The sequence below is a fragment of the Megalobrama amblycephala genome, linkage group LG8 (assembly GCF_018812025.1).
Source record: "Megalobrama amblycephala isolate DHTTF-2021 linkage group LG8, ASM1881202v1, whole genome shotgun sequence".
In the NCBI taxonomy this organism is placed as follows: Eukaryota; Metazoa; Chordata; class Actinopteri; order Cypriniformes; family Xenocyprididae; genus Megalobrama; species Megalobrama amblycephala.
The window spans coordinates 4,838,785-4,982,963 of NC_063051.1; the positions used below are offsets into that span (position 1 = coordinate 4,838,785).

General features: G+C 37.4%; 1 protein-coding gene across 5 annotated transcripts; it reads right to left on the reverse strand.

Annotated features, from left to right (window-relative positions):
• Window positions 1-7,203: 7,203 nt before the first annotated feature.
• pdzrn3b (PDZ domain containing RING finger 3b) lies at window positions 7,204-102,427 on the reverse strand. Of its 5 annotated transcripts, XM_048198866.1 has the most exons (11): window positions 100,233-101,413; window positions 99,737-99,949; window positions 98,081-98,167; window positions 95,799-95,906; window positions 14,773-15,026; window positions 13,320-13,407; window positions 11,492-11,590; window positions 11,310-11,372; window positions 11,131-11,232; window positions 10,923-11,039; window positions 7,204-9,526 (listed from the first exon to the last, which is right to left on the reverse strand). In XM_048198866.1, exons 4-11 carry the CDS (start codon window positions 95,802-95,804, stop codon window positions 7,991-7,993), a joined length of 2,265 nt encoding a protein of 754 aa, XP_048054823.1. In that variant the 5' UTR covers window positions 95,805-95,906; window positions 98,081-98,167; window positions 99,737-99,949; window positions 100,233-101,413; the 3' UTR covers window positions 7,204-7,990. The 5 variants fall into 5 exon arrangements, with proteins under 5 accessions (XP_048054823.1, XP_048054820.1, XP_048054821.1 ...); XM_048198863.1 differs by lacking the exons at window positions 99,737-99,949; window positions 100,233-101,413 and adding an exon at window positions 101,541-102,427; XM_048198864.1 differs by lacking the exon at window positions 99,737-99,949 and having other exon boundaries at window positions 100,233-101,416.
• Between the last annotated feature and the right edge of the window lie 41,752 nt (window positions 102,428-144,179).

Sequence of the window (144,179 nt, forward strand, 5' to 3'; positions counted from 1 at the left end):
CCCACAGACGTGAAGTGACCCCCCTAAGAGAAGAATCCCGCCCCCCCTCTCACAATATAGTTCCAACGTCCCTGGGCTGAAGGGTGTTGCAACCCCTTTAAGGCCAGAACACACCAAGCCGACGCCGACGAACTAGTGGCAACGAAAGCAGACTGCGGGGTTTGCTCACGTCGGCAGCGTCTGTGTCCAAAGTTGCCTTGACACACCAAACTGACAATAAACAGCCGACGGCCAAGCAGCACGCCAGTTCTGTGCCTGCGTGAGATGAAATGCCTTTCCGAAACAGCAGGTGGCAGTAGCTGAACAGCCAATCAGAATGATCCAATGGCCCGACGGACCGACGAGCTCCAATGCCGATTTAACATGTCAAATCCGCCGAAAAAAGGTGACCAACTTCAGGCGACGGTGCGGAACACACTGAGAAAACTTAGTCTGCCGACGAAGAAAAACTGCTCGACGGCCGACCGCCGGCTTGGTGTGTTCCTGCCTTTAGCCGTGACTTATTCACGATACAGCACTAGCCTTGAGTACCTTATTGTTTTTGTAAAACAGTTACCACACAATACACATATTAAAGGTCCCGTTTTTCGTGGTTTTTTGAAGCTTTGATTGTGTTTATAGTGTGCAATATAACATGTGTTCATGTTTCGCATGTAAAAAAAAAACAGTATTTTTCACATAATTTACTTATCTGTATACCGCTGTTTCCACTGTCATAAAAACGGGCTGATGACTTCCTTGTTCTATGAAGTCCCTCCTTCAGAAATACGTAACGAGTTTTGATTGTGCCAGCGGTTACTGTGTTGTGATTCGACAGCAGTTTAGCGCTCCTTGCCCAGAAAGGTCACGCCTCTTACCATAACGTGGAGATGAACGTGCTCAGTGTTATTGTAAACATGTCTTTAATTTTACCCTATCAATTTGAGCCGGAATCAGACCCGGTGATTGGACTGCGGGATGAAAATAACAGCGTTTCGACGACATGGCGACAAACACACTCTACAAACGCAACTCTTGTGTATTCCTGTGGGCGGAGGCTAGTCAAAAAACTGTTTTAGTGACGTCATTAAAGAAGGAAGTAGAGGGATGTAGTCCAAACTGGCCGTTCGATGTAGGCGACTTCTGTTAAATAAAATATCTCGCTTGGCATTGAACTTTGAGCTTTAAAATTTTACAGATTTTATTTATACTCTAACAACAACATTAGACACTAACTAAAGTTTGAAACACGGGATCACGAAGAACGGGACCTTTAAAGCCAGAAATATGTATCAATGCAACTTTTATGAAGTAAACTTTTTCTAAAATCCTTCCTTCCGCCAGAAAAAAATTGTCCCTGACTGTGAACAGCAACAGAAGTTACATTATTATGCCATTAGATGGCGGCAAAAACTGTCTTAATGAGTGTGTCAGTTAGTAGCGAAGACTTTTATATTGAAAAGACTGAATTGTTGTGAACACAGAACAAGATACAGCTTACAAATGCTTTGACTAGCGCTGTCAGTCATGGAAAACCCCTTAAATGTTAAAAGGACAAGATAATACTTCGGACATTTAAACCGATTTTTTATTATGAACATAGGACTGACCTGAAGGAAAATGCTAAATATGAATGCAGTTAATAAACTCGCTCACTCGATCTCTTTCTCACAATACTCTTCTACATAATACAGTAAGCTTCAATGAACAATCTCAATTGAGAACATATAGTTTACGTTGCTAAGAATGGTTGCTAAGGGTGTTGTGTAGTGATACACAGAAACGTTGGGTGAAGCGGTCATAGCCGTGTTTTATCGTGAATAAAAGAGCTATTGACCAATCAGAATCAAGGACAGGAACTACTACTACTACTTCGAATGTGTGTCTAGCGTCATCAACCCGGAACCAGGTTTATTTTTCATTTCCCACTCCAGGACAGTAAATCTATTAAAACTATGGAAGAATGGGTGCTCACATAAAAAATAAAAAACTCAAAAGAGAAATCTAAATGAGAATGAAGCGGTCTCTTACATTCCTATAGTCTATGCAGTTCAATGCACTCTGGAAATTGCACATAAACTTTGTCCTACGTTTCAACTGATTGAAGTGTTTCAGTACATTGACAGAGGGCTTTTTTTTATAAACTACATCATCTTAAAAATAATGAGATGTCACTATTCAGAATTCATGGATCTGGTGAAACGGACAGCCCAGCAGAGGAGGTTTAATTGAATTGGGTGCATACTTCATGTTTTCTCTGACGTTTTCTTCTTGTTGGAGGGTCTGTGGGTGTTTTATATGGTGAATGATCAAATGGGAGTCTACTTTCCTGCTATCAGTCATTATTATGTCCGATGCCATTTCACCTGCATAATGTGAGAAATGATATACAGTTTATGGCATCATATATTTACATACATGTTTTTGTATATTGGTCCATTGTGCTGTTTTGGTGACATGACAGTGTTATGACTGATGTTGCATTCAATGTAGCTGTATTTGCATACAGAGTATTGTAAGCTAGCAAATGTCAAATAATTAACTGCAGACGACATGAAACCAAACATGACATGAGTTCAGTTGCCTACGGTAATTTAAAAATGAGTAGGCTTAAGTTAATTAACATTCAGTACGTTTTCACATTTTCATCTTGTAAAGTGACCTTTTTGAGACTTGGAGAAGTGTAAAACAAGAAACCCTACAGGGTTTGTAACGTGAACAAAATATTAATTTTAACAGAAAAATTACCAATTATTCAGGGTTGTTTTTTTTAAATTGATAGCCTATAGTTACAACTTTCTGGACTAATCATGTTTGAAGGACGTTGTAAATAAACACACTCATGACAAACATTCTACTTGGCACATATTTGCCCGATTTCACAGACAAGGCTTAAGCTAGTCCTAGACTAAAATGCATGTTTGAGCAGTCTTAACTGAAAGCAAATTTCACCGCATTATCTTAAAATATGTCAGTGCCATTGTTTCGTCTCAATATGCACACCAATGTCTTTTTCTAAGGCACGTTTATAAAAGCCAATTAAGTGTCCTAATTGAACTAAGGCCTAATCTTGGTTTAATCTAAGCCCTGTCTGTGAAACCAGGCCATTAGCATACCAAGTTGCTATGTTGCCTGTTAACCTTAAAGGGGGGGTATAATGCCATTTCATGTATTCTGACTTATTTACACTGTTAAAGAGTTGGATTCTCATGCTAAACATGGCCAAAGTTTCAAAACACAAATTGGACGTATGATGGAGTATTTCTGTGCCAAAAAGACTTCCAAATCCTCAAACTTGCAGTCTTTTTTTCCAGAGTATGGGCCTGTGTGACGTCAAGAAGGTTGGAATTCCTTGTACGGGCTCTTCCCCCGGAAGAGCGCACGAGCACACGTCGACCAGAGCAAGAGCATGCCCATCAACGTGCATTCAGCTTTACGGAAGTTGTCGGCAATGCTGAACAGGTCACAGGACTTCACGAAATCAACAATGTCACCAAAGAAGTGTGTTTTTGGTTGTGAGGGAAAGATAACCTTGCTTCCCATAGAACCCAGCGTTAAGTGGAGTTGAGAGTTTTGTGCTCACGCATTACATTGATGCGATATTTGTTATTAAAATAACCATAGAAACTGATAGTTGCAAACACTTTTTTATTGGTTAAAATGAATGGAGAATATCTCGTGTTTTTCCGTGTCTGCTCGAGCCCTCAGGATCGGCGCTTATGGTTTTATAAAGGTGAAGGATGCACTACAACTCTATAGGTATTCAAGATTAACATGAGATTGGCAGAAACGGTGTGTGATATCCCCCCTTTAAATAACGTATAGTACTAAGAGGTGACTACCACAAATTGACAATATTCAACGACAAGCGCGAAAATGGGGCGACGTGACACAGTAAATCACAAACAACCAATCAAGGTTGTGTTTCCCAAAGCCAACTATGGTCGCAAGTTCCATCGTTACCAATAGAGTTCAATGGAACTTGCGACCAAAGTGGGCTAACGATGTTTTTGGGAAATCCACCCCAGAATACTTCTGCCTCATCCATAATGATTAATATACATGAGGAGGGTACTTTGGTCCAATGAGTTTCAGTGTGGGTGGAACTATCTGGCCGAATAAGTACTAAACAACTAAATAAAGTTTATCATATAAAATATGATAAATACATAATTTATTGTTCACACAGTGATTTTCACCATATGGCTGTTGCCACCTCAAGACCTTGTCTTAAGGCCCGTTCACACCAAGGACGATAACTATAATGATAATGATAAAGATACAGTTCTAAAAATCATTCTAAGTATAAAAGAATAGCTATAATAACTATAACAATAACCACACAGAGAAATTATATCGTTGGAATCACTTTCAGAAGGCCCGTAACTTTATTAGTGGCCACACCAGTGGACGATATTGTTCTGTTTATTCTAAGCACGTTGTTGTCTGTCACTTTTAAACTCTCGAGCTTGTTACTGCAGGATGGATTCTGATTGGCTGTCAATGTTTTTATCTTCATCTTTCATTTTGTGGTGTGAACTCTGTTATTCTATTGAGATAATATTTTCTAACTATATCTTTATCGCTATCTTTATAGTTATCGTTCTTGGTGTGAACAGGCCTTTCCACTGATTTTGCCACAGTTAAAAATTCCAAAACAACTCAAAACAATAAGCTCGCTATTGCCGATCTCCCAAGCAGAGAAGGCCCACTGGAGTTCATTCTCATTCTTAACAATAAACCCATCCCGTCAGACGGTTTCCTCTCACAAAGCTGAACAAGAGCCAAGGACGCAAACAGTGGTCTTATCGGTCAACAGCCGATTTACTCTAGAGCTTCTCCTTTTCTTTTGCCGTGGCATTTAGACAAATGAGAGGAGCTCCAAAACTAATACCGGAGGACAGCCGGCCGTATCACACGTTGCCCACCTTCATTCATTACCAATATAAAAATAAACCAGAGAGTGTGATCAAAGCAATCTCCACTTCGCCTCTCTTCCTGGCCCAGGAAGGGAACAACTCAGAATTGATTGCTGTTGCTTCTTTTTGTTTGCCTTTGCATGGAACGCTGTTATCTCCTATTAAAAGAGTGTGTGTGAAGAGATCTCTGTGGACATAAATCACACAAACAGTCCTCCTTTAGGCAAGCAGAAAAGCAATCAATTACATACAAGCAGACAGAGAGGAGGAGGGTGACAGCATGTTCCATCTCCTCCCTTATTAACATAATTATTCCCTTAACATTTGCACAAAGATACACAATGGTATGGGCTTTTTTGGGGGTTAGATTTCATATTATATATATATATATATATATATATATATATATATATATATATATATATATATATATATATATACACACAGTACAGTCCAAAAGTTTGGAACCACTAAGATTTTTAATGTTTTTAAAAGACGTTTCGTCTGCTCACCAAGGCTACATTTATTTAATTAAAAATACAGTAAAAAACAGTAATATTGTGAAATATTATTACAATTTCAAATAACTGTGTACTATTTAAATACATTTGACAAAGTAATTTATTCCTGTGATGCAAAGCTGAATTTTCAGCATCGTTACTCCAGTCTTCAGTGTCACATGATCCTTCAGAAATCATTCTAATATGCTGATCTGCTGCTCAATAAACATTTATGATTATTTTCAATGTTGAAAACAGTTGTGTACTTTTTTTTTCAGGATTCCTTGATGAATAGAAAGTTCAAAAGAACAGCATTTATCTGAAATACAACGTTTCTGTAGCATTATACACTACCGTTCAAAAGTTTGGGGACAGTAAGAATTTTTATTTTTTTGAAAAGAAATTAAAGAAATGAATACTTTTATTCAGCAAGGATGCATTAAATCAATCAAAAGTGGCAGTAAAGGCATTTATAATGTTACAAAAGATTAGATTTCAGATAAACACTGTTCTTTTGAACTTTATATTCATCAAATAATCCTGAAAAAAAAATATTGTACACAAATATTTTGTACAATTGTACACATTAAATGTTTCTTGAGCAGCAAATTGACATATTAGAATGATTTCTGAAGGATCATGTGACACTGAAGACTGGAGTAATGATGCTGAAAATTCAGCTTTGCATCACAGGAATAAATTACTTTGTGAAATATATTCAAATAGAAAACAGTTATTTTAAATTGTAATAATATTTCACAATATTGCTGTTTTTTACTGTATTTTTAATTAAATAAACGTAGCCTTGGTGAGCAGACGAAACTTCTTTTAAAAACATTAAAAATCTTAGTGGTTCCAAACTTTTGGACTGTACTGTATGTGTGTGTATATATATATATATATATATATATATATATATATATATATATATATATATTAGAAGTGGCTTTGATACTTTATACCCTCATAACTGTGATTGTGTGTTATTTTTGGGGTGTGTTGGGGGATGTCATCAAGGTATGAAACAGGTCTTGTATTGACAAAGCCTTTAGATCATTCAGTTGTAAATAAATGCCTAAAAGCCTATTTGCTGTATACACAATGCCCTCACAAAGTATACACAAGGCATTTGTGCAAGACTGCTAGATATACCTATTAGAAAATCTAATATTTGAACACTTTCTGGTTGTCAAACCTTAACATGTTCAGTACAGTTCATGTGATGAACTGCAACTGTGGTTACTCTGCTTAAGACAACTTTCTGAACTTTATCCATCCACTAAAAGACTGACACCAGTTGGTTAAAACAAAAGAAAGAAGTTCTAGCGTCATTTGTTTGCGCTTGATTTGATATTTTGTTACCAAATGTAAGGACATGAAGTTTAGCAAAAAAAGACAGAGCTAGCATGTGTGCTAGGAACAGAAGTCTTTCTGCACGCAGCTGGCTGCACCGCTTATTGCAGCTGTGGCATTGCAGACCTTTCAGTGTGATTGTAATGAGATAGAGGTCTGTTCACTGACCTGAGCTCTATGTTTCAGAGCTACACACAGCTGGGGACAGATAAGCAGAAACAAGGGCCTGGCTGGGTCAGTGGCCCTAAGGTCGAGTGGTCACTGAAGTGTGGACATCATCCACCCATATCCCCCCTAACAGACTTAGACATGAACAGATACACACATATCTGCAGAACCCTTTGTTGCAGTCATTTAAATTGAATTTAATTAAATTAACTTATTTTGGCTGCAAACTGAAACCCCTTTTTGGTAAAAATGTACTGAAAATAAAAAAAAGCTCACAACAAATATTTTGAAAGCTCATCAAATATAAAACAATAATTTATTATTTCTCTCATTTTACAAGACATCAAATTGCATTTCTAACTAATGATTTGTTAAACTGTATTATCTTGCTGTAATAGAATGGAGACCTATACAAAAGGCTTTTTGTCTACAACAAACATTGATATCAACAATAATATGAACAGATTTAAATTTTAATAAATGGTTTCACTTAACAGTAACAGTAGCTGAGCGAAGTATGAACTTTAGGAATAACAGCATCTTTTCTTTAAAATCTGTTAAGCAAAGTTATCGTTTTTGTTGTAAAACCCTGTAATAATGCCTGCAAAGTATATAATGACACCTGCCAAATATTCTGTGATGACCATGAAGCTAAATATCTGCATTACTTTAATAAGCAACATGTATGCAAAAAAAAAAGTACAATATTGCTGACTGTTAGTTACTTGTTGGAAGAAAAAAAAATGCTGACGGTTGTTAATGGTCTTTGTAATGTTTTCCAAAACTTTTAAAGAGGCCGAACGGTCATGAATCAGTTCCTTAATATAATATTTCAAACCACAAGCTCAATATAGAAATGAACAGAGCAAATAAGAAAACATGTTCTCATCACTTGTATAAATCCATTGTCCTATTCAATCTTTGAGACTCTCATTGTACCTTCTCTTGGCAAATGGCAAAGTTCCTTCAGACAAGGCATTCACATTTCCTATTTACAAACGATGCCGCATTGAACGAGGCAGGATTGTCTACCCCAATCGGTAGTGTCCTATATACAGAACATTACAGAGCCTACACCGTGGTCACTGACAGTAGGGAGTTGTACACTCGTGTCCCATCGGGGGACTTTGTACCATGGGTCAACAGTTCCTGGATAGTCATCCAATTGTCGAAAATTTTCTTGTTCCGTTTCTTCATCATCTTTTTGTGACTTAGTTCAATGATGTTGAGCTCCTTCTTGTCTTCGGCACTGCCTCCTTGCTCCTTCAGACAGTCAATACGGCTTTGCTTCATAAACTCCCTGCGCTGGCGCTGCTCTTTGGCACGAACGGCATGCTGCTTGCGCTCCTCTTTGCTCCAGTAGCGACCCATCTTCATTTCACTGATGGCATCATCGTCTGTAGTCATCCCACTGCGCTCCTCTCGGATCCGTAGGGCTCGCTCTTTCAGGAGCTTATCCCGGACGGGCCGCTTGGTAATGTAGCGTGTGCCGTCGCTGCGGATCTTCACTTTCCATTCCATTTTAGGTCCCAAGTCGGCAGAAGCGACGGGGTCCCGGCACATGCTGACTAGGCTCATCTGGCTTTGGGCGTACTCCACTGATTTTTGCTGGATCAGCTGCATGTAGCTCTGGTAGTGCTGGGCGTGGGCTGGGATGTGGGCGTGTTTGTAGGGCGACTGGGGCTGGGCATGGCGACCTGCTTTGCGCTCTCGGACTTCAGGCTGGGTTCCAATTTCTGACTCTTTCAACAAGGTTGGGCGACCCCTGCTGGGGCTGCAAGCCTCTTGGACGGGCGATAGCAGAGGTTTAAGAATTCTGCCGCCGCCCGATGTACCGCTACTCGCCCCGGCCTCCGCCTGATTTTCATTTCCACGCCGCAAGGAGTTGTCCGGCGAGAGCTCTAGAGTGAGCGGCGTGCTACGGCAACTCTCTCCTGTGTTGTACGCGCTGGAGCTGTCCTTGTCAGACTTTTCCGGGAGTTCGCTGATGTCCGCTAGCTCGTGGCGTCTTGCATCCACGCTCGTGTTGTAGTTGCGGAAGCCGCTGTTGTGCAGCATCCAGGACTGTTCGCGGCACTGCTCGCGCAACTGCTGCATGCGGTGCGCTCGGACTATGCTCAGGCACTCAAGCTCAATGCTGCGGAGCTCCTCGTTCAGAAGCTCCAGCTCTTTGTCGACGCCCTCCTCGCCGACGCCGCCCTGTCCGCCACCTACACCGCCAACGGGCCAGAACAAGCTCTGATCTGGTGTACCACTGCTGCCCGTGCTCCGCATCTGGCACTTGAGCTCCAAAAGTTCACGAAACCGTTCGCATTCGTCAGCAGGAAAGTCACCCAAGAAGTCCGCATCCCCATAGTCTGCGGAAATGAAAGACTCGCTGCTGAAGGGGAGGTCGCCACTACCGAGGGTGTCCTGACTGTAGGCGAGCATGCGACGGCTGCCTAGCGTGGTGGAGGCGCTGGTCTGGTCGTCCGCAAGATTCTCTTGCTCAGAACTCTCATCGTTACGAGTGCTGTCATCAGTGCGGCCCACTCCACTGTCCTTCTCATGGTGGTGGGAGAGCAGCGTGGCAGTGTCTGTTGTACCTCCATCTTCCTCGTGCTTCTTCTGTACGAAAGGGAATATCATTACTCTGATTTGTGTAAATACATACTGCCGATTTGATGTCAGTCAGCTTCATATAAATATTAATAATGATCAGTTATCATATCAAATATTTCCATATTGGTGCATTCCTATCGAAATATATCTTGTGCATATATATACTGTATGTACAGGTGTTTCCAAAGTTTCTAGTTTTGGCATACATATTATAAGAGTAAGCAAGAGTAAACAATCATTCAATACTGTTTGGGATGAATTAGGAAACATTAGTGCTTACATTACAAATTTAGGTTACACTTTATTTTAAGGTGCCGTAGTTACATTGTACTTAATCAAATAAGTACAGAGTCATATTAATTAAAGGGTTAGTTCACCCAAAAATGAAAATACTGTCATTAATTACTCACCCTCATGTCGTTCATCTTCGGAACGCAAATGAAAATCTTTTTGATGAAATCTGAGAGCTTTCTGTCCCTTCGTTCACAGCTACACAACTAAAACTTTTACGCTTCAAAAAGTTCAGACTGAATTTAGGCTTTTATTCACATACAAACATTCATCAACTCGCACAACAATTGTGGTAAACGGAAGGTCAAACATGTTCGTATGACGTATAACGATCGTATGACGGGAACCAAGGTGGTTCATTCTCGTGTTACGCAGCACGTTTGAGCTTCCGCAAGAGCTTTGTTCTCTTGAATGTTTATATGTGAATAAAAGCATGTATTCAATTTGTTCATCATATAAAGCAATCAAGTTTATTCAGAAAATTCAGACTAAACTGCTCAATTCATATGGATTAGTTTTATGATCTCTTTATGAACTTTTTGAAGCATCAAAGTTTCAGTTGTGAAGCTGTCTATGGAGGGACAAAAAGATCTTCATTTGTGTTCCAAAGATGAACAAAAGTCTTACGGGTTTGGAACAACATGAGGGTGAGTAATGAATGACAGAATTCGAATTTTTAGGTGAACTAACCCTTTAACTTCAAGTACTTGCTATAGAGTTACGGTTAGGGTTAGGGTTAGTTACTTGTAATTATACATAATAGTGTAGTAACGTGTAACTACATCATCTTAAAATAAAATGTCACCCAAATTTAATGCAGCAATCAGAGATCTAACCAGCTTCAAATTGGTCAAGATGCATTTGACCCTCTTTACATATGTACATTGCACAGTCCAGAAACAAATGCTAATGCCAGGTGCAAATGGGGCCTAAACTAGTCATGCTTTCTTTAAACCAAAGTACTGGCTTGCCTGCTTTACCTCCTGTTCATTGACGGACACAGAATTTATGATTGATATGTTAGATGTCATGCCATGACAGGCTGAGATATGAATGACTGATATGCCTTCTGACGGACTCCACAAGTGACTTTGTGATGGATTTACTGTACCTGCTGGAGCATGCTTGCGGTGAACTGCATCGCTTGATGGTGTTGCTGCTCCAACATATCCATGTGGAGGTCATCCAGGTAGTCGTTTCTGTCATCATCCATCCAGCCTTCATCCAGCTAAAGCAACAAGGACAGGAGAAAAGCTATCAGATGTCCTTCAAAGTTAGTGAACAGCATGTATGGTATGTCTGCGGCTTGGGTCTCTGACCTGTATCTCTGGTCGAGCCAATAGCAGGCACACATTAGGGTGTTCTTCACTGGTTAAAAGAGCCACTGCTTCCTCACGGTTCTGGATCTCAATGCCATTGATCTGAAGTGCGAGATTTGTTTAGACAATGCCTGAATATGATGGAATAAGGCAAATAAAATTAATGAAATAAAGCAAACCTGGATGATTCGATCTCCCTTTTGAATTCGTCCATCTTTTGCAGCAATGCTGTTCGGATCAATCTGCACAATGAGAAAAATTGGTGACCAATTAGTAATTCACAATTGAAACAACTTGTTTTAAAGAACGTACCCGAGACATTAACAATCACAAAAATGGCTACTTTCATGACACAACTCACCTCACTGACATAGATCCCCGTCTCATCCTCATCGTCAGTCCTGTAGCACACAGTTAACCCCAGTTTATCCTGGATATTAGTTCTGTATAAATCCACTTCCTGAAAGAAGAGAGTGATATTTCAATGCATAGCAAACTATAAGTGTTTTGTAAGATGACTTGCCGTACAGTGTAAACAAAGCAGTTTAATCATAAAAATGTACACAATCTGTTGTCTTGATCTACACATTTGAATAATTTGCCTAGATTAAAGAGTGCTGCGACAGAACTACATGCTGCCACAAACATTTACATGAAGCGAGTCTCGTTCATCTTATGTCAACACCTGTAATCTACAAGATACATATGGAGATCACAGCTCTCACAGGTCTGGTATCACAGCAGACATGAAGGAAGAGGGTGAATGAAGCCGCTATTGAGCAAACAAACAGTTTACTGCAAAAAATCCCCTGTAATCTATTCTACACCAACCAACAAATGCTCCACCATCAGTCTTAGTCAATGTAAATAGGTGACTCACATGAACACATGCCCAGGTAAGGAAACATAATATATATGTATATGCCACTGTTCAAAAGTTCAGGGTCTGTAAGATTTGTTAATGTTTTTTAAAATAATTCTTTGTGAATATTATTACAACTTTTCTACTTAAAATCATTTTTCTATTTTTAGTAATTTATTCCTGTGATTTCTAAGATTCATTTTTCAGCAGCCATTACTCCAGTCTTCAGCATCACACAATCCTTCAGAAATCATTCTAATATTCTGATTTGGTGCTCTAGTAACATTTCTTACTATCATCACAGTTGTTTTTATTTATTTTTTTCATATGACTTTTTTGTATTGTGGTAATAAGAATAGGTGGTAGAAATGTCACAATGTAAAACAATCTTAATGGTTCTAAACAGACATCATCTTAAATATAAAAATATAATCCCTTACTTATTTGATTTTGGGGGGAAATATAATCGTAACATGCTTGACAGTTTTCATGAGATTTACCCAAGCAAAAATGATCCATTATAAATTTCTCAGACTTTTTATTTTTAACAATGAATTTGCTCACGGCCATGTTGAGGAAGAATTTGATAAGCTGGTTAGTTTATTATGTAACATGATTACATATTTTTGCCAACACTGCCCTACGGTATGAAAAGACCCCTAAACATTGTGTATTAATGCATTTCTACCTTACAGCATCTAAAACTCTATTTCTTTTGTCCTTGAAGCGCAATGGAGAGCATTAATCAAGGTAAACAAAGCAAGAGGGTGGTGTTTTTGGGCATTCAGATATGTCCTATCCTGGTCGTTGATCTCTGTCTGCAGGGCCCCTACTGCAGCACCTGGAGGTCCTCAGGGGCCAATGAGAGGTCGTTGAGAGGGCTGCGTGCAGAGCATCTGCTGCTATAACTCTCTGAACTTCATCTCTTTATGGACTCACTCGTGACCCCTCATGACTCACAGCCCTCCACTCTCATTACAGCGTGATCTGTCTATGCTTATTGTACACTCAGATCCATCACGCCAGTCGTAAGTCTAATTCCAGCCTATCCGATTATCTCTTTTCACCGATATATAAGTCAATGACAAAAGTAAATAATGATATCTCCATCTTGCATCTGTTCAAGGGAACAAGGCTAAAAAGGCTACTTGATGTCGGTACAGCTGACCACTTCAGTGTCTGTGTGAGGTTATGGAGGGTGTGGTTGGTCAATTCACCAATAGATCAGTGGAGACAGTTTGCATCAGGCCTGGCGTCAGCATGTCTTAATTCATGTTTCAGGGAAGACAGAAGACGGAGTAAAGAGAGAGATTCTGTGTGGCATTACCTCATATTCCAACTCCTCTCTTTCTATCTCATGCTGCATTCCCTCAAGGAAATCATTGGGGTCGAAGTATTCATGAGCAGGAGAGTGTCTAGAAAACATAAAACCATATCATACTGTAAAGAACAATAATATAGAGGCACTGTATTTAAGTTTTAGATGGTTGATTAATAAATCCATTTTATGAAATGCTAGCAGGCTGGTTGAGCTGCCAATTTCACATCTTGCATGCTTCAAGGCCCCGATTACACTTGGTATTAAGATGCGTTTTGGTCGATCGGATCACAAGTAGACGAGGGAGACACATCCTCGTTTACACCTGGTGTTTAAATCCGTCTCTATTGTCCACTTTCAACCACTTTTGTCCTGATTTCTTTGAAGGGAGGGTCTTTCTATCTAATGGACGAAATAAGCTTGTGCAATTTACATATGAACGTGACCAGAGATGCGTGGAAAACACATGGAGAGCATCAGCTTTCGTTTCTGCTCTGACAGCCGCAAGACTATGTCCAACGCTCTGAGTGCATGTTAGAAATCAGGAATGGTGAGAGAACATTGTGCTTGGTACAATTTTCGTCTTCAAAACCAAACTTGGGTCTTCAGCCAACAAAGTTTAAATCCCGTCTGGCTAGTGCACCTCCAATAATGTTTATGCATTAGATCAGTAGGCAGAGAGTAGGCAGTCTTTTGCGGCTGAACACATTTGACCACATAAGCGTCTACACTACGAAATCAATCTGGTCGAATGCGTTCTCCACTGGAAGTGGTTGAAAGTGGACAAGCTCGAAACGTTTTAGACCGTTTACACCTGTATCTAGCGTCATTCACTTGTGATCAGATCGACCAAAACGCATCTTAATACCAAATGTGAACAGGGCCTAAGGGATTTTACCCTTAAAATCACTCGAATTTGTGGATTCTTGTAGATAAATGCTTCATAAAACGACAGAAATAGTGATAAAATAGTGATTTTAGAGCTTTAACTATCAATTTTATAAAATTGTGTGACTCCCAAAGACCTTTTTTTTTTCCTTGGACAACACCAGTCAATCTATTTTAACAACTCAACTAAAATCTTTTACAAAATACAAAATGTTTAATTTTGGTGTGTTGGGGGGGGGGGGGGATCAATTAAATTCTTTTATCTTGGCTACCGAGTTCCTGTCAGTAACATGTCACAGACAAACCCCAAGGACACATGCAGTGAGATGTAAGAGGACAATGCAAATCCAAATTAATGAGAGCAACTTAATTTCATGTTGTGCCCTGGGCCAAAACACTGTTAATCTGACAAGTATATTAAGGTAGAGCAACTTTTGAATTATATGCAATGGCACGTAAATGCTACATTTGTAATGTGTCTCAGCACTCTCTTTGCTATAAATAGCACCATCTTCATTAGTTAGGTGACAGTCACAACTGAAATCTGTGATATGAATTCTGAGCTGTCACTCACCCCTCTGGGAGCAGGTACTGCTCAAGTACATCCACAGGCGGGGAGGACGTAGGCAGCTTGCTGAGGGCCATGATATGTTGGAAGGTGATGTCCGTCTGGGTGCTGATGTCCACTACCTGCGCTTCCCCAGTTGGGCCTGTAGGTTTGGGCCTGGGAGCACGGCGTAGCACCTGGACCATAATGGGCTCTTTAGCCATACGGAAGGCCTCCACTGCCTGGTCGTGCGTCGCCTTGGACAAGTCCTTTCCATTGACCTGTTGAAATGCACAAGCATAACAGCACTGATGTTCAAAATCGTTTTAGCATTATTGTGTGTGTGGAGTTTTGCATAACAAAAACTACTCCATCATAAACAGCAGAGCTGCACTGAGATGACAAATTCAGTGGAGCAAAGCAATAACAACAACCGTTACAAGAGAACAAAGAGTCTGTAGTGCCTTTCGCCGCTTTCGGGGGTCAAAGATAGACTCAGCAAAACAACAAACATAAATTAGAAAGCTCTCTCTTGCTAATTAATCAGGGTCATTAAACAAACTGAACCAGGGGAAACGAATTTAGCGAAGTAATTTGAAGACGAGGGCCTCCCTGGAAGATGATGTGGGAGCTGTACATGAGGAAATAAATGCAAGCTTCAGGGCCAAAGCATGACACACCAATCAAGAGCAGAGCTCTGTTGATGAGGGCTGAAAGAAATGAGAAAGAAGAGGTTCAAAGCAATCTTTTAGTGCAGAGAACCAAGGCCAGATGGGGTCTGAGCTGCACACATAATGGGAAATTTCAAAACGGATTTGTACAGCACTGAAATTGCATTTATAAAATTGCAATTGTTACTACCCTTACAAAAAAGTAATATGGAGGAAACACAGTCATGCTGTAGTACTTCGATATATACTTACCATTGTAAGGATTTATTTCCATATATTTTTAATGTCTTAAATGAATAAGGTGTATATAATATATAGCTGAGAACAAATTAATTGCCTTGAATCAAAATAGTCCAAAAACAAGTCCAAAAACACTGTCAAATAGTAAAAAGAACGATTTTATTGTTGGTGTATTGCATAAATTATTTCCAAAAAAAAAAAAAAAAGTTCAATACAAATGTCCTGGTTAGGCTGATGTTAAGATAAACTGAAAAGCTAACGCACCTTCATTTGGATGCAAAAGCATGACAGTTTCCTGTTAGTGTGTTTGCTAACAGGGTGTTTGACCTTGGGTGAACCGTCTTTCTTATCTCAGAGCTTATAGAGCTTTTCCCCATGTTCTCATCTCAACAAACACAGCATTCCCCATTTGTTCATTTTTGATTTCTAGACGAGAGACAGCTTTGATTGGATCTTTGCTTGAGGCATTCACACCCACTTATGCAAACCTGCTTACACACACGCACACACACACAGAGGCCGACAGTAGTAGTAAATTCAAGGAAAAAAACACAAGAAATTGGGTGATGCCATGTTTGAGAATACACAAACATCTTATTAGTGCACACAAAGTGAATATCTCCAAATGTGTGCACACATATATTTACATACAATACTCAAATAATGGTTTAGCGATTCATTTTCTGAGAGGCATGGATGGTTTTCTCTACTTGTATGCCATATTCTTGTATATCAAACATTTCTTCACCTTGTACACAGAATCAAACCACTCACACAGCTTTTAGAAACGTATCCACTGAAATCCACTGTGCATTCAATTTTCTTTATAAATAAATAAATCACTTGTGAGAAAAATATATAGAGTCTAATTCACAAGCTGCTGGATTCCATTCTCGGATTTTCAAACAGGCAGGATCGGAGCACTTCAGCTTTGAAGAGGGAATATGTTAACTAATAACCAAGAGGATTAAAACTAATCCCAGCCTGAGGGATAATTGGAACATCCAACATGAATCCAAACTCTGAAACTTCCAAACCGAAACAAAGATTTACCATTTTTAATAAATTAACGCTAAAAAAAGCCTTTTGTTTTTTTGTTGCTGTTGCCAAAATTGATATTTAATATTAACTTAATAGTACAGTGAGCTAAAAACCATGTAAAACCATGGTACATGATTCATTTTATAGGTTGTACTTCAACATTATGTAAATCCTTAGAAAAAATCAAAGGTATGTTTTATTGACATGATAACATGGTACTACCATGGTAAATTGATTTCAGTACCACAGTATATTTCAAAGTACCACAGTATAACCATCTTGTACCATGGTACATTTCAAAACCACATGGTAGTCCCATGGTAATTTGCTAAGTTTAATTTTGCTTAGTAATTCTAACCAGTTAAATACCATGGAATTATCTCAGCACATATCCAAAAATATGGTATTATCATGGTACTTTAAGTAATGTTACCATTGTACAAAAAAAAAAAAAAAAAAAATGCCCTTACAAAACAATACTTTTGCAATGCCATGGTATTTACATGGTAAACAAAGGTCCTTCAGATAATATTATGGTATTACTATATCAAGTGTCCAATACCATAGTATAACCATGGTACGTTAAGTTACTACAAATAAAATTGTGGCAGTACAATGGTACATGTCCAAAAAATACAAAATACCAATGTACCATTTCTTTTACTTTACTGCTGCTGTGAGATTGCAGTTCTTTCCTTTTCTTGATCTTTCCTTTTCTTTATTTTACATTTCAACTCCTTGTATTCAGTTGTGTATAGATTTTCTTCCCTTTCTCCATCAGCTAGTTCAATAACACAATCATCCCTTTCTGTGTGTCTGTCTGGTTCTCGGTAAGACTTAAGTGTGTAGGAATCCCTCTCCTCCTCGAAGCCCATGACCCCGAGACAAAGCCTCAACCCTGGAAACGTTCTGCCTCACTGCCTCTTCAGCAAAGAGGTGGGGGGAACCGGGACCCCCATTCACACAGCTCACCTCTGACACCGTCTCACTGAGGAGTACACACACCAGAATGGTGCAAACTGAGTCTCTTCACCCTCTGTTTAACACAGACCCACTGGAACGATCATTCACGGATGACACATGCTGTTGCATTACACAATGAACAGAAGCATATTCATACTGACACAATATGAAAAGTCAAATCTAAAATACAAACTTCACACGCTGCTTAAGATTTTTGTGTTTATATATCTTACTGACCCAATACTTTTAAATGGTAGTGTAGCTAAACATAGCCTTAGTCTTGATCTAGATCTGGGTCTTGGCTTATGGCCTTAAACAAGACTGCAATGTATTTCCAATATACTAAATGCCCTACTCACCTCAATCACAAATTAGCATCGTAGATTTACCATTAGGGCTGGGTAAAAAAATCGATTTTTCGATTAATCGTTTTTTAAAATGTGGTCGATTCAAAATCGATTCTCAAAGACCACGAATTTTACGATATTTCCGCAAACATTGAACGTAAGATTAACGCTAATCTAATTACGAGTCTTCTCCACTAGATGTCGCCCTCTTATTTGCCTTGCGCGATGTCACCAAGGAGCAAGAGGTGAACCTGTCATTCATTCATTCAGTGCTTAAATGGCGGTTTCAGGTGCTTTGTCAACGTTGATGCCACCTTCACATAAAATTGAATCGAGAATCGAATCGATTTGAGAGCTTGTGAATCGAAATCGAATCGATCTGGAACATCTGAATCGATATCCAGCCCTATTTACCATTACAGATAATTCACAAGAACTTCATGGCTCTGAATGAACTTATGTCTTTACTCTAACTCTGGTTTGTACCAGAATTATCAGAAGTCGATCCTTTCTTATTTGAGGTGGATTGGGTTTTATACCCATGATATATAGCAGTGGCGAGTGTGACTTCTTTAACTGGGTATGCTGGGTGGCGCTTCATGTAAAAAAATGTGCCCGGTGCTGATACGTTTATACAACTCGATGTCACGGCAATTCGTACATATTTTATGAGGTGGCTAAATTGTACTAATACGTATGACCTCACTCGTACGAATTCGTACGTTTTTGCTAATTTGCACATATTTTATGAGTTGCCAAATTCGTATGAATTCGTACGAGTGACCTACCCCAAACCCTGCCCCTAAACCTACCCGTCACTGGGGTTTAGGCAAATCGCATGAATTTGTACGAGTGAGGTTGTACGAATTCGTACGAATTAGCCACCTCGTAAAATATGTACACTCACGACAAATCTATGTTCGCCATAGATATCTATGGTGTTAGCTACTCAGTTGCTTAGACTCATGACACATCGCAACACATCTAATATGTTAGACCTTATATCGAAAGTAGCCTATATTTACCTGTTGAGACATGTCTTCACAAGCACCCGTAAGAGATGTGATTGTGATGTTTGAGTTGAAGGAAGCATGACGCGCGAAAGGGGGTTTTGCAAAATATGCTGTAATTCCGCTAGGTGCCAGTAGTGTCGCAGAAACTACATTAAATTAAAGACTCAGATCTAAATAAGAGACGACAGAGAAACACCATGGCAGGTGTCTATTTAAATGCATGTTGGAAGTATTTTTTAAATTAAGAATTAAAAATGTAATCTAATATTATAATTATAATATGTAATCTAAATATAAATAAACAATATTAGTAGCCTATTATAAATAAAAATAAGTAAAACATAATTATAATAAATATAAGTTCAACACATAAAAATATAAGTATTCTTTAAAAAACAAGTTGAAATAATGCAAAATGATAACTTTAACAATCAATTAACAACCTTACTACTAGTTACTACTAGCTGTCTTCAACAGTTTATATGTTTTCTTAAAAAATAAATTTCTCTATGGAGTTCGTTTTGTATCAAATACAATGTGATTTTCATTTATCGAGATCTGGCAGCAACAGCACATTTTTTCCTCTTGGACAAAAGAGGAATTCACGGACAGCTTTCCTTGCGCATGAAATCCCCCATTTGCCAGCAAACCAATGAGAACACGGAACAATGATGACGATGCATAAAAACTGAGCATAGGCGCCAAAGGCAGCTGTTGTGGATCTGTTTAACTGAAACCCTCCATAACCTCCAAAAAGATTTGAAGAAAATTACTGTTGTTTGGCAAATAAATAAATGGCGGACAGTTAAATACGTATTACCAAAATTTTATCATGTAAACTTTATGGTACACCTCAAACAAGGGAATTCATGGCAATTTATACAGTTATTATTAATTAGCGAGTCCACAAATGGCTTGGGTATGCAGAGCATTGGCATCTTATATGGACTGCACACCCCTCCCTGATATATAGTCTTCTCTAGTTAGGTGGATTTTTTACATTCTACACATTATGAGTTTAAGAAAAACAACATAAAAAACAAGTATCTTTCAAACTTGACAGATGAAGTTTAAGCTTAAGGCTTTATTCCAAGAATCCCTGAAAGAACATTCTCACCATATGTTAGTCCCATCTAGAAGACTTAATTCTTCTTTTCTTCCAAACATAACAGTCCTAAAGAAAAAATGGGGAAGGGGGTTTGCAATTTGGCAGGGTTTGATATGGTCTTTCGATGTGTATGTATGTGTGCGTTATTTAATTCAGAATGAGGAAACCTTACAGTTCTGGCTGACTTGAAACACAGCAACCTTTATATGCTGCGGCATGCCATCTCAGTGTGGATTAAGCAGCAAACAGAGGGAAACTAATGCCCCTGATAAGCATGGACGCCTGCTAAAAGACGCCGCTGTTTACTTGCTCTTAATCCTGTTTAAGCATGAGACCTTCTGTTATCCACAGAGGATCAATAGTGGGAGGCTAAATCACTTCCTTCAAGCTTCCTGTGTCCTTGCTTTCCTTCTATAATGAGTTGTCTGTCACTTTCCGTTTGAGGAAATACAGTTTCCCACACTCTACCACCCATTTCCTTACACTATTAGCAGTTTTTGAGGTTATAACCAGGCTCACACTAAATCAGCGTCCACAGAATTTCTGCAGAATTTGAGGCCATATTTTGGGTATTTTAATATGCTTGCAGAATAATGCAATTGCCCCCAGTAAAATCACTGCAAAAAATTTGAAAAAAGTCTGCAGATCCCATCCGGGCCTGGTCCCAGGTTTGGTAAACAAGAAATTAATTCCCATGAATCCATACAGTAAACAGCATAAAAGTGTTTTGTTTTAGCATCCAGAAGAATGAAAAGAGGTGGAGATGAATAGAAAGTTGGTTTGCATGTAGTAAAGAAGTGCAGAACTGAGAACTTCAGATCCATCTGCCAGGCTCTCTGTGGCACCTGCATGGACTCATCCTCTTTCATGTTAATTACTGTCAAAGAGTACACCTGTGAATAATTAGTTCTTGCCTTCTAATCACTGTTGTTTAGTTTCCTTTCACTCTTGAGTTTTAGCATGACTCTGGAGTTAAACCTCTGTTTATGCAAGAAACATGTAACCAAATATATGCTGATCAGTGAGGAAAAATGAATAATTGTTCATTCATTGCATAATGAATATGGATAACCACTAATCTGAATATTGAAATTGGTCTTGCTCAACGTCTAAGGAGGTTACAACTAAGGCTTGAAGTTATTTTATTCTAAATGCTTAAAATTTAAAAGCTGCTACACCTTGTTCCCTTGAAGGCCATTTTTACAGACCAAGAGGTTGAGGTGGCACAGAGTAGTAGTCGACAAATATGAGTTTTTGATGCGAAAAAAAAAATACTAATAAAATAAACATTTAATAAATTAATGAATAAATAAATAAATTATCACATCACTGTGACCCTATGTAGGAAAATCAGTTTGAAATTAAATAGATGGTTAAAATATAATATAAAATAATAATATAATGCAGGCGAATGAGATGTATATGCAAAATTGCTGAAATTTTACCTCAATATTTACTCTAAAACACTTATGTTCTAGTCAAATCTGTGGGGAATATTATGTTACTAAACAAACATTTGAGAAATGATGACGTACCATATAAAAACAATCTGGACAAAGAGAGCTACCACTAGAAATGCTGACAATACCATCTTAACACACTTGCACAACAAGCCTTTAGTACTCATAAATGTTTAAAGTACATATTTAAGACACAACCGCACCGGTATTTTTAAAGAGAGCAGTATTTAGCCACTATGAAAGCGCTCGTTCAGAATATAAATGAGATATAATAGCTCCATCATCAGCATTCAAAATCAGCCAACTGCTCAGGCCTAGAGAGTTTAAACTTCTCTGTTAGCATGTTTTATTCATGACTCAGCATGGACACCAGGGAAGCATGTCACCATTCACCCCCCCCAACATGCATACACTCAATTTTATGCTGTTAAATAGTGTCTTATCACATTCTAAAGAATAACAAGTCTCTGGAGTGGAAGCCTGTTCTCTGATATAAATGCTAATAGCAGTTTAGCTTCTCAGAATTGGGTCTATTAATATAAATGATTCAGAATTAATGGATAAAAGGTTGACATGCTTTAACTATTTCTTTGTATGCAATTATAAAACAGACAGCAAAAATAGTTGACCCCTAGCATTAGACAGAACAAATGGCAGACGTAGCATCATGAGTGAAAACAAAGACAGTTGGGACACTTAATCTGATCTTATTTCATTTTAATTGTGAAGAATCTGATGCATCTGTGCAAATAAAGCTGTCCATAAAAATGAGTGGGCACACCTGTGTTTGTCTGTCACCATGCAAAATCACATCTGCGCCAGACTTATGGAGACTAATGACAAAATAATGCTCATCTATTCATATTCTCCACTGAGAATCTACTGCAATACACTTATTAATATTGTGTTACTGTATATATATATATATATATATATATAAAAAATAGACAGCAAAAATAGTAATCCCAAAATGCATTGCAATAAATAAAGATTGCAAATGGAGTCAAAAGAAAATATGCATATATTTAATTATAAATATACAAATATTTTATTCAATGCTGCAATAAAGGGTTTTTTTTTATAATTAAGTATATTGCATTTGCATTATTAATATTACAGCAAACCCTAGTAAAGTTTATTTTCTTAGTGTTTTTGTCTTGTTTACTCTGTTAGATAAATTTCAGAGAATTTGCAGTATCTTTAATTAAGTTCATTATATTTACTCATTGGCAAAATTTTTTGTCTTGTTTTCACATAAACCTCACTAAAATTTTCACTTAAGATAAAACAGTTTTTAGTCAAACTGGGTCTGTGCTTAAACAGTTCATGTTATGTCTTTACTTTGCAATGGTAAATCAATATTGTGTCTATAGCACTGTCAATGATATGTCAATATTGACATGTTATGTCTGTATTTCATCTGTCCATTTGTCTCATTCCATCTGTATCATCTCACTTTTTGTATGTCTTTGTCATGTTCTGTCCATGCTTTGTCTAACCATCAATGCCAGCGGAGGAAAGAGTTAGCATGTAAGCATGTAGACTGGAGGGTAGCGTTCTCTCCCGAATGGCTGCCGGCCACCTGCTACAGCGTGAAGCAGCTGTGGAAGCGCTGTGGGGAGGACCTGTCCCTGATTAAGCTAACTAGACTACACTCAGTCGATTTCCCCACAGCAATGAGCATTTTCCCATCCCATCGCTGTAAAGACTAATTAGGGGAAGAGGGGGATAGCAAGAAGGATTGTGATAGTGGAAGCAGTTTGGAAAAGACAATGCAACTAAAATGACAAACTGATAGATGGATATTCTGAATTTGAAATCCATCCATCCATCCATCCACATACAGATAGACAAAATGATGGATGAATAGCATTATATTTAATTAATATTTAATATATATAATATAAATCAATATTTATATTGTTTGATCTCAAAGACAAACCAATATTATTTGGCATCAATATACTACATATTTTAACACTACATAACATTATAATTTAAATATTATTCACAAATTCATCATGACTTTTTTAGTTGTTTCTTATATTTGTTTTTAATTATTATATTTTAAATACATTTTATTAGAATTTTATTTTTTAATCACCTGTTATGATCATTTTTAATTCATTTTTATGTTGAGTACTTTAAATTACCATTGTATATAAAATGTGCTATAAAAATAAAAGTTCCTTGCTTTACGAGACATTTAATTTCTGCAAACATTTTGAAGAATGTGAAAAGCCTGCCAAAGTGTGTAAAGCTTTTAGAAAAAAAAAATGCATTAGCTAGCACTCATCCAGTACAAACCTAATCTGTGTCCGAGCTTCAACAGCCTGACTGTTTTGATACTCTAATTAAAATGAAGGTCTTACACGAGGTGCAGACAGGCGCCATGGCCATTACAGGCCACTTCTAGGGAGATTAGGAGCCACGGAGCTGTCAAACACAGTCTCCACCAACATGATGGGCCAACATGGGCCCATCAGGGACAAAGGAGACTAGATCTCCACATGGTGCATACCTTTCCTGTTTAAAGCACCGAGTTCAGCACAGTAAGAGAGATCAAGTTTACTCAGGGATGGCGAGGCGAGCTCGCTGCGTCCTCTCTCGGTTCTAATTATCTTAACTGAAGGGGAAAATGACCTTCTCTCGACCTGTAGCTTTACAGGGACTAATTCTCTTTTCCTTTGAGCGGTTTTGTTAAATGGGGCCGCTACATTGAAATCAATAGGCCAACTGAACTGCTGTTTTTGAACACAGAATTTTGGCAAATGTTGCCAGAATACAACACAAAAGCACAGTGGAAGCTAAGCTGCTCGTTCACAATGAATGCTTGCTACTAAAAAACCCAAAAATGCACTAAAAGCACATGGTTTGAGGTCAGTAAGATTTTGTAATGTTTTTGAAAGATCTCTCTTAAAGATATGCTCATATTTAATCAGAAACACAGCACTAATATGCTGATTTGGTGTTTAAGAAACATTTCTAATAGATCTAATAGATATCACTAGAGCTGGGACAATACATTGATTTGCGATACAGTGGATCGGGAACGATTCTGATAATTTACAAATGTATTGCGATTGTCCCTCGAATCGATTCTGAGCTTAGTTTTTAACAGCAGATGGCACTATGTGCTTTAGAAACACACGTAACGTTACTGCTGCTTCTAGTTCTTTTACACAAACTACTTAAATGTAAAACAATCATTCATAAAGTTCGAAAAGGTTGAAGTGAATTAAAAGAATGTTTGCAGTGGGCTGTGTTTACATTAATCTTGTGTCATAAAAGCATTCTGAGCTGAAGTGCAAGTGTATTTAAACACTTACATGACTCAGCCGAACACACAAGCGCTCTCCAGCAGTCTTCTTCGTGAGCAATTGAGTGTGGTTAAAAACTAGCCTAGAGTGCCATCTGCTGTTAAAACAAAGCTCAGAATCATTACGAGAGCAAAAACAGCAAACAAAAAAAACAGGATAAATCCAGATTCATTGTATTGCGAATCAAGAATTGTATTGTCCCAGCCCTAGATATCACCATACTTCCCTAGTTGATTGATTAAATTAAGAATTGCAAAAAATTTTTTGTATTACAAGTTTTCTGAAATGTTGTTTACATATGCAAATGAGGCATTATCTAATTAAATATGTTAATTTACATAAATTTCCCTTTAAATATATGTATTGTAATTTAAATCTACATACGCAAATAGATAAAGTGCAACACTTCATAATAAAGTGCATTTCGGATGTTTTCTTTCTTTTTACTTTATGAAAAGCCAAATAGCCCAAAATCTCAAAATTGACCAATGCATGAAAAAACAGTGTTTTTGCCTGTAGAGTCTCACCTTAATGTTGGAAGCAGTTTCTTTTTTCCTGCTTAATATTTTTTGGAAACCTTGATACCTTTTTTTCATGATTCTTTGATGAACAGAAAGTTCAAAAGAACAGCAATTATTTGAAATATAGAACATTACAAATGTTTTTACCGTCAACGTGTCCTCACTGAATAAAAGAATTAATTTCCTTACTGACCCCAAAACATATCCTAAAATACTTTGACAGTGGTTCCTTCATTGCACTATTCAGTGGTGAAACATGACATAACACAAAAACCATAAATAAACAACAATAACAATAAGCATACAGCAACCAGTATAGTCTGATTCACAAATAAAAGTACTCTCAAGAACTGATTCTTTTGAATGAATTAGTCGAAAAGACTCACAAATCAGTCTCACAAAAACTCATGTGTTATCAGTATGAAGCAGTTCTTGACTTCCTCACTGAACCTATTACTTTCATCATGTCCAACTAAAGAGTTTTGTAATAATAAACGACATTTTAATTAGAAAGAAACAGTAAATTTAGGGCTGCCAATTGATCAAATAATCAGATAAATCACACTTGTCAATATTTGCACTTAGGTGGTAGCTTTATGCTTGAACTGCTCCCATGATATCAAAATTCCTTCTTAAAGAATTTACATACAGGTTAAACAGAATAATTAAATGTGTTAATATCTAGAGTTATATGCCCTGGAGCACAAGGCCGGTGAAAAATTTCTGTGTGCCCATGAATCTCTCTCTAGGTGAGTGTGTGTTTATGTGAGGAGAACGTATCCTTCTGTATCAGTTAACCTCTGGGGAGCTCTAAAAGAGAGAGAGACAGCAAGAGAAAGACAGAGAGAGTGCCAGACACCCTAATGAAGAGGATCTGTATGTATTATCTGGGGATGGGCCCAGTCAGAAGCCTGATCCCCGCCATCCAATGAACCATACACATTCTGACAGATCTTCAGATCTCCCCAATAATGTTTAATTTTTAGAAAAGCTGTTTAAATCCCCAAGACCAATATCAATCCACTGCAATAATGCAATTCCATGTCACAATCTACAACACGCGTGTGTTTACGCACATGCTTAGAGAGGTCAGCATAGTCCAGCTGGACACACGGGTAAGCGGGCGCCTGGGAAAGGATGAGTCAACAGATCGCTTTCACACTTCAAACGAGTCTTTCACTCTATTCATTAAAAGCCCAGCGACATCCTGCCGCCACTCACAGGCCTTAATTGTGAGTGACCCCGACGCCAGCCAAAGCACTCTCAACATTACCCTACGAAACAACAACCCCCTCTGCCGCATACTTCTCCAGGCACCTACTGTCTGTGTGAGACGGACCGATCGGACATCACAAAGACTCCATTATCTGTCTGTGGAATCTACATTCGTGGTATACATGAACAATATACTTTCCCAACACAATTGTTGACTTTACATTACCTCCTAACTTTATATTACCTAATAATACCTACTAACATATAGGCATAGTATACTGTATGTATATACATACAATAATATACAATAACATAACATACAGAATATATATACGATTTAATGATGTCATGCTGTTTGTGGTTGCTGCACTTTCTGAACAATTCCTATGATTTGCCTTGACTTTTTAGTTGTCTGTGATTTCTGGAAAAGGTTATTTCCAGGTTAAAAACTGATAATATAATATAATATAATATAATATAATATAATATAATATAATAATTGCTGTCAAATCGATTAATTGCGATTAATCACATCTAACATGTTTGTTTACATAATGTTATGTATATATATATATATATATATATATATATATATATATATATATATATATATATATATATATATATATATATATATATATATATATATATGTCTGTGTGTCTGTGTGTGTGTGTATACACACATATATATTATGTAAACAAACTTTTATGTTAGATGCAATTAATCGCGATTAATCGATTTGACAATACTAAATATAATATAATAATACTTTTAAATATAAATGTATTAATATCATTATCATCATCATTATACAAATTCATATTGCATTTTTTTGGTGTAACATTTATTATTTTTGTAAAAACTCAAAAATGATGAATCGGTTCTGCATAACGGTTATCAAACATGCTATAAAAACTATATTAGTCCTGAAAGCTAGGAATAGAGATTGACTGATTTAGTGGTGTTCTGTCTACTTAGTTTTAAACATATTCTGTGTTAGGAATGAAAGAACACATCCTTTGCTGTTGTTTTCAGCATGGACGTCTTCTCTCTTCTAAAATGTCTCGGTTTGATGCTTGTTTTATTGGTAAAAGTCAACTGCTCATGTCTAATTTTAGCAATGTCACACTGTCTCATTCAGTACAGAAAAATGGTGCCTCTCTTTGATGCATTACCCCAGAAAAAATGGTAAAAACAGCTGCATCATCTACAACCAGCACAGAAAACAGCAATATCAAAGCTTCTCAGATGACATATCAATATTATGTGAGGTGTGATGAACGCCATTTGATGTTAAACATGGATGAGCATCTTTGTCTGACAAATCTTTTCTCAGGCATGTGGTGACCCGGCTTTGAGTAACTAGCAAAATGAAAGCGCCATTAGAGAAACCAGCATGGTTCCCTTTACTAACAGCCTGTCAATCAAAAGTAATTGACAGCAGCATGACAGATGCAGTCGGATGGAGGAGTGGGTCAACTAAAGAGCTCATATGATATGTCTTTGTCTCTTTTTTTGTTTCATTCAGGTTTTTTTTTTTTCGAACAGGGAATGATTTCAAAAGGCTGATGCTTTCTTTGAAGCCCAACATCGGTCGTTGGGTTGTTAACAAACAGAGACCATTTATTGTTGTAGTGCACACACAAATACACATATATATTCACTCGGCCCTTAGCGGGAGAGAAAGCTTTTAGTCCCGCTTTCACACAGTCTGTATGATCAAAGCGGAGTCTTTCACAATAGTGACTGCTCTGTCATCAACAGCTAATGCAGAGAAACAGCCGCTGTGGAATATAGTGAAAGGAAAAGACGAAGTGGCCACTCATTAGATTTACTGAAAGCACCCTCCACACACCATACAAACACCAAGTATGCATCCTTTAGTAGGCAAGGAAGTGCTAGCATTGTGGTTGTACAATCTTCCTGGATGCTTTCATGCCTGAAATACAAAAGAAAAAAAACAAAAAAAAAACAAAAAAAAAAACAGCGATTCTAGAGTCAGGAATTGAATAAATTAACATGTTTTAGTTTGTGTGAGCTTTTTAAATCAACGAGAAGCCCCCACACTGGAACATATTATTCAGGTTACAATCTGTTGTTAACTGTCAATTTCTGTGATAATGTGTTTATGGGTGCACATTTACATAAGTATAAGTAAGAGCATGTGTCTCGCCATGTTCTCAGGGGCCCCCTATTGGTTTTCATCTACAGCCTCCTGGCGATATTATGTCAGACATCCTAAAGCTGTAAGCATCAGGATCACAAAACCCACAGGAAATTAAATCAGAGCTGACAACAATGTCAAACAGTGACATACTGCTCACAAGGACACAATTCTTACATGCTGCATGACATGGCACAAGTTCAGAAATATCTGATGAATAGAAACCAAAATGCATGTCAGACAAATAAATCATTTATTTATTTATAATGAGCTCACCAAGAAAACAACTATGTTATGGCAAATAAATAAATCAAATATATATCAATAATCTGCCAATAACCCACTTTCTACAAATACTTTCTGTATGTGTAGCTTCAGAACTTATTACACCAACATATAACAAGAAACAAGGGCAACAATGATTTTTGGATTTGGCTCAAATCTTACCATGCCAAATAGATGGACAGTGAATCACATACAGCAGTGACAATGGAAAAGTTAGCTGCTTTCAATAGAGAACGACGGACTGAGATCTGTCCACATGTCAACCCTGTAACCTGACGATTCATAAACTGTCTGTCACACTCAATTTAAGCTATCCCAACCATAGTCACATAACTCTGGGACTAATGGACTACTGAGGAGCACAGCGCCAGAACATCACTCTCCAGAAGTGGCATTCTGTCAGACAATACTTGCATAAATATGATATACAAAACAAAAGCAATACAACGGATTCTGATCAAAACAACTACTAAAATTGTTTGTACATTTGACTGATAATCAAAAACATCTCAACATGACCATGAAATAAAAGTCTACTAAGATTCATGCATGGTACCACCTTGAATTTATCATACATTATTCATAAAATGATTGATATTAATTCCAACAAACAACTTTCTGTGAAAGAAAAAAAAAAAAGAGATCAGTTACCTGGCATACTTCATACAGGAGTTTGTATTGCTCTTGAGGCTTCTGTAGAGTACAGACTCTGCACCCCATCATGGACAGATCAGACCATATAGTTTTTCTTTTGGAGGAGAGCAGGAACTCAGTGCGCTCCCTCCCTCTATCTCTCTCTCTTGCTCTTTCACATGTGGCTGCCCTCTTGACCATTCACCTCGTCTTTTCCTCCTTCTTCAGTGTTTCTCACCTCCTTTATTCTGTAAGATTTGCACAAGCTCTCCAGCATGCACTATCATTCAGTATGAGTGTGTGCATAAAGGTCTGAGTCAGTCCCCCTCTCTGAATCTGTCCGCTTACACCGGCAACACTCTACTACTTATGCACGCCCCCTCATGCATATTAAGCAACGCCTCATTGAATATTCATAAGGGGGCTGTCCTACAATGCTGCTGTGTGTAAATAGTGATTTGGGTGCATTTAAGTCTGCTCAAGATGAATTAATTATTCGTTCCACCTGATGTGTAAACACAAAGGCATTATGCCAACAACGACTGTCGAATGGGGTCTGATAATTATGCAAATTGAAATAATTTGAGACAAGTCATTCAAACAATTGTTAATACAACAAAAGAAAAGCACTCATGTAAGATTTTCTTTTCTCCACTAATATTGAAGTATAATAGAATTTTTAATAAATTATAAAAACAATGAGCAGAGCGAACGTTCAGTTTCGTCTTTATTTCGGTGACCTTTGGTATACAGCATGCACGAGGAATATAAAAGAATAATCGGGCAATCCTTGGAGCTTTTTCTCTGCAAATAAGTGGGCTGACGGCCAAGCAAACAAATCTAGAAACCGAATGTTTCCTTTCACCTCAACGACCATGCTGAGGAGACTGATGCAAAACGACACGGTGCTCTTGGTTCCACGCTAATGCGTGAGTTGCCCTTTATGGCACCATAGCTGACAATAGGGCAGTGCAGACCTGGCATCGGCCATGTCCAACACTGTGGTGCCACTTAGCCAACCAAACATAAGTGCCAATTAGAAGAATGTTGAACCGTGCTGGGGCAGTGTTCCTTAGTCACACAAGGGGAACTATGATATTATTTCATTCACTAATGGGGCACTGCTGGACAACAGGTTGCTAGTAGTGTTGTCGGTACTGAAATTTTTCAGCGCTTTGAGCACTGTTGAGCGGATTCGTAAGCACAACTGGCCATTGTGTGCACGTGCTCATCAGATATGTCTGTGATTGGCTACAATGATCAACGCTTCAAAAACATTGTAAATAGACATCAATGACGCTCTTCACTGAGCGCTTACACACAAATCGAAAGCAGGCGTCTATGAGCAGACTGGTCCGCTGATAGACGCCTGCTTTCAAACACTCCCGCTTTCAAATTCAAACACTTCTGTGTGCTATCAAACGCTTCCGTTCGTTGATCATTGTAGCCAATCACAGACATATCTGTTGAGCGCATGAACAATGGCCAATCGGAGGCGTTTACGAATCCGCTCAACAGCGCTCAAAGCATCACATTTTTAAAACTTCAGTACCGACTTGGTATCGAAGTCGGTGCTTTTGACAACACTAGTTGCTAGTAGGTGCTCTTACTCGACAAATGGATCATCTATACAAAATAAATAATTTATTTTAAAATGAAAATGTTAGGCATCACAACATTATAACGTACAGTATGAAAAATGAACAATTTGATAAAGATTTAATTTATCAGTGTTATTAATTTACTGTTTTTAAAAATTGAAATTATGCAATGACACTAAATAATAATCTAAATGCATACACAATTAAATATCCAAGTCAACTTAAAAACAAGAGTTGATATCAATGGGTATTTCAAATGCAAGTCGGAATAAATAGAGCACGTTATTCCTTTATGGCATGACAGCTGAATGTCTGTCCACATTCCATACATGTCTTTGTATTTTCATAAACACGTTTTGCAGTCCAAAGATATCAGGAATGGTTTGCCTTGTTGTATATTCAGGGTTATCAGATAAGAAAATATTATTTCAGATGTGAGTTTAAGCTGCTTCTGCCCTGTATGAGCCATCATCTCATTGACCAGGAATGTGTCATGAGGGAGCAGAACAGGAAGGTAGTTGGCATGGACCATCCTTTCCTACCAGTCTTTCTGAGAGGGGTTAGGGTGAGAACTGAAGTGTTTCTATGTATGTATATGTTTAATCTGGTGGCTGTGGTGGGATTTCCTTAGACCAGATGTTTCCATATGATACTTAACTGTCCCAGTTTCCGGCCATTTCCCAGTCTAGCTCCATTCCACTTCCAATGTTTACATCCTTCCTGGACCGTCCTGTTGTCCTCTCTCAATGCAAGCATAATCCCTTTCCAACATTTCTGGTTTTGGAATGATTGACAGCCCTGAACATCTGAGATCAAATGATGTTATCAAAGCTCCTGGAGAAAACAAACAACTGCAAGAGGCATCATGCCGAGCAGATGATAAGGGTTTAGTTTATTTGAAGGTACGAATTCATAATTTGGATGTCTGTCTTTCTTTTCATCATCTTCATGTTTCTATCTTCAGTCCCTAGAGCTATTGTTTGGCCTTGATAAGAGTGTGTATGGATTAGCCTCTGACCTGCTTAAGGCTCAAATGATCGAAGAGATTTACAGACTCTCGACTGATCTCACCTCAGACAAAAAAGATTACATATATATATATTCATTTCATATTTTATAATTCATTTTACTCAGTTAACACATTTACTTATTTTAATTTAATTCCAACATTCAGAATTTCATTATTTTAATGCCGACAAAATTGCTCGATTAATTGTGATTCATTATTCTACCGACAACTCAACTACATACAAATAAGTATGCTGTAAATATATTTGTCATGGTAACAGTTTGCTGTTGTGCCAACAGTGCACTTCACCTCCTTCCCTGGGGAACTTTTTTTCCCCCCAGATTTTGATCTTTAAATTCTGGAAGGAAAAAAACAAAAAACAAAAGTAAAAGATTTAAAAAAAAAACAACAACAACAAAAAAACGGTCATTAGTGAAAGTAGGACTCCTGTTGCCTGAGCCAAACAAAAGAAGCAGCCCAAGTCACAGATAATGATGTTTCTCGGGGTGTCACGAGCCACATGGGAGGTAGAGGAAGGGCCAGAGAGGAGGTGAGTTGACATGAGGGGGTGGCGGCTACATCATCCCCACTTTAATTAAGACAACACTGGCACTGGGAGAGCAGTGTCATCCTGCTCAGGGTCTAAGCTCTGATGCAAACATTTATATTCATCGCCTGTTCCTCCAGATGTCTCGCTGTGGCCCCATTGGACCCGGTTTAACAGTTGTCTCTGTTGATGTTTTAACAGCAACAACAGGGGGCCAAGGATCTTAGTAGCATGAATTCTTTGTTGAAAACAACACTTTGAATCCAACTCTAAGGAGGTACATGCATTAATTTCAGGTTGAATTTCACATTTTAACATCAGTCGTTATTATACACATTGTATTCTTTTAAAATTTATATGACATTTAATATAAAGACAACTCAGCAATATTTCTCTCTAAAGCAGAAATCATCTTTAAAAACAAATCAAATATACATAGGCAATAATTGTATAGGGACTATTACAATGCCAACCTCAATAACAATGACAATCAATGAATGTAAAAAGATGAGTTCCTAACATCACCACACAACAATCAACTACCAGTAAGTGACAAAATCAATAACGTATAATATAAATAACAGCAAAACAACAATCATATAACAGTAACTACTAAGGATGGGTTAAAAATATTGATTTCTCGACTTTAATCGATTCTCATTTTGAAGAACCGATAAATCTCAAGAATCAAGCTTTTAGTCTATGCTGTTTTCAGTTGGATGATAAACAAAATTGTAGTGTACCTTCCATCCAATAAATAGCAATAGGCTTTGTGCTTTGTTACTTCTGATATGAAACAAAGTCCCAGCTTTCAAATTCTGTCAATTTTATTACGAAATTCAAACAATATATACTGTTTTGGATCTCTTAAACGTGGTGTGACAGAAAGCTGTTGGATCAGATCTCAGATCAAGTGAAGCGCACGTGAATGGATCATCTCTTTCGCTTTACTACTAGTTACAGCATGAAATAAACATTAATGAACATCAGAAGGTATGTTAAAAGATACAGTACAACATACCAAGATCTCCATCAGCGTTTCAACCACAAAAGACGTCAATAAAACAGCTTGTAAACAATGTCACATAATGTTACATTTACCTCAGAAAAGCCATTCAAAACTCATTAGTCAGTTGGAAAAATGAACTCTAGAGGAGCATTTTCCTAAATATATACAATATATTGTTGTTCCAACTGTGGTTCCTTGTATAGTTTACACTGTTAGTTGAGAGATATTTTTTTTCCCTTGAGGAAATTTGCTATGTACTGTACCTGATAGGTAATAATTAATCGATATCGAATTCAATTGAATTAAATCGAAATCAAAGTGAATTGGAGGCTTGTGAATCAAAATCGAACCGAATCATGAAAATTGTGTCAATGCCCAGCCCTAGTAACCACATAATTCATTCATGCCGCAATGCATGCTGGTAACTCTCAAACCCTTAACAAATCAGCAACAATGTTCAATATGGAATTGTTCACACTCTATTAGACTTATGGGGGAAAGAGGAAATAATGTTGGTCTAACATGTTATGTGCATTCAAAAGTAATTCATATGTTATATGTTATAAACCCAAAAAGTCTACTAAACTAGTCTGAAACACCCCTTGTTTCTCAGTGACAGTACATGACAAGCTGTATCTCCCAGCACCTTGTGTTGGAGATGAGAGTTCAACCCAGGTTTGGATGGGAGTTAATGGAGCTGTGACCTGGCATTTCTGAAGTACCACTAGGCTAAATGTCATACTATCACTCTCTCTATCGGACAGTTTAAGCTTTGCGAGGAAGAGAGAAAGATTCAAAGGTGCACATCACTCTTTTATAGCGGGGTAGAGTTTAAAGAGCAAGAGACATTTAGACATGGTGGCGGAGGAGAGGACACTGCAGTGATGGACACACACAAGATGATGAGGACACAAACATTTCAGCACCAAAACAACACTCTGGGAGCATTTTTATCAGTTTCTGAAAGTCTGAATGACGCAAACTTGTGTTTCAATGATGCACAATATGGGGCTACAAAAGATATGGAATATGAGAATGTACAATCTGCCGGTCATTAATCGCAAAATAAACCTTAATAGAAATATAAGAAAAGTATTTTTGCTTTTTTATTTCTTTTATTAATTTTTATTTACAATTTATTTTACAACAAATCTAAACGGCTATAAATGTAACTTCATAAATTCATAAAAACAACATTGCAATGCAAAACTGACTTATTTGAAGCTTAACACATTCTTGCTGATACTTTTATCACAAGTCTCACAAAGAGAGAAGGGGGGTGGGTGATGAAGAAAGCAAATACTATCTTCAGAAACCATCAAGATATCTCACAACACAGGCACAAAAGCACACACCTGAAACTATTAGACACTGGCAACCATTTGGAAGGATTTTTCCAGTGACAAAGCCAGAAAAAGTCCTAAAATGGGGTCGAGGACTCATAATAAATGAACAACTGATAGTGAAAAGCTGTCAGACTCCACGCTGAGAGGATAAAAACGGATTTAGATGTGAATAAATTGGCAGAGGTGATGACAGAGGTGGGACTTAACTGAGGTAAGTTCATTCTCAGCCTCTGACTGGCACATCTAATATGTCTTCAGCCCTGGCTGGATTCCAGCGAGCAGTCATCTGCCCTCGCCGGTACAAAGCGGAATTAACCACTATAATAAGGGCATTAAAATCAGGGCCTAACCTTTGCCACAATAAAACCTCCTCACTTGCAAACCCAAGCCTAATAAAACAATATTTACGGTTCATTATCTAAATGCCATGACATTCTTTTACGGAGCTAACTCCCAGTGCTTGTCACCACCACTATTAGACAGAATATTAAAAGATTTCATATTCAGCTCGTGGCTCTTAATTCGCTGGGAGCGAGTTTTATCAAACATTTGACAAAAGCACAGCTGCTTCTCGATCAGTTTTGCTCTGTTTTAGAGTCACTTAATCTGATTATATGGCAGAATCAACAACATCTGATCTTAAATTAGTGCAGGCATGATCTGTATTTGTTGAATGAGGTGATTTATGAATTTAGACCTTGGCATGACAATCAGGGGTCCTTCATTAGGACGGAATCTGCTATCTTCATTTACCATATGCTTTTACCCAAAGTGACTTACAAATAAGCAAAAACACAAGCAATTTATCATTAAGAAGCCATCGTTCATAGTTTAAATATCCCAAACAGGACAGCAGGGGCCACTGAGGTTACACAAAAACCTTGTCAACATCTGAACAAACCCAGTCAGAGATGATTACATAGAAAAAAGAAGAAGAAAATAATCTGTTTAGTCTTCCAAGCATTTATGCACTGCAAGCCGATCAGGGAATTTCTAGGAGATACGTCCTCTACTACAGGCTTTTGGGATTACCTCTGACATGCCCTGTACATTTCTACTCTGATTACTTATTTATAGGATTTAAAAAAAAAAAAAAATTAAAATGACTGCCAGATGTTGTCTTATACGAGCTGTATGGGTGAACGGGGTGGAGCTGGGCCACAACTACTATCAATAATGTACCATTTTCACCTTTATATGCCTTTGAGGGCACCACTATAAAAAAAAATTTTAGAAGAACCCTAAGTACTGGTAGCACAGACCTATTTTTCAAATGGTGGTATTGTACTTAGCTTTTTAACCCCGGGTTATCATCGTTCTAAACCCCGGGTAAAGGAATGTTTCATACTTGTAATTTAAACGCAGGGTTAGCACAGCTTTTTACCCAGGGTTATGAAACCCTGCTCTGCGGCATTACGGTGCCAAACTTGTACAGTGTGAAACCATGCGGTGTTAGAATGTTACAGCTAGACACTTAGCAACAGACAACCAATCGCATACTCATACTTGCCCGCTTTGGACAGTCACGGAAACACTGCATATAAACAGTAAATTCAGCATTTGAGAGGAAAAATGTCAAATGCTAACAGAAAATGCAACAATTTTAATGAAGAAACCATTTCATTTATAGTCTGAAATGTCAATTCAGTATAAACTCAACAGTATATGCAAATATGAACGTTAACCCAAGGTTTAGGAATGTACAATGTGAAACGTCAGCTTATGAATACCCAGGATTAACTGTTAACCCCATTGAAATTATGAGCAGTGTGAAACGTGGAGCAAGATAACCCAGGATTCCGTTTACCCAGGGTTTAGAATGATCCAGGGTTATTTAAGTGTGAAAAGCCCTATTTAAGTGTATTGAAAGTAATTTGCATTTGATTTCATTTGTCTTGAAAGCAAAACAATGAATAAAATGACTAACCATTTCATGTTAAGTGTTAGAACACAACCAAAGCTTTGCTGGCACAGTACTGCTTTTAAGCTCACCATGAAATCAAAATGGACACATTTTATTTTTAATGGAATATTGCCGTGTTTTTTTTTTTTTTTTATAAATTATTTACATGTACACATAATTTTCTTCTTATTATTCATGTGCCATCATAATCAGAAACATTAACTTCTTCTCCCCCTCGCAACAACATCTCTTCTCTGATACGGTGTGCACTGACACAAGGACTGGCCGATAATCCTTCCTATCCAGCAACCTGTCACTCACTTGAGATCACATCAACTGGCAAATGCCAAAGATCCAATCAATTCCTGATCGACAAAATCAAGTCCCATCCTACATTTTTCTTGTTCAAGGAGCTGGTTCACTCTCATATACGTCACAATAGAGAAAAAAAGACGATTGCAATTTCATACTGAACATAAATGCTCCAACAGGGTCTACAATGTCCACTCACAAAACACTTTGGTCACACTCTCACTTCCTGTCTGTATTTTTTTCCCAGACACATCCATTTTAGACAATACAAATCTTGTTAGTGAGTCGTTTCAAATCGGATAACATGTCAAAGTGTAATCAGATAACAATCAAAGTGCAATTTATCAAATCTTCACCCTGGATTTGCTGCTCCGCATCGAAACACAGTCGTCTGGAGGTTTAGACTGCAGTCTCTAATCATTTTAGCATTCATGAAAAATTCATTTGTAACAATTTCCATTATTTAATGTCTTATTTTCCAAAAGGTTAGCCAATATTGACTTCTTAAGAGCATGCATGAAAAAGGTTGATATGTGCATGGGAAAAATGTGTCATATCGTAAATGTAAATCATCACTAGATTCTTGAAAAAAAAACAAAAAAACATTCAGATTAAACAGCCTTATTAATACACGAGTGCTAATGAGGTGAAACTGTGTGTGGTAAAAACTAACAAGTACTTTGAAGACGGTTTTCAAAAGCAGAAGAACAGTGACAAATGCTAATCAATATTGTCATTTGGGCGCTTTTGAGTGTATTTGTTATTTCTTTCAAATGTCTTTAAGAGAAAACCACCTGCAACAAAGAGCCGGTTTCCCCATTAGCGAACGGCGCAGTGTTCTCTTACTCCAGGGTTATTAGCATGGCTCTAATTCCCTAAGAGCTGTTGTCCCCACACAGAGCTGCCTGTTTGTTTGAAGATAATTTTACCCTAGTCTTCACATAGCCCTTCTTTCCTGGCTGAGAATGGGGAGGGGGAATGGTCGTCTGAGGCTTTTAAAAAGACCCCAGGTCCTATAATTTTCATCCAATTCAAACTTCATTTGTGCTGAAGTACTCTGCAAATGCTGTCATTATGGCATACAATGCTATGGCTCAGTTAGAGGGGCATCAGACTCCATTAAGCAGGGGAACAGAGGAGTGTCTTAACCATCGGCTGCCTGACAAAGAAGGAGAGTGAGTGAGTGAGCAAAAGAGTGAGAGAGAGTGTGTTTTGCAAATAGAAAAATGAGCATCTCCGCCAGCCAATATGTGCAACACAGTTGCTAACACATGCACAAATAGCTCAATGCCTAAGGGAAGACAATACCTTCCTGCCTGTGTGCTAACAGACTAATACCTCCTAATGAGTGAAGGGCATCATTTGATTATGAACTACAGTTTTTATGCTGGCTGAGGAATCACAGGGAACATTTTATGTGAAATATAGGTTTATGCACATTTTCCTACAATCTAGCTGTTAAATTAAATAAATTAAATAAATTAATTTAATAAATGAGCAATGAAAGACACAAGAGAGGAGACAACTCTATTCTTGAAATTATTTTTATATATATATATTTTTTTTAATTTTTAAATTTTCATTTTTATATTTTTATATATATATATATATATATATATATATATATATATATATATATATATATATATATATATATATATATATATATATAAATATATAAATGAAAATGTAAAAATAAAATATATATATATATATACACACACACAAATATATAGTTCAACAATTAAATTAATGAAAAAACATTAATAACACATAATATTATCAAATTAATTTATTTCCATATTTTATATATATATATATATATATATATATATATATATATATATATATATATATATATATATATATATATATATATTAGCATTATAAACAATATTACATGTTTAATATAAATATTCAAAATTAATATTAATATAATGTAATATATTTAACTTAAAATTAAAATAGATCTTAATATACTTTATATTAATTTCTAAAGAATTATGTTAATAATCAAGTTAATGCATTTTAATATTTAACAGTATTAAAAATTGAACGTAGCGTACCACACTCAACATTTACCCATAAGCCATCAAAGACTTTCAGTTCAAAGCAGGTTTAAAACCAAATCTCATACACAGAGACAATTCCTCATGTAACCCAGTCTCTAATAACCCAGTCTCTGTAATATTAATCACTGCTTCTCTCTCTGACTTTGCCTTTTCTAATGGAGTCATAGTCAGTGAGGCATATCCTCTCTCTTCTGACTGCTTTTTCTGTCACATGTTTTCAATTACTATTGCCAGAACACACAAAGAGAACCAGTGCCATAATTCAATAAGGACACAAAGGGAAGAGGGCAGGAGGAGCCCCCCTCATTGTCACCGTAACGGCTGAGTGACAGTGGCCGTTCTGCATCTTTCTCCCAGAAACCATAACAATGAATTCTAACTTTGTACCCGCCATTCAAATGTTGACACTGGGACCTCACAGGGCCTTCAGGGGTTGTGTTATATGCGAGGGTGTGTGTATAGATGTGTGATGGGGCGGAGAGAAAGGGTCTTTGACCGTGGCCCTCTAAAACAGCCGCCTTTTAAAAAAAGACACACTTGGCAGCTGATCCACAGCTCTCACATATACTGAAGCAGAACAGCAAATTGCGGCAAATACAATAATTGGTGTATAACATTTATTACATGAAGCTCTACAGTTTAAATCATTCACATCTCATGCTAAATTGCCCAAATCAAATTTGCTCCTACATGTATATTTAGCTCCAGGGTATAATTATGAATTAAAGCTCTATTAGTGAACCAATCCTTTAGTGTGCAGAAATAATATCTCACAATTCTGAATTTTGTTTTTCACAACTGCGAGTTTATATCTCGCAATTCTGACATTTTCCTCAGAATTGCATCATATAAACTCAGTTAAGTCAGAATTGCAAGATAAAACTGGGAACTGTGAGTAATAAAGTCAGAATTGCAAGAAATAAACGTGCAATTCTGACTTTAAGATGCAACTGCAAGTTTATATTATGCAATTCTGAGAAAAAAAAAGTATTTTTTTTCCTCAGAACTGGACTTTATAACCCGCAATTACAATAATATAATATAATATAATATAATATAATATAATATAATAAGTTTCTAACTGGTCAAATCAGGACCTTAATGGTCTTTATCTGGTCTAAGGTTGTTGATCTGTGAGATTACCAGTAGGTGGACCTGGTAGACATCTTGATGAAATGGTTAGACCAAGTACATCATCACTTTGGATGCAAAAACAGCTACCATATTACAAAATAAGCTTAAATTATGGTCTGAATTATCCAACAGATGTATGAATGGTGCAAAAATATAACTGGTCAAATCATAATGCCTAAGGATCAATGAAAAACAAACAAAACATGTATCTATCCATACTGCATATTTTCTATAAATTAGACTAATCAAAACTAGACTATAACAGGTGGTTCATTTAATATGGGGTCCATTATACTATTGATTTAGAAAGGATGTGTTTACACTCTCCTAAACCAACCTGATTCGTTTGCTTCATCAAATTCCCTCATCCTCTTTCTTTCTTTGTTTTTCCACCTTCTCTCTCAGTGGGGAGTGAGAATTGCTTTTCTGTTCAGTAGTATTAGTGTCTCGGGCATGATGGAGATTCATTAATCAGAACCCTACTTTGATGTTTCTTCACAGCTCACCAAACACCAGCCCTCTAATGAGACAAACAGGTGAGCAGTGAATTTACCTTGTCATAGTTGAATAACAAGAGTTCAGTACATGGAAAAGACATACATTGAGTTTCAAACTCCATTGCTTCCTCCTTCTTATGTAAATCTCGTTTGTTTAAAAGACCTCCGAAGAACAGGCGAATCTCAACATAACACCGACTGTTACGTAACAGTCGGGATCATTAATATGTACACCCAAAATATTTGCATATGCCAGCTTATGATCAAGGCATTACACAAGGGCAGGGCGTCTGGATCTGTGCACAGATGAATCATCAGACTAGGTAAGCAAGCAATGACAATTGAGAAAAATGGCAGATGGAGCGATAATAACTGACATGATCCATGATTACATGATATTTTTAGTGATATTTATAAATTGTCTTTCTAAATGTTTCGTTAGCATGTTGCTAATGTACTGTTAAATGTGGTTAAAGTTACCATCGTTTCTTACTGTATTCACGGAGACAAGAGCAAATCGCTATTTTCATTATTAAACACTTGCAGTCTGTATAATGCATAAACACAACTTCATTCTTTATAAATCTCTCCAAAAGTGTGTAATGTTAGCCTGTTAGCCACGGAGCACTATCAAACTCATTCAGAATCAAATGTAAACATCCAATTAAATACCATACCCACATGATCCGAAGCATGCATGACGAACATCTTTTAAATATCCATTTGAGGGTTATATTAGCTGTGTGAACTTTGTAAATGCACTGTACTACAGTCGAGAGCTCTGGGGGTGGGGAGCGCAAGATTTAAAGGGGCCGCAGCCTGAATCGGCGCATAGTTAATGATGCCCCAAAATAGGCAGTTAAAAAAATTTATTAAAAAAGATCTATGGGGTAGTTTGAGCTGAAACTTCACAGACACATTCAGGGGACACCTTAGACTTATATTACATCTTAATACCACTCTTTTATATATTACATAGGGCACCTTTAACAGAGAACTTAAACTACTCATCATATTGCACTGTTCACCAACAAACCCAACAGTGACAAAGAACCATAGAAATGGCACTAATGGCACTCAATCAAACTAGAGAACATGTACCTCTAACCAAAACAAAGAAAGTCTCATTGCTGATGTGATCGTTATGCAAGCCAGAACCTAAATGACTCCCTCAGCCTTTATGTCGTTGGGTATATGGAGAGAGAGAGAGAGAGAGAGAGAGAAAGAGAGGAAGAGGGAGAGGGGGAGAGAGAGAGAGAGAGAGAGAGAGAGAGAGGGTCTTTTGTTGGTCTGTAATGCGATTATCATGACGGCTTCACTGTAGAACCAGGGTAGGCAAAATGGCAGTTTCAGTCATCATGAACTGACCAGTGCAAGGCAAAAAAGAGCATCAGTAGAGCTAAACAACAGAACCTGTGGTTTAATGCATCGATTTCCATTTACTTTATGCAATGCTCTCTCTGTCTCTCTCTGTACTGCAATTTTAGAACTTTGTGTTGTATACAACTTAAAAATTGACTTGTTAAAATGTCAGTTACATTCTCTCCCAAACAAAAATCTTGGATTCACCTCAATGAACACCACATACAAATGAACTAATACAAAGATGATGAATGGGCATGTCATTACTCATTATCAATACTTATATATGAATTGTCTATGTAAACAGAAGCTATTGCAGAGTACATGGAAATAATTTTATTTCATAATCAAATTCTGATCAATATATCACTTTAAAGTGTTAAGATTAGAGGATTATAGATAGAAGTGATAGAAGAACTGATTTTTGAAGTTTTAGCTCCCCCTATAGGTAGCAAGCTTTGTCAGAGGGCTGACACTATTACAGTGGTGTAACCAAATTTCCATGATTGGGAAGTTAAGGGTCATTACAAACACATTTGACTGACAACTAATCTGAATATTGGGGGAAACTACAACCCCAATTGAGAGAAAAAAAAAAAAGTTTGAACAATTTTATCAAGATTTAACAAAAAAAGTTTTGAAAAACATACATTCTTTAGATTTAAAAATGTTTATAAATAACGACCCATTGGAAGTTTTTATATAATTGTATAAATAGGGGTGAATTCAGGTTGATTGGGACACTTTTTCCCAGTCAACTCAACAGCAAAAAAAGTGTCCCAACCTGAATTCACCCCTATATTCCAGTTCTTGCTGATCAAACAGTTTAGACCAGCTAAAAACCATTAAGGACCTGATATGACCAGTTAGAAACCATATAAAAATAGCACTGGTTCATTTTGGCTGAGATAACATATAGAATAACCTTTTTTCTAAATGTATGCAAAAATTCATTATCATTCGGCAAAGCTGCTGCTTGAGAAAAGAAAAGAAAAAAAAAAAGAAGTTATTTGACAAAACCTCTTCTAACCAAGGTGAATAATAGGTGTGAAGATGCTGAGAGTGTGAAAGAGGGTGAGAAAGTTGGAAAAATGTATGTCTGTGAAAAGAGTGGAAAGTTGACAGTGTCCGGGAGTTTATAGCAAACTGAGAATCTGTGCAAATAGTTTCAACAAGAGAGCAAATCCCAGACAGAAAGAGAGAGAGAGAGAGAGAGAGAGAGAGAGAGAAAGAGAGAGCAGGTGGAGGAGGTCTACTGTTTGCTTGCTACATTCAACAGCATCTCATAAATCTTCCCTGCTCTCATCACAACACACACAACACTCCTCAGGACATCTCCGTTATTCTTTGCTCTCCCATGTGATTCCCTCTTTATCTCCATTGAAGGTTCTTTCTTTACCTGTCTCCAAGTCTGTGATTTTCCATCTTTCTCACACTCCTTCTTTCTATGCTGTTCTGTTCTGCTTTCTCCCCTCACTAGGAGGATTTTTCTCATCTCTACCCACTCCACTCCCTCTGAATCTCTCAGATTTCATTCTCATGAACCCCCTCTGAGTCCATCTGGACATATAGTGTGTGTGAATCATCCAGCGTGCCCTCAGGAGATGTCAGACCGCCAAATATCAAAACAGGTCTTCCTCTCATTAACACTCACTTTCCCAAAAGCTACTGTACCTCTCTCAGTAATAACAATAAGAATCTGTGAGTGTGTTTGTGTGTCTGCAAACACAGAATCTCCTCATGTGGCAACCAGGAACAACACCAGTTCAAAGGAAAACCGCTGTCATCATCAGCATTTACAGTCAAAAAGGATAAAAATCAGTTGGCATATGATTAGACTGTGCTAAATATGATGTGTTAAATCCGGGACAGACCAAGCCAATGTCAAAGAACTAGTGGCGATGAAAGCTGACTGTGTTGTCGCTTCTCGTCGGCTGCGTCTTGGCCAAAAAGCTGCGCTTGAACACAACAAAAGGACTATGGCGTTTGTCTACTAACAGCATGTTCTGGGCCTGAGTGTAAGGAAATAACTGTCTATATCAGCAGGTATCAATAATCTATTTTCGTCATTCAAAAAGGGAAACCAAAACCAAGACTCCAGATATACAAACCACAAACAAAGCAGTGCTTTCTTAGCATTTTGAATATCAATCCTGCTGATCACTTTCTTCATTCCAGTCAGCTCATGTTAGTTAAAAAAAATTGTGCATTCAAATGCTCAGGTAAGATGACGTAAAATTATAACAGCCTTCTGTTGGCACTGTCTTGACTTCTTTGCTCGCTTTCATCACTTTTATTCTTGTGCACTGACTCGTTCGCTAAGATGAACAGGCAATCAGAGTTCTCTCTCTCACCGACGGCGCTGATTCAACATGCTGAATTGGCCCAAAAAACCCTGATGGCGTCAGACTAAAGCCAACGGTACAGAACAAAACAAAAAAAACTTTATGAACCACTCTCTCTCTCTCTCTCTCTCTCTCTCTCTCTCTCTCTCTCTCTCTCTCTCTCTCTATATATATATATATATATATATATATATATATATATATATATATATATATATATATATATATATATATATATAAATAAATAAAAGACAAAAAAAAAATCAGTCTAAAAATCGGAATAAGATTGGATTGTGCTAAATATGTATAAGAGAGTGGTTTATTTTCATGTATTTTATTTTATTTATATATAATATATAAAGTATAAAATAAAATATAAGATTCTGTGCCTACGCATCCTCTTTTTGCTTTGAAAAACGTGAGACACGGGCAGTGAAATGGGGAAAAAACTCAAGGTCTCGAGACAAATTTTTAAAAATTGAACTGATTTTCAACTCCGTGTCATGCGCAAGGTGCTGCAAAAGATGCAAGACGTGAGCGCAACGGTCATACAAGTCCGTCTAGTGTGTGTTTAGACAAAAAAAAAAAACAATGGAAAAGTAGTGCATTGGTATGGAAAAATGCATTCTGTGTGAACGGCCCCTAAAGAAACTAAATTATTTGTACTAAACAAAACACCAAATTCTCAATTCACCCACAGGTTGTCCCTAAAACATCTTTTAGCCTTGTTAAAATAGTACTGCTATAAAGATTTACCACAATTCAATGTGATATATAAATGATATCAGGAACAAATCAGATTATTACTCCCTTGTTTGAAATTTCACATTGAAGAAACAATGGTAGAACTATTTCTATCACTTCTGCCTGCATTCGCCTCAAACATCTTTAGACAAAGACAAACGGACTCCTCTCCACAAAAGCATGGCTGATCTTTCTCTCAACTGTTTGTTGAGTTAAACACAGCCCTTGAGGCAACCCATAGAGCATTCTGTGATGTCTGCTGGTTGTTTGGGGTCAGATGCAGAACAAATGTCAGTGTCTGCTCTGAGCTTGACCCTCAGATTCCTCAAGCCATACAATAGTACATTTAAACTTAAACACTGTCAAAAACCACAACAGTCTGCTTTACAATTCAAGCTCTTTAAACACAGACAGACCCTATGTTAAACACAATGACTCTTAGAAAAGAAAGTCAGCGACTACAGAGATAAAAGCATTGTGAATCATGCAGAGTAAACCACTACAATGACAGATGCACTAAACTGTCCCCCCAAGTATGTGGTGATGATGAGCTTTGTTATTATTGAAGTGAATTATTACTTCAATTATACAATGACTGTTCATTTACGATAAAATTAAAATAAAATCTCCCTTACATAATGCAAGAAGCTTCCATAATACGTTTCAGATGTCTTTTTTTCACCATGACACCAATGTAGTAACCCTTACAAAATGTAATGTGATGGTACTACAATACAATGATGGTATCACATTCATTTGCAATGTTATTTATATGCTACTAATTCAAAAGAATACCATGGTATCACTATTATAGCATTGCCCTGAGAAACATGGCAATACCACAGTAATTGTTTGGAAGGTGATTATAAGTGCTGACAAAAGCAAACCATACCCTACATCCTTAAAGTGGCAAAAAAATTCAAAAAAGTACATTAAATAAATATAAGGTCTTAATTTGTTGGTATTTTTTTTTTTTTATTTGTGAGAGAGTCATACTTTCATAACTCTACATTTTTACAATATGGTTATTCAACCAAGAATCTGCCATTAAACTACAATTCAGGTAAAGAAGCCAATTATCCCCAAAATAAAATTTATTCTACAAAGAACGGGTGCTGTGAGTGTTTGAGGTTGCTGAAAAATAATTTTCACAACTGATTTGTCCACTAGAGGGATCTCCTCTCCTCCTATCTAATTCATCTCCAGTGGAATGGTTGAATCCAGCTGGCCTCTTGGCAAAAGGCAAGGCAAACAACATCACATTCCCCCAGTCTCTTAAAAACAAGACATTGTAACAGGTCAACGGAGACCTGCCTCAACAGACAGCAGCTCAACTTAAACGCCAAAGCACATTTTTTCAGTGAGCACATAAATATTTTACAGTAACGGCACACCTGGCACCTAACAGCCTGTAAATTCTCTCGCTCTGACAGAAACAGTTGTGTAATGTACAGTTGGGTCCATTTTGTTGGAAAATACACATGGTAATGCAATATTTGCCACCATAATGCTTAAACCAACAGTGTTTGTGTTTTAGCATAGATGAGGCAAAAAGACCTGGTCTGGATGAAGCATGAGCATTTTCAATTGAATCTTCACTGATGGTAGAAAAAGAAGGCTGCGTTCAAGGATACAAATTCTTTGAGCATTTTAAGACCTTGAACCCAGACAAATAAACTTGTGACAAGTCTGATGTCACTGATTTGGCAACATATGGAAAGAGAGAGAAAAAGAGCTCTCAAATCTCATTAAAAGTTTGAGTTCAATTCAAAACATTCAATCAGGTTGCGTACATCAAACCATTATTAACATCAAACCAACTTAATAAATGACTTAAATTTCTGTCTGTTCTACATAAAATGGTCACATGGCTTCAAATCACTTGGAAAACTTGGAGACCAAGCAATAGCATAATAGTCTCTTATGCTCACCAACAAAAAATACAGTAAAAACAGTAACATTATGAAATTTTATGTTACATAATTATATCATATATATTATAAATAACTATAACTTAAAGAGAAAATCATTCTTATCAATGTACAGTAGAAAATAGTTAATAATAAAAAAGCTTAATTTTTTTTGGAAACTGTGGTACTTTATTTAACAAAGAATCCTAAAAGAAAGTTAAAAAGAACAGCATTTACTTATAATCGAAATCTTTTGTAACATTATAAAAGTCTTTACAGTCACTTTTGATCAATTTAATGCATGCTTGCTGAAAAAATTAGTGATATTTTTCTTTCGAAAATGTAAATATGAATATTGAATGTATCCGAGATGAATGGGAGACCACGAGTGTAAGAGTGTCAACCTTATATCTCAGTTCATTTAAGGTTTATTACATTCTTATGACGAGAGCACCTGGGTGCAGGGGCTCTAGCAGGAGTGCAGCTGGAATGTTTGTGTGCATGCATACATACATACATACATACACACACACACACACACACACACACACACACACACACACACACACACACACACACACACACACACACATACATTTACCCAGCCATCCCACACCATACAAACATTTCTCTCCATCATGCAGCACAGAGACAGCTCTGTCTCCAGTGGAGCTTATCATATACAGATCAGTTTGTGTGTTTGCATGTGCATGTCTATGTTTAAGCCAGAAGGCAAATTGAAAGGAATTATAACATGAAAGAAAAACATAAACAAATAAATAACAGTCTGAAGTACTATTAAAGCAATCTTAAAAACTAGGTTAGAGTTCAAAACCTTCTACACAATGAAAAAAGACCATTTTATTGAAGCCAAATTGCAAAAACATCTTGTTACAACATCAGATAAAAAAAGATCATGTCTGCCCACATTCAGATGTTAGAAACACCTATTCGGTGTTTAAAACTTCTTTGGTAAAGGGATAGTACACCCAAAAATGAAGATTCTGTCATCATTTACTTACCCTCATGTCATTTCAAACCTGTATGACTTACTTTCCTCTACAGAACACAAAAGAAGGAATTTTGAAGAATGCTGGCAAAAAAAACAAACTTATTTATGTTCCATAGAGAAAAGAGAGTCGGTAACACTTTACAATAAAGTTTCGTTAGTTAACATTAGTAGTTAACATGAAGTAAGAATGAACAATACTTTGACAACATTTAATAATCTTTGTTGACGTTAATTTCAACATTTACTAATACATTATTAAAATCAAAATGCGATTGATTTACAAAAGAATTCACACTGAAATGTACCAAATACAAATAAATAATGCTCAAGTGAGACATTCACATTGTTGAAAATAAATAACCATATTCCTAGCATTAGAATCCTTTGAAAGGTTATGTTATTTTTAGTCCTGCATCACTGTTCTCTCCTTGTCATCTCACTAACATGCCAAAGTGATACACTGCACTGTTAGTTATGATGAAAGCATTCCTTAGTGTCGAGGTAAAACGACGAGATCGCTGCTTTCATGCACTCGACGACATGTCTGTGATCAGCTAGAATGTTCATCACTGCAACCTTTCATGCCACAAACTTAATATAATGCCATAGATGTAAATGTAATGCTATAATCAACACTTTTCACTATTAGTTAACCTTGATAGCTGTAATAGTAAAAACGTGCTAAAAGTTTTCGAGAGAGTAATACTTGGCTATTTCATATGCAAAGATGTTAGCCAATCACAGTAGTCTCACAGCAGACACACCCCTTCCAACAGAGCATTCAAATAAGAGGACTAAAATCAGGATAGGAAAAATGCCTTTTATGTATTAATGTTTGTCGATTTTTGATTTAAAAAGGATACTAACGCTATAAGTGCACCCCTGGAAACACTATAAAACAATAAAACAATGCAGTTCATGACCCCTTTAACTAACGTTAACAAATGAGCCCTTTTTGTAAAGTGTTACCAGAGAGTCACATTTTTGCAACAACATGAGGGTGGGTAAATGATGACAGTATTTTCATTTTTGGTTGAACTATCCCTTTAAGGAAGAAGTGGGATAGATACTATTATTTGTAATTATGAGTAAAATAAGAAAAGTCCAGGAAAGATGTGCTCTCAAGTCTCTTTCGTGCTTACATTAATTTCAAAACATTCAGACACATCAGTCACAAGAACCAATGAAGTTTCAGGCACCATTTATAAATATTCACAAAATTTGAGAGCTGGGGAAACTTTTCAACAAGCTTTTTTGTCCATTTTGGCCCATTCCACACTAAGCTTCACAAATCATATGCACAACCTTTATACTTTATGTTGCCTTTTTTTTTGAGCTTATCTAGCGATTTTCATTGTATGGAAAAGAGCAGCCTTAACATTCTGCTAAACATCTTGGAAAAAATAAACAAATACAGGTCTAGAATGACATGAGGGTGAGCAAATAACAAAATTTTGATTTCTGGGTGTACTATTCCTTTAATAGGCTGAAATGGCATGATACCTATTTTTCTTCTGTCTCTGTGCGGCATAAGAACTCAGCCGCTGCTGCTTCTGGTCTGCACAAGTGTGGGTCTGTGCATAAGTGTGTCCTACTTGCCGTATGGTGTGTGGCTTGGCCTCCCAGAGACAGGAAAGGGAACCGAATGTGGCCACGGCAGCACGGAGTCCGGCAGCCTACAGTAAACAGCTCTTTCCCAAACTGTCCTGTAGAAACACCAGTAATCCCCACCACTCGAAGACAGGCCATCTGTGGCATAGAAAAACAGCGTCCACAACGACAACCGGAGCTATGTGTGTGTTACTGTGAGGAGGGAGGCTAAGTATACATGACTTAGCTTTGCTAAACTCCTCTTTCTTGGAAGAGAGTTCAGTACCACAGGCTCTGAAAATACCCCTCATGTGTGAGGCACTCGGATGAAGCCAAGTGCTGTAAAGACTGTTTGGAAAAACTATGTTTTCTCTGACTAAATTAAAGTCCGCAGTGACATCACTACCTCCTTTGAGACAATTTTATTAGTGGTGCTTGCTATTTCCATTCCTCATAGATAAGGTCTGAGGTAGTCTCGCGTAGCCAGTCCTTCAGACTGACAGCAGAAGGTCTGGACTCCATAGCAGCTTTCATTGGCTGTCCAGAGGCCATCTGACATGTAAAGCAACCAATCACAGTTCATTTTGTTCCGCGTCATGTTTAGGGGCGTGAAAACGCTGATGTGCCTACAATAACAGTAAAACTCTTGGACATATTTTAAAGAGTCTATGCCAAACAACTTTACATACTTCACGTACTTTTGAAAATCCATGTTTAGTTGATCCTGATAAGAGCTCATTGTCACATTTGTAACGGCAATCTTCTTCCATGTGGGGGGTTTGGCGTCACAACATCTTTGTTTCCAGGCGGAACGTTAAAGAATGCCACACTCACGTCTCCCAGAAATTCCTACAGAATTCAATGACTTCAAAAATCTTGAAGTGTTTCCAGTTAAGTGTGCCATATGAAAAGAAAAAAAAAAAAAGAAAGAAAAAAAGTTGGGCAGGACTTGGTTTTATCCATTGGCTGTTGATTAGATGAAGGCAGATCCAATCCAACTGTGAGTTTGCAGTCGACTGTAAAAAAGGATCATGGAGACTTGGGTAAACACCTCACAACCAGACTGCCTTGACAACCACTTACATCATCCTAGTATCATTATCCTGAATTTTGCATTGGCATATACCACATTTTCTACATAAAAAAAATAAAAATCTACATTATTTTAGTCTCAAACAATTATTTTGTATACCATATGTAAGGCACTATATTCTCTGCAGTTTACCTATATGTTTTGCTTTGCTTTGGACTAGGTTACATTTTAACTTGGAATAATAACTTCACTAACTAGAAAGGCTCTGATGTTAGTCATTTCTCACAGTGATGGAGGTTAATACGGGCAACTCATGCAGTAACCTGACAACAGACCTCCCTCTAAACCTGAAGAAAGCCATAAAATTCATGAAATCAACCAATGCTGATGGCTTTTTATTTGGATAAACACAGAAAAACACAAATAAAACAAAATAAATCACTATTATTCTGTGGACTTCACTGTGCTTGATGTGAGTTCAGTAAGACACATTTGTGGTAAAGTCAAGAATTTATGAGTCAAACCTTTCTCAAAGGGAAATACTTTTCACTTGCTGCGTTGATTGATTAACACTGGATAGTTCCATAATCACAAACCTTCAGCTTTTGCAGCGTTCATCTCAAATATATGTCCATCAGCTTTGAGTGATTATATCGCCCCTCGCTGGCATGGGTCAAAGGTTGGTGTGGATCATTACATGTGTGAGCACATATGAGTGTAACAAGCAGGAGGCAAAGATCAATGTCTGATCCAGATCAGTCTGTTAAGTCTTAACACAAGATTACGCCCAGTGCGCCTGCTGCGGTGAAAGAGAGCACAGATCTAAATCACCCCAGAGACATGAAACAGGAAATGTGTGGACACTAATGATTCTAGTTATGCAGGCCAAATGTTCAGTCACGTGAGAAACAGACTTAAAAAAACAAAAAAAAACAAAAAAAAAAACACACACCTTTGTGAACATGAACATGTATGCTCAATATGATTGGACTCATTGAAAGTTATCTACTCATCAGACTTAGTAAATTATGCAAAACCAATAAAAACTAGCAATAATGCATGTACTTCACAAATTCATCCTAGTCGAGTTTCACACTGAAGATTCATTTTTACATATAGGGATTTCGAAAAATTCGTATGTAAAAGCAACAATTATAGGTAGGGATGCATGCATATAGTAATTTAATTTCGGATCATATAAAGTGATAATTAAAGATATTTTGAAGCCGATAACCATATTTGATTTTTGATCTCAATGTAAATTTTTTTTGTTTAAAAAAAACAATGATTCTTGTTATAGTCTTTATGTGCTTCAATAATCCAAAAACTATGTAAAATAGATATTAAAAAAAAAAAAAAAAAAAAAAAAAAAAAAAAAAATATATATATATATATATATATATATATATATATATATATATATATAAAATAATTTTAGTATATATGTGCAGTTAAATCGATTAATCGCAATTAATTTAATCTAACATAAGTTTGTTTGTGTTTACATAATAAAATACATAATATAAGTGTATGTATATTATTATATTATAAATATATTACACACACACACAAATATATATATATATAAAATATTTCTTTTTTAGTGCTGTCAAATCTATTAATCACAATTAATCGCATTAACAAAAGTTTTTGTTCACGTAATATATATGTATACACACACACAGAGACATATATATTTAATATATATACAAAAATGTAATAATATACATACACATACATTATGTTTAAACAAACTTTTATGTTAGATGCAATTAATCGCAATTAATCATTTTGACAGCACTAATATATCAGGCTCCGAGTAATAAAATAGAATAAAATAAATTAATTAATACGCTAATAACAAGAGTCACATTTATCTGACGATACAGACGCTTGCTTTTATATCGTGTATTTCTGCAAAGAGCTACTGCAATGTGAAAGAACAAGTGAGGTAATCCTTCTATCTGTGTAATGCTCAGTAGATAGCTTTTGAAAATGATACTTTAATACTGTACTTATCAGCATCTTACAATGCTACTTATCCCTTCTTCCCCTTTGCCTAATTCCCCATGTGTCCAATTAACAAATTAACCACTATGCACCTTGATCTCTGCTTAGGTCTTGAGTGCAGTTAGTGCTGCGACCTCCGCAATCACAGTAATCCCCCTTTACACCCATACTACAGCCGCTTCCCATCCGGCAGTGCAGGGTGAACGTCAGGTGTGCTCCAGCAGATTAGCGCTAATCTGCTTTCTAATGAAAGCTGGGGTATACAGCAGGGGTGGACCACGGGCCTCATACCGCCTTTGAAGTCAGATCAGTGGGGTGGAATAAAAGGCATTCCCACTGATGGAGGAGATCCAGGGGGGCTGGAGCCTGACTCTAGACCTGACTCAAGGGCTGATAAGGCACGTCTGGGATTAGCAGATCCTTTTGCACCCCCTGCAACTCTTAATTTTGCCGTCTCGGTTTGCCTGTCTCCCTCTACCTTGGCTTTTAATTGAATTAATGTTGGAACGGGCGAGTTGTAGAACATCTCAAGATCTTTGATGTGCCCATAAAGGTATTTCTGAATAAAGATTATTTCTTGGATGACATCCAACTTCTTTTATAAAGGTCAGTGAGAGAAAGAAAGGCTAAAGTAGAGAGAGAACATATATGGAGGAGGAGGGAAATATCAGAAAGCCAATGAGTGAAAGCCTAAACAGAGCCGAGAGCTGGCACAGAATGAAGGTCATAATAGTACAAAAACAGAAGGAAACCCAAGACACTACAGAGACCACCGCAACAGAACAGACCCCATAACCAGAAGTATATCACTGGAAATGTAAATTGCAACACTAGCACACCATCTTAAATAACCTTAAACAATCCACCAGAGATTCCAAAGAAAACTCTGAAAAATTCCATCCTCCGTTTTCGTTCCCTACAAAGCGTACTTGTCTTGGATGCAGTGCACACACAGATGTGTGCTGCGTTAATGCACAAATGACTGTATTGCCCATATGCCTCGACCACTCGGTCAGCAGAAGAGGTCAAGCATCACATCTGCCACCTAAAAGAGTCATCTCATTCACCTTCATGCATTTCTAAAATTAAATTGCCCTCAGCTGTTCTGTGCAATTTTTTTTTTTTTAACTTTTTCTTCCTCCTAAAAACACTCCTAACTTACCTACAACTTTTCAAGGAACAGTTCAGCAAAAAAAAAAAAAAAAATAAATAAGTTCTGTTATTATTTACTCATTTCATGGTATTCCAAACCCATAAGCTGTTATTCATTCTGTGGACAAAAAAAGAAGAATTTTGAAGAAACTAAGCTGCTTTTTCAATACAAGTAGTTTTTGGTGACCTTGGGCTGTCAAGCTCAAAAGAATGCTATAAAAGCACAATAAAGAAGTCTAAATTATTATTTTTTCCCCAAGTCTTCGGAAATCATTTTTTGTGATGAATAGATCAAAATTTTAGTCATTGGTCTCTCTCAAATCAGAGTATTTATGAAACTCAGTATTCATCTCTCAAATCAAATATTGCACATACTGTAATGTATGGTTTGACAAAGTTTGGTCATAGTACAGCAAATGTTGTAGACATGTTTCTTTTGATTTTTCAAATTTCTCCTTGAATTTGTTCAATGGGAAAATGACATACAAAAAAAAAAAAAAAAATAGCATGCAGGTTTGAAACGACATGAGGGTGAGTAAACAATGACAGAATTTTCATGTTGGGATGAACTCTCCCATTAACTTGAGGGATTCCAAAGCCCCAGTTCAGGGTTGATTCCTCAAACAAGACAGAAGGACAGATAAAGCAAAATATAGGGAGCTATCAGAGCTCAGCCAAAGACATCAAGAGCCTCTCCAATGTCCTTCCACTCCACCAATGGCATTCTTGGTTTCTGTGTTTTCCTTCACATTTAAAATCTTCAATCCTCACGCTCCTGTACACAGTAAATTACAATCTTTGTACAGAAATAGAACAGGATGGATGCTATGGACTCGTTCTCGGAAATCAGAAGTGCTGGTCTGAGCAGAGCTGGATTGAGGGCACAGTGGAAAAACATGTAAGAAAAACCAGCTGACTTAAGTTTCATGTCAATCAGAGAAGAAACTGTCCATGAACAAGCCGAAGCCAGCTACAGTAAAAGAGTAAAAATATTACCTGACCTGAGGCATATACTTACTTCTAAAAGAACTAAGATTTTATTTCAAGAGAGGACAGAAATAAACTTTTTATACAATATATACTGCACATCAGGGATTCTATTTTTTTTCTTCTGTTTTTAACTTCACATCATCTTAAAATTGCAGTACTCAATCTTAGAATTGGAGTTTGACATTATTTGTCTTTGATTTGGTACAACAAATTGATTTGCTGTTGTGGCACTTAAAGCAGTGGATCTTTACCTTTTTGACTTCAAGTAATGGCTGCTGAATATTCATATATTTATATAATTCATATATACAGTCAACTATACTGGCCCATCACTAATACATTACACTGACTACAAAAAATGATGAAGAGAAAGAGAGAGAAAAATGAGCAAGTTCATCTGAGTCTACCATGGCAGCAGATGGCTCGGACGGAGTGAGTTCATTATCTTCACTATGTGCACCACTAGGCCTCTTATTCGATCTCTTCTCACTACATACAAATACAGTCTCACATCTTCTATCCTGCTGATTCCTCTTGTTCTGCGGCCGTTTGCCTGGAGCTTTGAAACTCCTCTGAAGTTTGCAGGGTCGTTTGTTCGCCCCATGAATTGTTATTTTCACCCTCAAGTTCTTTGAGTTCTCCTCCTAATAAACCCAACCCAATCCATCATAATTCTATGCAAAGCTTCAGACATGTCCTCTCTATCCAGAGTACTGGAAGTTCAGCGCCACATCTAGAGAAGCATGCAAGCAGGAAGTCCACATGCTGCCTGACACGCATGTCACTCATGCACTCTCCCATCAACCCCTACTCTCTGAGAAAACAAGACCAGTTCCAAAAACTACTGCTCAGCTGCCACTAGTTATCTTACATCATTGGAGCCCTTGCTCGGCCATTTTATTTCTTTAACCATAATTTTCACTGTCACGGCCCAGACCAAACATTATAAACACAATTAGGTGAGGTGACCGTCTGTTCAGTTTTTACTCTGTGAGGATGTTTATGCCAAACTGGTTGACCGTGACTATTCTCAGAACATTTAGTTAAACAAATATAATCTAAAAAGTCTCTAAATACTGTGGAGTGAGTTGCCTCATTTGAGGAAACTTGCAAGGGTTGACTGCCTTAAATTCTACACTAATAACAAAAATAAATATGTTGGTACGATGGAACAAAAATAAAAAAATCACAGCAATTAATGAAGCATTTTTGGTCTGGAATAGACGCATTTTGGTTTGGAAAGCAAAATAAGTCTGGGTGAGGCGTGATAGTTTTGTGGCATTAAGACGTTGGTAAACAGGAAAACGTCCTTTCTAATCCAAGATTCAAATATTAAGTTCCAAGTGGCTCATTGATGTGGGTGGTTTCATCCATAAAACTATACATTTAAAGAAATTAAGAAAGTTGGCAGGATTTTACTAAACTACCCATAACAAACTGCTAGTTGTAGCTAATTACAAAACTAAAACTAATAAAGCAGAAAAATAGACAAAGAGGTAGAACTGTCCTGAAGCTTACAGTGACCTCACCAAGTAGGACACGATTTTGGATCAACATCTTTGTTGGTCCTGGAACCACATTATTCAATTTAGACTTTAGGGTTAGGTTTTATGGTTGGGGTTAGGGTTAAGGCTGAGGTTTGGGCTTCTTATCAACCTATCATTTGGTATAAAGAGTAGTTATTGGTTATGGTTAGGACTATGTTTGTTTGACAGCAATGTAGTTCCAGAACCAACAAAAGATGTTGATCCAGGAGCACATCCTACTTGGCAAAATCAACTTTCCTAAAATACCATTTAACACTATTGGAGAAAGCAAGATTGGATTATATGGTCAAAATCAACATGAAATGGCATTCAAACTCCATTCTACTTCCACAGTGTAATTTTTTTAATAGAAAAATATTCAAAGAGAGAGAGACAGACTAATAGATGGATCAACAGATAGATTAATGGATAGGTAGATAAATAAAAGAATGGGACTTGATTTTATCCAATGGAAATTGAGTGAACTGTGAAAGTGGTCTACAAGATTGCTGTAGCGAAGGAGTTGGTGGCAGCCGAAAAGGAAAATGGTTTCAAAGGCGGATTCAAGATGAAAAATGTTCATAAAAGGCATCTAAATAAAATAAATAAAATGAAATGTATTGCTCAGATCTGATTTTTTTCTATAGCCGTTCACATTGTTGCTTTAAATGTGGCCAATATCAGATTCCAGTGTGAACAGATCACGGTCCTGGACTGACCCGCATACGCAAAAGAATGATAAAAAGGCATCACGCAGCACACCGTCATAAGGAATTAAACATGGAGGACATTAAAGTACGCAATTACGAGTTTATTTATAGTGTGATCTGATCTTACTTGTATATAGAGCTGTCACTGTAATACTTATGAGTTCTGACACATCAATGTCCTGATTCGCAACTGTCTTGGTAAGTTCAGGTATGTAAACTCTGACTCCCATGAGCACAGAATTGTGATGAATGTTGATCTAGAGTGAAATAAAAGTCTTGGTAAAAGTCAAAAATTCTGGTTTGACTGTTCAGACTGAGGTCGCATTGCAAAACATCCGACCTGTATCGGATTTAGGACCACATATGGAAGTGGCCCAAATTGGAATTGAAAAGATCAGATTCCATGTGGTTTGTGCTGTTCACATTGTCATGAGAAAAACAGATCTGAGTCACATATGGGCAAAAACAAAACTTAGGATTTGGGTCACATTTACCTGCAGTCTGAACCAAGCCTAAGTCTCACTCAATCTCACCACCTTCCTGTCTTTCTCCTGTCCACCTCCAGACAGCAGAATGTTTTTTTTTTTTTTTTTTTTTTGTCCTCCCTGTTCTGAAGGCCTCTTATCTCTCTTGCTTCCCAGCCAAGCATGTCTTCCCAGGTAGCGTCTGGTTGAGATAACGTTAGCCAGGCAGTGAGCGCGTGTGCAGCTGCATGAGGAGACGAGGGTCTCTGAGTCTGAGGTTAAGTGCTCAGCATAATGCACCTCGTGACCTGTTGCTCGCCGGTCTCAGACTCACACAACTAGTGCTTTCACTCTCTCTCTCTTTTGGCCCTAGAAACAAGAAGCGCACTTACCCTCTCAAAGCCATGACTAAAAGGCCTGCTCTCGTTCTTTTATCCCTCAAATCCTGACACATCGTTTTCATTGAGTCCAAGCATTCCCCTGACGATTTACCTCCACCGTATCACTTTGACGGCAATTACAAAAAAAAAAAAAAAACCCTGGGAAGCTGCTTTTTAACTGACGATTAGGCAAACGAGATGGTCAACACAGGTTAAGGATCTATTATGGCTATGCCAGTGGTGGTCGGGAAAGATTACAAGTGGTTAAATGGCTCCTTTCTGCAAAAAGCAGAGGAACAGAGAGAATTGATGGTATCAACTCACGTCCGCAAAGGAGCTTTGTTTGCCTGACAGCAGGATTACAAGATAGTGGAGAGGTGGGAGGGAAAGCTTAGCTCTCGATGTTTCAAAAGATATAACTGCTCAAGGGTTTGTCAAAACAACATAATCCAGGGTACATTACACATCTGCAGGGTGAATAAAGTGCAACAGAAACTCAATGGCTACTTACATGGAGGATTGCACACTTTATAGGTGAGAAGATTCAGATTTCAAGTCTTACCTGGGGAGAGAAAAACAGAAAGAGAGACGAAAAAAGAGATTAATAAACAAATGACGATGCATTTTGTATCACGGCACTGTTAAATGCTTGATTCTAATTGGCTGTCAAAGTTCCAAGTCTGTTGTCAGCACAAATATGACATTACATCACTCTAAAACCTCAATATGTCCTCAATATTAGAATGCAATATTTCACTTAGATTAAAATGTACATTAAGATAAGAAAAACAGAAATATATATCATGTAAAGTAACTTTACTACTACATTCTGGCAAACAGAAAAGAGTAATTCAAAAAAATATACCTATTTTATTACATAGATAAGGTTTTGAGTTCAGCAGGGTCACACATACTCTAGTAAGTTTTACAGTTTACAGAAAAAAATGTCTTCTGCATTTAATACACAAAAAAATGCTGGGTTGTTTCAAACCACGCTCGTTTCAAATATGGACAAACCCAACCATTGGTTTAAATTTATAAATAAATGTTTGACCCAAACATGGGTTGAAACAACCCAGCATTTTTTATAGTGTGCAAAATATGAATATTTTAATTTGAAATCATCTCATAGTCTCAATTCATTCATTCATTGAAGCGAAAGCTAGATTTGTCAGTATTTATGAAGAATATTTGACATAATACATTTACGTATATTTGTTTTGTTAAAAAAAACTCCAAACCCTAAGGGTTAGGAGTTTCTTTTAAAAAACTAGACTTAAGCGTGTGCAATAATAATAGCGAATCTTGCCTTAGCAAAAGCACTAACAATAGCACTTTTCTCTTGATGAAGTTTGACTGTAAAGCATTAGTGTGCTGCAGTATTTGGAGGGTCTGTTTTTATGCTGGTGTTAAATGCACGCTTGTTGGCAGTACAGCAGGGGGCTGGAAGAGTATGAAGGGCACAGTGTTTGCCTTATTTGGGGATGACTGGCTGTGTTTAATGAAGGACACTGGCCTTTACAGAGCTGGCCGAGGGAAACTTCACAGAAAGGTATGCGAATACACACAGAGGTTTTCAGGTTTTCTATTTGTCAATTGTAAATCTTACACTGAAATTCCTACTTGCTCTTTGCTTGCTCTCACAGCACAATATAAAATATACATGCTGTGCAAAATCCCACAGGAAAGGAAAAACAAAAATCTCAAGTGATCTCTTTAATGTTCCAACTATTTCTCAGGTGACATTTAGAGCAAACAGCAGCTTTGCTCAAGTATCCTGCTACTCAGATGTGAGAAAAAGACCCTTTAAAGCTTCAGAGGAGATCTCAAACTGTGCTCAGATTTGTCAAGTCTGTAAAAGCCAGATATTCCTAATTATATACTTCATATATAAAAGACCAAATTATCTGACTGTCTATGCTGTCTACATTTAATTTCTAGCTCTATACTCTTACTTCACGTTAACAATTGCCTTAACTGTGCATATTTTTATTTCTCTTAAAGAATTTAGAAGAAACATCTGAGGTTACAAAAACAATTCCAAAGTCTCTTTAGTCTTGGAAGAGCAACATCTGAGCCACAAAACTTTGCTCTGGGAATGTTCAACAACACGCAATGTAGAATCTTATATTAATTTGCAGATCTACTATTAGCATTCCAGTCTACACACTCACACCGAGGCAGGTGACTGCACATGTAATGGAGTGTGTCAGCAGATGTCACATTAACAGCTAACTCTATGAGGACGATAAAGGCACTGGAACACTCTTGGTTCGGGTCAATGCGGTGACTGCAGATTACTATTGAGCTTTTTGTTTAACAGACATTACGTCACCAGTACTCTCAAACCGCTGTGTCCTCTGTTAATAAAATATAGTTTTTCCAAAGTCAAATAATGCACAAAGAGAATGTGTAGGATTTTTTTTTTCTTTTTTTTTTGGTGAAGTGTTCAATTGCAACACCAAAAGTAATTTTTAAAACATTTTTAAGAAGAGAAAGGGGACAATTTCAAGGCTGTTGAATCTCCAGATAACAGGAGGAAAAACATAAAACCTGAGAATAGTAAACAAATAGTGCCCAGTAAATGTTACATTTCATCAAGCTCACTTTTATGGATACATGTCTCACTCCCTACTACTACTACGCATGCCCCAGTGACTGATGTTTTAACAACAGGGTTCTGTTTTAATCACTGCCGTCATCTTCAAAGACAGATTAGGGGTCTCGTAATGAAGAGGCAGAGACAGAGAGAGAGAGAGAAAGAGACGGAGACAGAGACAAAGACAGATAGAAATGCTGATGAGCAGTTCATGTTCTCTAGTTATACTATGACTGAACTGAATGAACTCTGCATTTCCACACACGAGTAAAATAGTAATTGACTGTTGAAGTACTGAAAAATGTAATGTAGCCTAGTAATTCAATATTACTTATGATTACTGGATAATGGATATATTTGAATCAAAATTTGATTTAACTAGAAACATGTACATCCTACAGGAAATAAATTCACTATAATATAACATATGCACAATAATATTCCAAAATAATATTTATATATATATATATATATATATATATATATATATATATATATATATATATATATATATATATATATATATATATATATATATATATATATATTATTTTTTTTTTTTATATATAATAATAATAATAAAATATATGCTTTTTAAAAATGTTTTTTAATCACTTTAAAAAAATAGCACTAATAAAAGTCCAATCCAAATATTGAGTAAAACATAAGTAGAAAAATATATATCCATTATAGAAATATAATAAAATATAACACAATATAACAAGCAAAAAAAAAAAAAAAAAAAAATCAGTTTATATAAGTAAACAGAAGACATGGCGATATACGGTAATATGATACATCACGATAATGAACATGCATGGTATTGTTTCCGTGGGCACTCCAAAATACTGTAAATAATTCTTTATTACAAATTATTTCAATTTTAAGTGCATTTTAAGAATACTTTTCCATTAACCAGTTAAAATGTATGGTGCGTCAAACAGGCATGATGAAAACAACCCTAACACGGATGTTCAGCATGGCGGAACGAGTGAAGGAGACGCGCTGAATGAAAACGCACTTTCACTCTCTGACAGCAGATGACACTGATAGAACAGCAGAAATGCAGCAGTTACCTTGGTAACCCCGTAAACAAAGGAGCTGCGCTACTTTCTGTTTCTGAACAGTATTTAAATATTCCAAACAGCCATACAGATATTCGTATTCACTGTGGTGTTCATCACAGCACATATATAGTAAACAGAAATTAGAAAATGGAATGTATTTATTCTGAGAATAAAAATGAGAACTTCAACCCCATTCCTCTTCTCAGACCTGTTGGCCTGCTGTAATATTACACAAAGCAACATACCATAAGACTATAGAAATGTACAGAGTCACACAGTGAGCTGAGAGTGTAATGGAGACATGCACCGCTGGCGCGCCATGTCTGTCCACGGGTTTAAATTTAGCCTGGATCACTCTATCTCAGACATTTGAAAGGAGTATTATCATCTCCACCGGACGAGACGCTACTGGACAAATTATACTTCGAACATTGCCTCTGCAAAGTGAAGAAATCCAGTTATTATGTCTAGACATGAAGTGAACATTTTGAATGGCAAAGAAAGCCTCAACTAAATTTAAAAAATGGTGTATAATCATGCCAAGATGCCTGCCAAGTGATAACGTCTTTTTACATGAGAAATCCATGTCAGTTTAAACAATAGTGTCTCCCAGCCTTTATGAGATTTGTGTTTTACATCAAAGTACACTCTCCGGAGTGTTTGTTTACTAGCCATTTCTCATTTCCTGCGGCACCTTCCTGTTGTCAGTGTGCCGCTATCTCTTCTATAATTGTACGTTATTATATAGACGAGATAAAGGTGAGTGAAGTAGTGACGCTGCCTCTTGCGTAAACATTTGGATGTGATTTTTGCCTCTTATCTAACCTTTGCTGGTTGCTCTCTTTTCACTCTCTCTCATGGTCTCGCAGCATGCGAGCGTGTGTGTTTTGGAGCGCAGAGGGGGCCTGGCTCTAGCCTGGTCTTAACAGACTGAGTGGAGTCATTGCAGCTGTTTCGGCCCGGCCACAAAGGGGAGCATTTAATTGGTACTGAATGTAGGGACAGAGGCTTTCAATTTGGTCAGGGCTGTAGAGACACGCACTCTGCTTGCTGTGTGTGCGTGTTTTGTTTTGTTACGTTTGTCCTACCTTCTCACATAACACACTACAACCCCCCACAAAGCCTTGAGAGCCCCCCACCCCCCACATACAACAAGCTATAGCACAGACATGCACAACAAAACAGAAACAGTTTCAACCGGTGCAGAGGTTAATAATTGCGCTGCATGCATTAGGGTTTGTAAAATGAGGGCTGTTAAAGTAAAACTGGACAGGACAGCTGCACATCCAACGACTGTTTCTGATTTTCTATCCATTCAAAATATCTTTGTTTTGACTGTTCTTTGGGATTGGGAATGTGGTCTGCCAATAGTTTTACAAGGTTTCATTGTCTATTTATAAATAGACATAATAGTGTAATCATTCAGTCGGGGGGCGTTAAATGGATAATGTGAGGTTATATTAACCCCCCACCCCCCCATGACATTTCTCTTTTTAAACCCAACTCTCGGAAAACAATGGAAAACTTTTCATTAATATGACACAGAAAGGCTGGTGTAATTTTCTGATTCGGTAACATCGTCAAACATCATATGGAGTTAATTTGAGGCTGTGCTGTAGGTAAGTGAAGAAGAGATACTCAGTGATGTGATAAAAGTCTTTTTAGGAGCTCAGCGGCCTGTAAGTAGCAAACAAACAACACTAAACATATCTTACAAGTCTTTTTCTCTTTCATTCCCTTAAATGCGGGACTGTTTGAAATCGGTTTGTTTCAATGACCCCTCCATTTGAGAAAGTAAGAGAAACATAGATACTTACAATTCCAATAATACACCCACAGTGTGGGGCACTGACAGACAACTATAAACTGGGACCATTTTTATGGTCCTGCAAACACAGAGGTGGTCATTTTTCCTAGCCAGAGGCTGAAAGGGGGCCACTGGTATGCTAACTGCAGTTTGCAATGCAAAAAAAGGCAAAAAATAATCAGATTTGCTATAACATTCTTACTGGTGCAAATCAGGATAAAGCATATATCTGTAAACCTGGAGAGAGTGTTGGGGAAAGTTACTTTTGCATTACAATATTGCGTTAGTCCCTAAAAAAGTAACTAATTGCGTTACTTTTTTTGCGTATTAGTATGACTGAATTAGATCATTGAAGGTCAGCAGCAAAGACAACATTAAATAGAGATTAAATAGATTTCAATTCACTGTTTTTATTCATTTTGAGGAATACTGAATGTTTTCGTGCAAGTGAGATGAGTAAATACATGTTCACATTTAGTCTAGAACTACAATAACCATCATGTTCACACAGCGCACACAACACCTCTTCACTTTATTTCTCTCAACATGGGGACAGGAGAGCTGTCAGTCAATAAATGTGAAAAAGTAACTTGCGTTACTTATTTGAAAAAGTAACTTCGATATTTTGATGTAAATTGAAAAAGTAATGCATTACTTTACTAGTTACTTGAAAAAGTAATCTGATTACGTAACTCAACTTACTTGTAATGCGTTACCCCCAACACTGCCTGGAGAAAGCTATCATTTAGCATTCACTTTCATTTCAATGGATGAACAAAGAACAACTCAGACGAAATCTGTCATATATGTTTATAGAAACCACATAACTTTGAGCCATCTGATTAGTAAAAAGTGTAAGCTTAAGACGCTCCTATGCTTACATAAGTAACAGCCAACACTGCCTTAACAATGAGGTAAGTATACTAGGAGAATGAAAACATTACAGTGTTTTTAGGTTATGGTGAATATTTGTTAGTGAACTGTGTTTTCCTTTGGGTCCTCTATCTAAATAACGGAGGGCATCAAGACAGCTGCCGGCAGAGAACGAGGAAAGATCTCACATGGCTTAACAGCCGATGTTCAAAAAACAAGAGCGTGAAACCGCAAAGCCTCCAGCTAACGTTTGCACCGCTTTATTTTCGAATTGCATCTGGAGATGTTTAAATGTTATTAAAATGTGTGCAGTGTGAGGACAGATCAGGTTACGTTCAAAAAAACAAAAAAAAAAAAAAAAAAAAACCTGGTGAGAGAGTACTGGGGATGCTGTTTCTTTCAAACGAATGAGAAAAACGGAGGTGGGTGAGGAGGAGACAGCGATGAAAAAGAGGAAAGGGAGAAAGAGAAAACGAGGGGTGAAGACTCTGACAGGAGTTCTCTGTGAGTGTCTCTGCGTGGCTCACGCCAAGAAAAACAAGGCTCGAGCAAGGTTGGGAATCTGATTTCAGCCGAGAGCTGTGGCAGGAAACGCTGTTCCTCCGGGGGGAGGGGTGCAGATCCACAGCCATGGAGCTCTCCCAAAATCTTTTCTCCCCAAAACACCTCTGATTCTTCCTCTCTCAAAAGCTTCTATGTATCTCCTTCATTCCCATTTTCTCCAGGTCAGGACCACAGTTTATCATCCGGTCTCTGTATCTTCTCAGACTTTCCAGGTCTAGGGTTCAGGCCAAAAAAGCTTTGTCTAGGAGGTATCACATTTCACACTTGCGCTTGCTTACAGGGTGAAGGGCAATGAAAACCAGGTCCCACATGTCACAAGAAGGTCGTATTAGTTAAATCTAGCATTGCTAGCAAAGGGCCACTATCTCCATCTGGATCACATAACCAGCACAGTTGACGACAGAAGGAAGGGTTAGAAATTATCAAACTGCTCTTATGGATACAAGCGAGCTAGATTCACACACTGGCTAAAGAAGCAATCTCAAAAGGATGTCCGCTTTTTGTGGTCTAAATGTGGTCATAATGATGCCAGATGTGGCCAATCAAGACCGTGGACTGCTGTGGCACAGCATTCAGCTGCAAATACAGCTGTGCTGATCCTTCTTATTTTCCCCCCCTGACTCCTCCCTCCATCTCTTCCGTTCAATCCTTGCCTTCTCTTCTGGTCTGTCCAAGAAGTGATTTAACAAAATATCTTATTCTGACAATGGATTTGGGTAAAATGCGGCCATTATGGTGACTTATGTGCACTTTGGAGCTGCAGATTTGGTGGGGAGGGATCATGCTGATCTCTTTTGCAGAATACAGGGAAACAGAGCTATAAAACTAACCTGTCTCTGATTAGCACCATTCCAAAGCAGGACACAGGACCTAAAAACAGTGTGACATTGATGAGGTGAAGAAGACATCCGTCCAAAAGGAAACGGATCAAATGTCCCCAGAAAGAATCCTGTTGACACTTGTAAATATTTCGTCGCACAGCATATCATGGATAATATTCACTTCTGGAATACTGGAAAGAGACAAGACAAAGGACAGAATGTATGTGGATCCAATGTCCAGCACATTTGGTCCAGATGCATTGTGTCCATTGGCTGGTCTTTCAAGCTTTTAAAGAGGTACGATACATAGTAGTTTAGGTAGGCAACACCATGAATAAAAGATAATCTCCATCACTATAATTAAATAGCTTTTCAAAGTCAAGTCACCTTTATTTATATAACGCTTTATACAATACAGATTGTTTCAAAGCAGCTTTACAGAGACCACCTAACTACTTTTACAATGAAAAACTGTCTTCCTTGCCTCTACACTCTTTTTAAAAAATGTGCAATAATTTGTCACTGGGGTAATACCCTCAAAGGGACATCTTTGCACCTTATCTTATTTACCCCTAAGAGGTACATGGTAGACTTTAAGGATACATTTTACTACTCTAGGGGTACTAATATGAACCTTGTAGGGGTAGATAAGGTACAAATTGGCCCCTCAAGGGTATTGCCACAGTGACAAGCTGTTGTATCTCTAAAGTTCTTCAATTTTTGCAACTTTTTTGATAGTGTAAGATAATGTCTTTTGCAGAAAACTCTCAGTCCGAGACATTTCTCACATTTTTTTCCCATGAGAGCCAATGCACTTATACAGGGGCCGCACAAGAGTCTCTCTGTTCGCGGCCTCTGTAAGGAGCTAGGGTCTGCTAGGCTCCAAGCTAGCATGAATGTGGACATTTAAAAAAAAAAAAAAATCTTCACAGACTTGGCCATAATTAAAACCCCATGTCACAAGCAGCAGGCTGGGGGTTTGCAGCAGCCCGTCGCTGGTGAGGAACACATGCTGTAAACAAACACAAGAACCGGAGTCAAAAAGCCATTGAGCCAGGGTCTGCTAACCACAGAATGAAGCTAAGGGTTCAGAAAAGTGACAGATGCAACATGTTGATGCTCTGCTTTTCGCATTATACCGTTGATAAGCCCTTCCCAGAAGATTGCGCTTTTGTAAACTTTCCGAAAACAGCTGTAAGCATGTGTGCAGATGCATTCCAATTCAAAGCGACTGGATTCACTAGAACAACAGGATGGCGATTTGTTAGACATGTCAGAAGCACAGGCCCAGCTAAGACATGCCAGTAACCGAGGTTGGCTAATAATAAAATCTGTTAATGAGCAGTCAGCAGGCTTCTCAGATGTTCACGAGCATCAGCCATGCCAAAAGACTGAACCGTGTCATTGGTGGTTATCAGCATAAATCTACAAAGTAAGGCATGCATGAGGATAATATTACACAGCGTGCCAGTGTGCCCTCTTCAAACGTATTGGCTTTCTAGTGTTGGTGACTGCTACTGGGAGAAGGTAGAGTAGCTTGTTTCTCATGACAAGACCTGAAGCCTGATAAATTACACATCTCAGAAGTCAGAACCTTAATATGTTAATGTAGATGAAATAGCGCACATGCCAGCTGGGATATCAAAGCACATGACGGCACTCAGAAATCTAGTGCAAAGGATCAAAGGTTTGATCGAACAAATATCGAGCTCTGTTTGAACACGGATACTCATGAGAACTGAGCCTAGCAAACTAGCCTTATATCCACACATCAAACCATAGTAAATCTCTTTTAGATTTAACAGGATATTGACCTGTAGACCAAAAAGATGTTCTAGTAGTTCACAGAAATTACACATCTAAGAAACAGATAAATTTGATGTTTTGAAAGATTGAAACACTCCTTTTTTGGGTTGACTATTCATGTCAAGACTAGAAAGCGACAAATTAACTGTCTGTCATCCATTTACTATGGACGTTGCTACAGTGGGGGGTTCGAATGTTTGAAATGCAGCAGCTACAAGAGAAAACGCAAAGGAAGAAACGTCAGTGTCTGTAGAACATTGACCTCTGGGCCCACCTTGTAACCTCAGTTCAAATGTCATCTCTATTCAAACATCCCATGAACATGACAGTCCAAGAAACCAGGCCTTGTTCAGGCAGGCAACAAAAAAATCTGTTGAGTGTACATGTAGTCTGAACAGGGGGGAAAATATTTGATTTTCACTAGGCCAATCCAATGTTCTTCCATCCTGGTTCACAGAAGTTAATATATTTAATCTAATAAAGTATCTATATCAAAATAGATGGCAATTCAAACATCCATCCATCCATCCATCCACCTATTTATCTATTCATCCATCAATCTCTCTATTGCCTATTAATCATCAAAACTTCAGTATCTTTTTTTTTTTTCTTCATATTTCTGCAAACAAGACTTTGTCAAGCCAGCATTCATAGTAAGTAGGGATGCACCGAATATTCGGCCACCGAAAATTTTCGGCCGAAAATGGCCCAAAAGTGCATTTTCGGTTTTCGGACGAAATACTTTTATCACCGAAACAATACGGCCGAAATGTTGTGATGATGCAAACAGAAACCGCGAGATCAGCTCCTCTGATGCATCTGTAGCGGACGTTATTCCTTTAATCGCAGCACTAAAGCGTCTCCTAAGCGAAGTGGTTGAGACGGACCATGGAGTGAAAACAATGAAAAGTACACTCTTAGAGTCGGTCAGCACACGTTTCACTGAGATCTATTCGGATCCTCTGCACTTCATCGCGACTGTACTTGATCCGCGTTATAAAGACCATTACTTTGATGCGGAAATAAAGCAGCGCGCACGAGAAATGATCCAGGCCGCGATGGATGCGGAGAACCCGTGTGGAGACAGAGACGGAGCAGCGCCCAGCGCAGGAGAAGGAGATCAGAGTGCAGTAAAAAAAAAGACTTGTCTCTCTGCACCAGATGAGGGGCATGCACCCTTGTTGTTTGATATGTTCAGTGAAATCCCGCAAGAAATATTTACTAAAATGTTTAACTTGACCCCACTCATGTGTACATTAAATAATAATGTACAGGACATTATTATTTAATGTACACATGAGTGGGGTCAAGTTAAACATTTTAGTTTGAATTTTATTTTATACTGTGCATTGTTGCAATGTGCTAAATAAATATTTGCATAATTTGTAATTGATTTATTCTTTGAAACTTTAATATTAATTTATGCAATTGCAATGCCTTGATTTTAGTAAAGTTAGTACACAGTCATTAACATAAATGCAGTGGTATTAATAATTGGCATAATTTCTTTCGGTGTTTCGGTTTTCAGCCTTGGTTTCCTTTTTTCGTTTTTCGGTTTCGGCCAAGAATTTTCATTTCGGTGCATCCCTAATAGTAAGGCTTGCCAAACTTTGCTTTTCTAGTTAAAATGAGTCAAAATGTTTTCAAATTTCAATTTTCATTTTAATTCTACTGAACTGGAATTTAAAAGGTATTCTCAGTTAAATTCTTAATGGCTCACAAGCCTGGATTTCAGATTTCCGTATTCTCCTCATGATGGTGCAACATGCCTTGCTGAAGTCTCACACATGATGAACCTTATGACAACAAATGTGGAACGTGCTAGCAAAAGTGACTAAAAGTGACAAAAACAAAGTGACTCTGATTTAGAGAGAAAAAAAAAAAAAAGTCACCAGATTTCCCCTGCAGCTGTAAACTCAACGAAATGGACTGCAAGTGTCCATGAATGTAGGTCAAGAAACAGAGCAACAATAACACAAAAGAACGCAAACACAAAAGTGATTTCATGGATAATACGCAACACATCTTCTGACCTAAGTTAGGTTTAGATAGCATGAAATTCATATAAAACAAGTGCTGGGTGGGGTGGTCAGTCAGTTTCTAGGTGTCCAAGATGACTTACCTTCAAACACAGAGGCCACCCACCAGAAAAAGCTTAAAACTAGCCTGGAATAAATGATGTTAATGTACCTACAGCAAAGCCAAAAATAAGATCATCTGCTTCTCCTATTAAAAATGACTCGGCAAAGAGCTGTCTTCGCTCCAGCTGGACGTAAACTTGTGCGGTCATAACTCAGGCCTTCCACTGAGCCTGGCAAAGTCAGACCACATGAGATGTCAACTCAGCAGATATGTAAATCAAAAGAGTGAAAATCATTAAATGAGAGGAAAAAAAAAAGTCTGAATATTTCATTTACATGTTATGTTTTCAGTCCATGCTGTGACTGCCGGCAACAGATGGAGCGGAGGCTGGTCTGCTAATGAAATTAAAAGCAGTAATCTGTGCGTGTGAAGTAGTCGATGCTTCATGTTCTTTTCCTCACACTGACGGCTGGGCTGTTCATTAAGATTTATGGGTTCCTGAGGGGGGAATGGGTGAACTTTTGCGTGACTCTAAATCATGACTGAAACAGTGAGTTGCTAATTGGGAAAACAGAAATGGATGTTATTTTTCTTAACTGTGTACAGCTTTGTGGTCACTAATGTAGGCTGAAGGTCCCAAACATTATGCCAAATGCGGAGGAATTGCGTATTGAAGATGACTGGACTATTCTCATCTGGACCATTAACAGAGCCAAATAACAGTGAGATAAATAAACACAATAGACTTAAAAAAGGAAAGATATTAAAAGTTAGACTTAAAAATAAATAAATAAACAAACAGTTTTTAATGTGCATCTAGAAAGTCATTCGGTAAATATGTGCATGTACTCTTAGTGAATATTTTTATTTATTTATTTTTCATTTTCTTCAAATCTTGGAATTTTCATCCAGAATATTTAATGGGATATCCCAAAATTCACATAAAAATATGTGGACTGAAACTCATTTTTTTAAACAAAAATGATAAGTGCATACTTAGAGAAAATATTGTCTAAAACACAAGACACAAGGAAACTCACAAACTCACAAATAAAAACATGTGGGCAACTTCTAGGCCTACTTTAGGGCTGAGCCAACATGGAAATCACACTTTTCCAGTTCAAGTACTTTATAGTGTCTTGCAGTCTTCTGTGTGACTTACAGCCACTTGCCTGGGTCCCACCTCCAGCACTAAGTGAGCAGCATGTGTTGGTAATTTGCAGGCAGTTGATGTTGATTAGTGCAGGCATGACATCTCTGGACCTCAGCTGTTATTGTGTACAAGGAGAGAAGCCCCTCTCAATTAGCTGCAGCATGTTAGCAAATCAGAGTTTACAAGACCTCTAGGAACACCTAAGTCTTTGGCGAGAATAATGGGGGTAGAGAATTTCAATAAACTCGAAGAATCTGAAAGTCCAGGATCTTCAGAAAAGAAGCTGCTGGTGGTGGTCTACAACTAAAATAAATAAATATTTCACAAAAATATTTAAATAATCATAAAATTATTATATCAGATGATATTAAATTATACGTAGAACTGAAATTGATCATTATCAGTATCTCATAAACTTCACTAATATCTGCAAAATCATGAAGCTGAAAGAGTGACTGATTTTTTCCCCTCCTATGTCTGATTCTCATGTTGTTTTCATTGCTCTAGGCTGAAACCCTTTGAAAGTGAATGAGGTTTGATTCCTAAGAGAGATAGACAGTCTACATGAAAGCTCAGTTCCCACTCCCACTGTTTAGATGTGATAACGTCACATTAAGTAATTTGGAGCCGAACCCCTCAGCTTTGTAAATGTAGGGTGATGCATAATCCTTCGTTTTTTGCTCTATTTGCATGAAGATAAGATCCTGATTTAATAAACCGGACTTGACATGTTGAGCGCTTATGTGGAAGCTTTACGCTTGATGGCTCGAAACATTTCCGTTTGCTTTATTTTCCATCCAGCTGTTTGCGTGAGTGTGCTTTTGCAGCAAGGCTCATGAGAACCTGCATTTGTGGCAGAACATCAAACGGACTTGCTACGTCCCATTGGGGCCAGGCTTGCCTCTGAAGTGGACCCAGCCCCACTAGGCTTTCCCTTCCCCTCAAACCACTTCCTCTTTTGCTTGGAGAACCTCTGCCCAGTCCATAGGGACAAGACTCAATGACATCTCCATCCCTATTGCTCCAAGACTTTGCCTTACATCAGTAACATTCAGCCTTTCTCCTTGTTCCAAGTCTTTGTGACCAGCTCACGGCTGGAATATGAGTAAGACTCGTGGGTCAACAAGTTACCCCTTCATTCCCCAACCTCCCTCCCTCCCTCAGTCACTGGCACTCAGACCTCTTCTGATAGACAGATAGCGTGAAGGTCATCCTCAGAGAACAGAGGCTCCGGGCAAGAATGCAAAGCATGACCCCTTTTTGAGCTGTCGGACAGAAAGGCTATCTGTGAATCAACACATGGCTGGCACAAGGGCCTATGTGTCTGACCTGTCATGCATCTGAGCTGCCGAAGACATCTGATGTGGTGTAAGGGGCCCACTATCTATCTTCCACAGAGTTTTCAGTTAGGGACTTGTGATGCAAGTCTTATTTTCCACAGTTTGGTCTGAGCCATTTATGTAAGCAAACTTTCGCAACCTTTATTCTAACCAAAGGCAATAAACAATAATAAATCCAACAAAAGAAAAAATGAATCAAATCTCACACTCAGTCAAGGGAAATGCAATAAAACCAAAAGAAAGAGAGAGAGATAGAGAGAGAAAAGAATTTTTGTAAGGAAACATGTTGTGCCGCCTGACTATAAACAAGCTGTTTTAGCAATCTGTTTTGACCAAATACTCCTGCTTGTTACGAATTAGAATTAAGTAGATTTTTACACTAAGGAAAATGTAAGTGGCGCTTACTCATGCAAAACAGCATGATTCTAGGGTGGTGGCCAGGTTATTCTAAGCGGATTTTTGCTACTTGCTAGGGTAAAAAATAATATATTCATTACTCCATGCTTTATGCACTACTCAAGGCACCAAATGACAATCTCATATTGGATTTACCTTACAACAACTCAAAAACAAACCCTTGTTATATGAGAAGCACAGCTGTGTAGGGAAATGTTAGCATTGAGCCAGCTGTTCCTGTGCCAAGGTAGTGGGGAAAAAACAGCTACCCAGCATTTTCCTTTGTGGGAGATAAATTAGTAATAAAAATTCACTAAGATTTAATTGTACCTGCTGATGGTGTCATTTATTTGCACACACTGTCTACATGTTAGACTGCCAGATTTACAATAGCAATTAGTGCTGGGAAGTATATAACAAAATATATCGTTACCATGGTATAAAATGCCTATCGTTAGAGATTTTGATATATATTGTGTATATTGTGGTATATAAATATATAGCACTATTGACACTTTAGAGTGATGAAATACATGAATGAGAATATAAAGAACAGGTCGTGCTTGATGTTAAAAAGAGTTATAAGAGTAATATATCCTAAAAAGGAACTTGGTATGGTGCTCGTGCTGACTGGCACACTGCCAGAGTGAGAGAACAGAAAGCTACCTCTCTCAGAAGGGTATCTCGAATTTGGGATGTGCTCGATGTTAAAAAGTGTTATTAAGCACAATAAGCAGTGAAAAAGAATTCAATGCGGTGCACGCGTTGACTGACACACAGCTTATGTGCGTGCATAGAAAGCCATGTCTCAGCGAGCAATAGCAAATTCAGTTCTCTTTCACGTGTTTTTGCGCTTGAATGGTCAAATACACATGCAATTATGTCAAAATGCCCATCGTGTGGAGTGTTCATAAACACAGCCGGTTATGTCTCAAGTGAAAGTAAACAGTTAACATGGATGTGTATCAGTATAATGGATCCGTGCATTTGGTCTTAAAAGGGACAGCATTAATGTGAATCCAACAAAAGAGAAAATAACTTACTGCTCTTAATTGAATAACTTTTTTTAGCTTTAATAAGAATAAATTTATATTTAATTCATACAGTGAAGACTATACTTTTTTTTTTTACATTTGATTATTACATTTCTGTACTATTTCTAACTACATGTTAAATAAACCTACCTGAAAAACTTAATTTGTTTAATTCATATTTTGTACTGTCTTTGTCCTTTTGTTTATTTGCTTCTTTTTTCTTATTTTTAATAACAGAAATTAGATAAAATAATATATATAGTTTCCGTGAAATAAAATTTCGCATATTGTGAAATAAGAATTTGGTCATATTGCCCACCCCTGACATGAATAATGCACAAATATCAACAACTGCAATCTAAACACCTGAAGTGGCTCTTTAAAATGCATGTAAAATGCATTACTGCCATGATCACTACATAACATCACACAAAAACATAAATTTTAAACAAATGTCTACTGCCTGTTTGCTCCAGGCAAACAGTGATGAGTTTCATGAATAAAGAGTAATCTATAATGAGCCTAATAAACATAGAAAAGAGGTGTGTTTGCGTTGAAACTAAACAAATAACTAAACTCATGATCCAGCATTATTTCAGTGCATTTAGAAAATCTGGAAATCTGGATTTAGGTTTTTGCATTGAAATGCAACTGTTTAGTGAAATAAAGAAACAATGCTACAAAGCACAAACACACATTACCGCATGGCTGAACTACAGACTGTACAAGTAACACTCAACCAAATATGTTGACTTAGCAAGTGTGGGTATCTGCAGGTCAGAGGAACAGGCGTGCCGAAAGGTAGTGGGCACGCAGAAAGGTCTTTACATTTAGTCGCAAAAGTTGCCTGTTAGGGTGTGGGGTAGGACTAGGGTTTAGTTTCTGTTGTAGCATTGTGTACCTTTCGACCTGCAGCTATCCCTGACTCTGATTTACTACAATTCTTTTGCCATTAAAAGGAAATGCTATAAATCCAATAGTGACAGACAATCCTCCAAACACTACATCATCTGTCTGTTGGAGCAACTTACTGGCAGCAAGTTGGGCATCTTTCCTTGTCACTGGTGGTCTATTGTGCTGCGTGTCAATGTGGTACCCGTGGACCACACAGCCAGCTAAATAGCAGCTGAGCTTGGCTTCAAGTGAGCAGTGATTCAAAACTGAATCCGATATGAGCAGATAAGCAAAGTACGGAGAGTTTGGCCGAGCTGAGTGGAACAGCTGAGAAGAATGCTGGGCTGGTGTTCAGTAGAGACTGGATCGGGACATCTGGTGTGATTATGATGATTTATCCAGTTCTGAGCAGCTTTAACCTCACTGTGACTCAATCGCACTCATTGTGTTCCATTATAAGGTTCAACGTGCAACATTTTGATGTGGGTTTCTACATGTGGTGATGCCTTCAGAGATAAACATCTGACAGTAATCAAACAACTGGAGTGAAATCCTTGTACTTCACCCAAAGCTGAAGGACAAAGACATTTTTAGAACATGATTAACAGTTGAAACAAGGACAGAGAGAGAGAAGGTTCATAACTGTACAGTTTTCAGTCTATACTCAAACTTTTTATGCACAAGACAGCTATGTGCAACCAAACCAAAACCTTAAGGCTTGATATTTTAAAAACTATATAAAAATAAATGGGAGAAATAACACTCAATATGGTGGTCTAGGAATAGTCCTGCCTTTCAGTTAATCCAATAAGCTTGCTAAAATAGACTAGTTTACTAGCATGCACATTAACTGGACCCAGCAGCAAATTTTATTACTGTATTATATAATACTGACAAAGAGTAGGAGATTTCACTTGCTTTTTGCTTTTCCTTTCCCCCTTTTTCCTCTATTCTTGTGGTTCTCCTCCATCCACTTTAAAGAAAAGTTGCCATGTTGGCAGTTTGACTCATCATTTACCCAGTGATGGAGGAAGTATTTCCAGCAACTTTTTCCAGCATTCAGTTTAAATTCCTGAGCGATTTTCTCATCAACCACAGGATTTCATAATTCAATCCTGCAAGAAGGTGAACAAATATTACCAAGTGACATCAATGATCAATCAGGAAATTCGGGGGAGAAAAAAGAAAAAAAGAAAAAAAAAGGGCCCCCCCCCCCCCAGAAAGTGGGGAGAGAAAGAAAAAAGAACAATTAAAAAGAGAAAAAGAAGTTGTTTTAGTGTTGCATATCTTAACACTTGTATCATCCATTACCCTATTTAATAAATCCTGTAAAAAAAAAAGTTAATAAACATCCTCCTAATTTTCTAGTTAACATTCCTCCACTAATGTCTTTAAATAAGTCTACAACACAGGATTTCACCTTCTTCCACCGTGGGGAAAGCACAGGACAGATTTCTGATTAAGTTTAATGTACCGAGCTAATCACTAGCAGCGGTTCAGGGGCTTTAAGAAGCTTTGTTTTGTCTCATTGTTGAATCTGGGGAATATTCTGCCTCATTAGGCACAAGTCTATGCCTTAGGTGCTTCACAATGGAGAGAAAGTGTAATTGTGTTTTCGTGTGTGATGTATTGTAAATCTGTTTAATTAATGAACTCCCTCCAAATGGTCCCAGTGTCAGGATATTGTAACTGGTCCACTGCCCCTTCTATCCCAAGTGTTTGCTCGCTCCATCTTTGGTCGTACACAAGAGCGGAAATAGAAGGAAGATGAGTCTGGGAACAAGCAGAGATCAGCAGCTTTGGGACCTGAGTGTTCATCAAACCGAGATCTGTTTATTAGCATGTCTGTCCTATGAACAAGGAGTGAAGGGAAGGCATCATGGGAAGGAATATAAAAGGAAGTGCTCATAAGGACTTAATTGAGTCAGTGTGTCATGTGTTTTCTGACCAGCTGCTGCTAGTAAACTCTGGCTAGCGCTAGACTAGTCTCTATGCTAACATAATGAAAGTGAATAATACTGAGCAAAGAAAAAAATATATTTTATTTAAGAACTACTTGCAACTATGCATAAATTTTAGTGCTGGGCAGTATGACAATATACTGAGAGAAAGAAGAAATGTGAAAAAATAAATAAAACTATGATCAGTTGATAACTGATATAGTAGATACAATTAAAATAAATAAATAAAAAAACATTTTATATTTACAATATAACAAATATTGTAATAATATAATATATAATACATCATAATTATTTTAAATTATTTATTTATTTATTTATTTTACTTTTATGGCAGAAGTAAATAGCCAATATTAATATTTTATAGTATATAATATTAAAATTAATGTTAATTTCTAAATATAAATATTAATTAGCTAAAATTAACATTTAACAGTGTTAAATTATTGGTGTTTTTAAACCAACTTAAATTGAGTAATGAAAGCAAACTAGCATATATAGGTGCTGGTCATATAATTAGAATATCATCAAAAAGTTGATTTATTTAACTAATTCCATTCAAAAAGTGAAACTTGTATATTATATTCATTCATTACACACAGACTGATATTTCAAATGTTTATTTCTTTTAATTTTGATGATTATAACTGACAACTAAGGAAAATCCCAAATTCAGTATCTCAGAAAATTAGAATATTACTTAAGACCAATATAAAGAAAGGATTTTTAGAAATCTTGGCCAACTGAAAAGTATGAACATGAAAAGTATGAGCATGTACAGCACTCAGTACTTAGTTGGGGCTCCTTTTGCCTGAATTACTGCAGCAATGCGGCGTGGCATGAAGTCAATCAGTCTGTGGCACTGCTCAGGTGTTATGAGAGGCCAGGCTGCTCTGATAGTAGCCTTCAGCTCTTCTGCATTTTTGAGTCTGGCATATCGCATCTTCCTCTTCACAATACCCCATAGATTTTCTATGGGGTTAAGGTCAGGTGAGTTTGCTGGCCAATTAAGAACAGGGATACCATGGTCCTTAAACCAGGTACTGGTAGCTTTGGCACTGTGTGCAGGTGCCAAGTCCTGTTGGAAAATGAAATCTGCATCTCCATAAAATTGGTCAGCAGCAGGAAGCATGAAGTGTTCTAAAACTTCCTGGTATACGGCTGCGTTGACCTTGGACCTCAGAAAACACAGTGGACCAACACCAGCAGATGACATGGCACCCCAAACCATCACTGACTGTGGAAACTTTACACTGGACCTCAAGCAAAATGGATTGTGTGCCTCTCCTCTCTTCCTCCAGACTCTGGGACCCTGATTTCCAAAGGAAATTTACTTTCAGAGAACATAACTTTGGACCACTCAGCAGCAGTCCAGTCCTTTTTGTCTTTAGCCCAGGCGAGACGCTTCTGACGCTGTCTGTTGTTCAAGAGTGGCTTGACACAAGGAATGCGACAGCTGAAACCCATGTCTTGCATACGTCTGTGCGTAGTGGTTCTTGAAGCACTGACTCCAGCTGCAGTCCACTCTTTGTGAATCTCCGCCACATTTTTGAATGGGTTTTGTTTCACAATCCTCTCCAGGGTGCGGTTATCCCTATTGCTTGTACACTATTTTCTACCACATCTTTTCCTTCCCTTCGCCTCTCTATTAATGTGCTTGGACACAGAGCTCTGTGAACAGCCAGCCTCTTTTGCAATGACCTTTTGTGTCTTGCCCTCCTTGTGCAAGGTGTCAATGGTCGTCTTTTGGACAACTGTCAAGTCAGCAGTCTTCCCCATGATTGTGTAGCCTACAGAACTAGACTGAGAGACCATTTAAAGGCCTTTGCAGGTGTTTTGAGTTAATTAGCTGATTGGAGTGTGGCACCAGGTGTCTTCAATATTGAACCTTTTCACAATATTCTAATTTTCTGAGATAATGAATTTGGGATTTTCCTTAAGCCTAGTTCAGACTGCACGATTTTAGCCCCGATTTTGGCTCGCCGACAGGTTTTGAGAAATCGCCGACAAATGCCCGAAATCACAGGCAAATCGGCGCTCGTTCACGCGAGTTACAATCGCGCAGTGTGAATGAGTAAAGACGCGATCTGAGAGAATCGCCGATGAGTCGCCGATGCCCATGAGATATTTGGCATGCTAAATATCTGGACCTGTGAAAAAGTATGAAAGTATGAAAACTACATCGGCGATGACCGACAGCCAATGAGAGAGCAAGATACAGAGCAGCGGGGAGTTCAGGGAGGAGTTATAGACCACAATCCTTGTTCCTCGCCTCTCCCCAACCATTTCCTCCTCCATATTCTTCTTTTCTTTTTCTTGTTTTCGCTGCAAATCAGCGCACAGGCAATTCGTATTGCAAGCTTCTTGCGGGCTACCATTTTTAATAATAATTCCAGTCTCATGTGAGAATTCCGGTCTTGCATGCGTGATATCACGTTGCTTCCTTGTCACATCTCGCGTGTGTTTGGTTGTGAAACGTTGTTTGCGTGCCAGACAGAGTTGTCGGCGATTCTTCCTATTGTAAAGTCATGCAGATCCATCGTGCAGTGTGAACACAGCAGCGACTGAATGCTGGCCAAGATAGTGATGCAGTGTGAAAAGAACAGTGACCCGACCCGACTACTTTGAAAATCGTGCAATCTGAACTCGGCTTTAATTGTCAGTTATAATCATCAAAATTAAAAGAAATAAACATTTGAAATATATCAGTCTTTGTGTAATGAATTAATATAATATACAAGTTTCACTTTTTGAATGGAATTTGTGAAATAAATCAACTTTTTGATGATATTCTAATTATATGACCAGCACCTGTATGATAGTTTTAACAAGTAGTTTTTTTATCCACTGGTGTTGAGATGCACTGTTCTTTTGCAGTATAAACACCTTGAGAAAAACCATAAAATAGGAGTCTCTAGTGTGCAAGAGATCAAGGTAGGGATGCACAGTCACCTGGGAACTTAAAGTGCCACCTAATTTCACAAAAACAACAGCAGTGCCAATGAAAACAGAACCATCAAATGTGGCCAATCCACGTGCAGTCCTGCTCAGGAGTTACACAACAGACTCACGCCAACACCGACAAGCCCATATGGGCTGTACGCAGCTGCGGTGAGAACACAAACAAGCATTGAAAAATATCCCACCACAAGCCGACCTGAAAACAGACGCAATCTCTCCTTGCACAAAAGTCCAGTTATGACAGAAATGCCCACTTTGACCCAGAGTACTGCGATTTGTTCACATCAGAAGTTCAGCCACATGTGAAATTCATCATGCAACAACTCGATGAGCATGTGTAAGCGTAAGTAATGTGCATTTACACTGCAACATGTTCATCCTTATGGAATTAAAAGTACTGTTTGCTGATTCCTGTGCTTGGTCATGGAATAATTCTTTAGTAAAGTCACATAATTTAGATAGATGTATTATTTGCAGTTAACAGGATGCATTAAAGACCTCAAGAAATGAAGTTTTAAAGCTTTTAGTTTATGCCTATCAGTCATAAATGTATGTTAATATACACCAAAATTATTATTTAATAATTATTGATTGATATTAACATTTTAAAAATTTGAATTAAAATACTATTTTCTCTAAATAAATTAAAAATAAAACACTGGAAACTAAAAATCAATCAAAGTGAATTTAGCTATTAAAATATAGCTACAATCAGCATGCATAATAAAATATCCAATATTAATGAGTATATAGTCGATATCGACTGATAGCAATTCAATAAAAAAAACCATGTGACAAAAACTAGCAGACATACAGTACTCATTCAAAATCAATATTTTTTTCTCTTCTGGAAAAATAGACCAAACAACTCGTGATGAATCATGACATTACAAACGGATAAAAAAAAAAATTAAAAAAAAGTATTGTCAAAACACTTGAGGTCTTCAAGGTTTCTGGCATTAGTTTCTGTAGACGTAGCATTTAGGTAATTCTGTTTTGGTCTTTTCAATCAGAGAACCTCAAGGTTGCACATTTCCTTCCAGAAATATACCTCATTAATCAAAAGTACAGTTTCCAAAAAGGAAAAAAAGAAAGAAAATGTGAGCAAGAGAGAGAAAGACAGAAATTTGGGGTGAGTCAGTGAATTCTATGGCCATTTCAGAGGCTGGAATGCAAAGACACACATAGACGCAAAAACAAAAATGTATGAAGCAAACAAAAAAAAAAAAAGATTAAATTTGCAATGGCTCCCCTATATGGCTGCAACACAGCATATGACTAAACTGGGTCCAAACTGGAGTCAGGAGTCTTGATTCCCCACAACTCGTGAATCACGTCATCTCATTCATCGACCGCACGTCACCGCCAGCACCCACATACTACTGTGTGGCCAGAGAGTTAGACTAGCATTACCTAAACGCAAGCATTTGACAAAGAACTGCCTCTCATATTCCTAAATTACAGCCTCTTCTACTTACCAAGCCAGTCTGTGGCCTTCTATCTAATTGACTTCATGATAAATGAGCCCGTCCAACCACAAGCAAAACATTTCCAGGAGTTGCAAGAGCATGTTTCACCCTCCTTATGGTTGCCAAACATTTCTAAAGGACTTCAGTGGTCCTCCTAAGCCATTCTATGAAAATATATGACCTGGCGGATTATACATTCTGGAGAGAGACTTTGCCACAATGGAATAAGTGAAACAATTCACACACCAACCTGTGGCTTTAAACATGACACAGTCCAAACATCAGCCAACATTTGGGACATGTACGTAGATTCCAGAAACCTGGTATACAGGCAAGACTGATTATTTATTTTCTTTTATTCAATCAAATCTCTATCTGAAAGGCTGGTGATTTGGAGGCCAGTCACCCACCTTGTCATCTGATTACCCTCAGCTTCGTTAGGGCTTCCTGGAGAGCAGCCTCGTCCGAAGGTCACACATGAAAGAGCTGTTTGATCACAGAGCAGTCTGCTCATTCCTACTACAGATGCTTACACAAATTTTGACCGACGTTCCAAGGACCGTGCAAATTGTTCCCAAAACAGAAGAGATAGAGATAGTCAGAACTTGCTAGATGTTATGGTCTTTGAAAGTGCTGACAATGATTCTTGAAGAATGGCTGGACTGCCTCCAAAACATAATCTCTATTCCAAGAAGTACTTATCTATTTGAGGTAGTCTATAGTACACTGATGTTTTGTAATAATGGTAAATAATGGTGCGTTACAACAGGTAACATTATATTCTGAGCTGTTCATGTTCTCGGATTGGGAATTGTCATTTCTAGCACCACTATCAACGCCTGAATAAATGTGCAGCGGTCAGGTGGTACAGTGGTCACAAGGTACAAATAGGAACTCTCAGAAAACTCTTTTTACAAGTTGAAATCACGTAATTGCAGTAATCACGGCATGACGTGAACACACCCTAAAACTCATTAATTGTCAACCATATTGTCAAATGCAACTTGGTAACATTTTCACTTTCTCCATCATAAAATAGGCAATTAAATATAAATGTTTGCAATTGTGAGATGAAAAATCAATATATATTCATAATCATAATATTAAAATCAACTTAAAACTGCATTTGCCACTCATTTTACTTCTGAAATTTCCAATGAAAAAGAATATTCAACAATGGGGGTAAAACTGTAGGGCAGATCTTGATTTTATCCATTGAGAATGGATTTTCCTGTGTAAAGTAGGCATTTCATAGTAAAGTGGAAGCTGAAACGAATGTGAGTTTTCCAAAACAATCTATAAAAATCTATTAGGCTACTGCTTAACATTATCTAAAACGTTGTAAGAGACGCTACAGTTAAATAGGCAAAAAGAAAAAAAAGAATCTAAAAGGATCTTGGACCTTAAAAACTTTTGACAGCCGGGTTTGGGTGGAGAATACCTGCTGACTACCAACAAAACTATGCTCTGAAAATAAACCACTCACTGACAGTTTCCAATCTGCCAAAACAGAGTTGTTATGGATGGACTATGCAAGACTTATCAGATTAAAATTCTTACAAAAAGAGCTGACATACATTAGAAGCAAAGCAACAGTCCCATCAAGATTGCTGTTATACTTTCCACCACAGACTAAAACACCTTCTATTTGGCTTTGATCAGAAAGGTCACAACCTACACTGGATTTTTTTTGAACACGTCAAAGTAATCAAAGCCCTAACATTCATTCGAGGTAACCACTTGTGAAGTAAAAATTAGATTTTGGTGTTAAGACATGAAAGTCAAAGCTCAGACACTTACAGATTATCGTTTCATCCTTAATTTTCGACATTAAAAACATCACACCAGAAACATGGGCCTTCAGAGGAATGTGGACAAATCTGGTGAGGAAAGGTAAAGTCTTGGTCCCTCTTTTTCTTTAACACGCATACTTTTTACCTTAAGAATGTGGCCAAACATGTGGTTCTCATTTTCTAAGCTTAGTAAAAGTGATAATGTTTGAAAATATTAGAGTGATGGATTCCAATCGCATTAAAAATAAAACAGGAAATTTAAGGGGAATTAAATGAGAGGGAAAAGTAAGGACCAGCATTTGTCATATTAACAACGCTAACAAATCAAATGGCTCGTAACTAGTTTACAAGAAGTGATAACTGAAGAAATGTTTAGGGAACTAGCACATTATCTGTAAGGTTAAGCACATTTTAAGACCTACAATAGTAGATTCTGGTCTATTTCATGGCATTAGAGAAAATTCCAATCCATGGTGCCGTTTCCTGTGCTTTTCGGCTCGGTCTTAGATCCAGAGCAGACGTAGAGCCGGAAGACAGCTGGAAGAGGATTTACATTTTTCTGGCTACAAATCAAGACATTTTTCCAGCAGTATCACATACTTTGGTAACAAGCTTTTCATAATGTTCACCTGATAAAGTAAACGTCTCATCTGAAACAAGACAACTAACACTTTTTTTATTTTCAGGCAACATCAAGTGAAAGTTTAACAAGTCCAACTCTACTCATGACAGGATATCTTATAACAATATTGACATTATAAGAACACATCAACACACATATTCATCTTGCAAGACAATTTTGTCATGTCTCCTCTCACACAGTTTCATAAAAAAGGGATTTTGCCTTCATTTCTTCTATTGACGTTTATGGTGTTCATGGATTAGTTCCACTCGGTCTCATTCTGCATTTAAAGTGGGCATCTCTCAATTTGGATTAGAGAGATTTTTTCCTCTTCTGTTCTTTCCTTAAAATCATATTCCTGCTAATAACCTGCTTGGAAGAAAGCTGACCATAGGATGTCATAAAAAAATATGTTAGGTCCCTCCTTTAATGAAAGACTATGGGAATTTTCCACCTGTTATATAATCTACCATGCAAAAATTCTAAGAAAGAAAACAGGAAGGAAACAGAAGAGTGAGAAAACATGATATAAAGACTAAAAACCAAAAGAAAGAGAAAACGAGTAAAAAGCCAAAACAAGAAGAGGAAAGGAAAGTGGAAGTGCAAAGAAAGAAATAAAGAGAACGAGTGAAAGAAAGAAAGAGAAATAGCTAAAGAATGGAGTGGAAGAAAGAGCGAGCGAAAGAGCAAAAGAAAGAAAGTAAAAGCGAGCGAAAGAAAGACTGAAAGACCGAGCGAGTGAGGGAAAGAAAGAGTGAAAGAGTGAAAAGAAAGAGTGAAAGAAAGAGCGAGCGAAAGAATGAAAAAGATAGAGCGAGCGAAAGAAAGAGCAAAGCAAAGAACAAAAGAGCGAGCAAAAGATTGAAAGAGGGAAAGAAAGAACAAGCGAAAGAAGGAGCAAGTGAAAGAGTGAGCGAGCGAAAGAAAGAGTGAAAGAAAGCGAGCAAAAGAAAGTGCGAGTGAGCAAAATAAGACAGAAAGAGCGAAAAAGAGCAAGCGAGTGAAAGAGCGAGCAAGTGAAAGAAAGAAAGAAAGAAAGAAAGAAAGAAAGGGATATTGAGGATAAAAAGAGTGGACAGGAGGAAAGAGGGACAGTGCAGGAGAAAGAGGGGAAGAAAAGGACAGTGGTGCGGAGAGAGTGTGAGGTGAGGGGAGAGAGTCTACAAAGGAGCGCTTGTCAAGCTGCCCGGCGTGTGAGAAACCTGATGCCCTGCTGCAGATGTGGTCAGGTTTATTTAACACCACCTACCTAGTCCAACAGAATCCATTATATCCATTCTCATACTACTCCACCCTAAACTGCCTCTCCTACAGCCACTGAACCCACCATGTCGATCAACGGCCATGCTATCCATCCGTTTCATGTCTGACCTAACGTTTCTTCGACATATCCGAGGTCTGACCCTCAATATGACTCCCCATCACACTGCCGAACTCTATCGCAAAGGCCCGTCTGCAGTGTGAAGCCAGACAGCTTGGCCCCAAGAGTGCAAGACTTTGACCGAAGCCTCGGTTGTTTGCCTCTCTTTGACCCTCAAAAACCAGTCACAATGTGTCCAGAAGTTCTCCTGTGCTTTATTCAGTTCCACATCGCTCTGAGGTTCTGCCAACTCAAACACTGCAATGATTGTTTTCACACAGTAAGAGTAACAGACGAGGTTGATGACAAATGGAAAAGAATGAATAAAAGAGAAATTATTTGGCTAGATTTCTGTTGGAAAACTAATAAATTAAAACTTGCCTGCGGTCAGGTGAAAGTTTAAACTGTGGTCCACAATGACTCATTGTCTGAAATGGTCTTGGAGGACAGTACTGCACTTGGGTTGCACATGTTTTAATTTCCAGAACAATCCAAAACAGTTAAAATAACCAGTTCACATGGAACATGCACTCTGTCACCAGACTGTACATCTCAATTAAGCACAGTGTCTGCTATGTTATACAAAACTGCAACTGGCTTGAACCAACTTCAAATTAAAAATTTTAACCACCTTATAAGCCACAAGTAAGTATCAAAACACACTCTATGCAAGTTGAACTTAATATTAGAGCTGCAACATTCTGGATAAATTGAGAATCACAATTTTTTTGTTTCAGAGATCACGATTCTCCCAGCTAACAAAAAACATGTAATTTACTAGAAGTTCTGACAAAATCTTAATTGCTGCAGTCTACTTAAAAATGTTTGTTGGTGCCAATAGCCTTGTGGGCAGCTCACCAACATGGAAGTCCCGAGTTTGAGTCCCGGCTAACAAAAGAACACACATCAAGAATATACAACAGGACCATGAACTTGCCCAAGCATCTGATTTCTTGCCTAGTTTCTGGCTGAAACCTGATCAAAATTCTGAGACTTAAAATTAAATTATACTTTTGCCACCTTAACCTTGATAGTTTGTCTTGACGTTAGAAGCTCAGCTGGTAGACCTCAGTAAACTATCTTGAGGGTGAATCCCTCTTCTTGAGCAAAAGTTTGAGCAGCTATTGAAGACGGAGAACTTTAATGTACATTTGTAATACACACAAAAGTAGGCTACCTACTGATACAATAGAAGAATATATTGTACTTCTTCCCAGTACCCACTTTGTTGCATTACTCAAAACAAATTTCTCTGTTGCTAAACTTAAAGACGTAGGAAGTCTACAATTAAATGGAGAAGATATGTGTGAAAAGAGTACATCTCTTTCAGTGGAACAGGGACGCACACAGTAGGTCCACAAGGACAATAACATGACTTAGGAATAGTGTTTTCTACTTGCGCTCATTTGCATGAGAAGGGTGCACAGCAGTTGCTGGTTCCACTTTGTTTGGCGTGTGAAAGACTGCTTTCTTAAAAGACTCTTGAAAAGAAAGCTTGTCAAGCTAGAAACTAAGGAATTCTATACAATCCCATGTTGTCTGGATTTAAAAAGAGTTTGATTAGTGAGGCCTGTTAATACAAAGATCTAAACCATCAAATTCAGACCAGCCATGTGTCAACTGTAACCAAAGAGAAGACTCAAAATGTACTAATATTGACCTCACATTAGGCTGAAAAAAAAAAAAAAACCTAAAATGACAATAGATCTAGTATGTTGAAAAAAACTGACGTGAGACATAGGCTACAACGTCCATAGAGTTTTCTGGCCCCAAAACATACTCTATGCAAGCAAGTGTGATTTTAGCTATGCCAGTTCAGTTTCACACAATGTGCCAAAATGCAATTTGTAATGCAAAGCAAACAGATTACATTGCTTCATTTCAGCACTGTTGCAATTGTCTTCGATGATCAGTTTACACACCACCTACTGCCATGCCGGAACTACGGTGTGAAACAAATCTTGCTGAACAAGTTTGATAAACGGTCGACATGTGTATAGCTAGCTACAAGAATGGTAACACACCTGGTTTAATGTCTAGTGGTGCAACAACAAACACTACATAGCTAAGCCACATGTTTGCATTGCACTAGCCAAGTATTCAAGTCTGCATATGTTTTTGGCACTGCAATAGTCATGTTGAGCACAGTTAAACCATATATCTGTTGGGAGGAGGGACAAAGAAGAGTAGTCTTGTACTTTGGTGAGTTATGACAGGAAATAGGACTTCAATTCTCGGCTTGGGCTGTGACGTGCTTACTTTAATCATGAGCTAGCTGCTGAAATATGGTGAAAACCAAGCCTAAATTACAGAACAGACATTCAATAAGTACATTTACAAGATCACTGTGGTTATACATCCATAAAAAGAGGGAGTGAGCAGAAAATTACCTTTACATCCAAGTCTTAAAACAGGAAGACTGTGTTCATGTGTACTAATAAAAGTGGATGGATCCATAAATGATCTGACTCCCTAATACCATATTTGGTGAAAATCACAGACGATAAGATGTGTCGACTCAGATACCCAGCCACTAAAAAATTACACGTTTCCTTATATGCATAAAATGAAATAATGGTTTGTCCATTCCTATTGATTTACTGTGATATACGGAGCCACGAGTTGAAAGCCTAGCGAAAGTCAACAAGTGGCCTTACCGCAGAAAGTGTTCTGTGGTAGCATTCTCTTCTTGGATCCCATTTTGCATTACAGATGGCTGAAACAATCTATAATGCAGATATGGTCTTTTTCAACATCCACCACACTTTCCTGACTTGGACAGGCTACATTTTCTCAGGTCCTGCTGAGGGCACTCAAAGTGGGCTGTAATTGACAGACCCGGGGCCTGGCCTGCATTACTGAGGGCAACTAGAAGGAAACGACTGCCTATTACTTCACGACCGAGGGTCTGTTAATCAGCCTATTAGCGTTTAATTGAGGGTAGTTAATTAGAGAGGCTATGGGGGTGGGCGGCTTGCATGGAGGGTGGGGGGTTAACGGGGTCTGACTGTGAGAGCAGCTGGCTAGGCAACCTGAGACTATTGTTACTGATATGTTTACACAAGCCTGGTGATTGATTGGAAAGACAATTAGCCTTAATTATACCTGCCTATTCCCCTCTCCAAAACATTTTAGAAGCTATAAAGCATACTCATGATTTCTATATATAGGGAAAAGGCCTGCTGAACAGAATTCACATCACATTTACAGTAGGCTAAGCCAGAATTAGCAACGCCTTGACAGCCAATATCAAGAAGTTCTAAATTGGGCTGAAAGGAATAGTGATAGACTTATCCGACAGACGGGTTAATCTGCCTATTTTTGGGTCAATTTGAGATTAACAGCATCGGACCATGATACAGTTTATGTGGCCAGTTAACAGAGTCTAATATTATTGTTGTTGTGTAGCTGCATGTCATTATAAGGACAGGACATGCTCTGCTTGTCCAGCAACATCTAATGGCTTTACTTCTCTCTCTAAAACAAACACACACAATCATACATGCACCACAGGACGGTCCATTTTATCCATGCACTGCTATAAAAGAAGCCAAGACCAGAAGCCTATTATATCCTTTTTAAAACTTCCACTGGATTTAATGTCCTGTAATAGCTAAGTCAGCCATTCCACTCAACTGGAAAGCAGCTCACCACTGGGACTAACTGTCGTGCTTGCCTATACTCCTTCCCCCTGCTCACTTCCATGTAGAAAAAAAAAGACAGGGGCACAAATCCAATAAAGTCCTTGACAAAGACTTTCTTCTTGCCATCAAATGCCAAATAGCATGTGATACTGCCCACGGTGTACTAACTGCCACCTCTGGACTGATCTGTTGGACTCAGTCAAGTCAGAAATAACACAAGAGAACCATGTGACACATTCCAAACTAAAGATGACATGTGCTGCGATATCTTAGTTGTCAGAGGAAGAAAGGTGGAGACTGGAGGTTGCAGGGCGGCCCCATGCTGGGTTGACCTGACTTCATGTCCCTGAGGAAACTAAGAACAGGGTCTCCTGATTCAAGAATGTCCAAGCTAGTCATAAAGTCCAGACTGGGACAGATTAAGGTTAATGCCTGTTTTAGTGAAGGGTATCCTGGATGAGTTACAGTGAGTTACAAATTACAAAACAGATCAACATTGAATCAGTGTGGGAGTTTCTTAAGAACAAGTCCAGTATATTCATTGCAACATTTTCAGAATTAAGTACATTTTTCAACAATTCTCATTACTGTATTGCAAAAAAAAAAAAAAACTTTGTGTGCTGTCTCTAATTTAAGTTCATTTTAATAATAAAAAAATAAAAATAAATTACTTTAATATACAGAAGTCAACATTTGAAGTGGATCAAAACCTTTTATCAAAGTTGTCCCAAAACCTTCTTCTTAGGACAACTTTGATTAACTTTTTTTGATCCACTTCAAATGTTGACTACTGGAGTTAAAATGTTGTATAGAACTACAAAAAAAAAAAAAAAATTAGGCCCCAGATGCATTATTATAATGAAAACAGTGTTGGGACATTTTTTGTGCAAAAAATATACAATATTGCACATTTAAAAAAAATAATAATAATTGTCTAGAATAGTAGAATAGGCTTCATTTCTTCATTCACCCAAGTAGCATTTCAGAAAGAATTAAAAAGAACGACAGGTGAATTAAGGACAACCACTCCACCCAAAATGAAACAACATCCTAGGGGACCACCAAGCCTACACCATTTGAAGTTGAAATAAATTTCCCTCAAAGACTCAGTGCATCTCGAATCTCCCTTTTTTATAAAAACAATGGGACATTTTGTACATGTTTTCTTCCTCTGTCCTTCATTACAGCTGTCTGATCTACAAGGTTCCTCTTAATCATCAATGGACAAGAATGCTAACAACCTGAGTTCAAAAGGGCTGAGGACTCATCTGCATGCTAGCAATGGGCCCCAGACTCTTAACATATCTATTCAAGCTGCCACTCTTTTCATGTTGCCACTCACCCCTCACACCATTTAACGCCACATCTGACAGCGAGCACACTAAAATAACTGAAAGCACCATTGGGTGTTAAGTGGTGGACTATGGATAACCTTACAGCTATATAGAGTCAGTAAAAGATAAGGAACCACTGGTGTTACAAAACGTTGCTGATACTACAGTTACTGTCACATACATTATAAATATTTGATGCAAAACTAAAACAATAAAAACATGACATGAGAAATTACATTTTCCATAGGTCTTTGTACTATTAAAACATTCCTATAAGTTTCAGAGTTTAAAATGTCTTCCTCTTTATGATGAAAAAAATGGTTAGCTTGGATATTGTGGGATCTGTGACGTCACATGGGAAAATACATGCAAATTGCATATGACTGCCTCTAGATCAAGAATGAATCAATAATAATAAATAATAATCAATAAATGACAATTTTTATATTGACAATGTTTTCAAAACACTTACGTAACAATAGCGATGGGTTGTTGCTACATTTTGCTATGCAATGACATTAGCCAATCATAACAGTGGCCGTTTACAGACACGCCTTAAACGATCCACCCCTTAAAAATGTATCATTTCAGACAGAGGATCATAATGAGGGTTGAAAATAATCATTTTTATACATATTTTTTGTGCAATCCATCTCATGACCCCTTTAAAAATATCTGTCCAAGCACTCTCATATTCGTGTCAAGGAAGGGAATGCAAAACTAGCCTTCTGGCAAGACCTTTAGGAAACATAAAGGCTAATTAAAAGTGATATTTAACATCTACCAATAACACAATTATTAACAAAATCATTGCAAATATATCTCAAATCTCCCCACTACTCAACTCTTGTTTAAAGACAACTACTCTTCTGTTAATGCTGGAGCTCTTGATTCTTTCAGATGGCAAACACTAGCTTCTCAGTGGAGCTGCATTTTAAAGTCTGGTTGTTGTTCAACCTCTGACCTTTGTCTGTTTGCAGGCTTTTACAAGGTGACATTTACAACCTGGTCTATCTCCATGACCTCTTCCTACTCCCAACACATCCAATGCTCCTGAAGACAGCCATGATCTACACTTGGATATCAAGAGACATGGGTTTTCCATGGTTTTGTGACAAAAACAGATTGAAATCTGAAGATACTGTACTATAATAGCCATGTACAGTGTTCCCAAAACCCCTTAGCTTGAGATGAAATTGAACATGTTAACTGTGGCGAACAGCATTCTTAAAGGTGGTGCATGTAATTTTGTTGAGGTTAAAATACTTTCTATCCCAGCTAAATGTTTAGAGACAACTATGAGTAAGCCATTTGTGGATTGATTTCCCAGTGTAAACACAGTGACTCTACAGCACTTTAACATTGCTCTGTTTATTTGAGAGGTCTGAAATGTAAACCTATGGTTCAACCAATGGCGAGTGGCACAAGACTACCTGTTTTACCATAAAATGGCTGACTGGGCTTCAGTTTGGGAAAAAAACCTGTTTAAATCAAACTCGGCTACTACGTGTGAAAATTTTCGAACAGTGTGGAGCGCAAACACAGCACCATTTTTTCTACCCTTTTTACATCTTTTTTTATGAGAAAATAAATGTCTCCGGCGAACAAGGCGCTATTCATCCGCTGAATTATCTGAGCCTGTCTCTCCGGTGCTTAACAGGGACATCTGCCGTGACACTCCTCCATCGGACAGCCGTGGGAGATTCTACATCTTTACGGGCATGTCATATACGTGCACATAACATCTTTGAGGCTAACATAGCCAAGAGAAGATTAAGAATACAGCGCTATTTTGTGATTTTCCCAATTCACTCTCAGTAAGATGTGAGCAATTAAACATTCCTTCACTTTCTATGAATTCAGGCAGTGAAATTTATTTGAACTCGTTCATAAGGGCCAGATGATCTGTGCAGTGTGTTCCTGGCTGGAATTTCTCATGTTCGCTCAGTGAGTCACTCATCACTGCTGCTGTCAGGAACATGTGCACAAAGCCCGCTGAATACCGTGATGGCCCTGCTCACCCTATGACACAAATTCACACGCTCCGCCTGGATGCTCTCAGCCGAGATGCTGTCGCAACTCAGGAACGCATTGTACTGATCAGTAGATGCTAGTCACCCAGAGTCTCTCGCTTGAATGGTAAACAGCATGAAATTGACTCAAAGAGGTTTTGGCGTATCTTTGGTAAACTACATTTTTACATTTTCTGAAGAAAATGTGCAAGCCAATTGCAGCCATTATGCTAGGTTTTTGCTATGTGATTGTTAAGACGCTCTGAGACATTTCTAAGTAGTTACCCTAGTGAAAAGTAAATATACCAAAATGTATTGAAATACATTTATGCTAAGTATACTACTATAAATGCATTTACATTTATGTACTTAATATAAATACCCTACAATTGTACTTTTCGTATGCTAAACTGATATACTTAAAGTCTGCTAATTTGGAAAAACTAATTTTGTACTTAATGCACTTTAGTTATGCGGAAGTAATGCTGAGGTCCAACTAAAGATAAGTATATTTGATTGTTTTAAAATGGAACTATTGCAAATATACTTTAGGTGCACTTTAAAAATCTTGCATTTAAAAGACTGATATTATACAGTGGTATACTATCCTTACTAATAGTGATATTAAAACATATTTTAGGCTTAATATTAAGAAGCGTGCATTGTGCAATAAAGAAGTACTCCAAATAAAGTTTAACTGTAATATATCAGTAAGTGTCAAGTGACATGTCACTAAATATGTTAATTGATTTGTAGTATACTTAGTATGAAATAAATGTATTTTAAATATATTTTGGTATAGGGCTTGTTTGTTTGTTTGTTTTTCACAAGGGTACTTACTGGCCAAAGTTAAAAAAAAAATTGGCCACTCTTTCTGGCCGATACCAATAAGTCAATAATTATTGTCATGTCATGGCTGGCAAGCAATAAATGGGTGATATTAAAATTTTATAGGATTTCATCTAAATAAATTAGAAATAAATCACAAAAAAAATTGTTTACATGCTAGAAGTAATGTACAATCAAATTTATATAATTTTTAGATTTGCTTAAATTTAAAGTGTTATTAAAGCTGCACTATGACTTTTGTGTTCAAATTTTATAAAATTTATATAATGAGCAAGTACATTATGAATCCATTTTCCAAACCATGTTTTTGTCTTATCCTGAATCACTATGGTACACCTATAATAAGTGTTTATATTCTGACTATTTTAGACAGGTCGGATCGGCACCGTTGACCCATAAACAGTACCTCCGGATACAATATTCTTCTGCAAGATGCATGCAGTTTTGTTTATTAACCACTAGAGTGCCAAAAGTTCCATGGTGTTGCTTTAAATGATGACATGACAGATAATGGCAAATGTAATCTGAAATAATAAATGATGAGAAATGAGCATTCTCAAATAATTTTCCAATACCGATGGACTTTTAAAAAAGCTAATATTGGCCGCTAACCAAGATGGCATTGATATCATAATCTTACATCTGCAACAAGCTGCAAGGTGCTAAACCTCAAAATGAGGTCATTTTAAATTATTTATCAGAGCACACCATTATTTTTCAAAAATGTATGTGCCTTCATAATCTTTAATCAAAATCAGTTCCCTCCCTCTTTAAACATCTCATCTCTTCTCTGATGACATGTTTACTGGCACGAGGGCAGGACAACCTGTCATTCGTGTGAGAGATCACTGCAATAGCAAACAAGAAAAGACTATTGCAACTCCCATTTCATGCACAATTGCCAAGGAATACATGTGGATCCAAATAAGCTGGGGGGAAAAGGAGATAAATGTATAATCCATATGATGATGGATGAAAAAGTGCTGATGTAGCAAGAGAGACAAAAGAGTGCTGGGACCTGGAGGCTTCCAGAGGCACATATTTTAAACAGCAAACTCCAGCTGAGTCTAACTCTCATGGGCTATAAAGGATGAGACTACAGGGTGTTGGTTTAGATACGTACAATTGAAATTACAATGGAAACAAAACTGCTGTAAGCCATTTTGCACTAATTCTTCCCCTGTGATTGTATTTCTACAGAAAATCATTTCTCAAGTCAACATAATTAAATATGTGATACCACCTGAGGTGCTGACGTAAAGCTACAATCCATATTTCGATCTCAAAGAGCACAAAATTACCTCAGGTGTCAACGATAGCCAGAAAAGCATTATTACACCCTTTTCAAATGGCAGAAGCATTATTGAAGTAGTTTTAAAAGCACCGATAAATCTCCCGAAGGAAGCAGAAAATGTTATTCCCAGGTACACATGATCCAAATAGACTGCACAGGGTGGGAACAGCTTTACATTGTGGGAGAGAGTTTCTGACTATAAATTTTAAAGGTTTACTCAATAGACTGACCTAGGGCTTTGTGCTTCATGTTCCTTATGTATTTACATCCTCTGGCACGCATGCTGACTCACCTTAATTATTCAAAAGACAAAGACAAAAAGTGACTTTCTAGGTCTAGTGCCATCCTAGAGCAAAATATCTGGTTGAAAAAGCTTGCTGCACACTACAATGAAAATACTAAACCAGTCACCGATAACCCTTCTCAAATATCTATGCATTGTTAAGTTGATGTCCTTTTAAAAAAAAAAAAGAAAAAGGAAAAAAACAAAACAGATGTAGGTGACATCCAGAAAAACCACAAGGAACACTCTCAGATATCACGGCAAAGCAGCAGTTGGCATGCTAAGCACAATCCAAAGCTTTTCCCCTCACTCTGGCCCCTTCCTCCAAGTAAGTCATACTAGCACATTTCCGCCCAACGCATTAACCAATCTGGGACCACCCCCCCACAGAAGCGAGGCCAGTTTAGTGGTCTTAAGTCACCAGGCGCCGGCTGCATTACTGTCGCCTTTGGTGGCTCAATCTATCCATTGTCTCAAGGGCTTACGGCATATCTAAACGAACAGGAGAGTTTAAGACACTTACAGCAAGCACACTTCATGTGGCTGCTCTTAAAAGTTAGTATAAGAGCAGACATGACTTCCTCATTATACATACCGCATATACTGAAGTCACGCGCATATTAATAAATCTTGCAACCAAAAAGTGATGTTGTTAACTAACTCTTGAGGGGAAAAAATCTTGCGGCGAAAGCTACCATTTTGTTGAATGATGATTTGACTACACGAAGTGAAAATATTTACATTAACTTAGCTAAACAATTGTACAGACCCAGGCCATATTTATAACACCCTACAGCGAATTCAATGCATCCGTTGTACCATACTTGTGTTTCATGCCGCTATAAAAGCAACCTTTGTAGGGCTGACTTTCTGTGCACCCTCAAAAGTGACCACTGGGAACTTTTGGCCTTTTTAAATAGTCCAGATTTTGTTCCAAGGTAAAAAAGAACCTTCTGACCTGATGCCAGCCAGGATTCCTTTATAAGTCGGTAAACAGAGTCTAACAAATTACACTGAACAACCAAATGGCAGACTTTCTGAAATAATCAGGGCTCAAAGATAAAGTTTTAAACAGGAATCTTGTAAAATCAGTTACATCAAAGCCATTTTCATGGTATAACATGCTTTAAATATTATTTTATGTAGGGGTTCAACATGGTTTGTACAACGGTTCCTTTCAGGATGAGATATAATTGACAAAAAACAATTATAATCAGCCATGTCCTAATCAGCCATGATTGCGACATAGGACAGGATATGCATTACACATCTCATTGTGTTTTGCACAAAAATTCCATAACTGTATATGTACATCAAATATGTAATGATTGGCTCTTATTGTGCCATTGTGCCTTGGTTAGGCAATGGTATCAGGCTTAAAACAGAGGCACTTACCTCCATTATCCTGTCATGGATCTGCAAACCCCCTTCTTTATCCGCCGGTCCATTCTCCACAATCTTCGACACAAAGATTCCTTCATTCGAAGTGCCATCTTTATTATCCTACAATCCAAAAACAAGGCAGCAATATTCAGCGAAAAAAAAATAATAAAAAAGATCAATAAAAAAATCTGAATTACTATCCAATTAACATTTTAGTAAGGATTACAGATGCAAAATCACTTTTACTGCAAAAAATAAAATGATCAACAAAGAGACAGACTCCCATAAAGACATCCAAAACACAAATAATTGTTTGCAGGTGTACAAAGCAATGTGCTCCATTGTTCGGCTTCTCTGCAAATACACTGTCAAATGAAAAACATATCGAGTTTGTGAGAGATTTAAGGTGTTAAGAGACTAATAAAAATATGCTCACCATTCATTATATGAAAACATAACCTGGACAGGAAGGTTATATCAAAGCCTCAGCCAAAATATTGTTGAACCCACCTCTCAACCACATCAAACCTCATTAACTCTGTGCCATGTTGTGTGACACTGTGCTGTAATTTTTAATGGAATACTTGAGAAACCGCAGGAAGTCAAACTGTGAACTCTGCAGTTAATTACTGTAAGCCCTTCCCTCTTCCCTATTACAACAACAAAAACAACATCTTTATTTACCAGAGGATCCTATCCCTTTCGTTTTTCATTTTTAGAATAAAACAACATGAACTCTGTTCCAAATGTAAGTAACAAGCAACAGTACACAAACAGTTGCTAAACCAAAGACAAAATACTTTAAAAACTACAACAAAAAAATTAAATACTAGTGCTGTCAGATTGATTAATCGCAATTAATCGCATGTAACATAAAAGTTTGTTTACATAATATATGTGCATATATACTGTATTTATTTATATATATATATATATATATATATATATATATATATATATATATATATATATATATATATATATATATATATATATATATATATATATGTGTGTGTGTGTGTGTATATAAATATAAAAATATATATACACACACATATATTATGTTAACGCAAACTTTTATGTTAGATGTAATTAATTGTGATTAATCGCTTCGACATCACTATTAAATACAAAATAGAGTAAATTAAGTATACAACATGTACAAATTGCCTAGTCAATTCAGTGATTGACTAATTAGAATAAGAGAGCCATGTAATACAAATACACAAATAGTCCACACAAATATTGGGTAGCTACTAAAATTCTAAATTTAAAACTAAAATTCCTTTCACATTATTGACAGAGCTCGTCGCAATGCATTCTGGTATTCCCATCTCTGCGAATGATGCTGCCTCATATTTTGGACAAAATAAAAAGATATTGCTTTTGCACCTATGACATTTTAAAATGCTACCTAAGTGGGCAGGCCACTAAGTTTTAGAAACAGATCTAAGGTCTTACAAGCAGACAGGATGGCTGGCATGTCAAACATTTGCTAGGGAGGGGTCATGGCCACGTTGAAGTAGTTGTACAGTTGCTAAGAGACGCAGCCATTTGTGTCACTCATTAGTGACTGACCTCTTCCACTTTAGCGTAAACTTAGCCATAGCAATTTGTGCTATATGCTATAACTGTGGTGTATTTTTATAAATAAATAAAGCCTCGTCATTGTGACAAGGCTACATCTGGGTCTTAGAAGAAGTCCTGGAAACTTGGCTCTTGTAATAATTTTCCCCTTTGGAAGGTTTTGCTGCAAAAGTCCAGTTCAGACCAAAGTGCGTCATATTTCTATTTCAGACGAACCACAAACAAACACTTTTTAAAGGGTTTGGTGCTCATTCACACTGATATGGATACCACAACTACCACTTCAGGGTGGACTGCCGTACCAAAGTGGCACTGTGTATAAAAGATATAATTTATGTCTGTATTTTCCCAGTTGCAATTTCCACTTAAATTGAGTCATCCAGTGACACACTGAGATTCTGAAATAACCGGACAGATATTGAAGGTGTCTGTGTCATATTTTGTTGTTTATCATGATAATAATTTGTTTTGGTTAAGACTAGTTCAAGATCTAGTAATGTAGACGTGGCATGAGGTAATCTAAGGATTTAAAATATATTTAAAATATGATTGAGCTGAGATTTCCAAACATTTCTGTTAGGGAAAACCCCTCCAGATTTCCTTTACCAAACCTTGGGGGTTTGTGTGCGCTGCTTTGGACAATCATGGGCTGAAACATGAAATAGATTGAGTCAAATATATGGAGGTGCAAATCTTTCTAAACTTACCGCACATGGCCTTCCTCCAACGATATTGAAGCCTAAAGATCCAGACTCACGATGGAGTATAGCCGTGACACTTTTGGTCTCTCCACCCTGAAACGAAGGAACAATATAAATGGCCCATTAATTCACTCATACTTGTCTTTAAAACCTTGTATTTATTTCCATTCGGGAAGTAGAAACATCTGAGCTTCCAAATATAATATTTCAAATTAGGGATGTGCCTGAAGCCGAATACTATGGCTGTGTTCAAAATCACATACTTTCGAGTAGGTACTTATTTTGAATGCATCTCTTCACTGCCATGAATCCTTAAAAATCCTCTCCTGTGGCCGTATGGGATAGTAAAGTGTCCATCGTATGTATACTTCAGAATCTCGCCGAAAGTACTACATCATCTGGGTACTTTTTGCCTACTCTTTTATGAGTACTGTGAATTCGGACATACTTTTTTTTGTCACATACTGTTTTTCACCTACTATATAGTAGGGAAGTATGCGATTTCGGATCCAGCCTATGTTCGGAAAGGAAATGACGCATGCTATGGAGGCCCTAAACGGACATGGTGATGGAAAAAATACCAGATGGGAGAAAAAAAATATATTTAAATGGTTTTGTGTTCCCTCACAATGATATAGTTGAGATGTACTGTACTGAAATGTAATTGACTACCATAGCAAGCCTAACCATGTCCCTTTAGGGGCTGCGTAAAATGCGTTAGGTCTACTCATTTTCCGTGCCTTTCTGAATTCAGATTTAGGCTTCGGACACATCCCTATTTCAAATCTAACCCTTCAGGGTGTGTTTTTATAGCACAAGCTCTTAAATCATCCGCAGGTATCAAGGTTTACATTTGACTGTGACCAAAAGTGGTGCGTGACCAAACAAGTACAGAGGTGCACCTGTTACAATCATTAAACATCATGTTCTGCAATCTACATAATTCATCTCAGCTTAAAGCATCTTGGAAAAGGAGCTGTCAAGTGGCCAGCGGCTTTAAGGGTTAAGCCCTTGTTCCCTGCTCATTTGGCCAAGTATATTAATACATTTCCACAAACGGCTCTCACAACAGATGAACAGCGGAACGTGCAGAAACGAGTGTAGTCAGCATTTTATTCCTCACTTAGGGTGCACTGCATAGGATCAGCGACTAAAGCAGCTGTCATTTCTGTGTGCCACAGAATACAGTCTAAATATAATACAGACATCAATGGCATCCATGTACAGTGTCCTCTTTACTATCTTTGCTGAGTGTATGCGATGTACGTCTCCTAGTGAGGAATGTACCCCGATGGACCAGGTCATGGGAACAAGTCCCATAATTCCACGGGAAACAATGTCTGTAGAAGGAAGCAACACCACTTAAAATAAATGCATATCACTGTTGTTAAACAATACATGTCCAAAAATGTCCAATAATGTCAGAGGACAACTCATCTAAAGAATAAATTCTCTTGAATTGCAAAAACACAAAATACAAAAAAAAACAATGCATAATTCATGTTGAAATGCTATAGTGGTGATACGAAAATTCTTGTGATATAATTTTTTTTTTCCTCCAGAGCAGCTGGATCAACAGCCCAGCGTTCAGCAGACAGGCCCAATCCTGCAAATGTCAGCTCCCCATCATCGCCCTCCTTTCCCAGCCCTATTTCAACTCACTTGAATGATGAACCATGTGATGGGAACAGCAAGAGAGACTTCATTCCCCAGCAGGAAGGCAGTCACTGGCACTAAGACATCATTCAGAGCACATAAACATGCTCACTCACTGGGAGGTTGCCTTAGGATCTCATGCTCCTTCATAGAGTGGTCAAGGGAGGTTATCTGTCACAAGTGTAACTCACTGACATTTTTCCATGCTCTGATGGTTTCCTGAGGTGAGAATATATTATAGCTAATCTGAAGGGCATCACACATGCCAGAAGATGTCATAGTACTTGATTTAAGGAAAGGCAAGGACATGCAGCCCAAACAAAAATGTGCCAAAGTAACCTTTTTAGTGCCAAGAGTACATCAAAGTACCACAGCATTACCATCACTTTACCATGGTCCCTCTCAAGTACTGATAAGTTATAAATAAAATACTGTAATTTTATTACCTCACAATTTAAGTATGCTACCATTATTAAGTCTAATGTGCAAATATAATACCTACATTGGAAATTTTCTTGAGTTTTCCTCTCAGCGACATAACCTCAAGCAGCTTTACTACCCAAAAGCAGGACACAAAGTTTAATGTAGCTCTTTAAACGCCTAAAAATAATGTAGCACAATATGTTTTATATACTAAAGCCCATACTAAACTAGAAAGTTCCATTAAAATTAATTAAGTCTACATTGCAAGGCAACTAGCAACGCATCTTTCAGGGCTGGAAGGAATCATAGCAACAGCAAACCCCCGAAATAAAACCTTTATGCGCCCCGCGTGCATCACAAACGAACAGAGCGCTCGCATTAAATATTAACAAACAATAAAAGCTAATACTAATAACAACAACATGAAATTCCCCAAAAGAGTCTAAATAAAAACGTCTCAGGTTTAAAAAATAAGATATGGTGTGAAAAGCAGCGCGGAACGCTCGAAGCTGGGTTTCTTTCAAAGTGGATTGAAAAACACGGAGTGTAGCTGATGGATTGGTACACTGAGCGCTGACGGAAAACGCCCTTCCGCTCCACTTATAGACGTTGTTCCAGGCCAGGGTTTACGTATGCTAGTTGCTTGGACTACACGCAAAGCTTGGTTTTGGCCTCTTTTGGAACCATTTTTGTTGGCGGAGATGAAAAATAACAAGTCACTGGCCAATATTTGCATGAAACGTAAGTCACTGGATATTAATTAGTTGTCCAAGCATGTTTCTAAAACGATAAAAGCAATCACACTCGCAAGCTCGCAATCGACAAGTTATATCAACACAGGGCTGTGATTGACAGCCTCTTGCCTACCGCCCAATCACAGCCGATTTCAGTACACTGAGTGATATAGCCTAAATGAAAGTCCATAACGAGTTTAACTCTTAACAGCATTGACTTTAAAAGTCTAGATAAATTGATGTCCCAACACTTAAACGAAAAAAAAATTATCAAAACCACATTTTGAAACATTTCTGAGAAAATTGGAACAAAAATCAATAATACCAGAGAAAGAGCTCATTTGCAGGTAGCTACAAAACAAAACGGCCTTCAATTTATGGAAACGGTCAGCAGTAAAGTTTACCATAGTAACCAGTTTCCGCCAAAATATCATAATTAGTGCTGTAAAATCGCTATAAATTATTATGAGATTCCATTCAAGCAGTGCAAGAAGCTTTCAGAATCGTTTCAGACTGTTTGTGTGTTATTTATTTAATGATGGTTGCCAATGCTGAGTTTTTACCATAGTTTTATTGTAGTAGTGGATCCTATGGTTGCCATAGTAGAAATACTTGTAAGCGTTATTAAAGTGCTGTCATGATTGTGCTCTTACCTTACACGGTGGAGAGATACTCTTGGACAGCGAGTCAATCCTGGCGCTGTATTCAGTGAATTTCTTCTGATACTTCAGCGCTGTCATTTGAAGCTCGTTATGAACAGCCGACAGTTGAGCCAAAAGTGATTTCTCTCTTTTAGTCGATTTCAGAGCTTGTTTCTTCAGCTCCTTATCCAAGCAGACAACTTTCCCTTGCAGCGCGCCGTTGTGCGTTTTGAGGGCTTTCAAACAGCAGTGGTTGTCCAACTTCTGCTCCTTATGAGTGAGCATCAATCCGCATCCACTCTCGCAGATCCCGACCGCTCTGTAATCACACGATTCACGCATGTGAGCATCCATATCTTTAAGGTTCAGCACCTCGCTGCAGCCCTTATTCCTACATTTGGCAGGGGAATAATCGCACATCTCCGCGTGCTCCGCCAGATGCTGAAGTTTGACGATCTTCTCGCAGCCCCGCGCGTGATTGTCACATTTAATATCTAACTTTAATATTAAGTTTTTGAGAGGGAGGACGTGGTTGAGCTCTTTGGTGGAGATCCTTTGGCATTTGACCGGGCAGCTGCTCTGCTGAACAACCCACGGCAGCACACAGCCGGCGCAGAAGACGTGACCGCACGGGGTAGTGAGCGGGTCCTCCAAAACTTTATTACACAAGTTGCATTTGAAGTCTGGGTCCACAGCCCCTTTGAATCGATCCAACTCAAATCCCATTTTAAAAAAAGAAAAAAAAGAAAAAAAAAAGAAACAGAACCCGGGCTCCCACAGAATAGCACAGGGGTTTAATCGATCTTCGGACTAAGTCATTAGAAGAGCTCAGAGAAACTGAGTAGACTAGTACGAGCACTTCTACTGACTGAACTAATTGCCTGAGACTTCCTATGGGGGAGAGAAGTGTTGCAGATTTGGGTACCGTAACTATCTGAAGAACTGCGCACTCAACAAGTTGATCAAAAAGTTTTGACACTTAGACCAAACTTTAAATGTATGAATGCTGTTCAATTAGATAACAAAATATAAAGGAAAGTGGCATTTATACAAAAACTATAGTGCAAGCACACTTTTCAAGTGAAACATTTCATAAAAAGGTTTAAGTTTAAAACTATATATTTGGGGGGAGACCAGAGCTAGTTGTCAAACTTTTTACCACAGTAAATATTTTTCAGAGTGGGTTTTTTTAGTCATTAAATTTATGTTTTAACAATTATGAAGAAACATGAAATGATTATTTATTTTTTTATTTATAATTAAATTTATACTCTGTTATTGTACCAAACATGAGATCCAGATTTTATAATATATAAAATATTAAATAAACTTTAAAATAAATTATATTGTACTTTAAAAAAAAATAAAAAAAATCATATTGTATTATACTACTAGTTTTTTTTTTTTTTTTTTTTTTTGCAGCCTATAAGAGTTCACCCAAAAATGAAAATTCTTTCATAATTTACTCACCCTCAAGTTGTTCCAAACCTGTATGAGTTTTTTCTTCTGTTGAACACAAAATAAAATATTTAAAAAAATATTGGCAATCAAACAGTTGACAGTAGCCATTGACTTCCACAGTAGGAAAAAATACTATGGAAGTCAATGGCTACACTGTAAAAAATAATTGTTGGTTTAACTTAAAGTTATCTGGTTGCCTTAAAATTTTGAGTTGAATTTTGAGTTCATCGAAATTAAAAAAATGAAGGCAATTGGTTTAATCAACAGAAACTAAAAATATTGTGTTATCTTAACCACATTAATTTGATTTGACAAAAGAAAAAATGTTCTGATAACAAATCATGAGAATATGTTTTACAGTGTACCATCATTTTTTAAAACATATTCTTTTGTGTTCAACAGAGGAAAGAAACTCATACAGATTTGGAACAAAGTGATGGTGAGTAAATTATGACAAACTATCCTTTAACATCACCATGAAGTCAAAACTGACAATTCTATTTTTTTAATGAAATATTGCAATATATCCATTTATTATAAATGATTGCAATAGCAAACCACAACAACCTAACAATCCAAATCCCGCTTTACTTTCTTGAAGCCGCTTTACTCGTATACTGTATATGTCACATTTGGAAAGAAAATACTATTGTAACTTCCATTTCATGCTGACTTTAACTCAGCTGTTGTGAAGTTGTCAGCTTTTAAGATACAGATTGTTTATGAATACACATAACCGAGAAAAAAAAAAGCATAAATCACAAAATAAAGCTGGCGTTAGAAACGTGTTGTGTTCTTATGCAGAGCAACTGAGAAGCTTACAGATTTCAAACTCTAAAAGCCCCAAAGCTAAAGATGCTCCCTCACATCCCGTCAGTTTGCATGAGTGGCCAATGATGCCTCTTAGGGGGAAAATAATCATCTGTCTGAACAGTTTTCTGATAAGTAAAAGGGAGCTTGTGAGCGTATGATTTGCCTAAAAATGTGTATTTGTGTCCAGTGTATTTTGTGTATAGAACAACCTGGAGTTTAAATACAGCTCATTTAAATAAGGACATTTTCCATCTCGGTAGGAAGTAGCATGGTCATAAAAGCATTTGAATTGTAAATGACTGAGAGCCACAGACAGGGTCACTGGCAGCTATGTGCAGTGAGGGGACAAGAAAGGCCTTTACTTTTGCAGCTTAACTATCTTTTGTGAACAGCGTCCATCTCTCCTGCTTTTGACTGATCTGAAGATGGGAAATTCTTTGCTTTTGATCATCAATATTCTGTGAAATCAAATTTCATTACTATGCCGTAACAAAACGATTCAATCCACATGTTCATTATTAAATAACAGAACTCCCAAGTTCATGACTGACTTTAGGGTATGGGGAAAAATTAAAGAAAAAGAAAGAAATTAAAGAACATGTTTGCAATCACACATACATTTGTGACTACTTTCTGCTCTTTAGATGGAAATCTGTAGTTCAGAAAAACAAATGTAAGAGAAGTGGCTATGTAATTTGATATTGCCACTGATAGAAACTTTAAGTAATCCACTTATTACTTCAAAGGAGTCAAAGATATTGAATCAGCATCATAAAAGAACTATAACAAAGTGTTACATATGTTACGTTCCAAAAAGTACAGCCGACACAAATTAATTTATCTTCCATTTTATGTCTGTTTTTTTGAGGTTGCGAAAAACAGCACTGGTAAATTGCCAAGTATCTCAAAGAAAACAAAAAGATCTTTGATAAGAGATTTTTTTTTTTCTCCTGTTTTCAAAATCAGATATTAGCCTTGATGGAGTGTTATTAATGTCTCAGCCTTAATTTAACCACCTGCCAAACTATTATTCAAACGGATCATGTGCAACCAAATGATTACATTACAGATGCAGAGTTTGGATACACATCATTACGTTGTAATACGAAACAGTCAGAATAAACGATAGTCACTGAAGTGCACTTACCAAAAACATAATCCTTGTAAATAAGGAAAGAACTTGAGTCTTGTTTATTTGTTGGCTGTGGCAGAGAACTCAAATGACTTAGATCAAGCTATGCAAGGTTAAAAATAAAGATCATTTGTGATAAGACTTGATCTGGCTCTTAGACTCTAGGCTGTATTGGATGTTACTGAACCATTTCTCATGCTCTACATTTCTTCCATCTTAGCTCACATGTCTAGAGTCTTTCACCCCACCCTTCTGAATCAGATGAACTCATCTATTTAAGTCAAAAGAGACCATAAGAGAAACCATTTGTCAGTTGTGCCAGTTTAAAATATTCTAAAATATCAAAATATGTTTAATGCATCTTTTCATAATGTATAGAAATATTTTTGGTGGCCTTGATGGCTTGATTAAAGTGCTTTTTAGTGTTGGGAAAGTCACTTTTAAAAGTAATGTTACAATGTTGTGTGACTTCCTAAAAAAGTAACTGTGTTAGTTACTTTTTGTAATGCGCTACATTACTTTTTGCGTTACTTTTTCTCATCTGGACTGGGCTTGCTTTTTTTATATTAACAAAAAGTTCTATTTTTGGCAAATGTAAAGGCCCTTTCACACCAAAAGAGCAAATACAAAAGGAAGTGCAAATTCACACCTGTACAGTAGAGGGCGCAGCTCAAACAAACCCTTCAGCTGTGCTGCCATTCTGGATCGCAGAATAATATGATGCACTGTTTTTCATTGTTTTTATTCATTTTGAGGAATACTAAATCTGTTTTGTGCAAGTGAGATGAGTAAATGCTCACATTTAGTCTACAACTACAATAACCATCATGTTCACACAGCGCACATTGTCAAACAAAACCTCTGCAAATACTGCCGATTTCTCTCAACATGCATGGGCACAGCAGAGCTGTCAGTCAATACATGGGGAAAAAGTAACTTGAGTTACTTATTTGAAAAAGCAACTCAGATATTTTGATGTAAATTTAAAAGTAATGCATTACTTTTCTAGTTACTTGAAAAAAAGGTAATCTGATTACGTAACTCACGTTACTTGTAATGTGTTACCCCCAAACACAGGTGCTTATACTGAAGAGTAAAATAGGGCCAATAGAACAATGCACTGATTTTTCGCTTTGCAAATCTGTGATTAAAACATTGCCTTGAGCTGCAGGAAAATTAACAGCTCATTTGGACTTTATTTAAAATTCACATGTTGCAATATTTAAAGGTGCAGTGTATACATTTTAGCGGCATCCAGCGGTAAGGTTGCAGACTGCAACCAATGGCGCTCACCCCTCCCTTTTGAAGCAAAAGAGAGAAGCTACGGTGGCCGTCTGGCCAACACAAGACAAAGATGTCATCATCTGAGACAGCAGAGAGTATGTTAGCAGTCAAGCAATAAGGTTTCTTCTTACTTCTAACAAAGAACGGTCTCGGCTTCTAATAAACAAGACGATTACTACTACTACTTCTTCTTCATGCGTATTCAATGTAGTGGCGATGCAAGCTTCCTCTAAAAACATGAATGATTTAGAAGAAGGACAACATAGTGACTAAACACGCTCTGCAGAGTGTTTGTCCATTTAGGGCTGCTGTAGAAACATGTCGGCACAAAATGGAGACTTAACATGTAAGGGGACCCGCGGTGCATGTAGATAGAAATGGCTCATTCTAAGGTGATAAAAACATAACGGTTCATTATGTAAGGCCTTTATACACCACTGAAAAAAAGTTATGTATATTATATTGCATTTCTGTCAATAGATCCTCCCAAATTTTACACATTGCACCTTTAAACCACTTTATGAGCTTTTTTTCTGGATTGTGCATTAGTTTGTATAAGACTTTATTTCCTTTTTGAAACAAAGCTCATGCTTTTGAGTCCAGGAATAGACTGAGAATTTCTAAGCCCATATAGTAAATTCCTTGTGTAGAAAGTTATAGGCTTGTAATCACTGAAGCTTTTATCTAATGCTAGAGGGATACAGAAAGGTCTACACTGCTTTAGATGAGGGCTTCATTTGGAGCTTGGATGCCAGCCATACTGCAGTCATCACCACTCTGCTATAGTGAAGATATGTCAAGACCATGAGGGCGATGTGGGATTGCGCGATCTTGTGAAGACTAATTGCTTTTCTGGATATACGTTTTCATCCTGCATTGTGATAGAGTTGCTATCAAAGGAAAACGAGAGCATGCATGTGCATGTACATGTGCATGTTGTTCCACGTGCCTGCATGCATACGAGTCAGTTAAATGTAGTTGAAAGCAACTGGACTTAGTTATCCATTTGTTTTATTTTATTAGGTCTGTGGCCCTCTGCCATTGACCCCAATCAGAGACTGTTAGCAGTGAGCCCGTTTTGAGTCCACCTGAGGTTGAAACACAGATGTTTCCTATAGTCTGCTGCTTTTTCCTTGACATTCCTTCATATTCTCGTATCAGTTGCGGGTTATTATAAAATGTCTGGCAATTGTCTGTGAAGTTTTTCAGTCACCCAGGTCATCGTAGAATCATTTGAAAGGAACCAGTACAGTAACTGGCTTTTAAGGATTACTGTAGTTCACCCAAAAATGAAGCACTGTGTTTTGGGTAAACTATTCCTTTATATTCCTCATGGACATCTTTAGGGTCTTTATGGTTCGTATGTGTACTCTGCTTTGCAGTGGGAGTTAGGCATGTCCATACGGATCTTACGGCGACCTTGTGATCTTGTTCTTGTGAACTGGTAAGGGGACGGGTCTTAATGCAGCACATGCAAGGCCACACATGTCTCCTGGAAGATGTTGATGACAGATGGTGTGAGCAAAACTTTTCATGAGAGCAGATTGCTCAATGATCACCTTTACATTTCAGTGTTTATATATACAGAAATGTGGAAATCAGCACTTAAACACAATGTCAAGTAAAAAAGGTTTAAACGCTTTTTTCAATGTTTAAAAATACTTATACTTGTCTCTGCACATTAAGCTGGGATATAAGTAAGCCAAAAGTAGGTTGATTTCTTCAAAAAATGTAAACACTGTGGCTCCTTGGTGTTTTCAAAATATTGCTCTGTTTGTTCAATCAGTCTGGCCCAGCAACAGCAGTTCAACCAATGACGTGAGTCTGAGGCAGAGTCTTCTGATTGTGTAACCAATGGGAGATGAGGGAGTGCTCTGTTGGTTGACATTAGTGGAGCAGATGTAGACACTACAGCTTAAAGGGATAGTTCACCCAAAAATGAAAATTCTGTCATCATTTACTTTGTTCCAAACCTGTCTGGGGTTCTTTCTTCTGTTAAACACAAAAGAAGACATTTTGAAGAATGTCGGTAACGGTAGCCAGTTAATTCAAGGTTACCAGTCTGGTTACCAACATTCTTCAAAATATCTTCTTTTGTGTTGAACAGAAGAAACTCATACAGGTTTGGAACAATTTGAGGGTGAGTAAATGATGACAAATTTTCATTTTTGGGTGAACTATCCCTTTAAGGAGGTTTTCAGGCATAATACTTTTGCTTTTACAGTATTTCAGATGAGTTTACATCACAAGTGTGTGACCAGCAAATTATTTGCTTACAGAAATTAAGATTCACAAAGCTTTTAGAGACTATCCAGTCAAGGCTAACAACAATACAACGCCCTAAAAAAATTTATTTGTTGGGACATATGTGAACAATCAAAGCTACATTAAATTCCACTTTGTATAGAAAGAATCAGAAAACGTGCCTCCACCTTTTGTGGAAACCACTTGCTGACAGAGCAAAATCAAGTCTAGAGGGAAATTAAATTCAAAATACATTCTTTCTGGAAAGACTGATCCAGAACTAACCAGATGGAGAGGGTGGTTAGGAAACAGCTGTGTTTTAGAGAATAAGAGCGAGGGGAAAAGATGAATAGCATCCTTTATTCCTTAGAGAGTTTAGCGATGAACCTTAAGTCAGACAGAGATGACATAAGTCTTACGTTAGTCAACTTCAGTGTTGATGTAATGCAGGAATACAATAGGTCCTGGAACTCTGGAACCTCCTCCACAATATCTTTCATCGGCGGAGTGGGTCTGCATTCAATCTTGTATTGAATGCTTTTGGCAACTGAGCTAGCATAGTGCATTAGCCACAGAGTTTCCCAAATAACAAGTGTGTAATATTAGAAACAGATGACTTCTTTTACAAAGCCCAACTGCTCGAAAACAGAGCAAAATAAGAAAAACAACTGAATACTGCAGTGTTCAAGGACATTGTTTTGATACATCCCTGAGAGACGAAACAGAAAGAATTGATTAGGCTTGTTTTACTGTGTGGTCTTGCATCTGTTTCTTTTTGATTGAATTGATTTCAAAGTTCAGCTTATTATTCAAAACTCTCGGTTGACCCTGAGTAAAAATAAGATCTGTTAACTAAGCTTACAGTAATGTTCCATTGCTTTTTTTGGAAGTCAGCTATTAAAAATCATAATAAAAAATATAGTTCTGAGTCTAGATTAGACAAGCCACATTTGATGCCATCGTAAAATAGCCGATCACTGCACATGAATTAAATTATACAAATGGCTCCAAAAGTCTGAGACCACACTAAAAATCTGGGACTTTTTCATTTAAACCTGGAAATAAACAGTTTAAAAGCTTTTGGGTTTTGAAAAAATTAAAACAAAGAAAAGTTATGACTTAAAAGGAATGAGAAGTATTAAAGATTCTGCACTTGAAGTTATAGTGGTATCATAATTTGTATTGTAAACTGTCCTAAATTATGCAAAACAACAAATTGCAAAAAAGTATGCAAAAAAATCACCTATAGTTAGGCTAATGAACTATATTACTTTATTGTCATTCTTTTTTTATTTAAAAGAATTAGTTATTGAACTTTTTTTTATATCATAACATTGCCACATTTTATAAAATCAATAAGTCACAAGAGGCTATATGTTCCACTTCAGAGTTAGAACTAGAGATGTGTCTCAGCCTGTTGAGATGACCAGTGAAAGTAAGTAGCTGTTATATCGGACCCACTTTATATTAAGTGGCCTTAACTACTATGTACTTACATTTAAATTAATCATTTGATACAATACACTTATTGTGTACATACATATTTTTACATTGTACTTATATTTTAAAAACACCTGCATGTAATTACATCTGTAATTAATTTCTGTAATTACATTTATAATTACACTGTTGACCCATCCCTTAACCCTTACCCCTACCCTTAAACCTACCCATACCACCAAAGCTTTCCCTAACCTTACCCGTATCCCACCTCAATAGCAGCAGAAGTGTTTTGCAATTCAATATGAACCCAATAAGCACATTGTACTTATTTTGTGATGTAAGTACATAGTAGTTAAGGCCACGTAATATAAAGTGCGACCGTTATAACTTATGAGAAATCGACAGGAAGTCCGAGCTCACGCATTCTAGCGCTTGTGTTGAATTGGAGGAAACCATTATACTTAATGAGCTTATGGGATACAATACCTTCATAAAGCATCTTCACGTCTTTTTTTTTTTTGCCCTTGGGATCACCTTTGTTAAATAATGATGGCTTTGTTAAATAAATAATGGTAAAAACCATTAGGTCTGATACTGAATAGTTTGGCATATGTTCACTGTGTCCCTAAAGCTTGAAACATAATCTATGAAACAGATGCAGTGACTTATGTAATGTTTTTTTTTTTTTTTTTTTTTTTTTACCTATAGTGGTTAAAGTTCATGCATTTAACAGGTTTGTTAAAGGATTAGTTCACTTCAGAATTAAAATTTCCAGATAATTTACTCACCCCCTCATCCAAAATGTTTATGTCTTTCTTTCTTCAGTTGAAAAGAAATTAAGATTTTTGAGGAAAACAATCCAGGATTTTTCTTCATATAGTGGACTTCAATGGGGATCAATGGTTTGAAGGTCCAAATTGCAGTTTCAATGCAGCTTCAAAGGGCTCTACACGATCCCAGTCGAGGAATAAGGGTCTTATCTAGCAAAACGATTGCTCATTTTCTAATAAAAACTTATATACTTTTTAATCACAAATGCTCATCTTGCACTAGCTCTGAGATGTGCATTACATTGTCACATTGGAAAGGTCACATGTGATGTAGGTGGAAGTACCGACAAAGTGTTTACAAAGTGAGCATGCAAAGACTAAGTCAAATGCCCTTTACAAAAACAATAATTAAATGAAGGTAAAACAACTACATTGGATGATTTTGAAGTTGGAGGAAAAAATGAGATGGAGTTTTTCGCCCTACCCTATCCTGCTGCTGGGTCTGTACTTCTGCCTACATCCCATGTGACCTTTCCAATGCGATTACGTAATGTGCATCGCAGAGCTAGTGCAAGATGAGCAATTTTGTTTAAAAAGTATACGTTTTTATTTTTTTAGAAAATGACTGATCTTTTTGCTAGATAAGACCCACATTTTTCGTCTGGGATCGTGTAGAGCCCTTTGAAGCTGCACTGAAACAACAATTTGGACCTTCAAACCGTTGATCCCCATTGAACTGCACTATATGGAGAAAAATCCAATGTTTTTTTCAAAAACCTTAATTTCTTTTCGACTGAAGAAAGAAAGACATGAACATCTTGGATGACGTTGGGGTGAGTAAATTATCAGGAAATTTAAATTTTTTAAGTGAACTGATCCAATAATAAAAATATGTAAGACATACAATGACTGAATGATTTACTTTTAGAAATTCTCTTTACCAGCATTCCTCGACCACAAATCCAGGTTCAAATATTGTGCAAGGAGATCCAGAGAATATGTGCCTATCAAACCCAGAACATCTCCCTTTGAATTAATTTGTCCGAATATTGCTCAATCTAAAGTCACAAAAGAGGTTAGGGGAGGAACAGGATCAGCATCAAGTAGAACCAGTTCTCCACACTGAGCTTTGGATCACTGCCTAAAGGACATTGAGCTCTCGAGAACAATCTTGTGTAAACAACACAAACATTGTCTTTGTTATCCTTGGTTTTGTCCCGGAGGGAATGAGATGTCAAAGAGCATGTGTATTTACAAGTGATTCTGCTCCGAGGAGCCATAAAGCTTTAAGATGTCTTTCTTTCATCATGTTTACATAGCTCAGGACTGGTGCAGCATCTTAAAGAATCCCCATCAACTATTCACGAAAGAATATGTTTCTTTATTTTTTAGTGATTAGATAAATGTCACATTTATACAATTCAGAGGAATTTCGTTAGCAAACATGAATGGCTCAAAGGCTTCTGAGAGCATGAAAACAAAAGCTTGCAGTTAACTAAAGTCCTAGTGGGCAATATTAAGCGTAATGCTCAGCTGCAGTGCTGTAGTAGTGGCTCACAGCGGTATAATTTAATCAGCACGGAAACAAGGCAACAGTCTGCCTCGGTAACATGAGGAGCTAATCGGAAACAACCCCACTCTAATTATCCATTACAAAAATAACGAGCTGAAGACATGACCATTGTTACTGTCCCTTGCGGGAAATTCTTTGGCAGGTCAGGCTAAATATAAATAGCCTCTACCAACAAATAAATTACACTGTATTTTTACAATATGTCTACCTATTTGAATTAAGGGTACCTGGAAATTTTTTTTTTTGTGTAGATAACACTTCTCAACACAGATGTCGAGATACCACAGGAAAAGTTATATTCCAACATATTAAAAGGATTCTAATCTTTGTCTGATAAAATGCTTGAAATCCTATTAAAAATGTACTCAAATGACATTTTCGAAATGAAAAAAGCACCAAAGTTTCATAGAATGACCTATACAACTTATCGTACCACTTTCTTCCTTTCCAGTTATTATCTGAACTCTACATTAATATTTTCTCAAAGCACACTTGAAGTAAATATTTTCCTTTTTAGGTGTGATCAGTGTCTCTGTAAATGTTATGATACACTGCAAGGTTGTGACCACCGGGGTGCATTCTGGGAACTTTTGGTCTATTGTGGTTTGGAGTAGCAATCAGGCCTATGAGAGGGTTCCTGACAGGAAGATGCCTCAGAGGCAAATACCTAGACTCCATCTTCTGCTTTCCTCTTGCCATACCTCTGCCCCCTTCTGTTAAAAAAGATGAGACTAGAGATAATGATTCTTTTCTCAATGTGCAGCACAAAGTACAAAAACAAACAACATACCAGACATGAAGAGAATTTCCTTTTGCTGCCTGCCTACTTCAACTGAATTTCTCTTCATTTGTGTGCCATATAGTGTTAGATTCCATGGATGCATATTTAAGGTATGTGATCATACCTTAAATATCTCCCCCAGGCAATTATTATTAATAAAAATATTATTTTATTAAATTAAAAAAGAAATATCTTACTATTGCAATAATACATACTATTGTATAGTAGAATTAAAAAATCGAGTATTTAATAATTATATTATATCATAATATGTTATAATAAAATCATTAGCAAAATTGTTATTATTATTAATAACAATAATAATAATTATTATTATCATTATTATTATTATTATTATTATTTTCCATTTTAACAACAGTAAAATTACAACACTAACATTTATGGTTGACTTAATTTCTTTCAAATGTTAAACCACTGAGCTTTTATTTTGGCGGAAAGCCGCATGGGAGACCTATAACGCTTCTCTTTTTTGACCAACAGATTTATTTACCAAATGATTCTCATTACGAATTTGGAAAGAAGATCAGTGCACATTGCGTTCCCAAATGTAAATTATAAGCAACTCAAACATACAGCACTTGCAGAGTAGCATTTACCATGAATCGAAACGCATGTCGAGTGCGCATCAATGTAATACATTAACAAGAGAGCGCATTCAATGTAATGTGCAGTAGGGCTAGGCGATATATCGCATGCGATTCTCACGCGCATTTCGTCAGTAAAGCCGGTTCCCTGATTACTGCTAAATCGCCATCACCTGCTTTCAAATGGAGCGCCTTTTAATAGACAGAGCCGTAGTTCACGGACATTATCGAAGTCGATTCATCTTCGATACTGAACGCGATTTTGCGTGGCTTGTCCGTGAACTACGGCTCTGTCTATTAAAAGGCGCTCCATTTGAAAGCAGGTGATGGCGATTTAGCGGTAATCAGGGAACCGGCTTTACTGATGAAATGCGCGTGAGAATCGCATGCGATATATCGCCCAGCCCTAATGTGCAGCACGAATCTCTCCACAAAACTCGTGTGCTCTTAAAAATAGTGTCCTCATGGCTATACTCTGGCTCAGATTTTACGTGTGTGCACTCGGTTATGGACGGTTCGGCTGTGGGCACCAACCGACAGAAAATAATTCGGCGAATATTTGAATGTGATTTGTCGTTTAAATCATGAAAGTTCATCTATAACGCGTGATGGGTGCTGCCACTGCAAGTAAAGCTTGAAAACACATTTGAATTTAGCAGTGAACGTTCTGATCTTACCGGTGTTGTCGTGCACTTCAAAGGGTGCAAATCGATCACCTTTCATATCTTTATGGACATTCTAACTGCATTCTATAGGCTATATCATGCAGTGAGATGTTGCCCTGCATTATATTCATCATCAGTCAACTGTATGAAATGTCAGATGACCTATGTAGGTCTAGGGGTGGGGTAAGTGCATTGAATGCATTAAAGATTGTAAGGCGCTATTTTTCGTAATTAATGAATGTAATTAACACGTTAAATTCCCAGCCCTAATAAAAATATAGTGCCCTCCATTAATATTGGCACCCTTAGTAAATATGAGCAAAGGCGGCTGTGAAAATAAATCTGCATTGTTTATCCTTTTGATCTTTCATTCAAAAAATTCACAAAATTCTAACCTTTCATTTAAGTAAAACAATTGAAAATGGGGTGAAAAAGCTCATTATGAAATAAATGTTTTTCTCTAGTTCACGTTGGCCACAATTATTGGAGCCCAATTATTGCAACGTCCTTTTCCCAAGATAACAGCTCTGAGTCTTCTTCTATAATGCATGATGAGTTTGGAGAACACCTGACAAGAGATCAGAAACCATTCCTTCATACAGAATCTCTCCAGATCCTTCAGATTCCAGGTCCATGTTGGTGCTTCTTCTCTTCAGTTCACTCCACTCATTTTCTATAGGGTTCAGATCAGGGAACTGGGACGACCATGGCAGAAGCTTGATTTTGTGCTCAGTTACACATTTTTGTGTTGGTTTTGATGTTTGCTTTGGATCATTGTCCTGATGGAATATCCAACCACGGCCCATTATAAGATTTAGCAGAAGCGGTCAGGTTTTGATTTTCATCTGTTAGTATTTGATAGAATCCATGATACTATGTATCTGAACAAGATGTCCAGGACCTCCAGCAAAACAAATAGTGATTGTGTGAATTTTTTGAATGAAAGATCAAAAGGATAAACAATGCAGATTTATTTTCACAGCTGCCTTTGCTCATATTTACCAAGGGTGCTAATATTAGTGGAGGGCACTGTATATATATTAGGGCTGGGAGCTTAACATGTTAATTACATTCATTATAATATATATATAAGCATACACACAATGTTAATGTAATGCAAAAATTGACGGAAACTGTATGTTGTTTTTACTGAATTTTGAGAGCTTTTTGCACTTTTAACCCAACTTCAAGATTTCACCTGTAGGCCTATCTGAACTTTCCAGTCACCTTTAAGTGTGAGACTGTCACACAGCCTCAATTCGCCTCCAGATAATCATAGTGACATATGGACTTGCCGTACTTGCACTCTTATACTCTCATCAAATGTGGCAGACGTCTCATCACCTTCTGCAAAGCACTGGTGAGCATATGGGCTCGTAGAAAGTAGTTCATCCTTTCCAGACCACATAAACAGGAAACATTAACAGCATGTAAGCATGTCCTCCCTGCTTGACGTCTTATTTTCTTGTTTTATTTACTCATTTTAGTGAGTAGCGAAATGCCATTCCTGCCAGTTGCTATGAGGTGAATGGCTATTAAATGTTGATTGTAAGGCTAAATTGTAGCAATACAAACTAATAATTCTATGACGTGAGGTTAAAACAGCTTTACATAAAACAGGCAGGTATATTGTTTAGTGTATTCATATGCTTGCAGGAAGCTTTCCTCCCGTACAGATCTGTCCACTAATGTGCCCCATACGCTTTTAAATGTAAACATGCAGACATATGGTAAAGTAACTCGAGCGTAACATCTGTGGTGAATTAAAATTGCTACAACATCAGCTGTGAGTGAACACAAGTGATTAAATAAGACTAATTAAGAGATTAAAGGCTTTTTTAAGATCTGTGCTAATTAAGTCATAACGCGTGATATTGCGAAAAACTGTACTGTCTGCACGTAAAACGGGACCACAATTAATAATTTAGGAATTAAATACCACTGTTTTCCGGTTTTAATGAGTCTTCAATTAAAGTCTTCCTCACAATGATAATAAAAGTAAAAGCAAAACAGCTGAGCTCCCAGCTAAAGCATTTATACAGTTTTTGTGTGTGTGTGTGTGTGTGTGTGTGTGTGTGTGTGTGTGTGTGTGTGTGTCTTTTTTGAATTAATGAGATTAGCATGTATGTCAGGGGTTAGGGACATAATATCTGGGGCATGAAACATCAAAGGCTTGGAGTTTAGCAACAAGGAAAAAAGCTGCACTAATCAGCTAACATGGCAGGCCACAATAAGTTCTTGACTCTTTGCTGAGAGTAGGAATCATATGGTCAATAAGTGTATTTTGCTTCTATAGTGGGGGATATTATCCTTACAATGACTTACCAGGGCTCAACACTAATTTTTTTCTATTGGCCAAGTTGGGTCAGTGGTTCAAATTTTTACTTCCCCTGCCAAAATTTTCACTGGCCCCACCACAAAAAAGTAATAAATAAATAAAATAGGCCTAGTTATTGTCTAGTTATTGATGTTTTTGACCCATAACCTTAATAAATAAGGTTGTGACACCAAAAACTATCCTATAATCCTCAAATAAATTTCAAATAAAAGTAAAAATTGCGAGCAATAGCACAAATGCAATAGAACAAACAAACAAATAAAAGTTTTTCATGCTTTTCAGGTGAGTCTAACAGTAATTTTGATTAACATTAAAACAAAGACAGCAGCAGGTTTATTATGCCGCTGTCACTTTAAGAGACGCACGGATCCAATATACTGTTACACATGGATTTTATTTCTCAACAGTTTATGTTCATTTAAAGGTGCCATCGAATGAAAAATTGAATTTACCTCGGCATAGATGAATAACAAGAGTTCAATACATGGAAATGACATACAGTGAGTCTCAAACACCATTGTTTCCTCCTTCTTATTTAAATCTCATTTGTTTAAAAGACCTCCGAAAAACAGGCGAATCTCAACATAACACTGACTGTTTCGTAACAGTCGGGATCATTAATATGTACGCCCCCAATATTTGCATATGCTAGCCCATTTTCAAGGCATTACACAAGGGCAGCCAGTATTAACGTCTGGATCTGTGCACAGCTGAATCATCAGACTAGGTAAGCAAGCAAGGACAATAGCGAAAAATGTTATCTGGAGCAATAATAACTGACATGATCCGTGATATCATGATATTTTTAGTGATATTTTTAAATTGTCTTTCTAAATGTTTCGTTAGCATGTTGCTAATGTACTGTTAAATGTGGTTTAAAATTACCGTCGTTTCTTACTGTATTCACGGAGACAAGAGAGCCATCGCTATTTTCATTATTAAACACTTGCAGACTGTATAATTCATAAACACAACTTCATTCTTTATAAATCTCTCCAACAGTGTGTAAAGTTAGCTCTAGCCAAGGAGCACCATCAAACTCGTTCAGAATCAAATGTAAACATCCAAATAAATACTATACTCACAGGAATCGATGCATGCATGCAGCATGAATGATGAACACTTTGTAAAGATCCATTTTGAGGGTTATATTAGCTGTGTGAACTTTGCTTATGCTGGTTAAGGCAGTCGAGAGCTCAGGGGTGGGGGAGCATGAGATTTAAAGGTATATATAATTATGGCTCAAAATAGGCAGTTAAAAAAATTAATAAAAAAAAAATCTATGGCGTATTTTGAGCTGAAACTTCACAGACACGTTCAGGGGACACCTTAGACTTATATTACATCTTGTTAAAACTGGTTCTAGGGCACCTTTAAGAAATAACAGACTATGTTTACTAGGATACTCTCAGAGACCGGCATTTTTTTAATGTAATTTTGCGTGAATATGTCCATTCAAGCGCAAAAAGATGTGAAAGAGAGCTCAATTCAGGATTCTCACGCTGTCTGAGAAGCGGCTTTCTGTGCGTGCGCTTCTGATGTGTGCGCGCACTAAACTTCTCACACTAATGAATTGAGAAAAACAGGTGCAAGTGATAAACTTTCATGACGCAACTGACAGTTTTGTCAACTGTCCTGAGTGACATTTAGGCCCCGTCCACACGGAGACGAGTTTCAGTGTAACCGCACAAATTTTTTTACGGATAGGCGTTTCGTCCACACGGATCCGGCGTTTTCGAAAGGTGAAACCGGAATTTTTTGAAACCGGGTCCCAGAGTGGAAAAATTTGAAAACGCCGGCTTGGCGTTGTCGTGTGGACGGGGCAATCCGTATATTTTCTGAAACGATGATGTCATCACCCCACGTGTCGACCCTAGTCAGACGCGCTAACACCACAAAACAGCACCAACAACAGCAATAGCAGACTCTACATGCTTGTGTTCGTGCTGCAGAAGCTAGTGAACCAAAATAAAGTGTTATTTCTAAGCTTTGCTAAAGTTTGTATTCAGCGCGCAAGGTTTATGCGCATGCTCCAAGTCTTCTTCGCTGCTTTAAGTGCATTTCTGCGGCAGAATTACAGCGCCACATAATGGTCTGGCATGTATACTACATTGTTTTGAGTCGTTTCAGTGGTTTCGTGTGGACGCAGATATTTTTTGAGACGAGGAAAAAAAAAGATCGGTTTAGGGTAAGCTCCGGCTTCGTGTGGACGTAGCCTTACACTGGCCACGGGCAGTCCTTATTGTTGAGCCCTACTTATGGCTTATTATCTATCTACACTAAAGTTATGTGTAATATCTCCATCTTTTATTGAACTCAGCAGTCTGAAACAGTCAAGTTTAAAGATCTTAAAGGAATAGTTTAGTCAAAAATGAATATTCTGTCATCATTTACCCTCATGTCGTTCTAAATGTGTATGAATTTTTGCTCTGTGGAAAAATCTGTGTTTTTGTCCATATACAGGGAGTGCAGAATTATTAGGCAAGTTGATTTTCTGATCATATTTTTTTCCCAAGCACATTTTACCAATTCCAATCCACATCAATCTTAATAACTACTATTAATATTGTTTTTAATCATTTATAAGTGATATATAATTGTTCATGAAGGCTGGAAATGAAAAATGCCTTATATTCAGGTGTGCAGAATTATTAGGCAAGTTTTCTTTTACAGGCAAAATGAGCCAAAAAAGAGATTTAACTCAGACTGAAAAGTCAAAAATTATTAAATACTCATGAGAAGGACGCAATACTAATGCAATACTAGAAATTGCAAAGTTAAAGCATGACCAAGGGACAGCAAAATGCTCATTGGGTCAGCGGGGTCAGACAAAAACAGGTGGAAAAGAAAAGACACGTTAACTGCAAAATAATTAAGAATTATGTGTGAAACCATCAGGAACCCTTTAGTCTCCAGCGCCACCATTTTCCAGAACTGCAACCTACCTGGAGTCTCCAGAAGTGCAAGGTCTCAGGATCTCAGAGACTTAGGTTAGCTAAAGAATCCTAAAAAATGACCCGCACTTGATAAGAATCACAAGCTGAAGTGTTATAAAATACATGAAGACTGGGTTTTTATAGGCCTTATAAACCGACAGCTTGAGAGTGACTCCTGAAGGACCAGCACCACATCCTCTTGTACCACTGTTTGAAGAATTTATCTTCCAGAATCTGGCAGTAAGTTTTGGAAGATCATTTTTAGTCCATCTCTGCAAGACAGACATTTCAGGATAAGAGATGGACTAAAAGTGAACTCAAACACCTTACTGCCAGATTCTGGATAAATTCTTCAAACAGTGGTACAAGAGGATGTGGTGCTGGTCCATCAGGAGTCATTCTCAAGCTGTCTGTCTATAAGCCCTATTAAAACCCAGTCTTCATGTATTTTATACCACTTCAGCTTGTGATTCTTATCAAGTGCAGGTCATTTTTTAGGATTCTTTAGCTAACCTAAGTCTCTGAGATCCTAACACCTTGCACTTCTGGAGACTCCAGGTAGGTTGCAGCTCTGGAAAATGGTGGCGCTGGAGACTAAAGGGTTCCTGATGGTTTCACACTTAATTCTTCACCTTAATTCTTAATTATTTTGCAGTTAACATGTGTCTTTTCTTTTCCACCTGTTTTTGTCTGACCCCGCTGACCCAATGAGCATTTTGCTGTCCCTTGGTCATGCTTTAACTTTGCAATTTCTAGTATTGCATTAGTATTGCGTCCTTCTCATGAGTATTTAATAATTTTTGACTTTTCAGTCTGAGTTAAATCTCTTTTTTGGCTCATTTTGCCTGTAAAAGAAAACTTGCCTAATAATTCTGCACACCTGAATATAAGGCATTTTTCATTTCCAGCCTTCATGAACAATTATATATCACTTATAAATGATTAAAAACAATATTAATAGTAGTTATTAAGATTGATGTGGATTGGAATTGGTAAAATGTGCTTGGGAAAAAAATATGATCAGAAAATCAACTTGCCTAATAATTCTGCACTCCCTGTAATGAAAGTCAAAGGGGTTCCAATGTTCTTTAAACTTAAACATTCTTCAAAATATCTTCAAAAGATTTGAGGGTATGTAAATGGCAGATTTTTTTTTTTTTTTTTTTTGATAAACTCTCCCTTTAAAGGTCCCGTTCTTCGTGATCCCATGTTTCAAACTTTAGTTAGTGTGTAATGTTGTTGTTAGAGTATAAATAAAATCTGTAAAATTTTAAAGCTCAAAGTTCAATGCCAAGCGAGATATTTTATTTAACAGAAGTCGCCTACATCGAACGGCCAGTTTGGACTACATCCCTCTACTTCCTTCTTTAATGACGTCACTAAAACAGTTTTTTGACTAACCTCCGCCCACAGGAATACACAAGAGTTGCGTTTGTAGAGTGTGTTTGTCGCCATGTCGTCGAAACGCTGTTATTTTCATCCCGCAGTCCAATCACCTGGTCTGATTCCGGCTCAAATTGATAGGGTAAAATTAGAGACATGTTTACAATAACACTGAGCACGTTCATCTCCACGTTATGGTAAGAGGCGTGACCTTTCCGGGACCTTTCTGCTAAGCTGCTGTCGAATCACAACACAGGAACCGCTGGCACAATCAGAACTCGTTACGTATTTCTGAAGGAGGGACTTCATAGAACAAGGAAGTGATCAGCCCGTTTTTATGACAGTGGAAACAGCGGTATACAGATAAGTAAATTATGTGAAAAATACTGGGTTTTTTTACACGCGAAACATCAACACATGTTATATTGCACACTATAAACACAATCAAAGCTTCAAAAAACCACGAAAAACGGGACCTTTAAGACATGTAAGCCTAAAGAAGTATCCATAAACATGTCCATTCATTTCAATGTATTTATTTATTTGGTAAGTGGCTGTAAAATAAGATCACCCTGTTGAAGTTCATTTTACAATGATGACCGAATGGCTCCTCATTTTTCCACACACAAGTGTCCTTAAATCACATGGATGCTGACTGCATCCCTCTTTGTATTCAACCAGTAGATAGGAAAAATATTTTCCATATTAAAAAGAAATACCTTTTTAAGGACACTTCCGAGAGCCCAAAATGTTTAAACAAGACCAGCTGTATTTTTACGGATTACACATTTGGTAAGCAAGCATTTGGCCAGGGCTCTATGTAGTAGTTAATCTTGGTCTTTGTAGCTACTGATTCCAGGATTTTTTTATTTTTTTTTAACCTCGTATTACAAAGTACAGCACAAATGTCTAATTAGAGATATAATTTATCCAGGACTGGTACTGTATAAGGAAAATCTTTAGTGTCCTCCAGTTTGGCAATGGAATTATCTTATCCCCACTCCTCCACCGTTTTTAACATGCTAAAGACATTTGACAGTAAACCACAAAGGATAAGCAGGAAGGATCGCAAAGCCCAGTGGTCAACCCCTTTCTCATTAACCTCCTGGATGCTCCCCAGCAATAACTGAACATTTCCATGGTTGCTTAGTAATGCAAAACCAACCATACAAAACAGAGCATTCAAATCATTAAAGCATTTGGGAGGATGAGGCCAGTCCAGGAAGTGGCTGCGCTCACATATCATTTCTATACACTTAATTACAGAACACATATATTATCTTTGGTGAAGGAGTAGATATAAGTCAAATATATTCTATTATATTGGACACTTTAACTAGTTCTACAAGTATCTTCAGATTTACCCAGACAAATGGCTATTTACAATACAGCCAAGCCAACCAACCTGGGCTACGTTTCCCAAAAGCATTGTAAGCCTAAGTAGATTGTAGAAACCACTGGCACCATTGGCAGCCCTGATTGTTTCAAGTTTTTATACTAAATTTCGTTTGTTCTTTTTTAATTAGTTATACTACAGTATATTGGTTTTGTATGAGTTGATAAAGGTATTAGTCAGCCATAACAGGAAAGCAAGCCCCCCCCCCCCCAAAAAAAAACAAAAAACAAAACAAAAAACGATCATATAGTAAGAAGTCTTAAGCCGCGCACACACTTAACAATTGTAAGGCCGATTATGAATGTAAATTGATACTTATGACTGATCGCGCTCAAACGCGTCCACTCAGAGCCACGCAGGAAACAATCGCTGTATGTTGAGCACAGTCTTAGAATGTTTTAGCTAGTCGTTAAATGTGTGCCCGTCTTTAGTTGAACTGGTTAACCTTCCTGCTGTATTTATCCTACACTCTCTGTATTGAGCAACTGTGCTACTGAGACTGTTCAAAGTGACTCTGCTGTCGATTGAGCTAGTGCCAGAAGAAGCTTTGGGTTTTTCCAGCTAAACCAGACGGCAGAGAGGAGTAAACCTCTGACCCAACAGTTTGTAAACTATCTTTCCGCATGAGTTTAGACATGCAGCTGGAACACACGATGGTGGCTATGATATAAGGAGATGACTGGTTAATCAGACATCCCAATGCTTACTGTAGGTACAACAGGCCTGGAACACAGTTTCCTGGATACAAATAGCAAAATACATAGATGACTTATGAAAAAGTACCATGCTATTACTGTGCTTTTTTTTAGACGTGCTTGTGTGTGTGTGTGTGTGTGTGTGTGTGTGTGTGTGTGTGTGTGCGTGTGTGTGTGTGTAGGAGCACCAGTCTCAGGGTATGGTTTTTGATTTGGAAGTTGAGATTCAAAATTTACTTGGCTTAAAAATCTGAGTGGATGGCATAACACATTTTATGTGCCATGAAAATACCATGGTATACTGTATGAATGGTATTCATTCAATTCCATTGTATTACCATCTAATACTACCCATTCATTCAAACCTACACACTGACAAGGTGACAAAAAAGGTGACATGTTTACAAATGAAATCCCTGTAGGGGTGAGTTAAATTTTTTTGTGATTTTAACATGTAAACAAAGCATTCTGGTGCACTAAGGACAACAAAGGACATTTGCTTTAAAGGTGCCATCGAATTGAAAATTGAATTTACCTCGGCATAGCTGAATAACAAGAGTTCAGTACATGGAAATGACATACAGTGAGTCTCAAACACCATTGTTTCCTCCTTATATAAATCTCATTTGTTTAAAAGACCTCCGAAGAACAGGCAAATCTCAACATAACACAGACTGTTACGTAACAGTCGGGGTGTACGCCCCCGATATTTGCATATGCCAGCCCATGATCGAGGCATTACACAAGGGCAGCCAGTATTAACGTCTGGATGTGCACAGCTGAATCATCAGATTAGGTAAGCAAGCAAGGACAATAGCGAAAAATGGCAGATGGAACAATAATAACTGACATGATCCATGATAACATGATATTTTTAGTGATATTTGTAAATTGTCTTTCTAATTGTTTTGTTAGCATGTTGCTAAAGTACTGTTAAATGTGGTTAAAGTTACCATCGTTTCTTACTGTATTCACGGAGACAAGAGCTGTCGCTATTTTCATTTTTAAACACTTGCAGTCTGTATAATGCATAAACACAACTTCATTCTTTATAAATCTCTCCAACAGTGTGTAATGTTAGCTTTAGCCACAGAGCACTATCAAACTCATTCAGAATCAAATGTAAACATCCAAATAAATACCATACTTACGCGATTAGACATGCTGCATGACGAACACTTTGTAAAGATCCATTTTGAGGGTTATATTAGCTGTGTAAACTTTGTTTATGCACTGTTTAAAGCAAGCGTGAGCTCCGGGGGCGGGGAGCGTGAGCATTTAAAGGGGCCGCAGCCTAAATCGGCTCATATTTAATAATGCTCCAAAATAGGCAGTTAAAAAAATGTATTAAAAAACATCTATGGGGTATTTTGAGCTGAAACTTCACAGACACATTCAGGGGACACCTTAGACTTATATTACATCTTTTAAAAAGACGTTCTATGGCACCTTTAAGTAAAAAAACAAACCAAAAACATTGACACTGAAACATAAAAAAAAGAAAAAAGAAAAAAAAAAGCTTCACTACATAGCTAATTGAAATACATTAGCAAACAACACTGATCATGCTAACACGTAACCATGGTCAACACGATCACTCATTGAAACACAGTGGATTTTGCACCTTTACATGCTCGTTTTTATTTCCCTTGTAACTCTTGACAATGACAGACATTAAAATCAGACAGAAATATCAATGCAGTGGGACTTAGCCTTTAACTCAGCAAAAGTATTCCAATTCATTCTGAACTGACGTTGTAATACACTGACGTTAGCTTATGTGCTAACAAGCTTACCAACAAGTTGGAAAGTTTTTGATGGGGTTACGTTAGGAGAAATGTATCACGAAACACTTGCTTGACTTACTTACTAACCGACAAAGTAACTTGATTTGGCAAGTTAATGATACTAAAAAGCACTAAAAGCACTACATCGTTGGCAGCATACTTAACTCAGAATTGTTGTAGTACTGAGAAAAGTTGTGTTAATCCAGGAAGACGATGCCGTTATCTTGATTCTGATTGGCCAAAAGACTCGAGAGCTTGAGAGATGTCTATGGTCTCACTCCAGTCTATGAGAAATTAGCCTATACCCCCCGCAATGAATTTCTAAATTATTATTATTTTTTATTTTATTTTTTTCCTAGGGGATATCTGTATAAGGCTTTCTTCACATCTGGGACACTTTGATTTTTTTTTTTTTTTTTTTTTTTTTCAAAGCTTCACCATATGAAGTAAAGCATTTGTAGATACAGGGTTCCCAAAGGCCCTCTCTATGCGACATATGTATTCCATTACTAGATGTCTCAAACATTTCTCCAGAACTTGTGGCTTTACAGTCTGCTTGAGTTGAGGATTAGGCACTCCTGAAATTGATTTATTTCAGCACTAAAACTGTTTATTAAATATAATAGACCATCAAAGTTGTCAGGGGAAGGAAGAGAGAAAAAGGGAGCCATCATCATTTACCACAGAAGTGAACGTTTTCAAAAGAGGCAGTTGAAACGTCTTGGTTAAGGCTGAGGTACCACATGGTCTCAAATTACACGTGCATCTTAAACCAATTCCAGAAGAGGCTAAGCAATTTTTATTCTAATGACATAGCCATTTACTGTAAATTTTGATTTTCTGTATTTTTTTCATTTCTTTTAGTTTATAAATCTCCTCTAACCTTCCATTAAAAGCACAAGAAATAAAAATTATAAATGTACGATAGCCCCAGTCAGGAAAGGTTTTTCAAGTCACATAAAATTAAAGAATGTTTATTGAACATTTTTCATGTTATTTATCACACTTTTCCTCCCCCATATGAAAAGAGTAGCCTATCTGTAACATACATTTCAGCAGCAGACAAACATATCAGGTCATTTCCACTAAAGTGGCCTCCTTCCAAATCTGGTAAGGACTTTTAGTCTGCCCCGCATCAGGCATATCAACAAACAGAGCACGCCAAACTACGGGTGGTCCGATTATCATTATTTGTGTCTTAAACAAGCCTGGAATCTTTAAATACGTGGCAGATGCCAGGCACCCTGTTTTGCAGAGTAATGTGTGCTTGCAAAGGTCCCGAGACAGCTTCTTTATTTCATACAACACTATATACTCATGATTAATTGTAATTGTAGACTTTTAATTCCTTTAGAGGATGAATAGTTCTTATTTTGGCCCACGTTGTGACTTTGTGGTTACATTTCTGAGAGTTACAATGTTAACATATGCATTCTGACATTCAGTAACACACAGTGATGTTCGATGTGACAGGAAATTTTGGTCATGGATTAATGCGATGTGACAACACTGTTTTGATAGCAAATTACTAACAAATGAAAGCCACTGCATTTATAAAACTTTCCACAGCAGTTAGCTGTTTCTGTTTACAACATCCCATAGAGAATGATTTGATGTTGACACAGTTGTAGCCATCATCGGTAATGATGCGTGTCACTGATGAAAGCTTTCAACACAACTGCTTTTTAAGTCATTTATCAGAATGCATACTTCTAATCATCTGCAACATCTGGAACAACCCTGGGATATGTAAACTAAAGTGAAGACGAAGAGAAAGTCTGCATACTGGAATGTAAACTTTAAGTGTGGTATTTTTATGAAGAGTTTCAGTGTAAGAGACATTATGGATGCTTTTTTTTCTCTCTCCATTTTCTTAAAGGATTAGTTCACTTCAGAATTAAAATTTCCTGATTATTTACTCAACCCCATGTCATCCAAGATGTTTATGTCATTCTTTCTTCAGTCGAAAATAAATTAAGGTTTTGAGCAAAACATTCCAGGGTTTTTCTCCATAACAGTTCCCAATGGGTTGAAAGTCCAAACTGCAGTTTCAGTGCAGCTTCAAATGGCTCTACACGATCCCAGAAATAAGTGTCTTGTGTAACGAAACGATCTGTCATTTTCAAAAAAAAAAAAAAAAAAAAAAGTATATACTTTTTAACCACAAATGCTCGTCTAGCACTAGCTCTGCGATGTGCCACACATTATGCAATCATGTTGGAAAGGTCAAGTCCACTATATGGAGAAAAATCCTGGAATGTTTTCTTCAAAAACCTTAAAGGTGCCGTAGAACGTGTTTTCAAAAGATGTAATATAAGTCTAAGGTGTCCCCTGAATGTGTCTGTGAAGTTTCAGCTCGAAATACCCCATAGATTTTTTTTTATTCATTTTTTTTAACTGCCTATTTTGGGGCATCATTAAATATGCACCGATTCAGGCTGCAGCCCCTTTAAATTCTCGTGCTCCCCACCCCCAGAGCTCACGCTTGCCTTAAACAGCATAAACAAAGTTCACACAGCTAATATAACCCTCAAAATGGATCTTTACAAAGTGTTCGTCATGCAACATGTCTAATCGCGTAAGTATGGTATTTATTTGGATGTTTACATTTGATTCTGAATGAGTTTGATGGTGCTCTGTGGCTAAAGCTAACATTACACACTGTTGGTGAGATTTATAAAGAATGAAGATGTTTATGAATTATACAGACTGCAAGTGTTTAAAAAAAATTAAAATAACGACGTCTCTTGTCTCTGTGAATACAGTAAACATGCTAACGACACAGCAACATGCTAACGAAACATTTAGAGAGACAATTTACAAATATCACTAAAAATATCATGGATCATGTCAGTTATTATTGCTCCATCTGCCATTTTTCGCTGTTGTTCTTGCTTGCTTACCTAGTCTGATGATTCAGCTGTGCACATCCAGATTTCCTGCCCTTGTGTAATGCCTTGAACATGAGCTGGCATATGCAAATATTGGGGACGTACATATTAATGATTCCGACTGTTACGTAACAGTCGGTGTTATGTTGAGATTCGCCTGTTCTTCTGAGGTCTTTTAAACAAATGAAATTTATATAAGAAGGAGGAAACAATGGTGTTTGAGACTCACTGTATGTCATTTCCATGTACTGAACTCTTGTTATTCAACTATGCCAAGGTAAATTCAATTTTCAATTCTAGGGCACCTTTAATTTTCAATAGAAGAAAGAAAGATGATGACATGTTGGTGAGTAAATTTTCAGGAAATTTTAATTCTAAAGTGAACTAATCCTGTAACTTTTGAGTTTTTAAGGCATGTGTACTATTGCTGTTGCTCATACTTTGGATCAGGGTTTTGTAAGTGTTACACTTTTGTGCACCGTTTGTTTTACAGACATAAATAATGTCTAAAAAAATTATATATAACATTTTTATTACTTTTCTGTATTAATTTTATTTAGTGTTTTTTAGTTTATAAACAAGCACATTGATTGACTGATTGATTGATTGATTGATTTGATTTGATTGATTAGTTGTAATCACAATTCAAACAAGCCATCTTTATATCTGGTTGGAAATATCTCCAAATTGGTTTTGTAAAATTTTGTGACTGCCTCCTGACAAAATCTGGTCAGAAGACTGTAAATGTGACTTGATGACAATGATGGTGTCGTAGAATGCAATCAAAGAAAAATGCAACAAAAGAAAATCCAAATGCCACCAAACCATAAAGCGAAACAGCAGACCTGTGGAAGAATTCAGATTTAGCTTTGGGAAGACATCCAGGAATGAGGAGACGTTATCGTTGGTGCTCATCAGGCCTGAGTTATGAGAAGCATCACTGATCTCTTGTTCTTTGTGCAGGAATCAAACGGCCTATCTTCATTTTCCGTGTGGCGCACACATAAAAACACACACAGATGCAGGGATGCATGCGGGAGAATGAGGACATGCTCATGTACGCTCTTGTACCGAGGGTGAAGAAGCTCTGAGATTGAGAAGACAAGAAGTCTGTCAGGTTGAAGCTCGTTGCAGATGGTTTTATGCAGACAGGTGGCACAGATTTCTCAATCATTATCAGGCTTAGATGGAATATGCAGACCTTTATGCATGATTTTAGTGGAAATTCTGCTGATTGGATTTATATGGAATTATATATTTCCCTTTATGTGTTAAATGGAACTAAAAGTACAGTTATAAGAGTATAATATTAATCAGTGAAGTAGATGATATTATTTTTATAGAAAATATGAATTGCACTTGCCCATGCAAAACTAGGTTTATGGGCAACTAGTTATGCATGCCAGGCCAGTAGTTGGCGATGTCACTTTGTAATGAAACACTACACGCCTATAGACTGAACATGTAATACGCATGTGCATGACGTCACTGTTTTCACAAATTACGTTTTTGTAGCTTACAAGGAGAAGAAAATGGTATAGTTTTCAAAAACGTGCACTTTGAAACCCGTTTTCAAAAGTTTGCATTTTGAGGCCCCCAAAACGCCGTTGTTGTGTAAATGAATGGCCAAAATGTTAAAAAGCTTTCTATTTTAGTTGAAAACAATGTCGTGTAAACAGTTCCCTCAGTTGCTAAGGTGTTCTGAGTCATTTTTAACACATTGCAATGTGGTTGCTAGGGTGTTCTGTGTGGTTGCTAGGTGGTTACTTTTTAGCCCAATTCAAAAAAGCAAAGTTTACAATTCTTGCTGTTGAATGGAATTGCGTCAATAAGGAGTTGTAAGATTTTATTAATGCTTCATAGATTAAAAAGGGAATGAAACTATATAAAGAATTACTGAACAACTGTTTTTACAAGGCATATAATCAGTCATGGAGGTCAACAGGGCAAATATTTGTATTTTGTTGAGTATGAAAACCTCCCTTGTCTCATGAAATATCCACAGCGTTACACATTCATGCCTTGTGTAACAGTATAAATCAACGTAATTGATAAAATGTCTCATGATTAACGGCAGCTCTCTGAACCTTTAGATATGAGTTATTAAATAGTTTTGTAAAAAAAAAAAAAAAGTAGATAAAATAAAGATCAGCCACTACTATGGTGAGTCATAGACCTTTATTATGCATGTCACCATTTCATCTTCAGGATGACAGCTGGGTTAGATAAGCAAAGAGACCCCAGTTATCTAGCTTTCCACTTCAGATCACTTTCAAAAAGCCTATGCTCTTTACCCACAACACAAATGACCTGAAACGCAGCTCCTCAGCATGAAGAGAAATCTACATGTCCTTCAAAAGAAAATGAGTGATACAGACTGATTCAAAACAGCTGGATGGCTCTCTTGAGAAACAGGGGGCCAGTGACACACTAGTCGGACTATGTGTTTTAAATGTAAACACGTGGGCTCCCCTGTTTCTTTTGATCGCATTCTCCATTTTGAAAAAGTGCCATTTATAATCAACAACCTGAGGTGGTAACCCTTTACAGATGCTTTTGTTAAAGTCCAATGCAACACTTTTTTTGTAAAAGCATGTCTTCTGTACTATGCAGGGGTTACATTTGAAAGACCAGATGGCTACAGACAGAGCTCAGGTATTGGTTGAATATTTCTAGGTCCTGTTTTCCCTCAGATTAACCTCAGAACACATCTGCTTCCTAATGTAGTGTGAGTGAAAGCACATTCGAGCAGCTGTCCACCTCACTGAGCTGAGTGCAGTGAACAAGAAGCATTTGTCCATTTAATATCAAGAGTTGTATCTTAGTCATCATGTTTAGGCAAGTTTTATGTAAGTTTAGGCTTTGGTTGTGTTTAACTGCACGTTATTGTTTTTGTTCTGTTTACTTAGTAACAGTTTACAATAAGGTTCATTAACATTAGTTAATTCATTAAGTATAATGAACTAACCATGAACAACAATTTTACAGAATTTTATAAGCTAGGTTAATATTATATTCATGTATGTTCAATGTATAAAATTATTGTTTATATTGTTAGTTGCATTAGTTAACAAATTGAACCGTATTGTAAAGTAAATTTATATAATTAAAGGTGCCATCAAACGTTTTTTTACAAGATGTAATATAAGTCTAAGGTGTCCCCTGAATGTGTCTGCGAAGTTTCAGCTCAAAATACCCCATAGATTTTTTTTAATCAATTTTTTTAACTGCCTATTTTGAGGCATAATTAGAAATGCGCCGATTCAGGCTGCGGCCCCTTTAAATTCTCGCGCTCTCCGCCCCCTCCCGAGCTCTCGACTCTATCACTGCATAAACAAAGTTCACACAGCTAATATAACCCTCAAAATGGATCTTTACAAAGTGTTCATCATGCAGCATGTCTAATCGCGTAAGTATGGTATTTATTTGGATGTTTACATTTGATTCTGAATGAGTTTGAGGCTATGCTCCGTGGTTAATGGCTAATGCTACACTGTTGGAGAGATTTATAAAGAATGAAGTTGTGTTTATGAATTATACAGTCGGTGTTATGTTGAGATTCGCCTGTTCTTCGGAGGTCTTTTAAACAAATAAGATTTATATAAGAAGGAGGAAACAATGGTGTTTGAGACTCACTGTATGTCATTTCCATGTACTGAACTCTTGTTATTCAACTATGCCGAGGTAAATTCAATTTTCAATTTGATGGCACCTTTAATGTTTTGTTACTTCTGTTTTGTTTTCTAGTTTTATCGGAATTGAACTATTCATTTTATATTGTTCTGAAGTATGAACAGAACACCTTCCAAAATAAACATTGATTCATCAAAAACTACAGAATTTCTATGAATAGGCATTAAACCATCTTGTTTATTTAATTATTTTTGCCAAAATAAGCCCAGTGAAAGCCACTGTTTGTAAATTGTTAGTTTTTTCCCCAGGATCCTATTAGAGAATGCATAACATGGAACAGTATTACAATGACTTGGACTTTGAAAATATTTCCATCCTTTAAAGTCCACATCAAAAACCTAAACTAAAGTGACCTGAGGATTACAAGATTGAGGTAAAGCTGGGCTAAATGACTCGTGGCGTTCCTGTTCAAAAGTTGCCACAAAGCTCTTGGACCCAATGACTTTGCACCAACGCTCGAAACCGAGCAGTTGATGAAAGTTTAGGGTCCATTTACAGCTGTGCAGATGTTCAGCCCATGCATGTTACACGCACTGCTGGAAACACATAAAGTTTGGTGAGACCAGCTGCATTCTTTACATTCTACTTAAATAAGTCTATGGAACCTTTGTAGAGGTTTTAGAATAAAAAGAAGCTTACTAAAAGAAGCTTTGGTGTTCTGATGTTGAAAGGCCATTTAGAGACATTCAAGCCAAGTCTGTTTTTACGCCAACGTCTCTCTGGACTGCATTGAGACTAATTAGAAACTTCAGATAACATTGAGGCTGTACTGAAAGACCATTGAGGGGACTTTCCCTCTCCAACAGAGAAAGAGCGATGAGGAGTTGGTGGTTAGCTTGGACGAAAATTAGTGGCGCAGAGGTCAACATATCCAGCGCAGTTGATTTGAACAGTTAATGCGTTTAACAGTTTCTAAACTACCGTTTCCAAGCTCCCGGCTTCTTACATGATGTTTCCGTGAAGGTATTGACGGAGTGACCAAAATCATAACCTTCAGGAGTCTCTCTGTCTCTCGCCGTCATGCACTCCAAATATTTCTGTCTCGTAAAGTCGGCAGTCGCACTGTCGAACAAGCAGGCGGGCCAAGTTCAAAGAGTACACTTTCTTCTGAGGGTGGGCACTTTGGCCCCATGGCAAGAGTCTGACAATGCCTATAGAAGATTTACAAGGCTATGAAACGGCTTATCAGATAAAACATTCATCGGAGAGGGAGACAGAAGGAGAAACGGTAAACTAAGGAGCCGAGAGGTGCAGGGTGAAGAAAACCAGAGAGATATGAGGGGTGAAGCGAGGAGACGAGACGTAGCTTAGACATGAAGAGAGACAGAGCGTTCTCAATAACGAAGATCACTTAATCATCCTTTACCATCAAAACCATTCTCTATTTTCATCCAGTCTGGATGGTTCTCAAAATAAACATTTACGGACCTGAAAAATTCTCCCTCTTCTGGAGATATCAGATAGCGCAATCCATCAGTCCGCAGACCACAAAATTATACAGCTAATACTCCATCCGCCAGGCGGCTCAATATGACTAAATGTGAAAATCAGTGAAATGAAGCAGGCCTGAGACATCCCGGCACCAAATAATTGAACGTTAAGATGCAATTGAATGAGCAAGACCTGTCAGTTAGGCTCAAAATGAAACAACAATAATGTCAAAATGGGGAAATGAACACACATCTGGTAGAAAGATGTCCTCTTATTTGTCTAGGTGGCTTGCGGTAGCTAGGCTTATCCTGACAAACCTTTTCCTTTCTAAATAGATATAAATTATTTAACATTGAAACTCTGCCTAAGTATTCCTGATGACTGATTACTGCTAGCATTGAGGCATTTTGAGTGAATCCAGTAAAAGTGAAAGGATATCGTGTCTGTTCACTGATTCGCTGATTCACTTAGCTAGATCAGCTATAATGACATCTTAAAGAAGTATTCTAGGTTCAGTACAAGTTAAAGGAGTCATAAATTGCAAAATCAAATTTTCCTTGATCTTTTGACATATAAGAGGTCTTTGTGTGATGAAAATAGCCTGTAAGTTTTAGAACTCAATACTTCCTATTTTGTCCAAAAACAGCTTTTATTGAAACCAAGCTCCCAAAATGACTTGTTTCAGATTTTGTCTCAGTATGAAGTAACAGTGTGATGAAAGACCGCCTCTGCAGAATCAAGGCCTGCATCTACATCATTGCCTCTTTAGCCCCGCCCACCAATTCACACATGTCATATAGTAATACAAGACAGACGCAAACACAGGATTACTCAAGCAACAAAACAATAGGGATGCCTCTGAGGATTGCAATTTACAAAGTTCCAGATCACGCCAGTTAGTTCACTTCATTTTACTGTGGATTTGTTTTTAGGCTTTTCAGAGAGACTGAGAAAAAAAGACCAAGAGCCGACTACATTGGATCTGACAGTAACGTCGCAACACACAAGTGTGAGTAACAATGTTATTAATCATGCATCACTATTACTTTGTCTGTTACAGATCATTTGATATGTATTCACATTACCTAAATTTTATTGAAAATGATGAACGATGAGTATAAGAATGACAGTGCGACAAACAATGGTACTTCATTCATGATTTGTTTGCACAAAACACCCACGTTATCCTGTCAGCTATAACTGTGGTAACTCCCAAGTACATAAACTTTATTTCCCACAACCAAGACTTATAAAGTATATGTAATACGCATAAATGTTTCACAGTTGGCAAATTTTTCAACTATGTAACTATCGTATTCGTTGCAACACTAATATAATGATATGAAATACAATGCTACCTCACAAATACATAAGGAATAAATATAAATAAAGATGATTAATTAGCAATCTATCACAGACAGGACTGAGTATCCTTGGTATTTAAATGAAGGTTTGGTGTAGATTTGTCTTCTGATTTGGGATCAGACTCTAGCTCAAACATGTATGGCAAACATCTGAAGTTTTCAAAACAATTGAAAATTATTTTAATATGCAAAACTGTTCCCCAATCATAGCAACTTCTAAGTCTTGAATGCGGAATGCCTATCAAAGAAAATAGCCTATTACTTCTAAATTATGGATGTTTTTTTTTACGTAAAATCTTGCTAACATTATAATTGGACCTCAAATAACATTATAAAAAGTTTTAAGAAATGTAGTTCATGACCCCTTTAAGATAAACTGGCAGCATTTGTGGCATATTGTTGGTTACTACAACAATTGATTTCAAATCTCTACTTTTCTTAAAATAAAAATAAATAAATAAAAAATCAAGGTTGGTTAGGCGTTTACAATGGAAGTAAATGGGGCCAGATTTGGAGGATTTAAAAGCAGAAATGTCAAGTTTATAATTTTATATTATGTGCTGTGCATGAGCTGTAAAGTTGTGCTTGCCATTTTTACAGTTGTTTTAGGTTTATGGCATTGCATTGTCATAGCTACAGAGTAGTAAAATTGAATGTAACTTCACACAGAAAAGATTAGTAAGTGATTTTTTCCACACTAAAATCATGTTAACATGCATATAGTTAATGTTTTGTGGATACAGCATAGCCTACTATTGAAACGTTTATGGATTGGCCCATTACGATGTAATGGGTGTAACGATACCCTCGTGTCACAATTCAAAACATACACAATGCTGAACTCACGATACGATATTATTGCAATACTCCAAGACATATGGTAAAAGTATAACAAAAAAATGTACTGTTGATTAAAATACTAAATTTGGGATTACATTGGGAATGGAAATGAATTGTCTTGGACTTGGTGCTGGTAACTCAATGCACAGGACAATGGTAACACCAGAATAAAAATATTCATGATTCTAACTCTGAACCACAGATTTATTTTAGATGAATATATTTGCACTCTGTCACTGACTAGATATATTTAAATAGGCCACTTTTTCTAGTAACATAAGACATTTGGCATTATCAGGACCCACAAATATTCCTCCATTGCATTATTATACATTATATTCAACATTATATATAGTAGTTTAATGTACTGTAGTACTGACACTAAAACTCTAAACTTGAAATTTTTCTCACAGTAATTTTCATTGTGGGTGAACTATGCACAACACATATTGTTACTATCCAAGAAATTGTTGCTTTTCTTTGTATTGTGAAATATATTGTGACACGATATATTGTTACACCCCTAATATATATATATATATATATATATATATATATATATATATAAAATGTTGGTATATTCGACATATAGGCTAAAGAGAGATAGGCTAAAGTTGTTCTATAGTGTTGGCATGAACAATCTTGGAGAGACAGACAGAGACAGGGAAAGAAATGACTTTGTGGAATGCTGCAATTTCTCAGGTTTTGGAGTGAAAAGAATGTGGTTGAATACACAGATTCAGATCTGTGTAGGAAATGGAAGCATGTCTGAACAGAAGTAGGAAGAAGCATCTAGCCAATAAGTACATGGTTTGAGTGTCACTCCCCAATAGCTGCAGGGTCTGACCTATAATGATATAATTTATATGCTGAATATTACAGACTAACAAACAAAATAAAGCACATGGGAAATGGTTAGCCACAGGGTGATGTTCTGGAATTACATGCTGTTTACTTAAGGAGGTATCAGAAGATTTGCAAAAAAAGCCCAGAAGCAACAGTTAGCATTTAGTTTTGACCAAATGTATTTTACTTTAGTCTTACAGATTTAAGAAATGTATGACATCCAATACAAATCAAATGTATGTCAGGGGAGTTTTCTGTACATAGTGATGTGAAGTTTATTACATTTTAGAGCTGATAATTGTGTATTTATTTTCCAGTGTTTCATGAATTTTACTGTTGAAATGATCTGTTTAAATTAATTATTATATTAATAATTAATTATGTTAAATTTAACAAATATACTTTATGTATTTAATGTCACTTTATTAACCACGCTGTAAAAAATTATTTTCATGATTTGTTGTCACGTTTTTTCTTTTGTCAAATCAACTTCAATAATTAATGTGGTTCAGATAACATAATATTTTGAGTTTCTGTTTTATTATACCAATCGCCTTCTTTGTATTAACTCAAATTTTTAATTTCAATGAACTCAAAATTAAGGCAACTTTTTTTTAAGTTAACCCACAAATCTTTTTTTACAGTGCAGTGTCTTTGACCTTCTGCTGACCTTCGATGATCCAATTCAACCATACTAGGGATGGGCAATATATCGCATGCGATTCTCACGCGCATTTCGTCAGTAAAGCCGGTTCCCTTATTACCGCTAAATCGCCATCACCTGCTTTCAAATGGAGCGCCATTTAACAGACAGAGCCGTAGTTCACTGATAAGCCACGCAAATATCGCGTTCATTATCGAAGGCGATTCATCTGCGATATGAACGCGATATTTGCGTGGCTTATCAGTGAACTACGGCTCTGTCTGTTAAATGGCGCTCCATTTGAAAGCAGGTGATGGCGATTTAGCGGTAATCAGGGAACCGGCTTTACTGACGAAATGCGCGTGAGAATCGCATGCGATATATTGCCCATCCCTAAACCATACTAATAAGCAAAAATTACTTTCGATAAACATCATATTTGTGTTTATTTATTGCTCAAATAAGTGTTGAACTACTTCCGCGTCCTATTCTTCTGCGATCAAGAATGGCAACAAGCTGAAAGGTTTGCTGCGCCCTCTACTGTACTGGAGTGAATTTGCATTTCCTTCAGCCTGAGGCTTATTTATTTCACTTTTCAAAATTAAGTAATGCAATTAGATACATTTTTAGAAAGTAATTCAATATTGTATCGCTTTACTTTTAAAAGTAACTTTCCCCAAAACTCCTTAGACCTTATGTAGCCCTTTTGTGTTCTGTCTTCTGGTTTATATTTTCACAGCATGAAGGTAAGATCTGACAGATTTATGAACGAAGCGCTCATTTTAAAACCTTCCCAGTCTACTGACATTTGTTATGACATCTGCTTCAAACATTACAATGCTCATGATAATTTTCGTTAACTCTACAATAAGTGAATCCAATTTTTGTTTGTCATTTTTAATCGATGATAGATACAGTAAATACAGGACAGGAAATCAAAAGCTCATGCATCAACCAAGCCACAGCTCAAATCAAAGACATTGGTTTTGGTCCCACCTATTGTGTGTGACATCAAAAGATATTTACATATTTGCATTCAAGCTATACATTCTATCAGTATGTGTTACCTAGGAATGAAACTCATAATCTTGGAGTTGCCAGAGCGTTGCACTGAGCTACATGAACAGATATGTGAAGTTTAGTGGGAGACAGAATAAGTGAGCATAACAAATAGAGAAAAAACAAGAGTAGGCCTACGTGTAGAGCATATAGTCCTTCCTTAGCACATCCACTCCTGTTTCCTGTAATCAACTCAACACTTGACGCCACATCTCTCCACCTCGCGTCTATCAACATGCATGCATGACTAACTCCAAAGAGATAGCGTTTAAGCCTCACTAAACTGCCGCTCTATTTACCACAGCTAAACTCTCTCTCATTCTCTTTCCTCCCTACTTTTCACACCGCACCTACCGTGAATAGACTTCTGCCCCCCACCCCTTCAAATGCAACAAGCGCCTTTGTCTCCCCAGACACTTAACTGCCACTTTTTTCATAAGTGCTAGAGCACCTCTCCACATGTACAGGTGGAGGGAAAAAAAGCAGAGGGTGGAAAGATATCTTAAAACATGACCCCTTAAAAGGATCCGCGTCATCTGGCCTTTTGTGTCGGTTTTGGATGATGGAGACCAGGTGCAGTACATTCATCTATGAGGTGTGTGTGTGTTTGTGTGTTTGTGCATTGGACCTGGTTGAGATGGGAGATAGAGTGAGGCTTCAGTTTGACCCATGAAATGTTGAATGTCAAGGAAATTGAGTTCTTTCTTTAAGTTATCAAAAAAGGCAAATGCATAGAGCAAATGATAGACTGAAATGTATCCCAAATTAAAACCTAATATGAAATTTCTGTTGAAAAGTTTAGTATGTTAATGAAATGTTTTTGAGTGTTTTTATGCAAAATATTTCTATTTTAAATAAATGCTTTCTTTTGAGATTTCTATTCATCAAATAATTATGAAAAAATGTTACAATATTATATGTGATCCTGGACCACAAAACCAGTCATAAAGTTTGTATTTGTTTTTTTTTAATTGAGATTTATACATCATCTGAAAGCTGATAAATAAGCTTTCCATTGATGTATGGTTTGTTAGGATAGGACAATATTTAGCTGAGATGCAACTATTTGAAAATCTGAGGGTGCAAAAAAATTTAAATATTGAGAAAATCGCCTTTAAAGTTGTCCAAATAAAGTCCTTAGCAATGTATATCCACTCACAAAAATATATTTTTTATATATTTATGGTAGGAAATTTACTAAATATATTCATGGAACATGGTCTTTACTTAATATCCTAATGATTTTTGGCATAAAAGCAAAATCAATAATTTTGACCCATACAATGTATTGTTGGTTATTGCTAGAAATATACCCCTGCAATTTATGACAGTTTTTGTGGCTCTGGGTCACATATTACTTTACATTTACTGCATTTCTTATAAAATAAATGCATCCTTGGTGAGCATAAGAAACCAGTCTTGATCAGTCATGAATGACTAATGGCATTGATAACTGAATACCTTTGCTTTTTGTGTGAATATGCATTCACACCAATAGGTGTCAGTAGATTCAGTGCATATCAACCTTTAGGTATCAATGCAAGTGATTGTTTGACATTGGTCCCAAAATTAAACTGATGTCCTGAATCTTAGCTGGAATGTTCTACTGGACAGTTTACTAATGCTTCTGGAATGTGGATTTGAGCTTTTTTTAATGTGTCCTAAATTAAAGGTAGGGTAGGTAATTTTCGGAGAGGCTAGCAATAGCGAGCTAGCTTTGAAAGCAAAATCCCACCCTCCCTTCAGATCGCTCTACAAAGCTATGCCTCCTCCAAAACACATGAACGAGTACAGCAAGGAATGAAAACGCATGAATTCGAGTCATGAACCGCTCAGAGAACAACGTCACGGGTTTTCGTCTCTTCCAAAGTTAAGGCGTGAACGCAGCATAAGCTCGTTGTTTTAGTTCATGAGGAACTGTAAAAGACGGCTGCTGTTTCAGTTGCGATGCTCGGTGACAACATGAAACGCGCTGATGACGTGTGACGTCTGCGCTAGCATGTGCGTGGAGGTATGGAAATACATGTGCTGACAGGCAGGTAGGACACTGTATCATACGCTTACTCTGCTTTTAACTGAACATATTTTGACATTTAACCTCAAAATAACAGTCTAAAACATCAAAGACTATTGCTTGGTGGTGCCAAAAGCTTCGCATATAGTCATGTTTAAGCGGTTACAAATATACACTTGTTTCTGTATGTAGGCTACGTGATTAAACTCACAATGTAAAGGGCTGTAATGGATTTGAGGTCAACAGAACAACACCTGTTGAACCCAGAAGAGAGAAAAAGGGAAAGAGAGAGTGTTCAGTGTATTGCTGCTTTCAACGTTTTTAAGAGCCAGTAAGATAATTCACCCACTGAATTTTATACCAGATTCTCTTTCAAAAAGACCATGGAAAGAAGACTGTTTGATTTAATTCGCCTCTCCTTTAAGTATATATTGGCTACAAATGTGTTTTGATAGGCCTCTGGAAGTTAATGAAAATGGGCTGGCATGTTTAGTTTGGTGGGACAGCCCAGATTGGAGAGTATGAATCTTTTAATCAGCATATGGGTCAACTGAATGTCTATGCTAGGATTGTGTTCTTGGCCAAGACATCTGAATGCTTAACCTCAGTCGGATTTATAAGGTGGTTATTACTGGGCTGAGAGTCTGAATCTGTGTGTATTGGTATATTTGTGTATCTGTGGGCTTGTGTGCGTAAAACCGCTCTCAATAAAAAGAGATGACATATATAATCAATGTGCAAGATTGTTAAATTTAGACGTGTAGAGGATATGGTTAAGCTGACTGAGACATTTGCTCCTCTGTTGTGTTTCCAAACGTACTATATTTTTTTGTCTCTCATGCCTTAAACATCAGGGCGGATATGTTCTGTACAAAGCTGGTGTAATTTAAAAAGAAAAATGAGAACAAACAAATGAAGGCGTATACTAAAGCACTATCAGAAATGCTTATTGCCCCTGTCTCATCCAGTTGACATAGAGATGGTAAAAGCCCACTGGCAAAAGTTGCCTCGGAAATTGCCTGAGCCCTTAACCCAAAACCTTAATAGCTGGGCAACCATTATGTAGGGCAATATTCTTTTAAGCATGATCACAAAAAGAGCAAACACAGGAATGAGACAGATCAAAACATCTACAGCACTATATCGCCCCCCTCTGGTCAACTGCTCACTGCGCTCCTAGTTCACTTCTAGAATCACGTTTGACCTCTCAGCATTTAGACTGTCCCTGGCCGCCGTGTCCACATCCAGGAAACCCCCTTAACAATCTTCCTAACCTCAGCTGAACTGCACTGTACTGCAGAATCTCTCTGCAACCATCTACTGTATGCGTTCCAGGAGCATTTGGTTTGGACGGGGCTGCATGAGCACATCTGGGACTGGTTTAGCAAATCCCAAGTCCCCAGACTTTCAGTTTAAATTTTAAAATTCATTTCCACGCTATAAATGAAGGTTAGGTGTGCTTATTTGAGTTGCAGTCTTCAAAATTATACAAGTCCATAACTGACCGTTTCCATATTTGTGTGATGAATCTGATTTACAGTTGTACTGTGGCAAACCAGGATAAAATAAATATGGCTTTGCTGATGGAATTAGATTAGTTTGGTTTGGTTGAGGCTTGCGTGGAATAAAATCAGAATTGAAGATTTGGATCTTGTTCAGTTCATGAGTTGGAATTTAAATAGTATTGGCCATTGAACATTATTAGTATTAATGTGTGTGTGTTATTTTATAAAAACACCCCTGGCAATGTGTGGTTTTGGACGATATCAGCATAAATCCGTATCATTTTTTTGGTGCAAATACATTACAGTAACTTGACATTATCATTGAAGACCAGCAATAATAATTTTCATTTTGATTACACAATAATGGCAATATATGCATGTCAAAGTCAGACATGCCTCTTTGCCAGCTGTGATGCCTGGTTACTGGTTTAAACTTGGCCCAGGTTTGTAAAAGAGTTTTGGGTCAGCATACCTTAATAGCTTCAACAACTGATTGCCAATTAAGTTTAGAATACAATGAACCAATTAGAACCCAGTTTAGGTCAGATAGTTGCTAATGGTGGATATTTTGATGAATCGAAAATGGGAGGCGTTCATGTGCAACTTTACCTAGGAAACTCATGTTTACGATAATTCTGAAAGCACGTGAAGGCAGCATAACAACATGAAGTGCATTAAATATTACATCAGGGTTTCCCAGACTGGGGTTTGTGATGGAACTGCAGGGGGTTTGTGAGTTTAATGAAAAGCTATTAATTAAATCATAAAAATGTTAAATTAAAATTAATAATTTAAAACAAAACAAAACAAAACAAAACAAAACACTTACTATAAAAGATTAAATGTTTAATTTGTTTACCTGCATGTTATGTGACCATTAACTTAATTTTATTATTATGGACAATTTTATTATTGACCTAACCTATTACCTTAAAATCTCAGGGAGTACTTCAAGTAAATACGTTATGTCAAAGAGGTTCAGCTGACAAAAAAGTTTGGGAATCCCTGCATTGAATGTAAATATGAAATGACATGAATTTGTACATTTTAATGTGTTTGGAAGAAGAAAAAAAAAAACCTTCCAAAGACAGTAATGCTTGATTAGATGAGTCACTGAGTGACAATTCAAATATTAATTAACGCGTTCACCAGGAGTTATTAGATATGCAATGTTGCAATGTTCAGAAAACACTTCTTAAAAGTGAAATGATTTCTGTAAATCCAGTGATCAAATGTTGTGGTTCTCAGTTTACAGTGATCGGCCCATGATTATTGGCTAGTCTGTGTGTTCAATTAGTACTATTTTAAATATTTTAATATTATAATATTAATTTTAATGTTTATGAAATTAAAATGAATGAAATAAGCATAGGTAAATCATACTGAAAATCATATTTTGTATTTTTTTTAGCATTATTATTTGATTTATTAGTATTTTGTATTTTTACACTAGAATTTTTACACTAGAACAAGAATTAGAATTCAAAAGGCATTTTAGTTCAGTTCTGAATGGTTCACAACCCTGTTCCTTGAGTGAATCCCAACCATGCTAACCGCAGTCCAGAGTCATTTATTTCAACCACAAGGGGGCAGTATAAGAACACCTAATCTGCTTATAAAGGCAGTTTCTTCAGATTTATCTGCTTGTTCCCTGGGAGGGCAATCAGCAGGTTGTCAAATAAGAATCATGCATCACTCATCAGGGAGCGCCCTCTCTGTCCTTTCCTTCTGCTAGCAGTTCTGTTCCAGCCTATATCCAGAAGATGATGCTTTGTGCTCAAACACTTTCATCTCTTTATTCATCTCTTTATATCAGATTATTACTAATAATTGATTGGTGTATTGTAAGTACAAGTACAAAGTTTGGTCTGATTAAAGTCAGTTTATGTTCTTAAAGGAATAGTTCACCCAAAAACAAAGAATTTCATAAAGGTTCTTTGTATTAATATGAACAATTCATTGGTGTATGTAATTCCAAAGTAATTTGTGAAGTAATATTTCCTCAAAATGCAATTTTGCTCCGCCTCTGAAACAACTCATTAAGATATCTTATTTTTAAACACCTCCTCTCCAAATGTAACCCCTTGCACCGCTCTGAGCGGGATTCAAACCTGTGTTTCCGGCATGGGATATGGACATTCTAACAATGGCGCTAAAGACTGCAGTGCTCTAGTGCACCTCTTGAGGTCAGAGGAGTGAGGTTTACTCGCACAGCGATTACTAGCTGGCCTCCATTACACACCCCAAAACCTCATTCCCATCCGGGTCATGGCACCAATGTAACGCCTCCACTTTTACTTACACCGCTCCGAGCGGGATTCAAACCGCCGTCTCCAGCATGGGAGGCAGACACACTAACAAGGATGCTAAAGACTGCAGCCTCTAGTGTCAGTCACCAGTGTGCCTCTTGAGGCCAGGGGAGTGAGGTTTACTCACACAGCTCTTACTAGCTGGCCTCCGTTACACCCCCAAAACCTCACTCCCATCCGGGTCACGGCACCAATGTAATGCCTCCAGGTTTACTTGCACCACTCCAAGCGGGATTCGAACCGCCGTCTCCAGCATGGGAGACGGACAAGCTAACAAGGACGCTAAATACTGCAGCCTCTAGCATCAGTCACTAGTGTGGCTCTTGAGGCCAGGGGAGTGAGGTTTACTCACACAGCTCTTACTAGCTGGCCTCCATTACACCCCCCAAAACCTCATTCCCATCCGGGTCACGGCACCAATGTAACAGTTTTACTTACACCGCTCCGAGTGGGATTCGAACCGCCGACTCCAGCATGGGAGGCAGACACACTAACAAGGATGCTAAAGACAGCAGCCTCTAGTGTCAGTCACCAGTGTGCCTCTTGAGGTCAGGGGTGTGAGGTTCACTCACACAGCTCTTACAAGCTGGCCTCCGTTACACCCCCAAAACCTCACTCCCATCCGGGTCACGGCACTAATGTAACGCCTCCAGGTTTACTTACACCACTCTGAGTGGGATTCGAACCGCCGTCTCCAGCATAGGAGGCAGACACACTAACAAGGATGCTAAAGACTGCAGCCTCTAGCAT

What these genes read in the sequence shown, in the direction of transcription:
- pdzrn3b (XM_048198863.1), bottom strand. Translation starts at nt 102,254, where the DNA reads ATGGGATTTGAGTTGGATCGATTCAAAGGGGCTGTGGACCCAGACTTC. An exon ending in TTGGAGGAAGGCCATGTGCG is followed by an intron (nt 95,907 to 98,080) that starts GTAAGTTTAGAA and finishes TTTGGATTGTAG; the next exon opens with GATAATAAAGATGGCACTTC. An exon ending in AGGGAGATCGAATCATCCAG is followed by an intron (nt 11,233 to 11,309) that starts GTTTGCTTTATT and finishes CTCGCACTTCAG; the next exon opens with ATCAATGGCATTGAGATCCA.